The sequence below is a fragment of the Leucopleurus acutus genome (assembly GCF_964270905.1).
Source record: "Leucopleurus acutus genome assembly, chromosome: 20".
NCBI classification, from domain to species: Eukaryota; Metazoa; Chordata; class Mammalia; order Artiodactyla; family Delphinidae; genus Leucopleurus; species Leucopleurus acutus.
Genome location: NC_139162.1, coordinates 12,638,720 through 12,760,615, shown reverse-complemented (window position 1 = coordinate 12,760,615; position 121,896 = coordinate 12,638,720). Strand labels below are relative to the sequence as shown.

At 46.0% G+C, this 121,896-nt stretch overlaps 2 protein-coding genes and 1 pseudogene across 3 annotated transcripts; 2 read left to right on the top strand and 1 right to left on the bottom strand.

The window, feature by feature from the left end:
* Positions 1–2,124: 2,124 nt before the first annotated feature.
* Positions 2,125–100,116, top strand: ZNRF1 (zinc and ring finger 1). The gene is made up of 5 exons (XM_082863228.1): positions 2,125–3,170; positions 86,769–86,864; positions 96,606–96,711; positions 98,217–98,308; positions 99,643–100,116. The coding sequence occupies exons 1-4, from the start codon at positions 2,747–2,749 to the stop codon at positions 98,272–98,274; spliced, it is 684 nt and encodes a 227-aa protein (XP_082719354.1). The 5' UTR covers positions 2,125–2,746; the 3' UTR covers positions 98,275–98,308; positions 99,643–100,116.
* Positions 32,110–32,520, top strand: LOC309977238 (transmembrane protein 203-like; annotated as a pseudogene). The gene has a single exon. The product of its transcript is annotated as a transmembrane protein 203-like (transcript).
* A 3,869-nt stretch (positions 100,117–103,985) lies between the features above and the next one.
* Positions 103,986–110,183, bottom strand: LDHD (lactate dehydrogenase D; the record flags this gene model as incomplete). Its single annotated transcript, XM_082862985.1, has 11 exons — positions 103,986–104,453; positions 104,541–104,652; positions 104,732–104,822; positions 105,268–105,395; positions 105,481–105,609; positions 105,691–105,890; positions 106,137–106,296; positions 106,431–106,572; positions 106,805–106,946; positions 107,194–107,306; positions 110,178–110,183. 11 exons carry the CDS (start codon positions 110,181–110,183, stop codon positions 104,288–104,290), a joined length of 1,389 nt encoding a protein of 462 aa, XP_082719111.1. The 3' UTR covers positions 103,986–104,287.
* Between the last annotated feature and the right edge of the window lie 11,713 nt (positions 110,184–121,896).

Genomic DNA, 121,896 nt, shown 5'->3' with positions numbered 1-121,896 from the left:
ACCATCAAATTCACACTTTTAAGTGTATAATTCAGTGGGTTGTTTTTTCTTTTTTGGTATATTTACAAGGTTGTACAACCATCACCATTATCTAATGCCAGAACATTTTCACCGCTCCAAAAAGAAACCCAGTAGCAGTCATTCTCCATTCTCACCTCCCTCCAGGCTTTCTTTCTGTCTCAATGGATTTGCCTATTCTAGACATTTCATATAAGTGGAATCAGACAATATAAGATCTTTTGTGATTGGCTCCTTTTACTTAGTGTTTTCAAGGTTCATTCATGTTGTAGCATGTATCAGCACTTTATTCTTTTTATGGCTGAGTAACAGTCCATCGTATGGATATACCACATTCAGTTTATCCATTCATCAGTTGATGGACATTTAGGTTAGTGTTTCTTCTGAAGCCCTATGAGAACAAGACTCTATATGTCTTTCTCACTATCGTATCCTAGAACTTAGTGCAGTGCCTGGCACTTACTAGAAATTCATATGTTTGGAATTCCTGGTGGTCCAATGGTTAGGACACCGCGCTTTCACTGCCGGAGCCCAGGTTTGATCCCTGGTTGGGGAACTAAGATCACACAAGCTGTGCCACGCAGCCAAAAAAAAAAAAAAAAAAAGAAATTCATATTTTGTTCAACATTAAAAAAAAGTTGAATGAATAGGAAAATCAAATGCTAGTTAGATGGTTACAACACTTATTGATTATATATTTATCTCCCCAATAGACATCTGTCAAGGGATCTAGTATCCTCTTTTCTGCATGGTACTGAAATACCCCACTTCTTTCTTCAGGGAGGAAATTGGGTTAAATTTAAACTTTCTTGTTTTTCTTCAGGTCACGTATTTGGATCTCAGGTGTATACAAACCCCCCATTTAGGCACTTACAGATAACTTCTTGGGTATTAAAACATTCTGTTTTTGCTACATCATTTCTCATTACAGAAATCTCAACTTCCTTCGGCAGGGCTTTTTGCTCACTGCCTCCCCTGCCCTCAAAAGCGCTCCATGCTTGCACATAGACTTCCTCCTGTTTCTTTCCAAGCTGGTCACACTGGGACAATCAATACCTGTGACAGATCAACCTTTCTTTTTTTGGTTTTAATATTTCTTTACATCCTGTTTTGGCTCCTTGATTTGGAAGTATCTGGAGGACATTTAGGGCAAGGAAGTCAGGCCAGGGACTGGGTGATGCTCATAGCCAGCACTCAGCACTTGAAAAATAGTTGTTGAACCAATGAATGGATGAACGAACGATGAATCAGTGAGTGTGAATATGTGAGAGATACATATTCCAAAGTGCAGACTTGGTCAGCAAATATTTATTGAGTACTTACTGTGTCGCAGGCCCTGTGGTGCATGCCAGGATAAATGGTAAACAAAACAGGGGTCCCGCCTTGGACTAGGGAGTTTCTAAAATCACTAGTTCTAGCTGTATTATTCCATTTCCATGTCTATATCTTTTCACTTTTTATCGTACACCTAATGATTTTCAGGATCACATCTTAGCTAAGAAATCTACCCATTTGCTTAAGCCCCAAATAGGAAGTTCTGATCTACTGTCAGCAAAATCTGGAGTCACAAGTGCCCCAGTGAAAAGTACCCCCGAAAAACTAAAAATCCCCCAAATGCTAAGCTTCCTGACTTTAGGGGTTCTAGGATGGGGAACTCCGATAGAACAGACAGCACGTCCACCAGAGGGCGCTGTGGGGACAAATTTGTGCCGGGAGGGGAGCTTGACCAATGACCCTCAAAGCCAGGTAGGCGCCTAGAGTAATTTTTATTCTTCCCTGCGTTTCCTTCCCACCCCTCGAACCATGGTCGCCCCTCCCCCCTATAGGTGGTTCCCCTCTGAATCATCAGCTACTTTCAGGGGCTGAAAGAGGGCTTTTTTGGAAAGACGCCTTGCTTCTGTTCCTGACGCCCCATGTCTCAGGCCACTCAGTTTCCAGGCGGGCTGGGTGGGTGGGTGGGACCTCTCGGGCGTCAGAGCCCGGCGCTGCAGGGGCCGCGAAGGGGTTAACCCGGCGGGGGGGGGAGGGGAGGGGGAGGGGGCGCGGGCGGCGCCTGCGCTCTGCTTCTCTCCATTGTCTCCACGGCGGCGAGGAGCGCCGGCGAGCGCAGCCCGGGACCGAGCAGGGCGGTGCGGCTGGCGGGGCAGGCGGCGGCGGCGGCTGCGGCTGGAGCGAGAGCGCTACGCCACGCGACCGCGGCTTCCCGAGCTCCGCCTGGCTGCCCAGCGCCGCAGCCCGCCCGAGGCCTGGAGGGGTCCGGGTCGCCGTCCATGGTCGCGGCTTCCTGAGGCGGGGGACGCGCCCGGCGCCCCCAGCCCTCCTCCGCCTCCTGCTGTCGGGCGGGCCGCCTCCTCGGGCGCCTCCCTGCGCCCGCCCGCCCGCTCGCCCGCCGCCTCCCTCCCTCCTTCCTTGCAGCTCCCCCGGCTTTCGGGGGCCCGGGGGCGGCCTGTGGCGCGCCGAGCCCGCGCCGGACTGCGCCTCTTTGGACCTTGAGGGGAAACATGCGTTTGGCTTGGATCGTTTTAAATTCTTAGTTTGGGATCCCCGCTCGCCTGCCTCTTCCGCCCGCGGGTTTTCTTTTCTTTTTTTCTTTTTTTTCCTTTTTTCTTTCCCGGTCTCCTTTTTTGACTCCCTCCCCCTTTATGCTCGCCCAACCCTCCCCCCGCTGCTGAGAAGTGGGGGAGGGTCTCGGCCTCCAGGTTCCCGCCCCACCGGGGCCCGGGCGAGCATGGGGGGCAAGCAGAGCACGGCGGCCCGCTCCCGGGGCCCTTTCCCGGGGGTCTCCACCGATGACAGCGCCGTGCCCCCGCCGGGAGGGGCGCCCCACTTTGGGCACTACCGGGCGGGCGGCGGGGCCATGGGGCTGCGCAGCCGCTCGGTCAGTTCGGTGGCGGGCATGGGCATGGACCCCAGCACGGCCGGGGGGGTGCCCTTTGGCCTCTACACCCCCGCCTCCCGGGGGACCGGCGACTCCGAGAGGGCGCCCGGCGGCGGAGGGTCGGCGTCCGACTCCACCTATGCCCACGGCAATGGTTACCAGGAGACGGGCGGCGGTCACCATAGAGACGGGATGCTGTACCTGGGCTCCCGAGCCTCGCTGGCGGATGCTCTACCTCTGCACATCGCACCCAGGTGGTTCAGCTCGCACAGTGGTGAGTCCGCGGTTGGTGGAGGCCTCAGAGGGTGGAGTGCAAGCGAGGGCGCGCCGGGGCGCCCCACACCTTCGCGCGTGTGCGAAGATTTGGAGGTGGAGTGCGCAACCTGGATCTGTCTGCCTTCCCCTTGGTTTCCGAAGCCAAGGGATGAATGGGATACCCACCCTCTAGAAAAGAGGCTTTCTGAGAGGCTGCGGAGCCGGGCGTATTAGGGCTTCAGGTGTTGGTTCACTTATGGATGCCTATTGAAGTCTCATTCACTGTCATCCCCATCCTCAGGTCTTGTCTGGCTTATCGCAAGTCGGCCTCAAAGCTTTCTTTCTGCAACTGCTGCATTGTGCTTGCCTCACCGGTAACAGAGAGAGAAGGATCCAATTTGACCAAGCGGTGTCTCCTAAACAAAGGGTGTGAAAAAATTGGGGCCAAGTGGTGTTTGGATTAGGGCTCTTGCTCTTGCTGGGAGAGACGGGTGCCCAGTTTTGCCACCCTGCTGGAAATCTGTTTGAATTGTTTAAAGTGGAGCGGCTGCTGTCATAGACAGGTGTGGCCTGCTGGATGGAGGGCCCAGCCGGGAGCCTCCCTGGGAGGCTTTGCAGGACCAGGGCCCTGGTTACCCGTGCTGCATGCAGTAGCCTTGGCTCAATGACTCTTGCATCCCTCCATCTTTCTTCTCCCCCTCCATGCTAAGTGCTTGGTCTTCTGGGTATTCTGCATCTTTTTTTAACCAAGAGGTGGCATTTTATTGCCTGACTGTTGGCACATGTCAGGGGGAAAGGAGGATTCAAAGAACCTGGGTGAATTCATTTTGTGAACTTCTGGTGACAGGTCAGCGAAAAGCTGGAGGAGGATTTCCCAGGCTGGAACAGGCAGGGCAGAAAAGGCACTGCTCGGTGCTTCTGGAGGAAAACGGGTCTGTCTGCTTAGCTAACCTGAGAAGCCAGGTTAGGCTTCTAGAAAATTGGTCAGAAGGGGTGTGGGGCCGCTATTTGCTAATTGGCAAGTTGCAGTGAAGAAGTTAACATATTCATACTCCTTTGGGAGACTTCAGAAAATTTAGATATTGTGTAGAAGAAAGATTGCTTTATGGAGGATTTATTTGTTGGATCACTGTTCTAGCTATTGTGAAATAGGGTAGACTTTTTGTATCTCTATTTCTGTAAACAGTCTTAATCTTTTTTTCAGTTCTTTAAAATAATTGTGAAATCATTTTTAGGGAGAATTAGTGACTAATTTAGGGTAACATTTGAAAGTGGCTTTCAATTGCTAGGATGGAAATTTTTTTTTTTTTTTTTTTTTGCTACAATGGAATTTTAATCCCTGAACAGACCTCTAGATATCATTGGAGCTTCTCTGACCTGCATGCCTCCAACTCTGCCCTGAATGAGATGCAAGGCATGACTACCTTTGGTACTTTTAGACATTTGATCAGCTTTAGACATCTTTTTTTTTTAAACATCTTTATTAGAGTATAATTGCTTTACAATGGTGTGTCAGTTTCTGCTCTATAACAAAGTGAATCAGTTATACATATACATATGTCCCCATATCTCTTCCCTCTTGCATCTCCCTCCCTTAGACATCTTGAACTTAATAATATTTCTTATAAAATTTGGTCCAGAAGGAGTCAGGTGTATTTTTGAGATGATTGTAGTTAAGTTTTTAAAAGAACTGTCATTAGTGTCTGATTTTAAGCTGAAGAGTACTGTAAGGAGGTTCTCAAAAAGCACAAGTAGAAATTTTGTGTTGCAAAAATGTAATCTTATAGAGGTTTCTCTGGAGAAGGAGTTCCCTTGCTGAAATTTCTTGTCTGTCTCTTACTAGAAACGTCTTTTTCCTTATTCCACTACCAAGTTCCATGCTGGAGCTATGAGCTTAAAATTGGATTCCAAAACAGACTCCTCAGCTATGAAACCTCAAGTTTTTTAAATCTAGTTGTAGTGAGGTTAGGAAGAGCCACTGAACCAGGGACTACAGGAAAAGTTGGAGCATATTAATCCCTTGAGGGATTAATATTAAAATGGGGGGCGCTGTTAATATTTTGGGTAATATAGTTGTTATAGGACCATCCTGTCCTTTTGCAGGACATTGAACATACCTGGCCCTGCCCACTCAATACTCCCACAGATTTCAAAGTGCTCTTGGTGGGGGCAGGGTATCGCCTGATTGAGAACCACCTCCTTAGGGATTTGTTGTTTTATTCAAATAAAGCAATTAGTTTTTCCTGTGCAGCTCATTTGAGAGGAACTTTGATATTTCCGCTCTTCTGCAATGGTGGTTCTATCTCACCTTCTGCAACAGGCCACAGGCTCTTCCTTCCAGGACATCCCCTTCCTCTCTTGTTTGTTGCTGTAAGAAGAGAAATTTTGGAGCCTTGGGGAAGGTCCCAGCAGTTTTCACTCTTGTGTCTTAAGAGTAGAAGAGTGAGGATTTCAGTGCACAGTAGACTAGATGCCTGGAAGTTGATGTGATGTCGTTGCTTGTGTTTTCAAGGTGCTTTTGGAACTCTTCATAGGCGCAGAAAACAGCTGTCAGTGAAATAAGTGGGGGAGTTCAGTGAGCTAGAGGCTTCCTCAAAAGGCACGAGCTGATGTTATGTCAAGAGGTAGAATACTGGGGTCTCAGCTCCTCCTTGGAGAAGCTGTGACCTTGGACGAGACACCTCACCTCTCTTGAGCCTTGTCTTTTTTATTTTTAAAATAAAATACAGCCAGCCTGTAAAATTTAAAATACAAATACAGCCAGCCTGTAAAAGTTGCTGCCCAAATGCTGCGAGGATACACACGGTCACATTTGCCTTCTCTGGGCTGTGACCCTTGCACGCCCTATTTCCTTTGCCTGGAATGCTTTTCCTTCCATTCCGCCCAGGGATAGCCTTTTATGATCCCTTAGGGCTCAACTTAAATTTCTCCTTAGAGACCACTCTTAAAAATTGGCTCCCTCCTGTCAGTCTCTCCAGTAACTCGCCTGTTACCTTAATAGCACTTAACACATTGTATTTATCCATTTACTCTTTCTGTTTTAAGTTGACTAAATTTTAAGCTCTATGAGAGGAAGACTGTGCCTCTTGACCACTGTTGTAACTCCTGCACTCCATGTGCCAGGCACAAATATTTGTTGAGTGAATGAATTAGAGTGCCGTATGTTCATCGGCTCATTTAATCATCACTATAACTCTAGGAGGTAAAACGTTTTAATTCCCATTTTACAGGTGAAGAAACTGAGGTGTAAAGGGAGGTTAAGGAACCTACACAAGGCCAGATAGCTAATAGGTGGCAGAGTTGGGATTGAAATGCAGCTCTGCCAGCATCAGAATCCACCTGGTCTCTTAGCCATTACCCTCTACTGCCTCTCAACCTAAAACATGAGGAAGCTGGATAGCGTCGTGGAAATTGCACTGCTTGCGTGTCAGAGGGCTAGGCTCCTCCTGCGGTTAGGCTGCTAGTTAACTGCCTGTCTTGTGACCTTGTGCAAGTGAGTCATTTAGCCTCAGAGTCACCATTTCTCCACCTGTAAGATGGAGATAATACCTGTTCTGCTTACCTTTCCGGGTCGCTGTTGTGGTCTCATGAGATGGTGTTTACAAAAGCCAAGTAACGTAGAAATGGGAAGTGGTGTTCTTACAGGGACACTTCTAGAGTTCTCTGCCTTCTTTCATCTCTTCAGAAGTTGCTGGACAGAGAGATTTAGGATCGTGTGAACTCTTTCCCCGAAATGGAAGCTAGTGTTCTCTACTGAAATCTGACCTGTATTGTGGGGGCCGTCCATAATAAGAATGCCACTTGAGAAGAGCTGCTTTATAGAATCCGAGTAGAGTCCCTTCTTTTCCACATAAAATGCGTTTTGCTATAAGGTGTTTAACTCCTAATGGTTGGGTGGTATTCTGGAGGTCTGGTCATCCATTTGTAGTCCTGTTTATCTCAGAATACAGATTTCTACATGTGGGGGAAAAAATATAGAGGCTCCACCGTGTTGGAAGGAAGAGGTTGCCTGTTTCCTGGGCCCTAATATAAAATGGCTGGTCATTGAGGTCTCCCTCCAACTTCTTAGTCAGATGCGTGTATACACGTGCATGTGCAGAAAACGAAACTGTTCTCTGTTGTTACCAAGCCATCAACAGGGGCTGATAGATGGTGACTTTTTGGTAAGTCTTTGAACTTGCCAGCAGGATATCTCATGGGTTCTACTTTGCTGCCACTCTGGGGTTCTCAAGTGATTTAATTTTCTCTGTTCTTAAATAATTAGGGAGAGTTGCCAATTCCATCGGAGTGGATCAGAAAGCCTCTTTGTGCCTCACTATAGGTGTGCTAGATGTAATGGTTCTCTCCATCGTTTCTGGAAAAGGAAAAGCATTCTGTGGCCTCCTAAGAGCATGATGGGTCCCTGCCCTGCAGAAGACTGGGTTTCTTAACGAAGACTGGGTTTTCTTGGAAGACTTTTTAAAAAGCAGAGTTTTTTAGCTATTACCATGAGGGCTTATTTTCTATAAAAGAAAAAAACAGTTCCCTTGAGGAGAAGATCGTTTCTTGAAGGTCACAGTTAATTCTCCCTCACTGGAGTTTGAAAGGTGTTGCAAGAAACAGTGCTTTCACTCTTAAAGTGTGTGTTTTATGGGATGTGTACATTTTGCCATTAAACAAAGACACACCCCAACTAGGCCACGAGGAATACTCTCTGAGCCAAGCCACTTTTTACCAGAAATGCAACTCCAGTTCCTTTTGGGGAAAGGAACATGCTTTGTGTTTGACAGATGTGACATTCAACCCAAGCTTATTGGGCACCTACATTTTAGCAAACCCAATTTTAAAACTAAACTTCAATTTTGACAGTTTCAAAATGGAAAAAAGTCATAGGGAAGTGGTGGCAACTTAAGCTCTTGGTTTTCTCTTACTAACCCTTAAGTAGGGGGTGTTTTTAATGACTGGGTCACTGAGGCTGAGGTACCAAAATCTTGAAGTTAGTCCAAAACCTAAATGCTATTCCCCATCTTTTAGAATGACGGATGTGTACACATTTCCATTGGTTTCTTTTCCAAGCTTTGCCACGGCCTTGTCTCAGTCAGATGGTCCCTAGTGATTATGGTGGGTGTAGGCTTGAGTATGAGAATGAACTTCTTACAGGCCTGGCCGTTTTCACCTCTGAATCTCATTTCCTCATAAGAACACAGGTTTATCCTTGAAACCAACAGTTGGTTCCTGATTTTTATAGGCTAAATGGATGAGGGGTGCATAACCTGAAGACCAACCCTCAAGTGCGAAGCTAATAAAGAACCAGGTTTAATCTGAAAGCCGCAGCTGGGGTACTCTGTAGGCTGATGAGACTGTTTACCTTGAGATCTCCCTCGAGTTGTTGGAATTGAGAGTACAGCCTTCCTCCGTTGGGAGTAAAGAGGAAGGAGGAATTCGCTGTGCCTCATAAAGTAAGAGGAGGCATGGCAAGAATTTATGGTGCACTCCCGGATCTGTAAGGAGAAGGAGGCAGATGGAGACAAGAGCTCTCCTGATCTCTGTGAATGGTTCAAAGGGTTTTCAAGCTTGACTCTGTCCAGTCTTCTCTAGGGTCTCATTAACAATGCAGAGGACAGGACCCCGCTCCCAGAGTTCAGTAGAATCTGAATTTGTAACAAATGATTCTACACATGTAGTCAGAATACCGTCTATATCTGAAGTGCACCCCTACCATGGATTTAACTTTCCTCTCCATAAACAGAGGGAAAGAACTCTGAATTCTTTTCTCATGCATTCATTAGCATCACTTTCAGTATCACTAAACTAGTCAGATATTTCCCAGGCAGAATACATACAAATCTTCTTTTCTGTTGCTCCCAGAGGGTAGATCCACCCAGCAAGAGCATTGTTCATTCTTTGGCTGTTTTCTTTTACATGGTACTAAGCATTTTTCTCCTACAGATAGGCCTGAGCCAATCTGCCTTGGTCCCGAGTTGCTCCGAACAGAAGGTAGTTGTGGCAGTGTCCCCTATCCTTGTGCTACAGAAGGGCTTCCTGAGTTACATCCTCTTTCTTATATCCCCAGCTAGACAAGTACAAGATCTCAGGATGAATCCAGACTTTAAAGTGGACAAAATACCCTTTTTCTTTTTTTTTTTTTAGCTGACTGAAAGTATGAGACTTTGTGTGTGTGTGTGGAGATCTGTTGAGCTAAGATATTCATTTATTCAACTGAGATTGAGTGCTTCCAGTATACCCAGACCTGTGCTAGGTGCTGGGAATGTATATTTATTATGAAGGTGATTGGCATTACTTTGTTCTTTCTAAGAATTTTTGCTTCCCTACTCCTTTAAGAGAAAGTCTGAATATTGCAGCTTGTGGAAGATCTTACCTTCTTCATCAGTTCCTCTGTTGAATAAACAAATTCAGGCACTTGTCCGTGAGGCTGCTACACGGATGATCTCCTCTCTACTCTTCACTCACATTATTCCTTGTTAACTAAATCCTCTATCTGGGCTGGGGCAGGTGATCTTTTCTTTGTGGTTCCAGTCAAGTGCCTGGTAAGAAGAAATTCCTCATATGTGCCAATATAAATGCTCCTCTTATCTTCTCAATGAAAATAACAAAAGAAAAACTGGTCTTTCATTATCTTTGACTTCAGTATCTTTGTCATCCCTAGAGCCACTTTTCTTTCTGGTCACTGAACACTGTTTTCTAGAAGCCTGATCCACCGCCTTTTAAACCCATCTCTCTAAAATTTATCCCGGGCCGAAATGTACATAAGGAAATGTAAGAGTTTTCCTCCTTGGTCTTGTGTTTGTCTCTGAGCTCCACGACATTGACACTTTAGTGCTGTTTTAAGTAATTTTTAAAGCCTTGTTTATGATAGGCAGCAGTAGTGACTGAAATGTCATTTCCCCCCTGGAATAATGATTAAATCTGTGTTATAGTTGAGTATTTTTTTGCCCAAAGTACAGAATGTAGGGAAATGTCCCATGCTGAAAGACTTTATGCAGACTTTGGCTGTAAGGTGATACCTTACTCTCTGAAGGGTAATCTTTGGAGAAACCCCTCCTTACATTTCGGCATATGTGGTCCTTTTGGTCTTGGTGAATTAGGCTTGGCATAGCGTGGCTCCAGCTTGCTGGTTGGTAGTACTTTCAGCCCTCTACAAAGGGTAATTGAATAAGCCATGCTTCAAAAGGAGTTGTTCCGCAATTAGCCACCTCTGTACTGTACAGTATCTTTTAAGGTCAAAGCTGATTTATTATGTGTGGGAGAAACTTAAATCTAGAGTCAATCCAGATGATCTGAGACAGAGGTAGGAAGAGAATGCAGGACTGAGACTCCAAGACTCCGGCCAGCTTGGTCATTTTGCCCATATTTCTCCAGTCTCTGGAGATCTTTTCATTTGTTTCCCTCTCAAATACCACGCCCCGCCCCCGCCCCCCCGCACTGAGAAGGTGCTTTTCCTTAGAGAAAAACTAAGAACTATTAAGAACTATTAAGACTCTTTTATCTTGATGCCTGCTTAAGTACTCCAGGAATCCTACAGGGATTTGAGGGAGCCCTTGGGATTCCAGCCTAAACCAATGAAGTACCATAAATACAAGTGAGCTTTCTGTAATATTGGTCTATTCTCTTTAGATCATACGCACTTTTTTTTTTTTTTTTTTTTTTTTTTGCGGTACGCGGGCCTCTCACTGTTGTGGGCTCTCCCGCTGCGGAGCACAAGCTCCGGACGCGCAGGCCCAGTGGCCATGGCTCAGGGGCCCAGCCGCTCCGCGGCATGTGGGATCTTCCCGGACCGGGGCACGAACCCACGTCCCCTGCACCGGCAGGCAGACTCCCAACCACTAGCGCCACCAGGGAAGCCCCCATACACACTTTTAATGCCCCCAGAGGCACAGCACCATCTAAGTCAGCTTTTCAAAGAAACTTTGTGGTAACACTGCCCACTACTGTGATAAGCATTACGAAGTATGACACGTATTATTAGATTTCCTCAATTCTGGTCAGAAATGGCTAAAACATTCAAAACTATTGCAGCCAGCCCTGGCGAACTCTGGTAAGTCCAAGGCCTATGCCCAGGGCTGGCTTGCAAGTTAGCTGCCTTCCATCTTAATATCTGATGAGCCCAGTCTTGTTGGCTGAGTTTAATGCATCCATTTCCTACCTCCTCTCAGCCCAGAGGCCAAATGCAATGTAAAAGGATAGTGAATCTAAGCATCTCCAGCATTTTGAGGTATAGGAACCTCCTATGAAGTGACAGACCTTTGAGAAATAGTATTATGAGCTGTTCTGTTTTTGCTGTGACTTTGGAAAACCTTTGGATTCTTCTACTGAACATTTGTTTGAAAAAAAAAATCTTTTTAATGAAACAGTGGAGTCAGAAAGCAGCCGCTCCTTCTCATAATAGCATTTCTCACCAGGGGAATTTTTGGTAGCTTTTGGAGGAGGGTTTTGAGTAGGTTGTGGAAGATAAATCCCTCGGTTGAACATAACCAAAGGCTGCCATATCAGAACTCTGGTGCTTTCCGTGCTGACAGCAAGCCCTGAATTCAAAGTGCAGGACAGCAGAATAGAATAGGGAGGGCTGTGCTCAGTGAACTGTCCCAGTAGCATGACCAACGAGACTGGAGTTTCAGCATTCAAAGTCAGTTCATTAAAACACTATTGTAGTGTAAAAGGATCATGAAATGGAGGCCCTGGGTCACAGGGCCCAAGGCCATTTACAAGAACAACATCATATTTCTGGATTAAGGGATGGCTGCAGGCCTAAGGATGAGAATATAAGAGCCACGAGTGTGCCTCCTTTTTCCATATTGTGAAATGGTGGCATGGTTCTTGGCACTGACTGTGGGACTACCTCACATAGAGAGGATTCTACAGAGTCTGTGCTCTGAAGAATTTAGGTCTAATAAAGCACTCAGAATGACTCCCAAAGTGAACAGTTCACCCAGTGTCTTTATAGGATGGTGAAAAGGGCATGCTGGAGATACTTAAGAGTTTAGAACAAGCCAGGATTATAATACCAACATCCAAAATGCCTGTCCCCTGGGTTTCCCTGGTGGCTCAGTGGTTAAGAATCTATCTGCCTGCCAATGCAGGGGAACACAGGTTCGAGCCCTGGCCTGGGAAGATCCCACATGCTGCAGAGCAACTAACCCCGTGAGCCACAGCTCCTGAGCCTGCGTGCCACAACTACTGAAGCCCGCCCGCCTGGAGCCCGTGCTCTGCAACAAGAGAATCCACTGCGGTGAGAAGGCTGCACACTGCAACGAAAAGTAGCCCCGCTCACCGCAACTAGAGAGAGCCCGCACGCAGCAATGAAGACCCAATGCAGCCAAAAATAAAATAAAAAAAAAAAAGCCTGTCCTCAGCCTCTCTGCCCGCCGGAAACTGAGTTTTCACTGTTTCCAACTTCAGTGACTTAAGTACTTCTTAGGTCCTCATGTCTGAGCCACGTCTTACGTAAGCTACAGACAGAGGAAAGTCTAAAAGGTTATTACAACTGTTGAGATTTGCTTTCCTTTGGAAAGTCATAGTTGTGTCCATTCCGTGTTTTCCTGGCTTTGTACTTTTCTTCAAAGCCTCTTACCAGTTCCAAGTCTCCAGAGCTCAATAAAGGGGAACAGGAAGCCAGCGTTTGATGCCTAAGAGCCAGCAATAACTAAGAGAAAAGGGCAGAAGCATGGAACTGGGAGGGGGAGTTCTGGGCCTTGAAGGTATCCAGGTCTCTAGGATTATAGATACATCTTGCAGAGATGACTTTAACCAACTTCTTCAAACAAGAAAAAAGCAGTAGGAACCTCTGTTCTGAGAGGACAAATTTCTCTTAGGTTATATAGTGGAGGCTCAACATTTTTAATTGATGGCATAATTACAAAGTATCTTTTACATAAGAAGCTCAAAACAATTAAGAAAAAAGTGATAAAAAATTATCCCTTTTATAAAAGAGCAGGAATAACTTTCCTCTCTTTTCCCTGAGGGTCCCCAGGGCACATCTTGTCATGGGATCCAAGCTGGATCCTGACCCTTCCTTTTCCTGTCCATTCACATTTATTAGATGAACTCTATAAAGTTTCAGTCCTGTGACTGTAAGATGGGAGGGTCACAGGGGTTTGTGCTATTTCAATTTTGGTTTCACTTGCACATTTTAGGAAATCACATAGTGGTGTGACTCTGAATAGGAGTTCTTGTCTCTTGGAATCTTTTCAAAAAATGAACTATTTCAGGCATGCAAAAGAGATAATGTACTTACCTGCCAAGCAGATTAATATTGGGTTGGCCAAAAAGTTCATTCGGGTTTTCCCATAACATCTTATAACTAGAACATTGCAGATGTAATTGTATGGAGCTCGCTCAATTCCTATTTTTCTCCTTCCCTTCCCAAAAGTAACCACTGCCCTGACTCTCCTGTTGATCATCCTGTATGTGTTCATACTTTTCACTGCCTGTTTCTATCCAAAACAGTATTTAACTTATGTAAACTTTATAATGTCTCTATCCTTTCATATCTCTGTTTATAGATATAACTCAAAATGGATTTGAGATCTGTAAATCCATTGTACTATATGCTGCTATAACACATTCATTTTTGCTGCTGTACTCTATTGTAAGAATATACCACAGATATCACCATTTATCAATCCATTCTCATCAGTGGATATTAAAGTTATTTTCAGTTACTTCGATACCTCTATCAAAATATCAAGTTTCCTTCCAGGCATGGATTTGTTCCTGGGCTTTTTGTTCTGTCCCATTGGTCAAGTTGTCTATCCTTGTGCTAATACTTTCTTAAGTACTATAGTTTTGTCTTTCCTGTAGAAGGGCAAATCCTTTCATATTGTTATTCTCTTTCAAAGCTGTGTTGTCTAAATAAAGCTTTCTAGGGACAAATAAGGGAATCCAGGTAGAATCAACAAAATGAAGTACAGAGTACCAGAAACTGCTCTGTTTATAGCTGTTTTTTTTTTTTTTTTTTTTTTTTTTGGTACGGAGGCCTCTCACTGCTGTGGCCTCTTCCATTGCGGAGCGCAGGCTCAGCGGCCACGGCTCATGGGCCCAGCCGCGCCGCGGCACGCGGGATCCTCCCAGACCAGGGCACGAACCCGCGTCCCCTGCATCGGCAGGCGGACTCTCAACCACTGCGCCACCAGGGAAGCCCTATAGCTGTTATTCTTAATGAGGACATCTGGCAAACCGACCCTAATGGACAGTTTCACATTTTTTCCCCTACTATATTGCACAAACAGTAACATTTCCCCATGTCTTTGTATTGCAAACAGCAGAATAAACAGTTCCGTATGTTACAGATAACAACAATAAAACAACAGAAACTGCTTAGCTATTTTTGGTGCTTTTTGCTTCCAGATAAATTTAAAAATCAGCTTTGTCAACTTCTATGGGGGAAGAACTGTTAGGATATTTACTGGAGTTTTATGTTGAGTTTAGCAATTGCTGTCTTATAAAATTGGGTCTACCCGTGAACCTGATGGGAACGGACTTACAGATGTAAGAATAAAATTTTTTTACATTTTTAAAAACTTTGAAATAATTTCAGACTTACAGAAAAGTTGCAAAAAATGCAAAATAAAAACTGCATTTCTGTTAGCCAGAATCTTCAAATGTTACTGAAAAGACAAATAGTTGAATGTCCATTAAGTTCTTAACTCTGCAAAGCAGCTTGAAGTCTTAATAAATAAAACATCTCAAGTCTGAGGAATCTACATTGACCTGTTCTTAGGAATGGGAAAGCCACATGAACTTGAAGTGACATGGTGTCTGAAGGGTGGCTAGGCCTCATATGGAGATCTACTTTCTTCAGAGTTGGTCTGTATCCTTATGTGATTGGAAGTAGATCAAGTCCCAAGCTCTGCTCCCACGGTGTGTGCTGTGATCTCATCTGATGGAAGAAGGGCTTCTTGCCCTTCAATTGAGAGTCTCAGACAGCTGGAGCCTGGGTAGTTCAGGTCAAGTCTGCCTCAGTATCACCTGAGAATGTCTTCTGGAGGCTTGACGTGGCTGAGTCAGAGGTGCCTGCATAGGAGATGCCAGCCATGAGACACCCCTTCTTGGAAGGCAGCTGTGCTCACCAGTATACCACTCACGCACACGAGAAACCGCTTCTTAGGAGAGGCAGTGTGGGGTAGCAGTTAAGGTTAAGTGAGGCTTATAATAATTATATCTATCATACAGTAGTGTTGTATCAATTAAATGAGCTTATAGGCATATCCACACCACTCAAAACATTGCCCAGCAGATAGTAAGTGATCAGTGAAAGCAACCTCTTATTATTATTTAATGTCTCTGGGTAAAGCTTAGTAATTATTTAAAGATCTTGAATCTTTTTTGTTAGATTTATCCCTGGGTACCTTATAGTTTTTTGGTTTATGCCGTAAATAGTATTTTTAAAATTTTTTATAATTATTTCAGGTTTCTGGTATATTCAGCAGACTTGTTGAACTCTTATAGGTCTAATAGTTTTAATGGAAAGCATCTACAGAGAAAATCCAAGAGAATCACGTTGGTAAATAATAACTGTGTTGTTTCTCCTTTTCTAATTCTCTTGTGTGTCACTCCTCTTTCTTACCTTAGGATTGCTGGCAATTTCCTCTGGAAAAAGTTTATTTGACTCTATAACCATAGGCATCCTTGTTTTCCTCCTATTAAAGGAAGTGCTTCTTGCATTGGAAGCATTGTGTATGTTTTCGATGGCTAGCCTTTATTTCCTTCTATTCTTAATTTGTTAAATTAAATATCACAAATGGTTATTTTATCAAAATTTCCCTTACATTTATTCACATCGTCCTTCTCCTTTAATTCATTACCGAGGTGAAATGTATCAATAGATTTTGTAGTGTTAAACTATTGTTATATTCTTTAAATAAACCCTACTTGGTTGTGATGTGTTCTATTTTTATACATTGCTAGATTTAATATGTTAATATTCTACTTGGGATTTCTGCATATGTTATAAAATTTCACTCATAATTTTTATACTATCTTTTTCTTGTTATTAAGATTAATGTAACCTTTTATAAGGCAGTTAGGAGTGTATGTTCATTTTTTTCTCAAAGAGTTTGTATAAAGGTGTAGTAGAGTTCTGGCTGCAAACAGATGGCACACTCAAATTTAATTGAACAGACAGTTTACAAAGGTGTGGCCAGGATTAAAGGAACTAACAGTGGATGGTGAAGCATCTGGAGACTGGCCACAGTGGGAAGTTCTTATAACACCTAGATCTGAAGTGCATGGGGAGGGAGCCATTACCAACCATGATGAGAACTGTAACCCTGGGAGAGGTGTCCCACAGAACTGTGGACTTACATAGGAGAAAGGAACCACTGCCATACCATGGCAAAGCGCAGAGAGCACCAGGTAATAAGTACCCCCAGTCTCTCTATCATCTTGTCCTCAGGTTTCTTGATTCCCATTGGCCAAATGCAACAGAAGTTTGGGAGGCAAGGAAACCGTGTCCAGACTTGTTATTCTTCTGGAGAGAAGGCTAACAGAGAGGAAAGTGGATCTGGAAGAAACAGATAAAGGCAAAGGAAATACCTGTATTTTGAATGCTTGGTGGACCTTACATGTAGAATTCTCCTGTAAAACTATCTGGACCTAGGACTTTTTTTGTTGAGTAGACTTTTATCTAATGATTCAAGTTCTTCAGTGTTACTGGCCTGTTCAGGTTTTCTATTCTTGTGGCATATATTTCAAGACAGCCTCTGTGTCTATCTCTATATTATGTCCCCCTTTTCATTCCTAATATTATTTGTATGTTTTCTTTTTATTCTTGATAAGTCTTGCCAGACCTATTTTTTATTATTTTATTTTCAAAGGAGCATTTTTTGGTTTTGTCCATTGCCTCCCCTCTGCCTGCCACATTTCATTGCTTTATACTCTTAACTGTATTTTATCTTTCCTTCTACTTTCATTGGGCTTACTGTTTATGCTTTTCTAACTTCTTAAGTGTACCCTATGCTCATTTACTTTTTAATCTCCTTTTCTAATATAGTCATTTAAGGCTCTAGATTTTTCCTTTGAGCACTTCTTTAACTGGGTCCCATGATATTTTAAAATATTTATTTTTTGGCTGCATTGGGGATTAGTCGCGGCATACAGGATCTTTCATTGTGGTGTGCAGGCTCTTTGTTGTGGCACATGGGCTCCTCTCTAGCTGTGGCACGTGGGCTTAGTTGCCCCACGGCATATTGGATCTTAGTTCCCTGGCCAGGGATCGAACTGGTGTCCCTTGCATTGCAGGACGGATTCTTAACCACTGGACCACTAGGGAAGTCCCTGGGTCCCATGATTTTTGATCTGTAGTGTTTCCTTTATCATTCATTTCTAGGTATTTTCTACTTTTTAGTATTTCTTTGATTCGTGAGTTATTTATAAGTATATTTTAAAATTTCCAAAAAATTTTAAGTTGGCCTCTAACATGATTGCATTATAGTCACAGAGCAGTCTCTATAATCCTGATTGGTTTTTATTGATGCTTGGTTTGTGGCACACTGCATAGTCAGTTTCCATAAATATTTCATTCATGCTTGAGAAGATTGTGTTCTGATTGTTTGATTCTGATATCCTTAGATCAAGCTTATCAGTTGTGTTGTTCAAATCTTCCTTATCTTACTAAATTTTGGTGTTCTTGATTTACCAGTTCCTGAGAGAACTATGTTAAACTCTCTCTGACTATGGCTTCGCCAACTTCACTTTATAATTTTGTCAAATTTTGCTGTGTGTAATTTGAACTTTTCTCAAGTATATAGTTGTTTAGACTTGTTTATGTCCTTCTGGAGAATTGCTTTTGTTGAGAACATCTTTATCTCTAGTAATACTTTTTTCTTTGGTCTATTTTCTTTCGTATTAATGCCAGCTTTCTTTTTGTAACTATTTGCTGGTATCTTTTCCTGTCCTTTTATTTTCAGTCCCTGTTTCCTAATGTCTTAGATGTGTCTCCTGTAAATGACAGATAGTTGGGTTTTTTTTCAACCTAATCTGAGACTTTTTTTTTTTTTTTTTTGGTGCGGTACGCAGGCCTCTCACTGTTGTGGCCTCTCCCGTTGCGGAGCACAGGCTCCGGACGCGCAGGTGAGCGGCCATGGCTCACGAGCCTATCCGCTCCGTGGCATGTGGGATCTTCCCGGACCGGGACACGAACCCGTGTCCCCTGAATCGGCAGGCGGACTCTCAACCACTGCGCCACCAGGGAAGCCCCCCTCAACCTAATCTGAGACTTTTAATTTGCAAGTGTAATCCATTTTTTAAAAAATATATTTATTTATTTAGGCTGTGCTGGGTCTTAGTTGCGGCATGTGGGATCTTTAGTCGTGGCACGCGGGCTCTTAGTTGTGATACGCAAACTCTTAGCCGCGGCATGCGGGATCTAGTCCCCAACCAGGGATCGAACCCGGGCCCCCTGCATTGGGAGAGTGGAGTCTTACCCACTGGACCACCAGAGAAGTCCCAAATCCATTTAAAAAGTATTCTGAATACCACTATATGTTAACTTAATATCTAATTAGTATAAAATATATTATTTAATATCTTATTAAATATATTTAATATGTTGTTTTGTGTTATGTACCATATGTTTTGTTTGCATTTTTCTCCTTTCCTGCCTTCTGTTAGATAACTTGGGTTTTCTTTATCACCATCTGGAAGCTTTCAATTCTTTTAGAGGCTACTCTTAAATTTTTGGCTTGCATACTTGAAAAAAAAATCTAATGTTAAATCAGTATCTCTACTCTCTTCCCAAATAAAAAAGAACCCACAGTTTGTCTTACACACTGTTGAGATTCAGTATTCTTTTTTTTTTTTTTTTTGGTCTGCTTTGGGTCTTCGTTGCTGTGCGCGGGCTTTCTCTAGTTGTGGTGAGCGGGGGCTACTCTTCCTTGCAGTGCGTGGGCTTCTCATTGCAGTGGCTTCTCTTGTTGTGGGCTCTAGGTGCATGGACTTCAGTAGTTGCAGCATGCGGGCTCAGTAGTTGCAGCATGTGGGCCCTAGAGCGTGCAGGCTTCAATAGTTGTAGCGCATGGGCTCATTAATTGCGGTGCGCAGGCTCTAGGGCATGCAGGCTCAGTAGTTGTGGCTCATGGGCTCAGTAGTTGTGGCTCACGGGCTCTGGAGCACAAGCTCAGTAGTTGTGGCACATGTGCTTAGTTGCTCCGTGGCATGTGGGATCTTCCTGGACCAGGGTTCAAACCCGTGTCCCCTGCAGTGGCAGGTGGATTCTTAACCACTGCACCACCAGGGAAGTCCAAGATTCAGTATTCTAATTCCACTTCATTTTTGTACTCTAGAATTAATTGTTGCTGTTCTTATTTGATAAAGTCTGCTTGTTTGGAGTCACCCACCTGCTTAGCAAATTCTTTGCCTACTGTTCCTTCTTTCATCATACTTCATCCTTCTGAGTTAAATTTCCTTCTTCCAGAGGTAGGTGTTAAGTTTTTTTTCAGTGGGAATTTATTAAGCATAAACACTTTTTTTTGCTTGCAAATTAAAAAAGTGTTTTTATTTGCTGTAACTATTGAATGGTAATTTAGCTGGGTATAAAAATCTGGGTTGGCAGTTATTTTTTTCTCAGCAGTTGGACAAAGTTATTCTATTTCATTATCTTTTGGCATCTGATATTGTAATTAAGAAGTCTGATTCTCAGATCTTACAGTTAATTTGTTTTTTTCTGTTAGCTGCTTTATAATCTTTTCTTCTTCTTTTTTTAAAAATTTATTTATTTATTTATTTGTTATTTGGCTGCGCCAGGTCTTAGTTGCGGCATGTGGGATCTTCATTGCTGAGTGTGGGATCTTTGTTGCGGCATGTGGGATCTTTAGTTGTGGCATGTGGGATCTTTAGTTGAGGCATGCAGAATCTTTAGTTGCGACATGCAGGCTCTTTGTTGTGGCATGAAGTATCTAGTTCCCTGACCAGGGATCTAACGCGGCCGCCTGCATTGGGAGTGTGGAGTCTTCACTGCTGGACCACCAGGGAAGTCCCTATAATCTTTGCTTTGTTCATGGTATTCTGCAAATTTACTGTTGTGTTGTGTGTTCAGGGTTTGATTTATTTTTATTTTTCTTGCTTGCTATTTGTCCCTGAATCTGAGAGTTCATGTCTTTCAAAGAATCTGAGAAATTCTCAACCATGTATCCCTTCAAATTTTGCCTTTGTTTTATTCTCTCCCATCTTTCCTTTTGGGAATCTTAGAAGTCATGGATTGGACCTTTTTCTTCTATCCTTCATGTTTCTTAAACAGTTCCATATTTTGTAACTCTTTATTTCTGTATGCTGCACTCTTGGTAATTTCCTATCTCTACCTTTCAGTACAGTAATTCTTTCTTCACCTGTTTTTTAACCTGTTCATTGAGTTTTATGTTTCATTGAACTACATTCTAAATTCCTTGTGGGTTGTTTACTTTTTACCTTCAATTGTGTAAAAAAAAATTTTAATGAGTAAGTCACCTTACCTTCATGGTTGGTTTTTCTCTTTGGGAAAGTAAGTGTGGTTGGCTAGTTGCTTTCTGTTCTCTTTCTGCTCAGAAATCCCGTAAAGCCCTATCACTGGCATTACACTGTGGAGCAAAGAAGCACTATGAACAGGGAAGCAGGAAGCTGTAAGCCCATCATCATTTTGTTCTCTACTCCCAGAGGAAGAGCAGCTCCTGAGTCATATAGGGAAATCTTTGAGCACTGTACCTCTTGGGGGCTCACAGCTGTGGCAAGAATCTGTTTCTATGGCAACAGAAGACTTAACTCTTCCTCTGTACTCAGGATATGCAGAGGGAAGTTCCAGGATAAACTTTTAGAGCTTTCCATTTTCCAGGGAGCCTGGATTTATTCTCTTTCTTCTGTCCTGTATAGTAGCACTATGCAGTATAGTAGCCACTGGCCACCTATGGCTATTTAAATTACAATTAATTAAAATGTAAAACTTCCTTTGAGTCACACTAGCCATATTTCAAGTGCTCAGTAGCCACAAATTGCTAGTGACTACTGTAATTGGACAGCACAGATATAGAACATTTCCATCATTGCAGAAAGTTCTATCGGACTGTGCTGTTCTGAAGTCTTCCATAGTATTCTCACAGTAGACAGAGAATTGGTAAATGTGTAGTTTCAGAAAATAGATCAAGTGAACCTATTGATAACCAGAAACTAGAAGGCTTTCTTTAGAGTTATCACCATTCTGTACTGTCTATATGTGGGAAGAATTCAGAGAGGGTATTGCATTCTGAGAATGATTTACGGGATGAAATGGTAAATCCAAGCCTACTTGTCTTACCTGTAGTTTGATACCACGGGAAGAGGGTAAGTAGAGAGGTGAATGAACCTGATGTTGAATAAACTTTGGGGAACATGGAGAAAAATTACTGCGTGGGTCTATTGATTTTATGCAATTGTGATTACACTGAGAATAGGGACGATGGGTTCATGAGTGACTGGAGATAACCAGCCCAAGGTCTTATTACTTGAAATTTGACTCAGGTTGGAAATTCCTTGTAGTGAAATCATCTTTCTCCACCCCCTTAAATTGCCATCTCATTCTCCTGAGTTGCAGTAGAACAGTTAAAGATTCTCAAGAGAAGAAAAGAGGTACCTTTTTCCTCCAACCCCCCCTCCCCCAACATATACACACCCACACCTTCTTCAAATTTAGCAACATTTCACAGCGACTGAACTCAAGATAGACCAAAAATAAGAACAATGTGGGTCATACCAGCCTGGCCCCAGCAGGTTGTGAAGAGAAGGAAGAGCCAGTGACCCCAACCTTGTTCTTTGCCTATGACAAAGAACTGCTAAAAAAACGTACTTCACTCTTTATTATGGAGCTCTACATGGACTCAGAATCCTTCTCAACACAGTACTTGGGTCCCCAAGTCAGACTAACTAGTTGAAGTTGGCATGTGAGACTAAACCTGTTTACTGTTCTTTGTTAGGGATTTGAGGTTTGGATTTTGCTATTCTGAGAAGAGACATTGTTCTCGTTGATTGCAGAGTACCATTATGAACCAAATATGGTAGTTGAGGAAGTTTTGTTTTTTTTTTTTTTCTAATTCTATCTGGAGTATTCATGGCTCATGGTATAGAGTAGGTACCCAAATAAAAGTTGTTCATTGAAGATACACATGAAAAAGGAAGTTAATTCTAGAGGTGAAGATAAAGGTAATTTTTATGAGAAAGTATCCATTACTTATTAGTTCATCCTGGTGGAATTTGTAGGGTAGCTTGGAGTTGACTTTCTGGAAGAAATTAATCCAAAAGAAAAAGATGGGTTGTAAGACAACTGGGAAGGATTTAGAAAGAATTCAGAGGCAGCATTTGTAGAAGAAAAAAGAAGAAACTGTAAAAGAGAAAAATGTCCTATAGCAGGTGAAGAGTTGGAAAGGACGAACTAATAGATGCTCTGCAGAAATAGAGAACTTAACAGACCTTTGTGGTTTCCAGATTAGCAGTTTTTTGTTTTTCAAGCAAATCTGGAAGCATGGATTCTTCCTGGGTTTTTTTTCCTGATCACAGAAATAATCAGAATATTCATTGTAAAGATTTCAAATATTGATGTATTGATAGAAAGCAAAAGTTCCCCATAATTCCTTTGGTATATATTTCTCCAGATTTTTGCCCCCGCGGACTAGTAGATATGTTTAAAACAGTAGAAATCACATTCTGCTTATCTCGTTTCGCAACCTCTGTCTTTTATTTAATGTTTTCTTCATTGTTCCATGTCATTCCATGTGCATGTGTAGATTTTATTTTGTTTTTGTTTCTGTTGTTATCTCCAGAAGGAGGGACCTATTCAGAGCAAATCCCCCCCGCCCACCTCCCAGCCATTGTGCCTGTTTGGGTGAACTCATGATGTAATAGGTTGATGCCCAAGAAGTTTGCCCCCAAAATGCTTTCACCCTTTTACCTCTTTGGTAGAGAGACCATAGCTTTCATTTGGTCACACTTCTCTGTAAGTTGTTATAAGAATGCCGCAGGGAAAGATCACATAGCCCCTCCTGTTAATTTACTTTGTTCTCAGTAGAGCAATTAAATTATAGAATAGAAAGAGCCCAGAGCTCAGCCCCAAATGCAGAGAATATTTGGTAAATATATAACACCAGGCAATAGGAGTCATAGGGCCCCTGTTCTTCTCTCCTTCAGCCTCAATCCTGAGACGATCTGAGTATGTCCAACTCGTTCCAGAGTTCACTGCTTCTTCCCATTTTTACTTCTGATGGGATGATTGCTTCTGCCAATAGCTAGACTTAGAGCATAAGAAAATTTTACCTTGGATCCACAATCTGAGCCGCCCTAAAAGAAAACAACAGGTGGGAGGCAGGGGTGGAGACATTTCAAGCCAGACCTGTACAAGGCAGCTAATCTTAGGGCTCTGCACTCAATGGGTGCTTTTGCTTCCTCGGGGTGCTTCAAACAGGCAGCATGCTGGTGGGACCTGTAACAATCCACTGGGACCCGGACAATGTCTGGGATTACATCCCACAGAGGAGTCTCTGTCAGGTGACCGGCAGGCGAATGTCTGACTCTCCTCCCTCCTCCAGTGACCTATGGAGTAAGAAAATGACCAGTAACCAAGCAGGCATCTCATTTGAACTGTAAAAGAAGTCTGGTCTGTTTCTAAATGGACATGTGAAATGCTCCTAAATAAGAAAAAGCACCCTTTCCTAAGGTGGTTTTTTCGTGTGTGTGTGTTTTGTTTTGTTTTGTTTTAAGATGTTGCTATTCCATGTGACTATCAAGGCCACCCATGTGGGCAGGAAGTAAAGGAGCTGGCACAGAACGTAGAAATTGAGTTTTGGATGAAGTTGAACCCATTATCCAACAGCAAAGTTAATGTTTGTAGAGTTCCTGTGAGCTCACAGCCCTTTTGAATGGCACGTGTTATTTCTCCCATGTCCCCAGAAAGTGGAGAAACTTGGAGCAGAGTGAGAAAAGTACTTGGAAGAATTCTGTAATGACTTGAGCCTGAGCCGGGCTTAATACTTGAGTCTTTGAACTCTTCCCTACTGAGACTGTGCTTTTATAACAGTCTGTTTTTGTTGGTTATTGCAGCTTTTAAAAATAAGAAACATGCGCAATCTTAAACGGTAGTATGTTATAGCAGTATTAGCAATAGCAGACATTTATTTATTGCTTACTAAGTGCCGGGCAGAGTTGTAAAAACTTCTCATATATTAACTCTTTCAATCCTCAACCTGTGGAAGTGGTTACAGTTATCATCCCCATTTAACAGATGAGAAAACTGAGCCCCAGCAGTTAGGGAACAAGCCTAATTAGGTAGAAAGTGATATGACTCTAATAAATGGTGTCTCATATTGTTATTAGATTGCAATCAGTTTGGCCATCAGAAATTAAATTATGGGAGGCTTTTTCCACCCTGTGTGCTTCCTACCAAGTACTACCAACGCCTATAGCATTCTTGGTGTTTTCATAAAATGATGGAGAAATAAAACACATTTCTTTACCATGTCAACTGTGAGAGTTGCCACCCGTGACTGCATTTTTCTGCTTTTTGTCATAACATCAGTCCTCTCAACAGGTCCTATAGTCCATTGATCCTATTTCCTTCTCCATCCCTCACCCCCTCATGCCCTTACTCTTCTCCTTAAATAATGTTAAGTTCCAAGTCAGTCATTATAATCACTGCCTCTTCTAGTACACTATCAGTCCCCTTGCCCTCTTTTGCTTTGTCACACTTGCTTGGCCAAACCACAACTCCGGTCGAATCCAAATCTCTGCGTGCTCTGTGGGTGTTCTCCTTGGCTGGAGGGAACTCTGAACATGTTCTCTGGCCTCGCTGGTTGTTTTTTTTTTTTTTTTGGCTGTGCCGCACAGCTTGTGGGATCCTAGTCCGCAACTCATGATCGAACCTGGGCCCTCAGCAGTGAGAGCGGGGAGTCCCAGCCACTGGACTGCTAGGGAATTCCCTGGCCTCACTGTTGATGATTCACGATCACTAACCTCAAGGAGACCCTTAGTGCTGCCTGGGAATCCTGCTGTATTTCTACAGTTTATTCATTCTCTGCCCTCCTAGAAGATTGTTCCAGACCTTCTCCTCTCTTCTCAAAAGTCCCTTCTCAGCCTTTGCTGATGACCTTACTTCCTGTTTAATCGAGAAAACATTATTGGCGCTCACCGCCGTATCTATGCACCTAATTGCATCTGTGCTATTTCCCCTTTGTATTTAGTAGGTCTTTGCTGTCCATGCTCCCAGCAAAGCCCAAGGCCTCCACTTGCGCACTAGGTTTCGTTCCTCTTTGCTGAGTCAAGAGTGTTGCTCCAGCCTTCCTCCCCTCTCTCTTAAAAGTTACTTCTCTAGTGGCACATTCCTATCAGCATAAAACTGTTGATGTTTCTTTCATCTTGAAAACAGCAACCATAGATTCTCTTGATTCTACTTTTCCTCCAGATACCAACCCATTTCTCTACTTCCTTCTTGAGCAGACTCCTTAAGAATTCTCTTTTCTTCTCTGATTTTTCTCCTTCCAATCTCCTTGATCCCACTGTAATCAAGTGTTTGCCCTCACTTTTCTATCAGAACTGCTCTTCTCGAGGTCACCGAGAACCTTCATGTTGCTAAATCAGTAGTCCCTTCTCAGTTCTCAGTTTGGGGAAGCCAGAATCATTTGACAAGTTGGTCTCCTTGAAACACTTTGTTCACTTGCTTCCAGGATACCACGCTTACCTGGTTTTCTTCCTGCCTCTCTCACTGATGTTATCTCCTTTGCTGATTCCTCCTTATCATTCTACCCCTAATGCTGAAGGACACAGAGGCTTAGTCCTTGGACCACTTCTCATTCTTTTGTATAGCGCAACCCTGGAGAAGTTTTTGAGGCTAATGTTATAAGTACTGTACATATGCTGATAACTCCAAAATTCATCTCTCCAGCTCGATTTCTCCCTTGACTTTTTTTTTATTTAACTGCTATATTGAGATGTAATTCACATGCCATACCAATCACCCATTTAAAATGTACAATTCAGTGGTTTTTAGTGTATTAAGAGAGTTGTGCGGTTATCACCACAGTAAATTTTAGAACATTTTCATTACCCCAGAAAGAAACCCCATAACCATTAGCAGTAACTCTGTTTCTCTCAATCTTACCCCAGGCCTAGACAACTACTAATCTACTTTCTACCTGTATATATTTGCCTATCCTGGACATTTTATAAAAATGGAACCATGTAATATGTGGTTTTCTTGTTTATTGTTTGTTTTTTTTTTTGCGATACGCGGGCCTCTCACTGTTGTGGCCTCTCCCGTTGCGGAGCACAGGCTCCGGACGCGCAGGCTCAGCGGCCATGGCTCACGGGTCCAGCCGCTTCCGGATCTTCCCGGACCGGGGCACGAACCCGTGTCCCTTGCATCGGCAAGCGGACTCTCAACCACTGCGCCACCAGGGAAGCCCAATATGTGGTTTTTTTGTGTCTGATTTCTTTCACTTAGCATAATGTTTTCAAGGTTCATTCATATTGTAGCATATATCAGTACTTCATTCCTTTTTATGGCTGAATGATATTCCATTATATATTCCAATGGATTTTGTCTATCCATTCATCTGTTGATTTACATTTGCATTGTTTCCACTTTGGGGGCATTAAAAACAATGTTGCTAAGGACATTCAAGTACGAGTTTTTGTGTGGACATATGTTTTCATTTCACCTGTGCATATACCTTGGATTGAAATTGCTGGGTCATATGGTTACTATGTTTGATCTTTTCTGAGAAACTCCAGATTATTTTCCAAAGAAACTCCACCATATTATGTTCCTACCCACAGTGCATGAGGATTCTGATTTCTCTGCATCCTTTCCAGTACTTGTTATTATCTGTTTCTTTGATAATAGCCATCCTTGTGGTTGTGAAGTGGTATCTCATTGTGGTTTTGATTTGCATTTCCCTAAGGATGTCAGGCATGTTTTCTCATTTGTTGCCCCTTTGTATATCTTCTTTGGAGAAATGTCTATTCAAGTCCTTGGACAATTTTTTATTTGGATTGTTTGTTTTTTTGTTGTTGAATTGTAAGCTTTCTGTAGATATTTTGGATCCTAGTCCCTTATCAGATACATGATTTGCCAAAATTTACCCATTCTGTTGGCTTTTCATTTTCTTGATAGTGTCCTTTGAGGCACAAAAGTTTTAAATTTTGGTGAAGCTTAATTTGTTTCTTGTACTTTTAAGAAATTGTTGTCTAATTTAAGGTCAGAGAGATTCACCTGGGTTTACTTCCAAGAGTTTTATAGTTTTAGGTGTTTGATCCCTTTTGAGTTAATTTTTGTCTGTAGTGTGCGGTAGGGGTCCATCTTCGTTTTTTTGCATGGGGATATCCAGTTGTTCCAGCATCATTTATTGGAAACACTGTTCTTTCTCAGTTGAATGGTCTTGGCACCCTTGTCAATCAACCATAGATACTTGGGTTTACTTCTATACTCTCAATTCTATTCCTTGGGTCTATGTGTTTATCCTTATGCCAATACTGTTATGATTACTATAGCTTTGTAGTTAATTTTGAAGTCAGGAAGTATGAGTCCTTCAACTTTGTTCTTCTTTTTCACAATTGTTTTGGCTTTTTGAGGTTGCTTTCAATTTCCTTTGAATTTTAGGATCAGTTTATCCATTTCTGTGAAAAAGGCACTTGGGATTTTGATAGGGATTGCATTGAATCTCTAGATCAATTTGGGGAGTATTGACATCTTAACAACATTAAAGTCTTCTAGTGTATGAACATGGGATGTCTTTCCAGTTTTTTAGACCTTCCTTGATTTCTTTCATCTGTTTTGTAGTTTTTGATGTACAAGCCTTGTCTTTGCTTTCATGGTTCATTTTTCCCCCTAGTTGTTTCAGCACCAAATGTTGAAAATACTGTGCTTTCCCCTATTGAATTATCATGGAACCTTTGTAAAAACTCTATTTACAGATAAAGAAGATGTGGTATATATACAATGGAATACTACTCAACCATAAAACAAGATGAAATCTTGCCATTTGCTACAATATAGATGGACCTTGAGAGTATTATGCTAAGTGAAATAAGTCGGACAGAGAAAGACAAATACTGTATGATTTCACTCATATGTAGAATATGAAGAATAAACAAACAAAATGAACAAACCAGGGGCTTCCCTGGTGGTGCAGTGGTTGAGAGTCCACCTGCTGATGCAGGGGACATGGGTTCGTGCCCCGGTACGGGAAGATCCCACGTGCCGCGGAGCGGCTGGGCCCGTGAGCCTGCGCGTCCAGAGCCTGTGCTTCGCAGCGGGAGAGACCACAACAGTGAGAGGCCCGCGTACTGCAAAAAATAAATAAATAAATAAACAAACCAAAGGAAGATCAGCGCGTAGATACAGAGAACAGATTAGTGGTTACCAGAGAAGAAGAGGCAGAGGAGAGGGGAAGGGCAAAATTGGTAAAAGTGATCAACTATATGGTGACAGAGGGCAACTAAATTTTTGGTGGTGAGCATGCTACAGTGTATACAGATGTAGAAATATAAAGTTGTACACATGAAACTTATATATGCTATAAACCAGTGTTACCGAAATAAAGAAAGGAATAAGGAAAAGAAGAGAAACTATTCACCATATATCTGTGGGCCTACTTCTGGACTCTATTCTGTCCTGCTCTATATGTCTGTCCTTATGCCAATTCCACACTCTTTTGATTATTGTGGTGTTATAGTAAGTCTTGAAATCAGATATTGATATTGTAAATCCTCTACCTTATTCTTTGAAATTATTGTTTAGAGTATTCTCAATCCTTTGAATTTCCATATACATTTCAGAATCAGCTTATATGTTTCTAGGAAAAAAGCCTACAGGAATTTTGATTGGAATTGAGTGAAATATATGAATGAATTTTAATATCGCAACCTCCAATCCATGAAAGTGATTTTCTCTACATTTATTTAAGTGATCTTTAATCTCTCTCAGCAATCTTTTACAGTTTTAGAATAAAGGTCTTGCACACATTTTTAAACATTTATCTCTAAGAATTTCACATTAAAATTATTTTAAAAAATTAATTGTGGTGAACATACACATAACAAAATTTACCATCTTAACCACTTTTAAGGGTTCAGTTCAGTAGTGGTAAGTATATTCATATTGTTGTGTGACCAATTTCCAGAACTTTTTCGTCTTGAAAAACAGAAACTCTGTGCCCATTAAACAACAACTCCCCATTTCTCCCTCCCCCAGCCCTTGGAAACCACCATTGTACTTCTGTTTCTATACGTTTGACTACTCTTGCTACCTCATGTGTTTGTCTTTGCTACATCATATGGTGTTTGTCTTTCTGTAACCTGGCTTATTTCACTTAGCTTGATATCCTCAGAGTTTGTCCATTTATAGCAAGTGCCAGAGTTTCTTTCCGTTTTAAGGCTGATTAATATTCTGTTGCACACATATCACATTTTGTTTAACCATTCATTCATCGATGGACACTTGCGCTGCTCCCATATTTTGACTATTGTGAATAATGCTGCTGTGAACACGGATATACAAATATCTCTTTGAGACCTTGTTTTCAGTTCTTTTGTATGTATACAAGGAAGTGGTATTGCTGGACCATATGGTAATTTTATTTTTAATTTTTTGAGAAACTGCCATACTGTTTTCCACAGTGGCTGCACCAGTTTACATTCCCTCCGACAATGTATGAGGCTTCTCTTTAATCCACATCCTTACTAGCATCTGTTATGTCTTGTCTTTTGGATAATAGACATCCTAACAGGTGTAGGGTGATAGGTCATTGTGGTTTTAATTTGTATTTCCCTAATGATTAGTGATGTTAAGCATCTTTTCATGTGCTTGTTGACTATCCAGATATCTTCTCTGGAGAAATTCTGTTCAAGTCTTCTGTCTATTTTTAAATTGGGCTATTTGCTTTTTGTTGACTTGTAGAAGTTCTTTATATATTCTGGATATTAACCCCTTATTAGATATATGATTTGCAAATATTTTCTCCCATTCCGTAGGTTGCTATTTCACTCTGTTGTGTCCTTTGATGCACAGAGGTTTTAAATCTTGATGTGTCTAATTCATCTGTTTTTATTTTTGTTGCCTGTGCTTTTGGTGTCATATCTGTTGAGGGTACTTTTAAAAACTTCATTTTCCGGGACTTCCCTGGTGGTGCAGTGGTTAAGAATCCACCAGCCAATGCAGGGGACACGGGTTTGAGTCCTGGTCCAGGAAGATCCCACATGCTGCGGAGCAAGTAAGCCTGTGCACCATAACTGCTGAGCCTGTGCTCTAGAGCCTGTGAGCCACAACTACTGAGCCCACATGCCACAACTACTGAAGCCCACGTGCCTGGAGCCCATGCTGCACAACAAGAGAAGCCACCGCAAGAGAAGCCCGCGCACTGCAACGAAGAGCAGCCCTCTCCCGTTGCAACGAGAGAAAGCCCACGCGCAACAATGAAGACCCAACACAGCCATAAATAAATAAATAAGGAAAATATTTTTTTAAAAAACTTCATTTTCCTATAGTTTATTGCCATATAAATATGATTGATTTTTGTGTGTTGATTTTGTATCTTATGGCCTTGCTAAGTTAACTTGCTGGTTCTAGTAGCTTTTGTGTAGTCCATAGAACTTTCTACACACATAACTACATAATCTGCGAATCAAGACAGCTTTGCTACTTCTTTTTAAATCTGTATGCTTTATTACTTCATTGCAGTGGCTAGGATCTACAGTACAGTGTTGAATAGAAGTAGTGAGACAGGCATCTTTGGCTTGTTCCCAGCCTTAGGAGGAAGCGTTCAGTCTCCCATTATTAAGTATGATGCTAGCTGTTTCATAAAGTTTCCTTCTATTTCTGGTTTGCTGAGAGTTGTTATTTTCAGTGGCTGTTGAGTTTTGTCAAATGCTTGTTCTGCATCTGTTGTGATGATCATTAGATTTTTCTCCTTTATTCTGTTAATATGATGGATAACATTGTTTTCTAAGAGTAAAAGAATCCAATTGGTCATGATATATTATTCTTTTTATATGTTATTCATTTCAATTTGTTAAAATTTTGCTAAGGATTTTTACTTTTATGCTTATAAGGAGTATTTGTAATTTTCTTTTCAAGTAATGTTTTTGTCTTGTTTTGGTACCAGTAATATTGGCCTCATACAGTGATTTGGGAAGTGTTTCTTTTCTATTTCCTGGACGATGTTGTGTGGTATTTTTTTTTTCTTAAATGTTTGATAGAATTCACCAGTAAAGTCTTCTGGGCCTGGAATTTTCTTTTTAGAAAAGTTTAACTAAAAATTTAATTTCTTTAACAGGTATAGGGCTATTCAGTTTATTTGTTTCTTATCAAATAAGCTTTAGTAGTTTGTCTTTTTCATGTAATTTGTCCATTTCATCGAAGTTGTTGAATTTATCAGCAAAAAGTTGTTCGTCATATTTCTTTATACTTTTAGTGGCTGTAAGAATGTTTACCCGTCTTTCATTCCTGACTTTGGAAATTTGTGTCTTCTCTTTTTTCTGGTTAGTCTGCCTAGAGATTTATCAATTTTATTAATTGTTTCAGTGAACCAGCTTTTGGTTTCATTGATTCAATCTATTGTTTTTCTCTCTTCTATTTTGTTGATTTCTGCTTTTTATTTCTTCCTTCTTTCAGTTTAATTTGCTCTTCTTTTCCTAGCTTCTAAAGCTTGAAGTTTAAATCACTGATTTTAGACCTTTCTTCTTTTCTAAAATAAGCATTTAAAGCCATGAATTTCCCTATAAACACTATTTTAGGCCCTTGGGCCGCGCCCGGCGGGGCATGGCATCCGAGCAAGGCGGTCGTCGGCTGGCGGCCAGTGCTGGGTACCGGGCGGGGGCCGGGGGATCGGCTGCATACTGGGGCCGAGGGCCGGGGCAGGCGGGACCGCTTTCTGCCTCTCGCTGGCCGCGGCAGCGACAGCGGCAGGCGCCAGCGAGGCCCCTGGGGAGTGGCGGCGCAGCCTGACGGGTGGGACCATCGGCCGCGCTCAACCGCCGCGATGCTTTTCTCGCTCCGGGAGCTGGTGCAGTAGCTGGGCTTCGCTACCTTCGAGATCTTCGTGCACCTGTTGGCCCTGCTGGTGTTCTCCGTGCTGCTGGCCCTGCGTGTGGACGGCCTGGCTCCCGGCCTCTCCTGGTGGAACGTGTTCGTGCCCTTCTTCGCCGCTGACGGGCTCAGCACCTACATCACCACTATCATCTCCGTGCGCCTCTTTCAGGATGGAGAGAAGCGGCTGGCCATGCTCCGCCTTTTCTGGTTCCTCACGGTTCTTAGCCTGAAGTTCGTCTTCGAGATGTTGTTGTGCTAGAAGCTGGTGGAGCCGACTCGGGAGCTCTGGTTCGGCCTGATCACGTCTCCGGTCTTCATTCTCCTGCAGCTGCTCATGATCCGTGCCTGCCGGGTCAACTAGCCTCGCAGAAGATAAGCTAGAATGCGGGACCCCAGGCTGAGGTCCTGCTGCACCAGAGGAGAATTCTGGGTCTGAAAGCCAGCTTGTGCCCTGCTGGGTGCCCAGCTTTCTCTCTATCAGTCATCTCTGAAATTGTTCCCTCAGCAGGGCTAAAAAGAGCAGCCTTGATTCTTAAAATGTATCCCCTCTTATTTCATGCTTTGAATAGCTAATCTTGAATTGAGATCCTGAGAAGGATCCTGAGAAGGCCAGACAGTCCTGAACTCCTCTGACAGTTGGAAACTGCATATAAGTAAAATGTCCTGATGGGCTCTGAGTATTTTCATGGCTCTTGGGAAAGTACCCACTGTGCAAAGGCTGCAAAGCTGGACTCGGATCTCCCCTGGCCAGCAGTGCTGACCTGAGAGCTTACTGCCCCATCTGCCCAGACAAGACTTCCTTAGATGCTTGAGCTCTAAAAAGTGTAAGCCCGCTTGTGTCTCCTCCCCAGTTGCGCTGGGGAGGGTGGCTCTTTCTTCATTCCAGCCCAGGCAGACCGGAGTATGTTGAATAAGCATGATCGGGACCCTATCTGGATATCTGTCGCCTGAGAAAAGAACTTGCTTTCAACGCGCTGCTTGTCTTCCTATCCCAGCAGATTGCAGTGTCACGACTTTTCCACTACCTCGTGGCTGGCATAGTGCACCTGAGACCTTTAGGCCACCCTAAGGGACCAGAGAGTGGAACAGGTGCTCTGACGCGCATAGCCATTGAGACCTACACATGGGAAGTTTGCAGATGGTCTCAGGCCACGCCTGTTGGCCTAAGGGCTTTGGTTTGATGCCGGTCAGGTGCCAAATGAGAACATTTGCTGAGATAAAAATAAAATAAGAGAATGTTTTGCTGAAAACAAACAAAAAAACCCACTATTTTATTTAACTGTTTAAAAATATTATGAATTCTATAAATTTTGATATATTGTGCTTTTATTTTCATTCATTTCAATATATTTTCTAATTTTTTGTGATTTTTTCCCCCTATAACTTATAGGTTATTAGAAGTATCATATTTAATTGCCAGATATTTAGGGATTTTCCAGATAACTTTCTGGTATGGGTTTTTAGTTTAATTCTGTTGTGATCAGAGAACATACTTTGTATGACTTGAATCCTCTTACATTTTTTTGAGATTTGTTTTGTGGCTAAATATGTTTTAGTTTGCTGAACATTCAACATGCATTTGAAAAGAATGTGTTTTCTGCTGTTCTTGAGTAGATCTTCTATCAATGTCAGTTAGGTCAATTTGGTTGATGGTGTTTTTCAGGTCTTCTGGAACTATACTGATTTTCTGTCTACTTGTTTTATCAATGATAGAGGGCAGAGTGTTAAAATCTCCAGCAATAATTGTAGCCACTCCACCTTTCTTTTGATTAGTGTTCACATGGTTATCTTTTTCTATCCTTTTACTTTTAATCTATCTGTATCTTCTTGTTTAAAATGGGTTTCTTAGAGAAAACATACAATTTTGTGTTGCTTTTATCCAGACTATCTTTGCCTTTTAACTGGAATGTTTGCATTTGATGCAGTTATCAGTATGATTGGGTTTAAGTTGACCATCTTGCTTGTTTTCTGTCTCTGTTCTGTTTCTTTGTATCCTCTTTGCTTGACTTCATTTGGACTAAGAGAATTTTTTATTCTATTTTATCTCCACTATGAGCTTGTTAGCTTTTTACCTCTTTGGCTTATTTTTGTTTTAGGGGTTGCTATAGGTTTTACATTATACATTTTTAACTTACCATAGTGTGTCTTCAGTTAGTCTTATACTACTTCATGGATAGGCTAAGAACCTTGCAACAGTATTCTTCCATTTATTTCCCTTCAGCCGAAGATTTCTAAGTCCTTCACTGCTGCCTCAAGTTCAACTACTGTACCTGAGAGGAGGGTGAGTGAGTAGTCCCTAAATAATAAAATTGAGATTTCACAGTTCATAGAGCAGACGTTATAAGATTTGAGCAAATCATATTAAGTTGAGACCTGAAAGCACATATAGTCTTATTTTTCTGGTTCTGTGGTTCAGGTGACTATAAGGGTGAGGAAATTTCAGTATAACAGAGGCAGGTGAAGACTGGGCTATAAATAGTAGGAGGCTGCCAGTATCAATTTGATGCCAGTTAGAGTAGAAGATTCAACTTACTACCTTATGTAAGAATCAGGGATCATATTGGGAATCTTTGGTCTCCTAAACCCTGGCAGAACTAAGCTCCTCTACTTGTTAGCATCCTTCTGAATAGGAAAACTATTTGTCCTGTTTCAACCAAAGCCTTCCTCTCTCTCAAGCCATAAACTCAAGGACTTGTTACTTCCCAGCACTGAAGTGTTCACTAGGCAGCTCTCAGTTTTGAGTTGGGATCATTAAGACTTGCATAGCTGCTTTAGGCTCAGAGCTCATCTCTGCACTTCTCCTTTTAAGGATCTATCTCTAGACAAGACTGGCTTGTTCTCTGGCAGCTAAGTTATCTGCTCTGTCATTTAAAAAATTTTGGACAACCTGTCTACAAATATGGAAGCAACTTCACTAATTTTCTTTCTCAGATGTTGAAATTATAAACACTTGAAAGGATAGTAATACCTGTATGGTACTTGGATCAGTAAGATTTATTCAGTGTACCTGGATACTTATGTTTAATTCCCCTGAGCACTATGAACTGAGCCATATGTGATTCAGTTTCTTTATCGTGTTTGCTTAGATGTTCAAGAAAATCCTTGGGCTATGCAATACTTTATAGGTTCAGTTGCATTGATTTGGGAGGGAAGAGAGAAGGTAAACATGAACTTGACATTTCTTGAGTGCTCATTCAGTGCCAAACTTCCCATCTTATAGACGGGAAACGACAAAGCCAGAATTTGAATCTGCCTGACTCAGCATCTGCTTGTGCAGCCTTTGTGATGGGTCGCATCTTCATGTGATTGGGTTTAAATTCTCTTCCCTATTGTAAAATTGACAGGGGTGCTGGTATACAGAGGGAAGAGCAGACTGGATGATACTGTAGAAAGCTATGTCTTTAGGGTCTTTTGTTCCTTCTGTTTCAGTAAACTCTAATATGAGTGGAATCACATTGATAGGTTGGTGTGCAGTGGCAGTCCTGTGTCTGATTTGGCCTTTAGAAAAACATAAAACATTCATGTAACTTGATTTTTTAATATACTATTTGGGAAGCAACAAAATCTTTTGCCGACAGATGTGAAAAAGTCTGTGAAGCAGATTGGGACTGACTTATGAACACTTATCTTCTTTCCCCGGTAGCTAGATTTCAGACTCCTCCCACCCCTGAGGTGTATAGAGACCAAGTCCATACATGTTAACTACAGTCTGCACACCATTTACCTAGAAAAACGTTTGAGAGCAGACTTGAAACCTATTTTTATACTCTATTGTTAGGTAACAAAACCTACCCCAAAACTTAATGGCTTTAGAACACAGCCATTTTATATTTGCTCATAATTCTGTGTCTCAGGAATTGAGGCAGGGCTCAGCTGGCTGGTTCGTCTCTGTGTGGTCACAGGTGGGGCATTTCATGAGATTGTAGTTGATGGTGGTGGGGGGGGTGGAACATCTAAGATGGCTTCACTCACAGGACAGGGACCTTGGTGGGCGTGGCTAGGAGGCAAGGATCTCTCCCTCTCCAAGTAGCTTTCTCGCCACTTGTTTAGCTTGGGTTTCATTACTTGGGAGCTGGATTCCAAGAGCAAGCATTCCAAGCAGTGAAGGCAGAGCTGCCGTTCTCTTAGGGTCCAGCCTCAGAAGTTACTTGCTGTCATTTCCTCCACATTCTGTGGGTCTAAACAGGAATCTGGGCTAGGAGAGGGGTCATTGCAGAGAAGCCTGTGGGATGGACAGTATTGTTGTGACTGTCTTTAGAAATATAATTTATCATTGAATCCTTCCTCTGGAGAGCTTGAGCCCCACCCCAGGCCATTTCAGTCAGAATCTGAAGAAACGGTGAGGTGAGGTGCTCTTAGGGAAGTCCCGTGTGTGCTCTTCTAAGCACTCAGCCTGGCTCTTTCTGGCTCCTGCAACATGGCATACGATGTGCGAGACCACTCTCTCTCCTTTGAACCATAGTGATCAGAGAAATTGAAAATAATTTAAGCGCTGTTTCATTTTTTTCTAGAACACAGTCCTACCTCTGTAAAAATTTCCCCCGTCTGTTCCCGCACACGCTGATGTTTAGTACTGTTGTTTTTTATGATACTAAAAAGTATGGTGAATTCCCGGTACGAACTTGGTCTTCTGTGTCTGTGTCTTCTGTGATAGCAGAGCATTAGACTCCAGTAGTTACTGAGTTGAACCATTAAAAATGGCACCACTGCTGCTGAGGGTTTTCTGTGGTAGCCAGAATTGTGATTCTATGGATCAGACAATTGCACATCCCTGTTAAGAATTCAGAAAGACATGTGATCTTGCATCTGAACAGATTTAAAATTAGATTCAGCCTGAAAAGTGGCCTAAACATTTTTAAAGGAGAAATTTTTTTTTTAAATGTGGAGGCATATTTAGAATGCCTTGAATAAATACAATTTACTTCTCTGCACATTACTTTATTTAGAAAGGCCTAAGGCAGAACCCCTTCTGATTTTGAACCATTTAAAATAGAGGACATTTACTTTATCATTTTCAAAATAGGAATACACAAGTTTTACTCTTGAAACTACTGGAATTAATTGTATATGAGAGTGTTGTGGTTCATGAAGTGCTGAACCATGAGATTCAGCATGGGATTCTCCCTGTACAGTTGGCCCTCTCTGTCCGCAGGTCCCCAGTGCATGGATTCAACCATGGAAAAAATTCCAGAAAGTTCCAAAAAGCAAAACTGGAGTTTGCCACTCACTGGTAACTATTGAATATTTACATAGTGTTTACATTGTATTAGGTATTGTAAGTAATCTAGAGATGATTTAAAGCGTATGGGAGGATGTATGTAGGTTTTATGCATCTTATGTAAGGGTCTTGAGCATCCATGGATTTTGGTTTCCGTTCCGGGGGGGTGGTGAGGGTGTCCTGGAACCAATCCCCTGTGGATGGATACCGGGGGTGACTCTCCCTGTAAGAGGTGTGGATTCCCAGGCCCTCCTCTCCTGAAGAGGCTGTGTAATAGATCTCTGGTGGGGCTTTGGAATCTAATTTTACTGAGTATTCTGGGAACTTCTTAGAAATGCAAAGTCATGGGCCCCATCCCAGACCTTCTGAATTCATATCTGGGATGGGAGGATATCTGGGGTATCTGGGTTTTAACAGGTTTTCCAGGTGATTCTTACACTTGCTAAAGTTGGAAAAGCACTGTTATAGAGAAGTCCCTTTCTTAGTTCTCTGCCTGAAAACTCCATTTCTACTAGAAAGTATCCCAAAAGATTTTCACTTACAGAGTTGTACAACTATCATTAAAATCCAATTTTGTAACACTTCCATCCCCCCAGAAGTTACATTATATCTGTTTGTAGTCAGTCCCTGCTCAGTCCCACTGATCTGCTGTCCTGGATTTGTGTTTTCTGGGAATTTCTTATAAATGAAATCATACAATATGAAGTCTTTTGCATTTGGCTTCCTTCTTTTAGGTTCCTCCATGTTGAGCATGTTGTTCTTTTTTAATGCTAAATAGTTTTCCATTGTATGAACTTACTGCATTTTGTCTGTCCATTCACCAGGTGGTAGACAATTAGACTGTTTTTAGTTTAAGGCAAATATGAATTATGCTGCTGTGAACATTCATGTGTAAGTTTTTATGTGGATATGTGTTTCCACATGGCAGGTCTTTGTTTAACCTTTTAAGAAACAGACTTTCCCAAAGTGGTTGTACATTTCAGCAGTGGATAGGGGTTCCAATTTTTTCACATCCTCAAGACCCTGGTATTGTCAGTCTTATGAATTTATAGCTATTCTAGTAGGTGGGTAGTGGTATCTTATTGTGGTTTTTTATTTGCATTTCCCCAATGACTAATGATGTTGAGCCTCTTCTCGTGTGCCTAATAGCAATTCATATATCTTTTTTGGTGAAATGTCTACTCATACCTTTGCCCATTTGTTTTTTACCAGGTTGGCTGTTGTCTTACTGAGTTTTAAAAGTTCCCTATGTATTCCGGATATGTGATTTGAGAATATTTTCTCCCAATATATGGCTTGTCTTTTCATTTTCTTATATGGTGTTTTTTAAAGAGCAAATATTTTAAATTTTGACTGAGTCCAGTTTATCAATGGTTTTCTTTTTTTTTTTTTTTAAGATGTTGGGGGTAGGAGTTTATTTATTTATTTTTGCTATGTTGCGTCTTCATTTCTGTGTGAGGGCTTTCTCTAGTTGTGGCAAGCAGGGGCCACTCTTCATCGCGGTGCGCGGGCCTCTCGTTGTCGTGGCCTCTCTTGTTTGGAGCACAGGCTCCAGACACGCAGGCTCAGTAGTTGTGGCTCACGGGCCTAGCCGCTCCGCGGCATGTGGGATCCTCCCAGACCAGGGCTCGAACCCGTGTCCCCTGCATTAGCAGGCAGATTCTCAACCACTGCACCACCAGGGAAGCCCCCAATGGTTTTCTTTTATTGATCATGCTTTTGTTGTCATATGTAAAAAGATCTTTGTCTAATCCAAAGATCACAGAGATTTTCTCCTGTGATTTCATCTAGAAGTTTTATAGTTTTAGTTCTTACATATGTTTCTATTCCATTTTAAGTTAATATTGGGGTATGGTATGAGGTAAGGGTCTCAGCTCCTTTTTTTTTTTTTTTTTTAAAGAACCACTTGTACATTCAGTTGTCTTAGCCCCATTTGTTGAAAAGACCATTCTTTCTCCCCACTGAATTCACTTGGCAAAATCAACTGGCCATAAATGTAAAGGATTATTTCTGGACTCAATTCTGTTCCATTGATTTATATAACTATCATTATCTTGGTTACTTACAGCTTTATAGTTAAGTTTTGAAATCTGGTAGTGTATGTTCTTCGAATTTGTTCTTTTTCAGAATCTTTTTAGCTATACTAGGTCCTTATATTTCCATCTAAATTTTTACAATCAGCTTGTCAATTTCTACAAAATGGTTATCTGTTTTTGAATCCTGATGTTTTTCATTCAGGAGTCTTTGTGACTTCTCAGAGAGCAACTGAAACTGACTCTGCTCTTTGAGAGGTTATAATAAACGGTTCCTGAGAGACACTTGATGTACCGGCCTCTCTCCAGGTTAGGCATATAGCGGGTTGAACAGCTAATGAGAATACAAGGCAAGGCCAACTCCTGAGTAGCGATGACTGGGGTGTTTCTCTTAACCTCGATGGCTCACAAGTAGTTGGCACTCCATAAATACATAATAGGAGTAAGAGACCATGTACAATAAAGAACGAGTTGAGGATAATGCCTTTATCTTCCCTGTTCTTTTTGAGCCTTCCATATTTTAAAGCCACCTTTGTAGCCATGAGTTGTGAAGCAGCCTGGCCAAGCCTGGTTCCCTCTTCGTTGAGTTACCAGCAGCTTCATGGTTTTATCAGATTTTTTTCACCTGTTCTTGCTTAAGCCTGTAACACATTATCACTCAAACCAGACATTCTTTTATCTTTTCAGAAGCTTGCCAGAGGAAAGTCTGGTACTTCCCTTCCTCAGTTTTACTTAGAGGAACATTTTATCTCTGGCCTGCAAAGGATGGCTGTTCATCTTTTAACATTTTGAATGTGTATTTCTTTTGAACAGACCGCCTTCCAGACTGTAGTTCTTATCTTCCTTCTCTTTCACTAGGCCTCTTTGGGCTGGATTTGCTTAAACCCAGCTAATGTTTACTGAGCATTTGACTATATGCAGGGTATCATTTTAGGCCCTACTAGATGTGCAGAAGTGGACAAAACACGGTTCTTGCCCTCATGGAGCTTACGCTCTGGTCAAAGAGACAGTGTGTAGTAAAAGTACACAGATAGCTCTAGGAGGGAGCATATAAGAGATGAGGAGGGTCTCGGGGTTGAATGGAGTACTGTTTTCCAAAGAATCTGCTGTGAATCAGAAGCTACCTTCGCTGCATGTTTTAAAACCCAGATCTTGGCTTTCAGAATTTAATCCTTGGAAGTCTTTTGCAGCGGTTTAGCTATCAACCTTGCTGGGTAAAGGACAGGCGTCCTCGTCCTGTTGACTCACTTTGCTGCCATTGATTTTACAAGGATCAAATTGTTTAATGGACATTCTGCTTTCCCTTGGAAAAAAAGGGCTGTATATATAACAAATGAACCAATAGTGACACACTTATAAATGGAGTAACATAATATTTTAAGCACCTCATCTGTTATTTAATATTTTATTCTTCCAGGGGAGCTTAACATGGTTCTCTTTCATCCATGGGTCTCTTGAAAGTGGGATTTTTTTTTTTCTCTCCAACATTGCTTAATACTTCCATCTGAAGGAGGCAGTGGCAGAGGATTTGAGATGGTGATTCTGTTAGCTGCCTCCCCTGTCCCTTTCTGTGTCGTGGGAAACCCTCGTCTTTACCAGAACCTCCTGGCAGGTGTCCTGGTTGGATCAGTGGTCAGTGCTTGTCTGGTGACCTCATGGATTCAGTTAGGGACATGTTCTTTGAGTGCCTGTTGTGAGAGTTTTGTTTATTTCTTTGTTTTTAATCTAACCCACACCCATGCAAAATAGATTCCCCATGCCAGAACCAGAATAACTCTGGCCAGGGCTCAAGAAAAACCTGGTAACTGACTAAAATTAAACACATGAACTCTCCCTGCCCTTTGCACTACAGTTTTTTATTAGGTATTCTTGACTGTTTTTTCCCCTTAGGAAAAGGCTGGGAAGTGGAAGCTTGAGTCATTATCCTAGGCATAGAGAGGGGATGGATGAGTGGGGAAGGTTACTGCTCATAAGCATAGGTGGGGCCAGTGCAGGTTTTTACTGGATCTAAGATTTCTTTTTTAACCTAGCAATAAAGATTCCATGACATTATCAACCACTGGCTTTATCCAAGGGATCCCTATCGTGGTCCTAACTTGACTTTGAATGTGAACCGTATTGCACCTGGTGCCTATAATCCTGTATTGCTCTTTTGACTAGGCTGAATCTTCTCTTTAATGATCTCCCTGATTACTCCCAGGTGGAGAATGTGGTATATTTATCCCTGACACCTTTCAGATTATAGTGGATCACAGCCCTGAGAAAAGGGCACTACCTAAAGTTGGCTTTTATTCTGACTTGAAAGTAAATGTCTTGGAAATTAAATCGCTTTCTTTGCTGGTTTTACTTTCCTGCGGGGGTAGTAGTAGTATGGGAGTGAGGTTAAAGTCCCCTGAAAAAGCATGTGTGTACAGATAGTAGAGAACCGTGTTGTGGGACTTTTTAAAACATCATGAGCCCCTTAGAATTTAATGTTTGCATTTTTCTGGACCTCAAGAGGTTTTTATTTTTATCCAAAAAAAAATGAAGCCTTTCAAAAATACAGGACAGTACAGAAAATAATATGGCAAACATCTATGTTCCTATCACCAAGATGAAATGTTTAACATAAACACCCTTGCTGTGGATTTATCTGTTCTGTACTTATATGCATCTCCATGATTTTGTGTGTGTAAAAATGAATAGATAGAAAGTATCTGTTTCTTTGTAACTTGGCTTTTTTGGTTTTTAATTCAGACTTGTGTTTTTGAGATGTATTTGTGCAGATCCAGCCCATTTATTTTAATTACTTTGTAGTGTTCCCTTGATATGTGGACAAATATATCTCAACTTTTTCATCTGTCTGCACAGTGAGGGACAGTTAATGAACATACCTGTTTGTTTTCTAATTGTTGTTGGCATATTAAGAGGGGTCCTGTTGACTTTCTTGTATGTAGATCTCACGTCTGGCAATTTTACTGAGCTTGTATTAGTTCTAGCAGTTTGTAGATTCTCCTGCCTTTCCTAATGCAGATAATCATATCACACTTGCGTTTCTTCCTTTCTGGTCCTTATATCTTTTGCGTCTTTTTCTTGTTGTGTTAGTTTGCTAGGACTGCCATAACAAGATACCACAAACTGAGCGGCTTACACAACAGAAATTTATTTTCTCACAGTTCTAGAGGCTGGAAATTCAAAATCAAGGTGTCGTCAGGGTCGATTTCTTCTGAACCTCTCTCCTTGGCTTATAGACGGCTGTCTTCCCTCTGTGTGTGTATCCTAATCTCCACCTCTTACAAGGACACTAGTCATATAGGATTAGGGCCCATCCTAATGACCTAATTTAACATTAATTACCTCCTTAACTGCCCTATCTCCAAATAGTCACATTCTGGGTTACTGGGTGTTAAGACTTCAACATAGGAATTAGGAGGGACACAGTTCAGCCTGTAACACTGCGCTGGCTCAGCTGTCTCATACACCACAAAATGGAAGCAGTTATGGTGGGCATCCTTGATTTGTTCCTGACCGCAGAGGGATTTTAAAGAGAACATTCTTAAAGCTTCATCACTGAAAGTGATCGTTGCTGTGGCTTTGTAGATGCTTTTCACTGAGTTAGAGAAGGTCCTTTCGGACCCTTCTTTGCCCTCAGGGGTGGATGTTGGAGTTCCAACCTCATGAGAGCCTGCTTTCATCCGTTAGAGCTCAGAAAACTTAAATGCCTGGCTTTCCTCACAGCAGGGTCCAGAGAGATGACCTGGGCCCCATCCCAAGGCTAATTTGGAAAGAGCAGTTAACTTGAGGCCATGGAGGCGGCATGCTGACAGGGTCAAATTCTAGCATGTAAATGGCATCGGGGATGGGGGGTGTGATGGTGGCGTTTTTCTCAACTGTCCCCGAGATGGGAGGCTCCTCATTGGTCCATTTGTGGTACGGTGTTTGGCCTTGTCCTCAGAAGCTTAGCTTCCATGTTACTCTGCCACCGTTAACCTTTTTGATGCCTAAACACCATGGTCATTTTCTGCTGGGTGCTGTGTTTTTGGCCAGTTTGTCCTCCCTTTCCCTCTATTTGGGTTTGCTCTGTAGTTCTTTCCTAGGTTTTTGAGTTGGACACTCTCAATAATGATTTTACGTTATTATCATTTTCTCGTATATTCATTTTCCACAACTTTTTAATATAAATTTTTTTATTTTTGGCTGTGTTGGGTCTTCGTTGCTGCGCGTGGGCTTTCTCTAGTTGTGGCAAGCGGGGGCTACTCTTTGTTGCGTGCGCAGGCTTCTCATTGCAGTGGTTTCTCTTGTTGCAGAGCATGGGCTCTAGCCACGCGGGCTTCAGTAGTTGTGAAGTAATAGTTCTTTGCAGGCTCTAGACCACAGGCTCGGTAGTTGTGGTGCATGGGCTTAGTTGCTCTGCGGCATGTGGGATCTTCCCGGACCAGGACTCAAACCTGTGTCCCCTGCATTGGCAGGCAGATTCTTAACCACTGTGCTACCAGGGAAGTCCAGCATTTTCCACAACTTTATTGAGATACAATTCACATATAATTCATGCATTTAAAGTATACAATTCTTTTTAGTGTATTCAGGGTGTGCAACCATCATCACCATCAATTTATCCCAGAAAGAAGCTCTGCACCCTCCACATCTTCTCTCCGCCCCCCCTCCCCCAACCCAAGTCTCCCAGAATTAGGCAATCTATCAATACTTCCTGTATAGGTTTTCCTGTTCTAGTATATGCATTTTAAATTTCCCATAGGTTCTGCTTTGCTGTCCCACAAGCTCTTTTAATCCATAGATGAATTATTTTTTTATCCCCTTGTATTGTTTTCTTTCTAAAAATCACTTTGACATTAACATAAGAAGCCTTTTGCTAATTTAGTATTCAGGATTCATGGCTGTAGAATATCTAGTGAAAATATTATTCTTAGATCTTTTGGTGAGGTTGGCAATTACATTTCCTTAGATGATCCAATACAAATGCATACTATTATCTGCTCTAAGTAGTATGGAAATTAAATCCCCTGAAATAAATGAACTAACTCTCCCTCAAATGATCTCCTGGGGACTTACTTCTTTCTATAAGTTACTTGGCTTGGAACCATATTAAATCATTCATTAAGTGCCTCCAGTTCTTTCAATCTTTTTTAACCCCCACATTCATTGCCATATTTAATTGCCTTGATAGAGACATTGGTTTTATGTTTATAAATGTATAAGATATATTTTTTCTTTTTCCCAATTTGTTATTTTGAAAGATTTAAATCCTACAGAAATCTTAAAGAATAGGACAACGAATACCTATATTCCCCTCACCTAGATTTAGCCAATTAACATTTTGTCGTATTTGAACTCTTTTCCCTCTCACTCCCTTATTTCTTTCATGTATAATTTTTTCTGAACAATTTAAAAGTTAAGATGTAGGGACTTCCCTAGTGGCGCAGTGGTTAAGAATCCGCCTGCCAAGGCAGGGGACACGGGTTCAGTCCCTGGTCTGGGAAGATCCCACATGCTGTGGAACAACTAAGCCCCTGGGCCACAACTACTGAGCCTGCGCTCTAGAGCCCACGTGCCACAACTACTGAAGCCCGCGTGCCTAGAGCCCGTGCTCCACAACAAGAGAAGCCACCGCAACGAGAAGCCTGCGCACCACAATGAAGAGTAGCCCCCGCTCACCGCAACTAGAGAAAGGCCGCATGCGGCAACAAAGACCCAACGTAGCCGAAGGAAAAAAAAAAGTTAAGGTGTAGACGTTACTGTATACGTATTTGTAGGATCTGTCAGACTGTACTGTTTTTGGAGTCTTGCCCTTGGTGGATTGTTTCCCTCTGTGTTTTGAAATTTTCGACTGCAACCTCATCATCAGAGTAGGAGGTGCAGGCCTGCAGCTGCAGAGCTCAGGAGAGGCTTTTCTTCCTCTGTAGCACAAGCAGACCAACCTCCCCCAACCCTCACTTTCTCTTTTCAGTTCTCTTGGTTTCTGGCGCTTGGGGATTTCCAGTTCTTTCTTTTGTTTTCCAATAGTATTAGGTAGTTGTAGCAGTAGGGTTTTCTGGTTTTCTAGGCTATCATATTACTGTAACTGGAAGTTCCCCTGGTTTTAATTTTGGGAATTGAGACTTGGCTCTTCAAATAATTTTTAAGTCTTAGGTTTACTCTCCTGTGAACTTTCAGCAAGTGACTCAAGTTGGTATCGTTCTCACGATTTAACAAGTCCCGGATTCTTAGCTCCCAAATCATTATTAATCCTGGTTACAAAGATCTTACCGGTTATTTTTTCTTAATGATTGGGGGGTTGGAGAAGGGATGGGGTGGTGAAAAGCAGCAGGGAGGATGGTGAAGTTGTTAAGTTGTAGAAGCCCCGAGGGCCCTGTTTTGCTTAGTCTTCCGGTTCTTAAGGGCATCAGCACATCAGCATTTAAATGTGTCAGAATGGTTTCCTTTTCTATATGATCAAGCTAGAGCAAAGTTATTACATTTTAAAAGATGAAAAGAATTGCAGTTCACTCCCCTGCTGAGGTTGTAGTTTGAAGGATTTATGACTTTTTAACATTTTCTTTTTTTAGACAGGATCTTATTTTCAACAACAGATGGAAACAGCTGTGTCTAGAGCATGTCCCCTTCTGCGTCTCATGAAATTTACTAGCAAATAATGGTTTAGAAGCTCTGAAAACTGAGAGAACCCTGTTTTGACAAACCTAGGCTTCGATATGATGGGTGTGAAACACTCAGTTTTTAAAAACTCTATAATTTTTAGTTTGCAAATTTACACCTGCTCCAATGTCACTTAGAAAGCATCTCTCTCTCTCTCTCTTTTTTTTTCCCTCTCCTCTCCTTTTGGTCCACTTGACCTACCTCTTTTTCCCCCACATTACCCATTTGGATTATCTCAATCCTAATATTTCATGTAATGCCAGGATTACTATCCCAAGGAAGGAAGGGATGATGTCTTTAGGCACAAATGGCTCAGAAATATCAATAAACATTTTTGGTAATTGATTAAGTTTACTTTAGTTTTAGAATTAGAAGATGAAGTTTTTGTGATTAAGAGACCTCTATAGACTTTTGATTTTTCTTCTCTACAGTAAGTGGTTAGACTAAATGAGTAGTTCTTAACTAGGGAAGTTTGGAATCGTCTGAGGAAGTTTTGTTTAACTTTTTATTTTGAAATAATTATAGATTCACAGGAAGGTGTAAGCATAATGGAGTGGTCCCTTGTACCTTCATGCAGTTCGCTTGCAGTGGTATATCTTATGTAACTGTGGCACAATATCAAAACGAGGACATTGGCATTGGTACCTTTGGGACGATCCACAGACCTTCAGATTTCACCACTTGACATCCACCCGTGTGTGTGTGTGTGTGTGTGTGTGTGTGTGTGTGTGTGTGTGTGTAGTTTGTGTAGTTTTATCACATGTGTAAGTTGGAGTACCAGCCACCACAATCAAGCTATAGAATGTTCCATCACCACCAAGATCCCCAGTCCTTCCCTTTATTGTCATACCCATCCCTTTCACCCCCATCCTTAACCCCTGGCAACCACTGATCTATTCTCCATCTCTATAATTTTGTCATTTTGTTAATGCTCTATAAATGGAATCATACAGGTGTATAACCTTCAGGATTGGCTTTTTTCTTTTCTTAAAAAAAATTTATTTATTTATTTGGCTGCACCAGGTCTTTGTTGCGGCACACGGGATCTTTAGTTGTGGCATGCGGGCTCTTAGTTGTGGCATGTGGTATCTAGTTCCCCGACCAGGGATCGAGCCTGGGCCCCCTGCATTGGGAGCCCAGAGTCTCAACCACTGGACCACCCTTTCCAAGTTGTTGTGTATATCAAGATTCCATTCCTTTTTTGTTTTGTTTTTTTTTTGTTAAGCAGTATTCCACAGTTCGGATGGACCACAGTTTGTTTAACCAACCTGAGGAACTTCTAAAAAATACTTGTTTGCTGGTACAGCCATAACACCACCACTATCACTACCCACCCCAAATACATCTTTTTTACTATACTTATTTTGTCATCATATTTCTTTTCATCTCGCCACTCTTCTATCTATCCATCAATCTTATTTTTTGACGCATTTCAAAGTAAATGCAGACATCTGTGTACTTTCCTCTAAATATTTCAACATGCATACAATTAACTGGTGTTCAGTATTTGTTTATAGTTTCTCTTGATATAAAATTTGCATACAGTGAAATGCACACATTTGAAGTAGACATTCACTGAGTTTTGACAGTGTATACGCAAGAACGATGCAAATCCCCATTGAGATAGAAAAATTACATTACCCTGCCAGCCTCAGCTTGTGGGTCAGGAGAGTTAGAGTGGGGCCCAAGCATGAGTCGTTTGTAAAGGACCCTAACTTTGAGGAAGCTGATTCTGATGTACGCCTTTGTAAAGTACCCTTGCTGACCTGACAAGCCGCCTTCAGGCCAGCAAGCATGTTTAAGGTGAAGCCAGGTCTTCTGATCTCACAAGTGTGAGTGCCCCCGCTCCGGCAAGGCCACCTCCATCCTCAGGCAGATGGATCCGCCAGAGACAGTGAAATTAAGAGAGTTATACAGTGAACATCCACATAACCACCACCCAGACTCTACAATCAATATTTTCCTGTATTTGCTTTATCACAAACTCTCCGTCTGTGCAGTCCTCCATCGGCCCATCTTATCGTTTTGATGCATTTCACCAAATGCAGTTTTAATCTCCCCATGATCTCCTCTGTGATTCTGCTCCATTGTGGCACCAACTTTTAAAATTAAAATAGAGCTGGTGACCCATGTGAAAATGAGGAGAATCTGAGCCCGCAGATGGGAAAAGCATTTTCGTTTGCTGCCATCAGGGATATGACACGTGTGTTCCAGAGGCTAGACATCCTGTGACTTGGCTCCACGAAGCGTCTGTGCTGGAAGTGAGGGAGGAACCTCCTGAGGAAACGGGCTTTTCTTTTCCTTAAAGTCCTGCCCCAGGTAGGCCAACTGCCTTCCTGAAGCTCTATTCATAGATCCCAGAGGAAATCTCGGGGATTTTTATCTCACTACCCACCTCACCTTATAAAATTCAGTGAGTTTGGGTGGGTGGCTAGAACCCTAACGTTAAACACCAAATATCTAAATATATGTGTAAGGTGGGAACAGAGGGTCAGAGAAGAATTATATTCTCCAACTTGAGGACTCCAGCTGGAGAGATGAAAACTGCAGCCATCAAGGGCTACTTGTGGGCCCAGAGGTCTTCCTCTCTTTGCATCTGTAATTCCCGTCACAGGTGTGCCTCGTGCTGCAAAATACAGCGCAAGTATTGAATAAGCAGACTTGACTCACAGAAATAGAGTTTTCCTCATGCGCTCAGATGATGTCTTTTCATTTTGTGCATTGGGATGACACGTCACATTTTCAAGAAAATCTAGACTTTAGAAACAATCCTTTAGGGGTTTCCTGATTGCTCTGGGCTCCTGGGCTCCCTGTGCAGGCTGCCTCTGCTGTAGCATCGTCCACTGGCTTGTTTGGCTTGTCATGGTAGCTCACTCACATTCTTCTGTTATATTCCCTTCGGTGGCAAAACTTCGCTTTTCATTGAATTAACTTCCTTCAACCCATAGGTTTGCTTCCATTTAAAATCATTTCTTCCCTCCTTGTTGACAGTTCACTTCTTACCCCCTCTCCTCCCAGCAGGACTACTTAGTTCCCTCTGGATTTGGGGTTCCTGTGGAAATGGCAGAGCCCTGTGGAAAATAATGGGCCTGCTGTGTGTTTCAACAGCGTAGCGTTTTCACGTACAATTTGTCTTCCAGAGTGTGAAGCGCCTTGTTAACTGTATTGATCCAGAAATGTGGTTCCTGGTTTGGAGAAGGAAAATAAAACCCAGCAACTGTTGTTGTGAGGGGCAGTGTACTTTCAGGGGTCTGGTTCTGGAAGTCCAGTCATGGCCTTCCAGGGAGAAGCTGACGCCCCTTTGCCTTCCTGATTCCCTGGGTGTTCTGCCGCCGCCTCGCTGGCCTCAGTGGGTCCAGGGATAAGCTAGGCACTAGCTCTTGGTCTCTGGTCTAAGATCCTGGGCAGAGAGAAAGCGTGGGGAGGGCACAGCGGGTAGAGCTGACACAGAGGAGATCACTGTGGGCTTCTCAGGTCTTGTGCTGGATTTTCAGCCCCTATTCTGATCTCTGAATCAGGCACGTCTACTTAAGGGTCTAGAATCATTGCTTTTACTTTAAGAAGTGATTTAATAATTTCCCAGTCAGTAAGAGCAGCGTTCTGTGCTTCCCTGACCATCTCCTCCATGCCCATCCTGTGATGGCATTACTGCGTTGTGCCTGGTTCCTCTCCTGCTATTATTTCCACTGGGGGATTGGCCTCACCTGTTCACGTGGAGCGTTGCCTCTTCTGGAGTGTGAGACCAGCTCTGTGGCGATGGTGCCTTGGCTTTCACTGCCCCCATCAGCTGGACAGTCTCAGCCCCTCCTTGTCTCTCACACCTGGCCTGTCATACTGGTCAAGTCCAAACAAGAGGGTCTGACTCTCTTCCTGGTCGGTTCTCCTGTGTAGCTCTCTTGTTTTAGAACAGTAATTAAAGGAGCAGGGTGTCTGGATGAACGTATTATTGTGATCTTATCAGCTTCCCAGAGCAAATGCAGAAAGAAGGCTTTCTAAGTGGCAGAGCAGGTGGGCCGATGTCCTTGTTCATTTGTAGAGCTGGCTTCCCTCTCCCAGCAGGCAGGGCCAGGTGTCGTCCCGTGCAGCATTGATGGGAGAAGAGAGCTGAGAAGTGTGGGAACATTATTTGGGTTTTGCCCCTTGCTTCCATTGTAGTGATTTCTAAAGGAACTATTTCTCTGGTTTGAATAACGTGGTAGTGCTGGCCAACTAGAACTAAGTACCACCCCCTCCCTTTGTGCATATTCACTCCACTTTCCCAGTCCCCGACCTGGGATTTAGAATCTCTCCCTTCTTGTGCGGAACCAGGGTCCTGACTTAAGGTCCTGGGTGTCTCTTGTTGGGAAGAACTTGGTCCCCAGCACTTGCCATGCTACTGGGGCAGCTGCAGGTCCTGTTCTGTCCTCAGACAGTGAGGTCTTCTTGGAAAGGCTGCAGGCTTGATAATGGCACAGCTGCTCCCTCTGGGAGAGAGCCTTTTCCTCTGCCCACAAAGCCAGAGGCATCGTGGACACACCAGCTCCGTCTGGAGCAAGAAACCCCTTCCTGCCGGTCTGTGGAGAGTCACTTCTGCTAGACAGGCATGGGAATGTTGTTCATGACCGCTTCAGGTGAGCTTGGAGACAAAGGATCTTGATTTTACAGAAGAGAAACAGCATAAACACATAGTCTGTAGGGAGTGATTATTGCCTTTCCTACTGAACTGAGCTTGCCCTGGGCAAGTCAGCCTCGCCTCTCACTGGACGTACCCTCGAAGGACCGAGACCATGTCATTCGCATCGCGAGCTTTGGGGAAAACAAGTAGTGATTCTGCTCCGGTATTTCCTCAATAAAGACATTTGCTAGCCAGTGACCCAGAGCCATCCCGGAGCTGCTTAGAATCTGGATCCATTCCTTTGCTGAGCTGGCAGGTTATATTTATATGTAATGAGGACTATTTGCTGCTTCAGAAAATTTTGAGGGCTGCAGCCATTTTAGCTATTAGTAGCTGCTGGTTATTTCTATAGGTCCCCCTCCCCATTTCACTTCAGAAGTCTTTTTTTTTTTTTTTTTAATATTTGAAATAGAAGGATCCATAAAGATGAATTAGAATCTTCCTCTTCAGAGGTCCGTGCTTGAGGAAGTCAACTGTGAAAGGATTTGTCTCCTTCCATAGGTCCCAGTGGCTGTAATGTTAGTTCATGTGTCTATCTGGCGGCTCTGGTCAGAGACCCTGGAAATAAGGTGCTGGGCTGAGGGTTCCACCATTTTCGATGACAATACTGCTCATAAGTTCTAGTGGTCGTGGCCGGAACAGGTTTGAAAGTCAGGTATATAGTTCTGTCTGATGTCAGTGTTTACCTTTCTTGGTTAAAGAATGAACATGGCATTAGCACTCTTTAAAAAGAGTGGGAACTGTATCCTTGTACAGACTTAAAGGGACTGAAGTTCACAAGTAGTGCGTGGGAGGAGAAATTGCCACATACTTGTCTCATGGAAGAGACTTTTAATACCAGTAAGTTCAACCGTCCGCTTTGGTAAGTCCCTTGAGAAGCAACTGGAAAACCCAGTGTTCTCCGGCTCTGGTCATTTTATTGTCAGAAAAAGAAAGCAAACGGGATTGCAGCGCACAGACGTCGTTCATTCGGTAGCTAGACAAAGTGAGAATGCGTCAGGGTGTCTCCTGGTTTACTGCTTTGAGAATCAGTTTGTGTCCTCCCGTTCGTTCAGAGGTAAAACTTCCCGGCAGGCGCGCCTCTGGTTCTTGGAGTGACACCCCAGTAAGTGTGTGAAGTGTTCAGCCTTTGAAGGGCAGGTGAGAATCCCCTCATGAACCCGTGGACCAAGCTTGCTCGAGGACGGTCGTGGTTCCACCTGTTAGACCCCTGGCTTTCGTTTAAACTTCTCACTTGTCTCAGGAAAACTTTTCTCCCCCAGCACATTTATTCAGTCCCGTGGCATCTTCCCGTTCAGTTACTTGGCTTGTTGGAACTCAAGACTTAGGGTCCTTGTCATGACGGCATTTCTCCGTACAGAGTCCTGATCTGTGTTTTCTTTCCGATCTGGTTAGAATCTCCTGGGGTTTTCCTTCATTCAGAATCCGATGGCTCCAGGGCCTCTTCGCAAAACATCCTCCCTGTCAGCCACCTCCACTGCCCTGCTCCTCTGACTCCTGTGTAACTCGAAGGCTTGTTTGTTTTGTGCTTATTCACGCCAAGCAGATTGTTGATCTAAAGAGAAATCAGTGGGTTATTCCAGTACAAATATAGATGGCGACAGAGTTTTGTTTTATTGTTTGCTCAGCAAGAATCACCAGGTTTGATCAATACCTGGAGATTTTTTTTAATGATTTTTTTTTGGTGGGGGCAGATTTTAGTTTTTTGGCTGTACCACGCAGCTTGTGGGATCTTAGTTCCCCGAGCAGGGACTGAACCCGGGTCCTCAGCAGTGAAAACACGGAGTCCTAACCCCTGGACCACCGGGGAAGTCCGTTTTTAATGATTTTAAATGATTTAATTTGGTCCTTGATTGAGAGGGGCTTGAGGAAGACAAGCCCCTTCAGCCCCAAGACTAAAGAGCCTTCCCTTAGCCGGGAGGTTGGCCGGTTCAGGGCAGCAGGGTGGCCCAGTTTCTTCTGTTCTTTCCTCTGCTTTCTCTGGGTCTCTGTCAGTTTTGAACCTTCTTCTAGTTCAAGTTCCATAGTCCAAAGCGTTAGGAAGTAGGATTGAAAATAACTTTACAGGAGAAAATGAAAACTTCATAGACAGGATTCATCAGCACAGGCCTCAGGATGGTCATCCACAGCTGCTTTGCGAGGAAGTTGGTGGAGTGGGTGCTGTCTGTCTGCCTTGGGAAGCGCTGTTTTAGCCCTGAGCTGAGTATGGAGGGGGTGGAGGCCACTGTAAACCCCTCAGCAAATGTGGGGTCTGAGGGAGAAGAACCTCTTGTTCTGCCTCTCTCGGCCTATAAGTACTCTGATACTTGACCTGCCCCCTTCCCTTTTCTTTCCCTGCAGGAGTGTATAGATCTGATGATAGCCTGGGGCTGTCCTGTTAGGGGGGCTGTTCTCATCAGCTGTGTGCAGCTTTTTCCTTTTCTGGCTTTCAGTAGCAGTGTAGCAAGGGGCACTCTGAGAATAACACCACAGTAGCAGTTAAGTCCAAGGATTATTTCCCCATACCTGCTGGCCCAGCAGCACCGCAGGCAGCAGAGGCTGAGGAAGAAAAGCCTGCCAAAGGCCTCGCAGAAGAGTGAGAGAAATGGTTAAAGTTGGGGGCAACCTGAAGGGGAATTGGAGCCCTCCTGGACAGTGGGGGTCCCAGCCCTTTGTGTTGCACTTGGGCACGAAACAAGCAGCAGCTCTCATCACGCCACTTTGGACAGAAGTGTTTGGATTGAGTTTGATAACTGGTAAGACGTCAGATAGCAGTAACTAGTAGGCCTTATGCTTGCTTTGGGCGCAGCTTTGGCTGGTGGGAGCCAGGGGAATTGTCCCCTTTCCTTTTCTCCTTTAAATAAATCAAGTCTCTTCACCCAGAAGCTGCACCAGGCTTTCTGCACACCTCTGTTGAGGTTTTCGACCATACGGGTTTTCCCTTGTTCTGGTTCTGAGCTGCTGCATCCCAGGGGCTGCTGCCTGCTAGGCTTTTCACGTTTAAATGTAAATGATTAGATACTGGCCTTGATCTCCAGCCTGCGTAGCATGTAGGAGCTGTGAAGGAAGCCCTCAAAATGTCCCAGACCTGCTGCTGCAGGAAGAGCCCGCTCTCAACTGTCTTCAGGTTAAACACTGGGACTCATTACAGACCCTTGGCGGTTACCCTCCCCATTGCAGACTTGGCATCAAATATCCGTGGGATTTGAAAAAGAACAGCGTAATAAATCAAGACGAATTATAATAAATCTCTGGTACTGTGAGGGTATCAGAAAAAACTAGAGTCTTTTTATTTTGTTGGTGGTGAAATGGCTTCGATCACCTAGGAACCAGTTTTTGTGCCATCAGAAGACTCTGGTTCTTGAAGTTTGTCCTTAGGTCTCATTTGATCCTCTCAGTTCTCCATGTGAGTAGAGAAGTATTTGGAGCTCAAAGCTTGAGTTTTTTACTTTCCCTGTAATGACTGGAAGTTGCATAAATCAGTTTTTTTGTTTTGTTTTCGCCACGCCACGCAGCTTGAAGGATCTTAGTTTTCCCACCAGGGATCAAACCCGTGCCCCCTTGCAATGGAAGCGTGGAGTCCTAACCACTGGACCACCAGGGAATTCCCATAAATCATTTTTTAAATTTTATTAATTTATTTATGGCTGTGTTGGGTCTTCGTTGCTGCAAGTGGGTTTTTCTCTAGTTGCAGCGAGCGGGGGGCTACTCTTCATTGCGGTGCACGTGCTTCTCATTGCAGTGGCTTCTCTTGTTGCGGAGCACGGGCTCTAGGCACGTGGGCTTCAGTAGTTGTGGCTCGCGGGCTCTAGAGAGCAGGCTCAGTAGTTGTGGCGCACGGGCTTAATTGCTCCGCAGCATGTGGGATCTTCCCAGACGAGGGCTTGAACCTGTATCCCCTGCATTGGCAGGCGGATTCTTAACCACTGCGCCACCAGGGAAGTTCCCATAAATCAGTTTTAAAATGGACTAAAGATCTTAGGCTGATAGATTTGACTGCTCTCCCCTCTCCTTCAGGCTGGCTTTGGTTCATCTGACCCTTGGAAGTCATATTGTTTACGTTCCTTCATCTCTCCCGTCCTCATTTCTCCCATCTCTCCTTTGCACTTACAAAGTCTAGCGACATAGAGTTGGGACAGGGTTATATGACTAGATAGGCTGGGTAAGTTAGGCTGATCCAACCTTGCCTGGGCCAGGAGTAGGGGGATAAATTCTGTCTACACATTTGAGCACCAGGACCATGAAATCCACACTTAGCACACCAGCCTCAAAGGAGGTTTAGTCCAGACACTGGGATATTAGTCTCGGCTGTACCCTTGATTTGGGGGAAGACTTCTGAGATTATCTCTTAATTTCTCCTCTGTACTATGAGGGGGCTGGAGTTTCTTAACTACACAAGGAGGAGGCTGAGAAAATGAGGCAAGAAGATCTCAGGAAGGCTGCCCAAGGGTGACCTCCTTTCAGGGGACACAGTGAATTCAGACGTGCAGTGACACTCTGGTGTTCCCGCTGCAGGTTTTGTGATGCCTTAGTCAGAAGTGACCGAAGGAGGAGGACATGAAAAGTATAGGAACTTTGCAATTGATCCCTGTACCCAAGTAGAACTTCCACTTCACCAGCTTCCTTAACAGAATTAATCATCTTGCCATCATCTTGGTTTAAGGTGTTAATTCAAAGAATCAGCTTTATCATGGCTTCTGACCTGGCTGAGGCCTTTTAATGAAAATTGGCCTAAGTTCAGTATTACGGTGAGAAGCTCCCCTTCTGAAGAGCCTAGCTGCTGAGACAGTGGAAGACACTGGTTTGTATTGTATTTCCCTCAAGTTAATCTGTGAAACATAAAATTAGGTTATACTTTTGACTTGACACAGTATCAGTGTTCTCGCTATTACACTGCTTAGAAGGATCTAAGCAAATGTCTGTTCAGTGACTTCAAAAGAATCGAGACAGTTTAAAGAACCTGCTTTGACAGACCTGTTATATCTCATTTACAATAACATGCTTAGAACCTTATTTGTTTAAGAGCATCTCAGAAGAAGGTAATGCCTTGTAGTTGTTCCATTAGGAAGCAGTTGGGAGTTTAGGGTATCAGAGGCAGACACCCCATATCTCTTTGGAATATGCGTTTCTTAGTCTTGTGGGAAATACTGCTCCCTCCATAGAACGTCTCTAGGCCTCTCTGAAGGCCTCTGGAGAAGTTCCCTCCTACAGCAGCGCAAGGTTAATGCTTTGACCTTTTACTAAAATTGACAGTTGCTGAAGTGAGACGAATTATTTATCAGAAAGGGTTGATTAAAAGAGCTAAGTAAAAAGGAGTGCAAATATGGAATATGTCTTTACCTTTTCATAGCAGCTTTGGCTGCATGCACCTGAGTTCTTTGTGAGACCATCTCTCCTTCAGGTGACTGTAGGTGATGGAGGCTTCGTGAGGGGGGGTTGGGGGAAGGATGATGCATGTTGGTCCATGGAGAGGTTTAACAGTCAGCATGTGAATAGCAAATACCTCCTTGCCTTTTCTAATAGGGACAATTTTTCCAATTTTTTTTTTTTTAAGCAGGGGTATCAATTCTGAAAATATTTTAGAATATTTACCATGTGTGAGGCCTGGGGCTACCCAACTCCTTTAGTTTACCTGGAAATAATACTGCCTTTCTTCAGGGGCAGAAGAAACCAAGGGCCTTCCTGAACTGAAGGGGACCCACAGTCATCGCTAACTTTAAATCCATAAGCCTTAGAATTAGAAGGAATCTTGATGCATAAGCCAGTCTCCTCACTTTACAGGTGAAAAAGTGGAGACTCAGAAATGTCAAGATTTAGGGCTTCCCTGGTGGCGCAGTGGTTGAGAGTACGCCTGCCGATGCAGGGGACACGGGTTCGTGCCCCGGTCCGGGAAGATCCCACGTGCCGCGGAGCGGCTGGGCCCGTGAGCTGCGGCCGCTGAACCTGTGCGTCCGGAGCCTGTGCTCCGCAACGGGAGAGGCCACAACAGTGAGAAGCCCGCTTAACGCAAAAAAAAAAAAAAGAAGAAAGAAATGTCAAGATTTACCCCTTGATGAGAATGCTCCTATTTTAGCTTTCTGCTCAGTCCCTTTCCCACCACACAGGCTGCAGGCGGGGCACTTGGAGCCAGGAGATACACAAGGAGTGCCTGCAGGGAGGTCGGGAAGGAGTCCCCAGCCTGGCGGTGGTGAGGGCATTCACATTTCTGGAGGCCAGGGGCACATTCCAGCCTAGATTGGGGTGGGTGTTGGCAGCCAGGCTCTACTTGGTTTTACTTTTACCTTATCCCCCTTCATCTCCGACTCCCCTCCCACCCCACCCTGCTGGGTTCACCTTTTCCTTGGATAGGTGTTCATGTTATGTTACTTTAAAAAATATACGGTGGCATTTCATGTGTATATTTTAAATTTCAGCCCAAAGATCTTGATCTATACTTGTAAATGTTTGAATTAATAAATGAATGGAGACACTGGTGCACTGGTGGCTTTGAGAGTGGATGATGAAGTCTGGGAGGTCACTTTGTGAGCGCTGAAGTTCTGCAGCTGTCAGAGAGGTGGGGTTGTCCCCCTGCCACTCGGCTCATCTGGTTAGGGAGGGACCCTTTCCTATCAGAATGAGGGGAGGAAACTTTGGGCCCAAAGATTCACCTGAGGCTTTTGTCCTCAGGGTAAAGGTGGGAACAAGGTGGCTGTGACCTGCCTGTGTGTGTCTGCCTCCTGCCAGGTGGACTAGAGGAGGAGTGGAGGTTGTCTCCCAGCTCAGGATTTTTGTTAAAACATTATCCTTATAGTTCTTCCTTTATACTTATAGATACCCAAAGCAGTATAGGAGTATTATTCCTGACAATTTCTCCCCTACCTTGAGTTTCACATTGGCTAATCTTTGACTTAAGGGCCTGATTTTTTTTTTTTTTTTTTTTTTTTTTTTGCCGTACGCGGGTCTCTCACTACTGTGGCCTCTCCCGTTGCGGAGCACAGGCTCCAGACGTGCAGGCTCAGCGGCCATGGCTCACGGGCCTAGCCGCTCCGCGGCATGTGGGATCCTCCCGGACCGGGGCACGAACCCGTGTCCCCTGCCTCGGCAGGCGGACTCTCAACCACTGCGCCACCAGGGAAGCCCACTTAAGGGCCTGATTTTCAACCAAAACTCAGTTGCTCTGTCCTTAACTGGAAAGGAGGAACCGGTCAGAGCTTTGGTCAACTTGTTTTATTCCTTCCTCCCTCCCCATCCTACTTCTCCATCTGGTTCTCCATGTTGTTCTGAGGTCAGTCTGCCTGGGCTGCGATTCGGCTCCAGTCACTTGAAACTGTCTGACCTTCATCTCCCTGAGCCTCGATTTCCTCACCTGTAAAGTAGGAATAATCATGGTGCCCCGCACAGAGGTTCAAGGGCTTACATGCAGTAGTGCAAATAAAGCGCCCAGTACCCGTGCCAGGCATGGCTCCGGAAATGCGGGCCACTGCTCTCATTTTCCTTTCCTCCTCCTCCCCCAACGACCTCCTGGGTGGATGGAAGCCCTGCGTGAGGAGCAGGTTCAGAGCTGCTGTGGTAAGAGCCCTGAGCCCTTTCCTCGCTGCTCTTGGCCATTCTTGCAGCGCTTGGCACTGGCGTGTCTTGCATCGGTGAGAGCCAGAGTGGCTCTTTGGAAGGACCGACTGCGCCTCCCTGCCCTGGGCTCACCGTGCATCCTCCCTCGCACCACATGTGCCTGTCCCGTGCCCCGCGGAGGGCCCTGGGAAAGGCGCTGGGAAAGGCGCTGGGAAAACCAGCTGGTGTGCGGGGCTCGGAGCTGGTCACTCGGGAGTGTGGCGTTCAGTGAATTCAGATGATGCCGCTGCTCTTCCTGGAGGCACAGGGTGTTTCTCACCTTATCTTAGCGAGGGATGGGCCTTGCTGCCGTGGCCCTTGCTCAGTAGCTCTTGTGCCTTCAAATAAGGGAGAAGGGAATGCACTTTCATGGAGCGAGAAGCTATACCGATCCCATTGCTTTGGTAATTATAGTATAACACGTGCTAAAGGCAGGCAACCAGGGCTGAAAATGGGGAAGAGGGAAGCAGAAATGATACGAAAGCCTGGGGAAGCTCTGCGCTGCTCCTGCCCGGGCTTGTTGCAGAGCTGGTTGTGCTAAGCATTTTTTTCAGCTGGAGTCGTTCGTCTGGGCCCAGACCGCTGGTTTTGCCTTCTTAGTAAGTAGCAGTTTCAACCACTATGATTTTCACTGAGATCCAGGGATAATTGGGGTGGGGGTTAGGGAGCGGGAGGACGTAACAAAAAAATCTTCTTTGGTTCTTGCAATTATGAAAGTAATCTGAGTTCATTATCACAAAATCAAATAATACAGTGTTGAAAGTAAAAGCTTGTGTCTCTTCTCCCGTCACAGTCTCTTGGTCTGTGGGTAACCAGGTAGCCGCTGTGAAACGTGGGTGTGTCGGCAGACATGTGTCCGTGCTCATGCTTCTGCAAGCATGTGTGAGTTGCTTGTGGGTTTCTTTCTTTTTTAAGGGCGTCACACTCTACATATTGTTCTGCAACTTGCTTTTTTTTTTTTTGATTCAATTTGTGGACAAATTAGTATACAGAAGTTTTACCTTTTTATTTTGGCTGTCTAATAGCCCATCATATGGACATTATACAAATTATCAACCAGACCTCCATTAACCTGAAAATAAGGAGATAGTGTGAAAGTCTGAAGTCTGATCTTCTCCTCCGTCAGGTGACGCTACTTTCCCAGCTCTGCAACAGTTGGGAGGTGTCGTCTCTAGAGAAACTGAGCGGAGGTTTATGGACTTGGCCAGACACCAAGGAAGGGAATATGGGAGTGAGGTACCAAACCAGAGGCAGGAAGATCGGATGAGAATCCGAACTGTACCAAGAGGCTCCAAACTTCCTGTCCTGTTCAATTCCAGAACTCCTAGAGTAGAGGCAAGAGTTCGAAGGATCTGTGTTTGAAGAAACTGAACTTACTACAGAGGAAAGATCTGTAGATACTAATGTCTGGTCACAAATGAAAAAGCTGCCTGGCACTTCTGTTACCAAAATCCCCAAATAAATTATCAGCTAACCAATTCAATAGTGTATTGGGAACACGTACAAACAAGTACTGTTTTCCCCCAAATTACTAGGATAGTTCAGCATCAGAAAACCTGTCATATCAATAGACAAAAGGAGGGAAAACATGATCTCAGTTGAAACAGAAAAATAAATTGATAAATTCAGTAGCATTTTATGTTTTAAATACTCAATAAAATAATGATAAAAGGAACTTCCTTAGTTTTACAGAAGTTATATAATAGAAATCTATAGCAAACATATTTAATTGAAGAAACTTTGTTTCATTTACTGGAGGTTCTGATCAACAGATTAAGGAAAGAAAAAGAAATTAAATGTAGGAGTTGGAAGGGAAGAGATAACACTTTATTTTCACATGATATAATCAGATACAAGATGAATCTATCAAATTAAATTGTATTTCCCTGTGCTACAATAATCAACTCAAAATTTAAGAAATAATAACAGAAGAAACCATAAGTTTCTGGTACTTAACAGAAACAAGAATATATAGAACCTCTATGGGAAAGTCAAATAAATAGAAAGATATTCTGTATTCCTGCATGAGATCTAATATTATACAGATCATAATCTTCCTTTCACATTGATTTATAAACTCAGTGCTATCCCAGTAGCTATGGAGTAACAGATTACTCCAAAACATAATAGCTTAAAACAAGAATAATCATTCTCTCTCGCAACTTTTGGTAGTCAGCTCTCCCAGGCATTTTTGTCTTTTGGGCCTCCCATGAGGTTGCAATCAGATGATGGCTGTGGATGGGACCATTGCAAAGGCTTTTCACTCACATGTCAGTGCCTGGTCTGGGAAGACTCAAGCAGTTGGGGCTTGAACAGCTGGGGATCCGTGGGCATCTCTGTTTATGTGCAAGCTTTCTGCTTGATCTCCCCAGCATGGTGCCTTCAGGGTAGCTGGACTTCTTACACGTTGGCTCAGGGCTCCCACATCCCTTGTCCTAAGAGAGAACCAGGGGGAAGCCTTTTTGGATGCAGCCTTGGAAGTCACGTAGCATCACCTCTGCACATTATTGATTCAGGCAGGTTGTGAAGGTCACTGTAGGTAGAAGGGAAGGGAACATAGACTCCATATATCAATAGAAGAATGTTAATATCATTGTAAAAAGAGCATGTGGGATGAAACATGTACTGGTGCAGCCATCTTTGGAAAACAGAGTCTGCCCAAATTGCAGTTCCATTCAGGATTATAACTGGATTTTGGGGGGAAGAACTTTTATTCTTAAATGCATTTGAAATAACAAAGCCAACTTTTAGAAAGAAAAAGGGGACTTTTGCACCAGATACTGTAAGCTACCAAGCCATCGTACTAAAAGCAGTATGGTATCTATGCAAGAACAGGTAATAGACAAAAATGGAATAGGATAAAGATCTCAGAAATAGACCCATGTATATATAAGAACTTAATATACTATAAAAAGGTACCACAAATCAATGAGGAAAGGATGGATTGCTCAGTAGATAGTGTTGGGAAAATTAGCTTACTAGATGGAAAAACATAAACCAGATCGCCACGTAATATCCCATACAGTGGTAGATTCTGGAAGAATTAAAGGCCTAAATGAAAGTGATAACACCACAAAATTAATAGAGGCCCAGTATCCCTTATCCACAAATGTGAAATGCAGAAAGCTCTGAAAACCAAAAGCTCTTTGATAACCCACATGGCAGCAAAAGTTGAGTTGAGGTGAGGCTCTTTGTAATCATTTATTTATCCTGCTTAATGTGAATGTCACATATTTCACTGCAGTGTTTTTTCAAACTGTTGTTATGAAAACTTTCAAACATTCAGAAAAGTTAAAAGGATAGTCCAGTGGGCACCTGTATATCTACTACCTGAACTCAGTGCTTATCAATTTGCTGTATTTGCTTTATCTATATATGTGTATATGTATATATTTTTTCTTTTTTTGCTGAACCATTTGAAATGTCGCAAACATTGTGATACTTCATCTGTATATACTGCTAAGAATAGGTATTTCCTAAGGAAAAGGACATTTTCCTACAGAATCATAATAGTCACATTTTAAAAAGTTAACAATAATTCCATAATATCATCTAATATCCCTATTCAGACTTCCCCAATTATCCCCAAAATGTTTTTCCCCACTCAACACATGTTTCTTGAGCATTTGAACATTATTTGTTTACTGTTCATTGACTAATGTTTAGTGAACATTATTGAACACCTACTGTTGTAAGTCACTACGAAAAATACAAAAATAGATGTGTTCGCTGTCCTTGGGAACAATCTAGTGTGGGAGAAACAAACATACACAAAAAAATATGATGCAGGACAGGCTGCAGTAAGTGTCATAATACAGGCAGAAACAATACTATAAGGACATGAAGCAAGGAATCATCGATTCCTTCTGAAGGGAGCCTTCCTCCTGCTATAGTGTGTTGGGAAAACAGCTGAATCCTCTTCCTGGTCCTAACTCATTCTCTCTCTTTTCAGACCTTAGAGTGATTCTAATTTGAGGGATATTAGGCCTTAAAGAGACCCAAAGTATACATTTTTATATGGTTTTATTGAACTAAGATCCAGCCAAGGTTCATACATTGTATTTGGTTGGTATGTTTCTTTCATTTCTCTTGATCCAGAACTGTGTGTGTGTGTGTGTGTGTGTGTGTGTGTGTGTGTGTGTGTGTGTGTGTGAGAGAGAGAGAGAGAGAGAGAGAGAGAGAGAGACATTGACTTCTTGTGATGACCAGAACCAACCGACTTATAGAATGTCCCTCATTCTGGATTTGTCTGATTGTTTTCTCATGGTGTCATTTAACCTGTTTCTCTAGATACTATCCTTTGTATTTCTTTGTCAGCTGGAGGCGAGGTCTGGATTAGTTTCAGTTTAAACATTTTTGACAAGAATATAGGTGTTGTTGCTATGTACTTCATATTGTATGACATAAGGAAACACGTAATGAATGTCAGGTTTTTCCACCATAGTTCTGTTAAGTTTGATAATTTGGTTAAGATGGTGACTGCCAGATCTTTGCCTTGTAAAAGTACTTTTTTTTCTCTTTGCAGTTAGCAAGTTACTTACATGGAGATTCATTGGTGACTTGCAAATATCCTGTTCTCCAACAACCAAATTATTTTAGTGTTCTGATGATAATATCTAATGGTTTTATTATCCATTGGTGATCCTTACCTTAATCAATTATTTCCTTGGTGGGTCACTTCAAAACTATTAATGTGTATTATATGTGCTGTCCTAGACGTTACTTAGGAGTATTACATGACATCACCTTTCTTAAGTCTGGAACCATCTGAATTCCAAAACTCCTCTAGCTCTGAGGTTTGCAGATAAGGGATTATAAAAAAGTAGGGAAAAGTGCAGAGTATCTTTGTGTCACAGGAGCAAGGAGGAACTTTGTAAAGCACAAATAAGGCAAAAAAAAACAGATGGTGTTTAAAGCTTTGAGACTCAGAAGGGAGAGGATGTAGAAAGAGAATAATGGGGTGTCAGGACTGAGCCTTGAAGCATAGACCATTCTTATTGGTTGGGAGGAAGAGGAAGAAACAGAAAAGGAGACAGAGCAACCAGTGGGGTGAGAGGACAACCAAAGGAGCACAATTTAGAAGCCAAGTAAAGACAGTGAGTCACCGAGAAGGGAGAGATGACCTGGCCCTGCTCCTGTGAGAGCTCAGGTAGACGAGGACCGAAAGGTGACTGTTAGGTGTGGCAGCGTGGGTGCCAGTGGTGCCCTTGACAAAGCAGTTTTGATGGAGTGGTAAAGGGAAAAACATCTGATTGGAGTGGGTTTAGGGTGAGAGGGAAGAAAGACGTTATCGAGTATAGACAACCTTTTGGAGGAGTTTTTGATACAAAGCCATGCAGAGAAACGGCAAGATAGCTGTCAGGTGAAGCGGAGTTAAGAGAAGTCATTTTTCCAAAATTAGAGAAATATTAGCATATTTGTTTGCTGATGGGAAGGATAAAGAGGAAAAAAAAAATAAAGTCACATAGGCCAGAATAACCAGCCACATTTTGCAAGCACACCTGTAAACCAGAGGATGCACGTAAAATAGATTTAAATGGCCGCTCCCAGGGGAGAAGGGCTGCAGGGAGGAGGATGGAGTGACCCCTGGGGATGAAAGGACGCAAGAGAAAGGCCTCGCTCAGACCAGTGTGCCGTAAACTGTGCAGCGTGATCCAATCAGCCGGCGCACCGGAAGATTGAAACAGAGGTCTCGGAGGAGCCGCCTGACGTCTTGCCGTGAAACCAGTCAGCCAGCCTCCGCTCACAGACACGTGAGGGTAGAATAAAGCCATCGGCAAGGTGTCAAAATGTAAGATAATTATCAATAATTACCTCTAGGGAGTTGAAGTGGGGACCTGTCCTTTTCCCCTTTTGTACTCGTGGTGGTTGTAAAGTATCTGTGCCTTAACTAAGCCGTTTTACTTTGTGAAATTCACCCAAGGATGAAACTGGACAAGTGCCCAAGATGCTCAGGTGCTGCCAAGACGCAGCGTGGTTTCTGTTACTGAAAAACTGAGGACACTGCTAAATGTCTAGCTGTAGGAAATCAGCTAAATCAATTCTGCCTCCATACAGTAGGGTCCTACATAACCGTTTCTTAAAAGAGATGAGGGAGATTATATCATTTCCATGGAAGAAAATGTATTTTAAAATGAAAAAGTAGATCTCAAAATAGTGTAGATGTAAAGAAAAAAAAGCCTTAAGATATAAATATTTTGATCCAGAAATATATTTTAAAAATAAAACCCTTGGGCTTCCCTGGTGGCGCAGTGGTTGAGAGTCCGCCTGCCGATGCAGGGGACACAGGTTTGTGCCCCGGTCCGAGAAGGTCCCACATGCCGCGGAGTGGCTGGGCCCGTGAGCCATGGCCGCTGAGCCTGCGCGTCCGGAACCTGTGCTCCGCGACGGGAGAGGCCACAGCAGTGAGAGGCGCGTGTACCGCAAAAAAAAAAAAAAAAAAAAAAAAAAAACCCTTTTCTGTCACATAAAACTGGCCTCAGAGTTTAGAGTTCAGTGCCAGCTTTCCCCGAGAGGGCAGCATACTGGGAAAGCCTTCAGCTGGAGGAAGGTGGCAGTTAGAATTGGCGAACATTTCGTAATATGCTTAAGTGATTGGGGAAGAAAATCCAGCAGTGGAAAGAAAGAAGGTGGCTTGCCAGGCCGGGGCGGGGGTCTCAGTCTGTGTGGAGAGCAGGCAGTGGGGCAGCCGCACTCCTGTGACGAATTCCTTTCTCAGGAGGCCAAGTTGGGTTCTAATCCATACCCCCGCTGTTCCTTTTTTATGGTTGATCTGGTTGATTGATTTTGCCTGTGAAAAGCCAAACTCAAACATTTGTCAGCCCAAAAAGTTAAAGACCCAGTGATCTAGTTCTGGAGTGTGACCTCTGGAGGAAGAGAGCCCCAGGTGTGTGCGAGGGTCTCCAATACCAGCCGAGGTCGTGAATGGAGGCCCAGGATTGTTCTAGGGTCTGGAGTCTGTACAGCAAGGTCTGCATCTCCAGCCCTGTATCCTGCCTCCCTCCAGGGCTTGAAATGTAATCTCCCTAATCCAAGTTTAGGAGTTGGCCCTGGTAGCTAAGGCTGTAAGAACACACTTCCCTTTTCACCTTGTATCTATTTCCTTACTTGTCTGACCCTTTTTCCTCTTCTGTGAAATGGACCTGAAGCTCCCTCGCCAAGTTATTTTGAGTGCACTCAAGAAACATGGGGGTCCACTCCCTCCTCCCTGGTTTCATTCAGCAAGTGGATGGAATCAAGCTGATGCCTGAGGAGGACCAATGGGGCCAGAGAAAGGGGGGAAATAAAAAAGAACAAAAAGAAAGAAGGCAAGAAGAGTTGCTTTACAGATAGATGTCTACAGTTGGAGAACTTCATTTGTGTTTTTATTTTTTGTTCTGGACCCCAGGGATATGTACTCTAAATATTCTTAGCTGCTCCCCTTTACTTCTGGTAGCCACCATATTTGCACACGTGTTTAAGTGCAGTCCCTTAAGTGTTACTTTCCCTCAAGGCTCAGACTTGGATCCTTATACGTTCTCCTGGACTGGGCTTATCTGTTCCCATGGCTTTTTTTGCCTTTTTTTTTTTTTTTTAAACTGTTTCTAGGCTAATCCATATCTCCAGTCCAGATCTTCTCTCTGGGCCTCAGTTCCTTACAGCAGATATACCAGATAGCTCTATTTCCATTTCCCTCACATTCCCCAAACGTGATATGTCCCAAACTGAACCATCATCTTTATCCCTGCCCTCCCTTTCTATTAGCCATCCTCCTTCAAGGATTCGTATGTCCATGAAAACCACTATCTACTCAATTTCTGAAGCCAGAAACTTGATCATCATTGTTAACTACTTTTGTACTCATTCCTCTCACTTCTAGGATAAAAAAATCAAAGAGAATTAATCCATTAGAAATCTTTCTCTTTCTTTTTTGGGCCACACCACGCGGCATGTGGGATCTTAGTTCCCAACCAGGGATCAAACCCGTGCCCTCTGCCCTGGAAGTGCGGAGTCTTAACCACTGGACCACCAGGGAGGTCCCCGAGATGTTTTGTTTTGTTTTTTATTTATTTATTGTTTGTTTGTTTTTGGTTGCATTGGGTCTTTGTTGCTGTGCGCAGGCTTTCTCTAGTTGCAGCAAGCTGGGGCTACTCTTCATTGCGGTGCGCGGGCTTCTCACTGCAGTGGCTTCTCTTGTTGTGGAGCACGGGCTCTAGGCGCACAGGCTTCAGTAGTTGTGGCACATGGGCTCAGTAATTGTGGCACACAGGCTCAGTAGTTGTGGCTTGTGGGCTCTAGAGCTCAGGCTCAGTAGTTCTGGTACACGGGCTTAGTTGCTCCACGACATGTGGGATCTTCCCTGACCAGGGCTCGAACCTGTGTCCCCTGCATTGGCAGGCGGATTCTTAACCACTACGCCCCAGGGAAGCCCCCTGAGATGTTTTTAATCCATATACTTTTCCACCAGGATTGGGCACAACGTGTCAGGAGACACCAAAAAAATAGGTAATCAAGATAAATAATTGTTCAGAGTTGAGTCGACCAGAGGTCCTTTCTGGATTCTGAATCCACCAGATGGCCCATTGGGCAGCCAGCCCAGAGGTCCCAGTAGCACAGGGGACCTTAATGTTTACCAGGGGTTGGCAGCATAGCCTGGCCCAGGCCTGCTTCTCTCCATTCACATGACTTTTGGCCTGAATGACTGAGCAGCCCCCTAACTGTAGAAAATAGATTCATCCTCCAATGTCCACCCACTAGAGACAGTGGCCTATGTATAAAATTGAGCATTAACAGTTTAACACATAGGATTAGCTATGTTGTCACACATGCACTCACACAAAAGCACCAAGTTTTAGAGCAGAGAGCAGTTTTAGGTTTAGATTGTCCTATCAACCCCCCATCCTTTTGCAGGTAAAAAATGTAAACAGAGCTCTGGCATGAGTCATCCAACTGGAAGCTGATGCCTTTGGGACCAGCAGTCCCAGGCCCACACTGAGAGGAGGCATTGCAGTGGATGGAACTCCTGCCTTCACCTCTGAGATGCAGGGACCTTGTTGGCCCAGTGATGAAGCCCAGGTGGTGCCATTCTTCATACCCTTCCCGTGTGCCAGCAGCGAGGAGTGAGGCTTCCTTTTACAGTCCCTCTGCTCTCTCCCTCCCCAGTCCTGGACCATTTGTCAACCAGTTATCTAGGTGGGTGAAAGATGGCATTTTAAAAATTGAGACCAGGGGAATTCCCTGGTGGCGCAGCGGTCGAGAATCCGCCTGCCAGTGCAGGGGATACGGGTTTGAGCCCTGGTCCGGGAAGATCCCACATGCCGCAGAGCAACTAAGCCCGTGAGCCACAACTACTGAACCCAGGTACCACAACTACTGAAGCCCGTGTGCCTAGAGCCCATGCTCCGCGACAAGAGCAGCCACTGCAACGAGAAGCCCGCACACCACAATGAAGAGTAGACCCTGCTCGCCACAACTAGAGAAAGCCTGCACGCAGCAACAAAGACCCAACACAGCCAAAAATAAATTAATTAATTAAAAAAAAATTGGGACCAGGCTTCCCTTCACAAGTTGATCATTTGCTGGCTTTTGCAATAATGAGCTTTTTTTTCCCTTTCCTTTCCTTTTTTTTCTTTATTTTTAAACCTCCCTCTGGTGCAGAGGGTTGAGTTAACGCTGTTGCTCAATTTGTGGCATATTGTCCTTGGTCTGGGTAAGGCTGTTCTCTTGGTTTTAGTCACCTCTACATTGATTTCCTCGCATTTCTTCCTGTTCTCCATTCCCCTCCCCTCTGTAGCCAACCATGCAAATGTGCTTGATATATATTGTCTTATTGGCGTATTAGGAATTGTTGCTTTGTGTGCATATGTGGAGTTTTTGTTTTTGGATTTGAATTTTTGTTGATCACGTACACACATCTTTAACTTAACTGTCTTGGTGCTCCAGATCCTTTGTGTATCTTTACTCGGCACTGTGTTCATATCTCTCCTGCGTGTGTGTTTAGTCCATTGCTGATGCCCGCTGCGCACCACTTCACAGTATACAGGCTCCACGTGGCACTTACCCATTCCCGTTCCTCATCCGGGCTGCCTGCAGCTCACTGCTACCCCGCTCTGTGCTGCGGTGAACTTCCTCTGCTGCCTTCTGATTGGCCTGTGGGAGGCTTTCTCAGGGAAACATACCAGAAGTGGGCTTGTGGGATCATAGACCAGTGAACTTTCTACGATCATTTCTTCTGGGGATTCAAAAGAGGTGATTGTATCCCATTTCTCTCATTTTCTCCTAAGTGCTAGGAAGGTATGTTGCTTAGGCTGCTGTAGCTTTTAGCCTAGCTCTGGAGTCTTGCAGTGATACCGTCCAGAGAAGAGACAAAGGTTGGGGCTTAGTCTCTTGTGGGTCAGTTTGAAGTTTGAGTTTCTTTACTCTCAATAGTTCAGACTCGCTCTGCTCCTTTCGTGTCCACATACAAAATGATCTGCGACTGCTGAGGGTTGTTCTGGTGTCCTGTTGTCCGTGGCTGTTTCTAGGCCTCTTGTGTGGAGGCAGCATGGTGTAGTGGAAGGAGGCCATACAACGGAGTTGGGCCGGCATAAGCACACGTTTGACTTTTGCATGTGCTTGGCAGCCCAGTCCATGAGCTGGAGTCATGCCGTCAGGCCACAAAGTGGGTGTGGAGGGCCCGAGCGCAAGGGCATACAGCACAGAGCCTTTCGGGGGACCCATGCCTCTTCCGCCTTCTCGGCTCGCCACTTATGAGACACAAAAGCCTCCAGCAAGAGCGTTGAGAGGAGAGAGCACAGTGGTCCGTGAGTTGGTGTCTAAAGAGTGCTGAGCTGTATTAAAACCTTTCACATGGTGAAATATTTATGGATAAAGTTATTGTCTGTAATTGGCTTCAAAATGATCCAGGTGTTGGGGGTAGTGGGTGAGGTAGAGATCAGGTGGCCATATGATTTGTTGTCCAATCCCAGGCATGTTTGAGACTGAAAGAGGGGGCTTTTTTTGAATTTTATTTTATTTTTTTTTATACAGCACGTTCTTATTAGTTATCCATTTTATACATATTAGTGACTACATGTCAATCCCAATCTCCCAATTCACCCCACCCCACCCCCACAGCTTTCCCCCCTTGGTGTCCATATGTTTGCTCTCCACACCTGTGTCTCAATTTCTGCCCAGCAAACCGGTCCATCCTGAAAAGAGGGGGCTTTTAATTACACCAGGACAAGTTTAAACCATGATTGTCCCTGCAGACCAAGACAAGGACATCCCGGGGAAAATGAGACAGAATTGATCCTGAGTTGATCACTGTTAAACCTGGGTGATGAGTACTTGGGAGCTCATTATATCCTCTATTTTTTGTATGTCTGAAATTTTCCATAATAAAAAGGCTTCATAAAAGGCAGTGTAGGGCTTTCCTGGTGGCACAGTGGTTGAGAGTCCGCCTGCCAATGCAGGGGACGCAGGTTCGTGCCCCGGTCCGGGAAGATCCCACATGCCGCGGAGCGGCTGGTCCCGTGAGCCATGGCCGCTGAGCCTGTGCGTCCGGAGCCTGTGGTCCGCAACAGGAGAGGCCACAACAGTGAGAGGCCTGCGTACCGCAGAAAAGGCAGTGTATCTGTTAGACGGGTGAAGCATTCAGAAGCCCTCCTGTACAGGAAATGGCTGTTGGGTTCCTAGGCAGCCCCTACTTGGGGTAGAAATCCCAGGTCACCCCGTGCTGCTCTTCCACTGCCTCTGGGCACTGCCCTTCGGGGGCAGGATGAGGAGGTGGGGCCCTGCCTGCTGTTGTTGGTAGGAGGAATGAGAAACTTGAGGGTGTTCTAGCTCAACATGACTTGGTTTGGGGGCAGGAAAAAAGGTCAGCCCTTTTTCCTGTCGCCAGAACTTTCAAGGCCTGCCCAGGTGGCAACCGAAGCACCACATCTGCTCCACACCCCAGTGCTGGTGGCAGGGGTGCCTGCAGTCTGTGCACATGCACGTGTGATTATTTTCCACACTCTCATCAGGACCACGGGGTTGGGCAGGAAGCAGCATGACTGCAGTGGCATTTTAACCGACATGATCCCACTTAACCCTCACTGTGGTATAGCAGTTGCTGGAGCCTTGAGTGGTAGAGGGTAACCTCTGCTGGGAATGGACTCAAACGAACAGTCTGACATCCCCTTAATTTGTTCTCTCTTTCCGGTTATACAGCTGGACCTTTTTCACACAGTTCCACAAAGTGCGGTATTTATTCATCCAACAGATGTTTTCGAGAGCCAGCCTATCATATGCACACTCTAGGGACACAGCAGTGAAAGAAAAAGACTGCCTTCAGGGGGCTTATATTGTAGTGGGAGTGGCAGCAGGTGCAGCGGTGGTGAGTGCTAAGAAGAAAAAGTGAACTGAAGGGGGAGTGGGTTAAGAGTGGTGGCTGTTTTAGGTGGTTGTCTAGGAAGGTGAGCGGGAACGGACAGATGTCAGAGAGAGAGTCTTTATGGGGGACCAAAAAGCAAGCGCAGCAACATGGGGGGAGCAGGGAGAGGAGGAGGGTCACCCTTCTCAGATGCTGCTGATTACTGGAGAATTGACTTTCAGATACCACCATGTGGAAGTCATTGGTAACCTTGGTAAGAACGATTTGGGGGATTGGAGTAGTTCAAGAGGGAATGGAAGGAGAGGGAGTGAAGAAGGCCATTGCAGACAACTCTTTGAAGGTGCTTTTCATTGTAAATGGGACAGTTGTTAAAAGTGGGGGTGGGATTGAGAGTATTGTGTAAGATGGGGACCACTGCATGTATGCTGACTCAGTAGAGAGGGAAAATGCATCTAATGGAACCTGTTGTAAACGGCCCTCTGGTATGCTTTAGCAAATATTAAGTGACCCTGATCATGAGGGAGAGGAGGCCCTGGTTCAGTTTCCTGTTTCCCTTGGAGTTCCCTCTTCTCCAGGCTAAAAGTAAATCACAAATGTTCGGACTGTCCTCAAATATCTGTTTTAACATGCTTTCATCTTCTATTTACAATCTTTCTCTTGTTTTCCAAATGGTTCTGAACTTTTGGGTTTTAAATCTGAATCTACAGATTCATTCCTGAGAAAAACACAGCTATCAGCAGAACCTGGCATGTTATTTCAGGAGGCTGATGGATCCTCTGACATCTGTTCTAGGAGCGTCCAGTCATGAGGCTGCGTGTCGGATACATTCCCTACACCCATCAGTCACTTAAGGCTCTGAAAATGGCGGAAAAAATGAGAGCCCTGAGGCCTTGTCTTCTCTCTTCTTCTCTAGATCATCAGTTCCTTGAGGGGAGAAATTATATTTAATGTCTTGGCTTGTTTCCTTACCACTTAATAATAACTGGAATAAAAATGAGTGAACAGGCAGACTGACTCACTTAGTTGCTCATCCTCCTTGAGTGTGGCACATACGTAGCTGTACACTAGTCAGTGATGCACAAGAGAGGATGCCATGCTTCGGTAATTTTTTGGTAGAGCCAGGAACCCCAGTAACTTCCGCCTTTACAAAGTTGATCCTTGGGGCTTCCCTGGAGGTGCAGTGGTTAAGGATCCGCCTGCCAATGCAGGGGACATGGGTTCGAGCCCTGGTCCGGGAAGATCCCACATGCCACGGAGCAGCTAAGCCCGTGCACCACAACTACTGAGCCTGTGCTCTTAAACCTGCGAGCCACAACTATTGAGCCCACGTGCCACAACTACTGAAGCCTGCACGCCTAGAGCCCGTTCCCCGCAACAAGAGAAGCCACCGCAATGAGAAGCCCGCGCACCGCAACGAAGAGTAGCCCCCACTCGCAGCAACGAAGACCCATTACAGCCAACAACAACAAAAAAAGTTGATCCTTTAGGAAAATAACCACATCTCCTATTATATTTTGCATTGGTTTCCTGTTACTGGTGTAACAAATTATCACAACACAGATTTATTCTCTTACGTTTTTGGAGGTGAAATTCTGAAATGGTCAAGGTGTTGCCAGGATTGCATTTCTTGTGGAGGTTCCAGAGGAGGACCCACTCCCTTGCCTTTTCCAGCTCCTAGAGGCCGCCGGCTTTCCTTGGTTCATGGCCCCTTCATCCATCTTCAAAGCCGGCAGCCAGCATTTTCAAATCTCTCTCTGGCATCTGCTTCCCTGGCTCTGTCTCCTTTCCCTTATAAAGAGCCTTGTGATTCCACTGGGCCCACCTCAGTGATCCAGGATAGTCTCCCATTTTAAAATCCGTAATTTATCACATCTGCAAAGCCCTTTTCACCATACAAGATAACATTTGCAGCTTCCAGGGATTAGGATGTGGGCACCTTTGGGGGACCATTCTGCTAACCAGACATTTCTATAGCTTTTTACACATATGTTCTCATTTAGTGGCTAGGTTGGTAAAATGATTCCTGTTTTACAGGAGAAAGTGCAAGGTCAGAGAGGTTAGGCCAGTTCCCCTTGGCCCCAGAATTCATGGCTTGAATGCTGGACTTCTGACTCCTGTCCACCTCGTTCCATTCTGTTTGGCTGCTTGTGTTTTAGTTCTCCTGTCTTCCATAGATTTCAGTTCGTGACACTCGTCAATATTTAGGTTCTTGACACCAATATTTGGGGAAGTCGATGTGCTGACTTGACGAAATAAGGGAATGTCAAAATCTATGTAAACATAGTTATCGAGGCAAAATAGCAAAGTGAAGAAAGAATTTAATTCCCAGTTGGCGTGGCCTTCCCATTCCCCATAAACATACATGTGTAAGGTCCAGGACAGAGACTGCTTAGTGGCTTACTATTTTGTCCACTAACATGTACTTGGTTTTCATGTTAACAGCATATTACTAATATTTTGCTTGCCAGCCAGCCAGCCAATGTACCATTAGGAGATCCCAGACTTTTTTTAACCTTGGAACTATTAGGAGTAAAGATTTAGGAGGTAGTGCCGCGTTCTTGCTACCACATTGGAATCTCTTCCTCTGCCCTCCTTGCTCCCCCGCATCCCCCGCTCCCATTTTTGTCTCCCAGGCTCCCAAGTAGTCTGAACCAGTCTAGTATAATAGCGCACTTTCCATGTCTTGATAGAAGTCATTCACTGTTTCAGGGAGCTTAGAATCGATGACCCTTCTTGCCCATGCTTTGTGTCTGGAGGGTCCATGGGAAATACTTTTTAAACTCACTGGTCAGTACCTCATAGCTCTCTAGGGTCTCCCCGTCTCTTTCTCTGTGGTACTCAAAGCTGTGGATGACAGAAAAGCAAACACTGAAGCATGAAGATCTTCTCTTACCCTGACAGTTCTCTGATCACTCCACTGCTCTTGAGCTCTCAGAACAACCCCATTCTATTCTCTTGGCTTCTGCCTCTTTAGGTGTCTTTTTTTTTTTTTTTTTGCGGTATGCGGGCCTCTCACTGTTGTGGCCTCTCCCGTTGCAGAGCGCTCTGGACGCACAGGCTCAGCGGCCATGGCTCACGGGCCCAGCCGCTCCGTGGCATGTGGGATCTTCCCGGACCGGGGCACGAACCCGTCCCCTGCATCAGCAGGCGGACTCTCAACCACTGTGCCACCAGGGAAGCCCTAGGTGCCATTTCAAAGCACAGTTGTGGCCGACAGGACCGTATCCTCTGAGTTCCTTCCTCCAGAGGATGCCCTGCTGAGAAGGGACCAGGTCTAGGTCCAGGCAAGAAGCCAGCCAGTGTTCATTTTGCTAAATAACATAACCAAGCTCAGCCTGCAGTGTTGCTGCATGCCAGGGCCCAAGCCAGAGCTGATAGTTTTTATGGAGTGAATACAGCAGCACGTGTTCTGCATCCTGAGATTATATTGGGAGCTGTGGTGGAGCCTTCTAGCAGACCTCCGGTGACACGAAGGCCAGGGCTGTCAGCATGAACAGGTGCAAGTTCTGCAGTGCTAGGAAAATGGCATGTTTTAGTATGAGCAGTCACTTAGATGTGTGTCATGTCCATGCACCTGGTGAGTCAGATACTGGCTGAACATGATCTAATAGTGTGTTCAAGTGTTTTCCTTCTTGTCAGTGAAAAATCTCTATCAGGCCTATATATGGGCATGGGGATGGACAATGCCTTCAGGAACCCAGAAATAAACTCTTGGTCCTGTATGGATTATGTGTGAAACTTTCCTTTTTTGTCCTTTTCCCTTTCCTAAATCTCCTTTTCTCCTCCACCTCCACCTCCAAACAAACTCACCATAAAAAAAAAAAAAGTTACTTGAAGGTTGGAAAATTTAAGTATATCAACAAAGACCCCACGACTCATAGCACAGGGAACTCTACCTGGTATTCTGTGATAACCTATATGAGAAAAGAATCTTCTTTTTTTTAAATTCTTAATGTAGCCAATTTTGTTTTTTTGTTTTGGCTGTGTTGGGTCTTCGTTGCTGTGCATGGCTTTCTCTAGTTGTGGCGAGCGGGGGTGCTCTTTGTTGCAGTGTGTGGGCTTCTCATTGCAGTGGCTTCTCTTGTTGTGGAGCACGGGCTCTAGGCGCGCGGGCTTCGGTAGTTGTGGCGCGCGGGCTCAGTAGCTGTGGCGCGTGGGCTTAGTTGCTCTGTGGCGTTTGGGATCATCCCGGACCAGGGGTCGAACCCATGTCCCCTGCAGTGGCAGGCGGATTCTTAACCACTGCGCCACCAGGGAAATCCCGAGAAAAGAATCTGAAAAAGAATGAATATATGTATATGTATAACAATCATTTTGCTGTACACCTGAAACTAACACAACATTGTAAATCAACTATATTTCAATAAAATTAAAATGTTAAAAAAAAAGGCCCCAGGACTTGGAAAAGATATAGGCCAGCAATAGGGCAATTCCCAGCATAGGCCTGTTTCTCTGGGAAAGTCTGCTGAGGGCAACTATTGTGAGTGAGGCTAGACCTGCATGACTGGTGTCTTGCGCAGACCACATGCCCCTCTAGAATCGGGAGAAGTGAGGCTCCTTTTCTGTGGTTAACGTGGAGGCAGTCCACCTCCGCTGGGGGAGATAACTGCCTTCTTTGCCTAAAACCCAGGTGTTTACGTTCCCTTTGTCTTTTTTGAGGGAAGGTGGTCCTTGGCCCCACTCAGTGCTGTTGAACTTGTGAAGAAAAGGCTGGGGAATTCTGCCTACTCCTAAGATGTGCTCTGGCATTGCCCAAACACCAGAAAGCCCCCTCCAGCAGCGGCTGTGGGTGTTGGATCCAGGGGGCATGGGTGTGTTGGGGATTGGAATGAAGGAGGGATGGCCATTGAGAGGAAAGCATGGTATCCAGCTAAGTAACTAGACATTTCCTGGCCAGACTTGTCTATCCTATTGCCTGGCTTTAGGTAATCCCTAATATTTAAGCATTTGAAGAAACTCTGGCTTGCCCTTTGGATACTAGACCATCTTGCTCTTTTAACGTATCGTCTATCCTTTAATTAAGACATCTCTAAAATAAAAGCCAGGTGTTCATCTGGAAACCACATCCACACTTTTTGAGTCGTGACTGGGCGCCCCTAAGCTTGCCCAAGCATGGTAGGCCATGTGACAAGGGATTATCGTTTGACGTTCCTGTTTCCTGTTCAGGAGCTGGGAACTTGCTCACTCTCACACGGAGACTTGCATCGTTTTTGTGTTGGTACCTGCTCAGGCTCAGATCATCAGACTATCATGCCCCTACTTGCCCCCCTCCCCATAATCCCTCTCCTAAACAGTCCTTCCAGGGCCTCTGTCTGGAAGAAATGGGTTAGAGGGTCAAAGGGAACAAGACCAATTAGTAGCTGTAGTTCCTGCTCCTGGCAAAGGCTTCGCCCATTCTTCTCTTGGCTGGAATGCTGGTGTTGGGCTCCACCTGGCAGGAGCGCAGCCCAGACTTGCCGTGGCAGCAGGTGGGTTTGAAGTCACCAGGCACACGTCCATGTGCACAGCCTGCAGCTCTTCCCTTTGTTCCCACTGTAGATACGTCATTGAGCCTGTTCTCCTTTGTAGTAAATGAACAGGACAGACGTATTGAGTATGTGACTGGGATTCAGTCTGTATATTTTTAAAATATTTACATATGTGTTTTTCATATATTCATTGATTCTAAGGCACGTCCATGTCACAGTTTAACAACTAAACACAATTTAACTTTAAAATCAGGATGTGTCATATAATCACATGTTCAAATTATAATTGACAGCTTTTTTCTCTCTCTCGGAGCGTCATACTGGTGCCTGTTAAAATTGATGGCATCTTAGAGTCCACAAAATACATTGTGTAGTGTCAGCTCATTTTGCAGTTCTTTGCCTGAAGAATTTATGAATTTCCTCAAGTAGCCAGATTTACCAGCAAGCCTCAGTATATTCAAGTTGCACTGGATGCAGCCAAGTAAAATGGCCACATCACATTTCACATGGCTTTGCTCTGCACAGAGCACTCACACATCTACCTTTGGTTGGGTTTTAGAACTATATTGGACAGTAGGCAGGACACTATGCAAATATTGCTGAGGAGCTTGTACAAGGCCACCTGAGTTAGTGATTGGGAGAGCCTGTTTCTTCTGACTCCTAATATAATTTTCTTTCTTCCAAACCAGTCAGCCTACAATTCAGAAACAGCAAAAATATGTTGGGAGTGGAATCTACCATGCTTAGAGTAGAGAATAGAGATCACTACTGAGAGAATCTTGTTGGGAGTGGAATCTACCATGCTTAGAGTAGAGAATAGAGATCACTACTGAGAGAATCTTTATAGTAGGCAAAAATTGGGAATCTAAACACCCACAGAAGAAAATAGCTAAGCACAATATATTATCACTATAGAATGCATAGACGTTGAAAATGACAGGTATGTGGATTGTTGCTGATACAAAGAGAATGTGTATTTAAAAGAGGGAAATATGGATATCCAGGCAGAGAGGATTCTGGGAAGGTGTGACCAGAACGCATGTCTCATCTCTTTGATTCTGATGCCAACCATTGACCTCTTTCAGCAAGCAGGGGCAGGTGGAGCTCAGAGGAGTCAGAAAGGCTGAGTTTCTGAGCAAATGCTAAGACAGAGAAGTTATGGAAGAGGAGGCAAGAGACCCAGAAGATGGAACCAAGACACTTGACATACCAGTAATAGGAGTGCTAAAAGGAGAAAAAGATAAAGGAAGGGCATATCAGTCAGGACAGGCTAGGACTAGGTTAAAATGTAATAGCAAACAGTCCATAACCTCAGTAGTTTAACTCAACAAGTTTATTTTTCCCCCATAGTGCAGTAGCCAGTATAGGTCTGGGAGGAGGGGGCCCTGCTCATTGTTGTTATTCAGGAACAAAAGGTGATAGAGGCTTCGTCTCAACATGGTAAATCATGAACTAGTACTTAAAGTTGGCTTGGAAGTGCACAGATCACTTCTGCTCCTATTTCATTGGCCAACGCAAATCACAACTCCACTTTTAACTTCAAAGGGAAGGAAGTATGGTCCTCCCCTATAGATGGAAGGAGGAAAACTAGAAATATTTGGTGAACGGCACTCCTGACTTACCACTAGGGGAAATAAGTAAAATACATCTAAGTGTATCCTAGTAAAATTTCTTAACTTTAGGATGCAAAGAAAAGTCTTCCAAGCTTTCAGGCCAAAGGAACACATTATTTACAAAGGAAAAAGAACCACACTGGCATCAGATTTTCTATTTGCAACACCAAGAAGCTGAAAGTTGGTAGAATTTTATCTACAAACCACTGAGGAAAAAAAGAAGGCAACTCAAGAATCCTATACCCAGACAGACTTTTATCTAACATAGTATTGGAAGTCCTAGCCATAGCAATTAGGCAAGAAAAGAGATAAAACACATCCAAAATCAGAAAGGAAAAAGTAAATTATCAAATGACACCTTTTCCAGTGTTTTATTATGAAAATTTCAAACATACAGAAAAGTGGAAAGAAATTTAACTTATGCATCTTACTTTTTGATGCATTTTGTTCTGATGCAGACATTAGTACACCTCCCTCTAAATGCTTCATTCAGCCTGTCATTAACTATAGTTCAGTATTTGTTTACACTTTTTTTCTCATTGAGGTAAAATTTACAAGCAATGAAATCTCAAATCTTAAGTGTACATTCACTGAATTTTGACAAATGCATGCATGTGTGTAACCTAAACCCTCCTCATGACACAGAACGTTTTCATCCTGCCAAAAGGTTCTCTGAACCCTTTTTCAATCAATCTCTGCCCCAACTGCTATCCCCTAGAGACAGCCACTGGTCTGATTTGTTCCACCAGAGGTTAGCTTTCCCTGTTCTAGAACTTTGTACAATTCTAATTATATGTGCTCTTTCATGCCCTTCACTCAGCGTGTTTTTAATATTCATCCATGTTCCATGTGTCAGTAGTTCATGCTTTTTATTGCTGAGTAGTGTTCTATTGCATTCCATGATTATACCACAGTTTATTTATCCATTCCGTTGATGATCAATTGGGTTGTTCCTGGGTTTTCTTGTTAAGAATAAGGCTGTGATGAACATTCTGATAAATATCTATTTGTAGACATATGTTTTCGTTTCTTTTAGGTAATATTTAGATGGGGATTCTTGGGTTAGGCTAGGTGTGTGTTTTGTCTTACAAGGAACTACCAGACCTTTTCCCAAAGTGCTTGTGTCTTTTTACACTCCCTCCAACAATATGAGAGTTCCAGTTGGTCCACACCCTCACCAACACTGTTGTTGTCAATCTTTTAAATTTTAATGTTTGGCATTTTAATAAACAAATGTATTAAAGTTCTCCAGAGAAACAGAACCAATAGGAGATATAGATAAAGAGATTTATTGGTATTATAAGGAATTGACTCATGCAGTTATGGTAGCAAGAAGTCCTGTGATCTGCTGTCTGCAAGCGGAAGACCCAGGAAAGCCCACCAGCTTTAGTTCCAGCCCGAGTCTGAAGGCCTGAGAACCAGGAGAAAACCTATGGTGTACAGCCCAGTCCAAGGGCAGGAGAATACCAGTGTCCCCAAACAAACAGGCAGAGAGCTCAAAATCTCCCTTCCTCTGCCTTTTTATTCTCTTCAGGTCTTCCACAGATTGGATGGTGCCATTACTAGGGAGGGCAATCTGCTTTACTCAGTCTACTGATTCAAATGTTAATCTCATCCAGATACACCCTGACAGACACACCCAGATATAATGTTTAACCAAGTATCTGCACACACCATGACCCAGTCAAGTTGACACATAAAGTTGACCAACACAACAGATAAGTTAAATACACACACAGACACACACACACTAATGTATTAAATTGATTTTAAGTATCAGTGTGGCTCTCTCCTCATACCTGCTTATGAGAATTTTATTGGCTTCTGGGGCAACAGGTGAGCCCCAGACCCTAGAATGGAATCTAGAGGCTGAGTCCAGAAGAGAGGTGTTGAAAGAAGCAACAGTCAGAACTGGTGGGCCTGTCCCTAGTCCAGAATGTTTTCCAGGAGAGACTGAACCAGACATCAGCAACTGATAAATTGTGCATTGGTTTCCAGTTATTTCTTTGATAGAGGGAGAGCGAGTGAGTGTGTGTGTGTGTGTGTAGAATGTGATACAGCCTCTGCTCTTGGGGACACATTCGGTACAGAATTGTAAAAGAAAGCCATCCGGTATTACCCCTTGACCTTTTATTTGTAATAAATCCCATTTAATAAAATTCATTTAGTCAAGTCTCAAAGCACCACAAGGATGTGAGAGGGAAAAATCTACACTGGAAACTAGGAACTGGATGGTAGGGATGGAGTATGGGGGTGGGACTCCCTGCGCCCCTAGGTGAGAGAAGTTACATCAGCCCCTCACCCAGACATAGGGCCTGCCTGCATAGCGTGGCTTCCTTTACCCTGGTTGCTCCTTTTGATTCTTCTCCCTTTAGGTGATCCCAGAGACAGGCAGAACTGGGGCAGGGCTAAAATAGCGCATCAGCATAGGAGGGAGGGTCTGAGAGGGAACTGGGGCAACGTGTAGAGCACATGTCCTGCCTGCCCAAGAATCAGGTCTTAAAGGAGAAGGTTGCCGTTCTGGAAAATGAGAAAAACCTTGTACTGCACGATAAATTCTGTAGAGGCTTGAGAGAATTGTTGTAACTTGAGCGGCTTGCCCCCGACCTTTCCTCAGTTGCGCTCTCAGTCAAATGGAAGCACCTGGGTGGAGTCCAAGGGGCCCAATTAACCTGACCCAGGAAGACGCTGGATGCACATGGCCATGTGTGCATTCCTGGGTCACTCTTGGTTCACTTGCCTGACACCACCTCCCTCTGGCCCGGTGGTAACAGGGTTAAGGCCCTGCACCAGGTGCGGGCTTGTCTCTTCTCGGGAGATTCGGTTTCTGGTCCAGCCGGTCGAATGGCAAGGATTCCCCCACTTAAGCCAGACGCTTGCTGAAAGACAGGAAGCAACTGGGCTCTGGCTGATCACCTCTCTGCATAACCTTGGGCTGATCTGATGATGAGAGGAAGAAAGAAGATGAGGTCTCCATTAGGATCTCTCTCTCTCATTGATTGGGGGTGGGGGGATCTTGCAGCAGCATTTGCTTGTTAGAGCCCACCCAGCACAGAATTGGGAGATTGTAGACAAATTCCCCCTCGGTGCTCTGTCATTCATTCCTCCCTCATTTTGAGAGGCTGGCAGAAAAGAACTAGGAACCAGGTGAGTTCCCTGTCTCTGCCACAGCCTGGTGGGAGCAAAGGCTTAGGGGAACCGGTGTCAGACTTGGCTGGCAAGCCTGAGCTAGCCGACACCTCCCTTCACGCTGTCAGATGTTAAAGACAGAATGCGGGCAGGGCTGCCTCTGAAGAGATCAGGCGGGAGAGAGGAAGGCAGCTGGGCGCACGTGCTGTCTGCTCGCCTGGCTTCCAGGGCATGATGGGTAGAGTCTAGTCTCAGCGCAGTTGGGGAGTGTCCTGAGAACTCCACCTGTAGCTTGCTTTCTCACGAAGCATCTCTTACCCGTGTTTTCTGAGTGCTGATGAGGTCTCATGAAAATTGACAGAAATCGTGTTGATCGGATGACTTTGTGGACCGTTGTTTGATCTTTGTTTGTGGGGCTGATTTTAATTCGGTTGGGACTTTTTTCCAAAATGGTATCGAAATTTCCTAGAATTCTTTTAACCTTCAGATGGCTCGTAAACATCATGGTATTTATTATTACATAGGGCTATTGATGCTGAATCGTGACTGGACAGTTATGAGAAAAGATTGGGGTGGGAGAGTGGTAACATCCATTTTGATCACTGGATGACCTCTTGGGAAAGAAGGTGGGGACACTAGTTTCCCCACCCCACCCCACCCCCGCCTCGAGGCTCTCCATATTTTTCCATCCCTCTTACCTTTTGCCCTTTATTTTCCATTTAAAAGGTAATTTGCAAACTCAGTGTCTTAGAACCAATGCTATAGGCTCAGTGCCCGAGTGGAAAACAGAGCTCTGTCCTTCCATATTAACAGAATTCCCGGGAAAAAATTATCAGTTTTGTTACAGGTTATGAGATTATCCAGGACCATGGGTGCTTCAGGAGAAATTGCTGGGGTGATGTGGAAGGTTTGAGGTGAATAGTTGGTGCTACCTTGTGTCTTTGCAGCATTTTGCATTCTTTTTTTTTTGTAATTTATTTATAAAAATAAATTTTTATAAATTTATAAAAATTTTTGTTGGGTCTTCGTTGCTGTGCACGGGCTTTCTCTAGTTGCGGTGAGCGGGGGCTACTCTTCGTTGCGGTGTGCAGGCTTCTCATTGCGGTGACTTCTCTTGTTGCGGAGCGTAAGCTCTAGGCTCGTGGGCTTCAGTAGTTGTGGCTCATGGGCTCAGTAGTTGTGGCTCATGGGCTCTAGAGCGCAGGCTCAGTCGTTGTGGCGCACGGGCTTAGTTGCTCCACGGCATGTGGGATCTTCCCGGACCAGGGATTGAACCCGTGTCCCCTGCATTGTCAGGCGGATCCTTAACCACTGCGCCACCAGAGAAGCCCTCACATCCTTTTTGCCATGTGTCTCCTCCTTCTGTACCAGTCAGCCTGTCCCACAGCCCAGGGAACATGGTGCACACTGGGTGGTCAGACTTCCTGGTTGTGTGCCAGCTCTGGCGCTCTGGCTGCATTACCTTGGGCAAGTGACCTACCTTGGTGTCCTCTTCTGCAAAACAGAGTTAACGTTAGTACCTACCTCATATTCAGGCAAATGAGAAGACACGTAAAGCCCAGTGGCTTCCCATAGCAACGTAAATGCAAGCTGTTATTTATCATCATGTGCACAAGTGGGCGGGACCTCAGTGTGTTCAGTGCCACGTCGGCTATACAGAAAGTGCCACACACAGTGCTCCAAAGTTCTGTGCTCTGAAGAGATGCAACCAGCAGTGATGGCCGCTGGCCACCCCCAGCACACTTTTGCATGACCTGTGGCCAATGTGCCCTGCTGGTCCGTCAACCCCATCTCTCAGCCCACCCCCCAAATCCCTTCTCCAGCCTGTTCCTTCCTCCTTGTCAAGCACTGCCTGGCTTGATGATGATGATACCACTGTTCATTTGTTTAGCTTCTTTTTAGTGTGCTTTCAGGTTTCTCATCTCATTTGATCCTCAAAAGGGAGGCAAATGTCTCTTTTTCAGATGAAGAACTGAGGTCCAGGGAGAGTAGATAACTTGCCAAGGTCTTGAGGCTGGAAAAGCCAGGTTATCTTGGTCTTTCCCAGTCATGACAGACCCTGAGTTATTTTTTTGAGCCTTACACGCACAAACACACACACACACACATGCAGAGTTAGGTGATGCAAGTGGTAATGACCCTGCTTTCATTAGAATATAGGTCTCTCCCTACTATAGTGGTGCTTCCTGCAAGACATAATATTTCCCAGCCCACCTCTTTTTTAAAACCCTCTTCCGAGATGTGTTTCCCAACACCACCAAGCAATTAGCTTAATTCTGATAGCATCTACCTGGGGATAGCATCAGATCCCACAGGTCAAGGGCTCAGTCCCACAAGACTGCCCCCACTTCAGATGCCAATCACAAGCCCGGGTTGTCACCTCTGCTTCTGCCCAACTGTCTATTGATTGGAGGTTCCCATGCCCCCCCCACATTTGTTTAATATGCTAGAGTGGCTCCCAGAACTCAGAGAAACATTTTACTTACCAGATCAATGGTTTATTATAAAAGGATGTAACTGAGGAACAGCCCAAGGGGAGAGAAGCACAGGGCAAGGTGTGGGGAAAGGGCACAGGGCCAACGCTGTCTCCAGGCACAGCACTCTCCTCAGATCTCCATGTGTGCACCGGCGCGGGAGCTCTCCAGACCCTGTCCTTTTGGAGTTTTATGGGGGCTCCATTACATAGGCATGATTGATTCAATCATTAGCCATTGGTGATTGATCCAACCTCCAGGTCGAGGGTGGGGCTGAAAGTTCCAGTCCTCTAATCACAGGGTTGGTTCCCTTGGCAACCAGCCCCCATCCTTAGGTTAACTAGGGCCTTCCAGAAGTCACCTCATTAACATAAACTCTGGTGTGGTTGAAAGGGGCTGGTTATGAATAACAAGACACTCCTTTTCATCCTTTCACCTTTGGCTCTGGAGCTATTTCAGGAAGTGATGACAGAAAACCAAATATAATTGGTCTTAGGGAATTCCAAGGGTTTTAGGAGCTCTATGCCAGAAACCAGACAAAGACCAAATGTATACTTCTGACTATAAATCACAATATCACACCTGCGGTCAGCTTTTTCTTCCCTAATGGCAAGGACTTTAGATTGGGAGCTAAGAAATCTGATTCTGGTCTCAGCTCCGCCCCTAAATTGTTTGACTGATGGCCTCACTGGGGTCTCTTTCTTTATCTGTACAGTGAGAGGATTGGTCTAAACCTGTGAGTCTCAACTTGTTTTTTCCTAGGACATAAACATCGGGTGACATTCCTTCCTAGACCTTCTTGTGGGGTGGCCTTCTTCCCAGCACCGTAGCTGTAACTCGACCCCTCTCCTGTACTCAAGGAATCACGTTGGGATGTGAGGGTTTGAATGATGCTATTGTAGCAACAACAATGACTCTGTTCTGAGTTATCAGAAAAGTGAGTAATGTACGAGGTGAAGAGCTTTTCTTTAGTAAGAAATCACTTTACCACCTCCCAGTGGCTGCATCAGGACATAGTGTTAGAGGACCTGTCAGGAGTACGTCCATCCTGGCCTGCCTGCAGCCCTGAGCCCTCAGCCCGCAGACAGCGTGCTAACTTAGCAAGTTTAAAGTGGAAGCATCCTGTAGTCAAAAGGGTTGCAAAACCTTGGTCTTTTTAAAACATTTTTAAAATAAGTTTTTTATTTTTATTTTTTTGGCCGCACCACGCAGCATGTTGGGATCTCAGTTCCCCGACCAGGGATCGAACCCGTGCCCCTTGCATTGGAAGCGCGTGGAGTCTTAACCACTGGACCGCCAGGGAAGACCCAACCTTGGTCTTTTGAGTCAGAAAAAAGGGTGAACAAATCTCCCAATGGCTGGTCATTCTATGGAATGTTATTTAAGTATTGGTTTATTTGCAGGGCACAGCCATGAGGGTAGATTCAAGGGTACAGAGGGACTCAGGTTAGATGTGAAGAGCATCCTCATTCTACCAGACTCGAGTTCATTACTCACCTGTGCCAGGAAACTGGGGATGGACCCTCCCCCATCACGTTTCTTTTTTGTCTTCTGGTTTTGTCATTAATGGATTCAAAAGCATCCAGAGATCAGAAAATACAGCCCTTTCTCAAAGCTTGGCCAGAGTCCTTGGGATGGTAGCACTTCCAAGAATTTTTAGCCAAGACACTTAGATGCTAAAGCTCTTTGAGGAAAGGGGTTGGAGGAATGGGAACGGTGCCACGGAGTCTGAGGTCCACATTGCCTGGAGTGAACCGGACTGTGGATTTTCTGTCTGGTCCTGTAGCTCAGAGCATTGTCACTGAAGAGAGGAGGGTTTGGAGAAGACTTCAAGCAAAGTGCTTGTGCCCCACACGGGAACGTGGGAGCCAGCTTGCTTCCTGTCTGAGCACCACCAGCTGCCAGAGTGCAGAGCTTTCCATACAGAATGAGCGACTCCCCTCGGGAAGGACACTGGTGAAGGTGTGAACTCCTCTTCTCCTGGAGCAGCTAACAGTCAACATGAACCTTCGCCTCATAGTAAATATTGCTGATAGATATTACCAGCATCCAGTGAAACTGTGCGTGGGACATTTTGACTGCAAATTAATAGGAGAGTCTGATCTTTACAACAGTATTTTAGTGTGCTGTATTTGACCTAGGAATTCCAGACTGAGAAAGTAGGGATTATGGTCACAAAAGGGAGCAGCTGTGCTGTTTAAAATTCAATGTGGACAAGTAAATAGATAACTTTTCAATCTTTTTGGTAGAATGGAAAAGAAGTAATCCATTTTAAAGTCATTTTTTTTTTATTTTTTATTTTTTGGCTGCAACGTGCGGCTTGTGGGATCTTAGTTCCCCGAGCAGGGGTCAAACCCAGGCCCTCGGCATTGAAAGCACACAGTCCTAACCACTGGACCGCCAGGGAATTCCCCATTTGAAAGCAATTTTTTTTTTTTGCGGTACGCGGGCCTCTCACTGCTGTGGCCTCTCCTGTTGCGGAGCACAGGCTCCAGATGTGCAGGCTCAGCGGCCATGGCTCACGGGCCCAGCCGCTCCGCGGCATGTGGGATCGTCCCGGACCAGGGCACAAACCCGTGTCCCCTGCATCGGCAGGCGGACTCCCAACCACTGCGCCACCAGGGAAGCCCTGAAAGCAATTTTAATAAAAGTAAAATGGGGGAAATTGAAAATAGTGGATATGTATTTATCTATAAAAATAGGTCAAAAAATAATTTATTAAAAAATAGATCAAAGGACTAGGTTTACTTAATGGAGTTCAGCTCAGAAGATTCTCAACCAAAGTCTCCAATACTGATACAGTTCCGATGAAGCTCCCTGGGTGTATAAGCAAACTTCCTCGGGAATAAAACAGCAGGGTCTGTCGCCTATCGTTGTGAAACAGCTGTTACTCTTGGTGGCATATGGCCAAGGCATGTGTGGCATCTGGGAGCGCTCTGGAGGGCCGCCTGTGGCTCGCACACTCTCGGAGGACAGCTGCCTGAGCCACGGGAGGAAAGATGCTCTGGATGAGGGATGGAGGTGCCCAGGACTATAGGGATTCCTGCCACAGGTGATCCAGCCAAGTGGTTTGAGGGCTGGGAGGCGGAAGGATGTTAAAGTTAACTCTTATTATTCAAAGACAGATTATTTGGTTGCCTTGATTAGATCGATGCCTCCCTGTCCCCGTTGCCCACTGGACCCCTTGGGAGAGGGGAAAGGGTCTAAAAGAAAATAAAACTCAAATCAGCTGTCAGTGACTTCTGATAAACTTCAGCAAGGGGCATGACAAGGGTGAGCCCCAGTGAAAAAATGGGAATTGGAGGCTGTAATCAGAAAACAACATGTTACCTGCCTTTAATGAAGAAGTAGGCGGTAGGATGTATCTAGACTGTAATTCGCCATTTTGACTCTGACCCCACAATGGCCAGAGTCACCTAAGAGTTTCCACATTTATGATGGATACGTTTGGTTTGGAAAAAAACATTTCATTCTATTTCCTCTTTTTCAGGTTTCAAGTGCCCCATTTGCTCTAAGTCTGTGGCTTCCGACGAGATGGAAATGCACTTTATAATGTGTCTGAGCAAACCTCGCCTCTCCTACAACGGTAAGAGCTTAGCTGGGGCGGGAGGTGTGGGGGGAGCTCTGAGCAAGGGTCTTTGCAGCCTCTGTGGCTCTGGGCAGCATGTCCACCCCGCCTTCCGGCAAGAGGAGTGGATCAGGGAGGAAGGCATAGGGACGGGGTCTGGAAGTCCCTTGGGTGGCCAGTTAGCCCTGCCCTTTCTTCCACCCACTTCGTTCCTTGCCCCTGTGGTCGGGAGACAGGCCTTGGTCACACAGCTGACAGCAGAGGGCCCAGCGGGAGCGCCAGCCCTCTGTGGGGAAGGGAGTCTGGGCTGTGCCTTGCACACAGTGCTTCAGCCTGACTCTCCACAGTAGAGTAGGTGTGATTTGTGGACACCTTTGGGGATTGAGAATGCTGACCTTCCACCTCATCGCTGCCCCGAGGCTGTGCTGCTTCCTGCCTTGGAGGCGGCCGCGGGGCTGAGCAGTGAGTACAACGGGGGACTCAGTGAAATGCCCCTGCCATGGCACCTCTGTGGACAGAACGAGGGTCAGCACCTGCCTGGTTTACTTTGGGGGAGGCTTGGAGCTCAACTGTTCTGGGTTCAGAGCCTGCCTTGGCCACTTACTTACTGGCTGTGCGGTCTTGAACAAGTGCTCAGTTTGCAGAGCCTTGGTTTTCTGGTCCCTAAAATGGGGATTTCAGTACAGGGTTCGTAGGATTTTTGTCAGAATAAAGTGAGATATTACACATAAAGGCTTTCAGTCCGGAGCCTGACACACGGTCAGTGCTCAGGAAGTTACAGCCGCCCCGAGAGATGCAAGGCCATCCCTGGGTTTCTTTTCATCCTTTTCTGAAGTGGACTGTCTGCTCTTGAGTTCCTTGCACCCTGTGCTGCCAGTGACTCTTGGGCTTTCCATCCTTACGTGCTTAGTTTGGTCTTCAAACCACATTCCTCAGAGAACTGTGTCTTCTACGAGAATGGGCACTGGATCTGAGAGGGGTGTGCCCGACCTGACCCCAACCCCGGCCTGCCTTGTAGGTTAGGGTCACGGCGATGCTTAGGAAAACAGCGCTGAGATTTCTCAGGGCCCCAGGGCTGGGCAGGAGGTGGGCCCGCATCACCTGACCCCCATCCTGTCCATGAAAGTTTCCCAGGTCGACTCTCCTTACAGACCTTCCTTGGGCTCCTGCCTCCTCAGACCCACCTGTGTAGGCCAGATAATTCCAGATTGTTCCTGCGAAATTAATCTGACGAATCTGATTACCTGATTCTCCTGAAGACACGTCCTGCTATTCTCTGATCTCTTTTCTTGCACCGCCAACAGATTCTGGACGTGGGCCGGCTGGCCAGTTACCCTTTGTCTCAGATACACGTGGTCTGGTGACCTTTGCCATCTCTGAGCCCAGGTGTCCTTCCCTTTCCTCTCCTCCCTGGTTGTCCAGGGAGCCCCCGTTCTCCCCAGGGGACAGCCTGTCCCATCCCTGGGGACTGACTGATGCTGAGTCTCTGAGTCTCGTCCCTCAAGCTCTGGGCTCCCCGTCAGGCTCGTCGAAGCTGCTCAGCTCCACTTCGTTCCTTGTCTCTGCCTGGGACCAGGGAGGGAGTTGACTGAGTCTTCTCCCGCGGCTGACAGCCCTCCCCCGCCGTGGCCTCAGAAACCGTGTTCACTTATTTCCCACGTGCACAGCACCCCCGTGAAGGCTGCTTTTTGTCCCGTGGGGCGCTGGGCAGAGTTCTCTGTGGACACTGCCTTGCTGTCATGAGAACACAAAGCAGCCTCAGAGTGGGCTCACCCGACAGGCCTGGGCTCTTGGCGTCATGAGGGAGAACTTTGCAGGGCAGCTGTGGAGGGCAGAGCGCTCTTGGGGCCGCTCTGTAAGGAGGACCCACATGCCCGGCTTGGACAGTGGGGGAGGTGAGGGCATGGGCTTCTCTCCCGGAGAACTGCCCGGGATACCTGCAGCGCCTCTTCCATGTGAGCACGTACGTGCCAGTGCCGCCATAGGTGTCCTCCTTGCCTTTCCTCTTTGCCTCCAAAGAGAGGCAGCCCTGGAGAGCAGTCCTGACAGCCCAGCCCGAGTGCAGGTCGCCTGCAGAAGCCACACTCAGAGTCGGAGTCCCCTTAGAGGAAGCAGAGGTTGGCCAACCAGTCTGAGGCATAACCATGGCTGTTCTTGGTCTCTTCTCACTTCTTCCTTCCTCTCATTGAAAAGCTACCTCTTTGGGTGTGTGTGTGTGTGTGTGTGTGTGTGTGTGTGTGTGTGTGTGTGTGAGAGAGAGAGAGAGAGAGAGAGAGAGAGTGTGTGAGTGTGAGTGTAAATTAGAAGCTTTAAACTGGACGATCTCTTTTGCAAAAACCAATCCTTTACCACCTGAGGCAAAGAAAGGCATGTTGTTCCTGGTCCCATCAGTGGAATTTGTCTTAAGGTGAGGAAAATGCTTCAGAAACAGTGGCCTGGCCCCTCCATCACAGCTGGATTCCTCACATTCAGTCTTTGTCTTTTCTAAAGACACCCAACCCTTCCAGATAAGAGAAAGGCATTTGTCACTTGGGGTTTGTATATGGAGTGTGAGTCTCCGGGCTGGTCTAGGGCCTGTTTTAGTTCAGATAAGGCACAGGCCTTTCGGGGCCTTAGGCCGAAGTCCCAGGTCGGACCTCTAGGTATTTATTTTGGTTTTGCCAGTAACATATTTTACCAATGATTTCTTATCATCCTGAGCTCCCCAGCTTCGCTTTATCTCTTCTACCAAAAAAGAAAAAAGTGAAGAGACTTAAAGCATTTGTGAGGTGTAGAACTCCCAGAATCTTTCTGGAAAGGGGAGAATCTGAGACTTCCTTAGTGGATTAAGAAGTGCTATATTCTTGTGAAAATTCACTGGGATTCCTGGTCACTCCCATCTGCACACACACACACACGCACGCGCACACGCATGCACACACACGCGCGCGCGCACACACACGCACACACACCCTCCCTGTAGCTGCTGGCACCAGTTGGGGAAATTTTTAGGAAATTTATAGCGGTTATATAAGATGAAATTTAGTTAACCACCAAATGTGGTGGGGGGAGTAGAAACCTCCTAAATGAGACAGATAGAAAGTAGTATTTTTCTTATTATGAGGGTTGGCCTGAGCCGTGGGTTGGAAGGCCTCCAGTAGCCACCTGCCAGATTTAAAAAAAAAAAAAAAAAGAAGCCAGTTTTGGAAAGGCAAGACTAGTTTAACTGGTTTACCCAGTGCTCAAGAGAAATGTGAAGGCCAGTAACTGGTGCTTCTTGGCAGGCACCTGGTTTGTGAGTCCTGGTGACCCATTCGGAGGGGTAGGGAAGGGAGCTGCACCGCAGAGCGCAGAAGCTTCTATCCTCCGTTCTCTTCAGTGGGCAGCTCTGAACCCAGGACCCCTCAAAGATGAGAGAGAGCTGGGGGGACCGGGACCCCTTTCTGCAGGTAAATGTGGTCAGCTCGATTGGGCCTTGTAATTTCTCTTCCTTTCCAATATCTGTTTGTGGTTCTGAGATGCGGGAACTTGCATTCTCAAGAACATGCACTCAGGTTTTGACCATCATACTGGTCAGCCAGCAAAATGCGCCGCGAGATGAGGGGCCTGATTCTGCTACGAACAGAAGAGAGTCACAGTACTGGAGTGGAGGGGGGTCGTGACAGATGACTGATTGTCCATTGAAAGCCGAGGAGACCCTGGCCAGGACCAGCCAGGGGTCCTTGGCTCTGGGAGAGTCTGGCGTGTGGCAGGTCCATTTGCCAGCAGTATTAAGAGAGCTTGATGGCTGTCAAAGCAGCTTCAAAAGTTCCTCCCCCCCTCGCTTTCTTCTGGGGCGCAGACCCATGCCCTGCTTCTTAGGTCCTGACCATCCATCCCTCCTCTCTACTGACAGTCATTGCCCCCAGCTTCAGGGCTCTTGAAATGATAAATGTCACACAAGGTTTCTTTAAAGGAAAGGGAATCTGGCTCCCCCCGAAGCAGGAATGCCTCCTGCTAGTTTAGCCCCAGCCAGCAGACCTGTGTAAATAGTGCTTGTTTGGCCTGTGTCTCTGCTCCCAGCGATCCTGTGGTTGGGATGGCAGTGCCTTTTCTTGGGCCTTGGGGAGCCAGGTTCTGGCCGGGGAGTGTGCCCAGCCCAGTGGGGCACTGCCAGGAGCTATTGTTCGATGCCTAGCAGCAGCTGAGTCTGGCTGCGAGGTGTCTGTCTGGAGGTGTCTGTCTGGGCGCTCTTCCTGCAGGAGGGAAGGGAGGAGGACTCCCGGCAGGCCGCTGGGTGAATGAGGAGTGGGTGGAAGGGAGACTGGAGGAGAGGGGACTGAATGGGGTCACAGGGCAGCCTCTGTAAACATGAAGCCCTGCGGAGCCGCTCTGCTTGTCGTGATCGCAGCCCATCTCGTCAGAACAATTGGATCCAGAACAATTGGGTCGTGCCTCACAGTCTGTGGGTTGCAGTGGAGATGCCACTGCTGGTAGGGGAACTGTCTACTCAAAGTCTCCCCTTTGCCTGGAGATTTCCCAAGAAGGGAGCTGGCGACGCCTGGCAGTGGTAGCACTGCCCCTTCCTGTCCCCCAGGAGGCTGGGCCAGCAGCTCTGCGCATGCCGAAGGGTCTCAAGCCTGGGCTCTTCCACACCTAGGCTGGAAATGAGGCTGGCGGTGGAGACTTTGTATCTGAGTCATTTGCTGGGGATTCTCCCTCTGGCTCCCACCTTCCTTCCTCCCAGGACCGTGACTGCCATCAGGCAGCAGGGGAAGTGGGTTCTGTACGGCACCGCTCAGCTGCACCACACCAGCCTTCCCTCCATGCCGCCGGCAGCTCTGCGGGTCCCCTCAGGGGACGTCGAGCCTGTGCTCTCTGCAGGGCAGCAGTACAGCTCCCTCAGCCTGGCCTGTCCATGCTGAGCACCCAGGTCCCTCCACCAAGTTCACAAAGAGGAAGATCTGAAGCTGTCTGTGAGGTGGGTGGTGGTTTGCAGCCGCAAGGAAGAGACTCTACCGCCTGGTCTTTTAAGGAAAGGAGGCAGGGTGGCCAAGTGGAAGGAACTTGGCGTGGGAGTCATGGCCACTTACCAGCTGCCTGAGCTGAAGCACAGACCCCCCCACCCCCAGGGTCTTTAGGACTCACTGAGATATGTGTGCAACATTTGTGGCATACAGCTGGCCCCAAAGAAGTGAGGGCTCCTTTTTCTCCTCCTCCTCCTCGATCACTTTTCTCAGGCAGCTGTCAGGGAGGGGGCAGAAGTGTGCCATCGCCTCCCACCGCAGCGCTGTCACAGAGAGCATCGCCCGCCACTCTGGGCTGGCTAGAGGGCCAGGCGTTGGCACCGTCAGCACCATCCCTCAGGCCAGGCACACTTCCGCACTCCCCCGTGGGCAGGGCCGTTGGCTTTGCACACGGTGTCGGGCAGCTGGCGGCTGTGGGTGCTTGAGAGGCCGTAAGAAAAAGGAAGAAAGCACAGCTTGGTTCTGTGTTCTCATCAGCCAGCAGCGGTTGAGCCCCCCTCCTCTAGGGACCTCGGGTTCCCCGGGGGGCCTTTGGGTCCATCTGCAGAGTGGCCTTAACTTGTGCCCCGCCTTCAGACTGCAAGGTCCTCCGACAGTGGACAGCAGGCTCCCATCACAACAGTGCGGAAGCCTCGTAGGGTCTGGGTGATAGCCAGGCTTCAGCTCCAGCCATTTCCCCTCGCCTGCCAGGCGCCCAGGGCCACCTGGGGGCTGCTCACTCCTAGCGCCCAGGGATTGGGACGGGAAGTTTTACCCAACCCCCTCAGGCCTGTGACTGGATTTGGGCCCCTGCCTTCCGCTGTGGGGAGATGTCGCTCCCCGGGCACTGCGCTGGGTGTGAGCACTCCCTGCTGCCCCGTGCTCTCAGGGTCCCAGCCCTGGCTCCTCTTCATCCCAGGACCCCTCAGGCAGCCTTTTGCAGCCAGGGCTCTGGGTGCTGGTGAAATGTGCTCCCCACTGTGCCAGCCTGGCAGGCAGCTGTGTGGTTTAGTTCTTCCCATCCGTGCTGCAGACCCAGGCTGGCTGCTAAGTGTGCGTGAAGATGCTCTGTAATGGGTTGTGTGGTGGCGATCGACTGTTCGTAAGAAAAGTCCGGTGTCTAGCCTCCATGTGCTCGTCTGAGTCCTTGATAAGAAGATGAACCGCCCTCGTGCCTCTTTCTCCTTCCCCTTCCCCTAGTGATACCTAGTGAGAAAAGAGAGGAGAGTCCAGTCCAGTCCCGCTGAAGAAGCAAGCCCCAGGTCTCATCCCCTTGCCTGGCTCCCGCCCCCTATCCCAGCCTGGACCTGACAGGACAGACAGAGTGCAGCTCATGCAGAAAACTGTTTGGGACTGAGGGAATTCTGACTTGTCCCTGGGCTCCCAGCTGACTCACCAATCAGAAGGGGACGCTGATTCGGAATCAGTAATGTTGCTGTGTTCCCAAGGAAATCATAAGTGAGGAGGGAAGCACGGAAAAGGGGCTGTATCCCAGATCCTCACTTTACAGATGAGATGCCGGAGACAAAGAGAGTGGGAATAAATGCCCAAGAAGGTCTGCAGCGACTGCCTTCTCAGAGCTGGTCTATTTTCCCTCCCGTCTTTATTGGAGTTTTTTCCTCCTAGTGTTTTATTATGAAAAATGTCAAATGTACAGCAAAGTTGAGAGTTTTGCAGTAAAACCCAAAATCCCCCCCACCTAGAGGGTGCATTTACTGTACTTGCTCTGTCACATGTCTCTCCACCCACCAATCCGTATTATCCTTTTGATACATTTCAGAGTGCACTGAAAACACTAGTCTGTTTCTTTATTGGGGGTTGTTAATTATAAAAGTAATGCCTGTTCAAACAATTCAAAAATATATAAAAATATTTTTCTTCTAATCCTCCTTTCCTCCACTACTATTAAAGTGTGTGTTTCCCTCCAGACTTTTTCCTGTGCTTCCACACACACAAATATTTAAATGTGTATGGTATCTAGTGCTTTTTTAAAAATGGGATCATACCCTTTTACAGATGTGCCCCTTGCCACGTTTGGAGTCTGAGGTTACACTCCAGTGGCAGACCGACTGTGTGCTGTCTGCTCTTCCCTCCACGTGGCCCTTTCAGGTGGGCTCTGGGGCTTTGGGTTAGGCAGATCTTAACAGAGAACATGACCACAGGCTGTCCTGGTGGCCTGGAAGCTGAAAGTGACTTCCCTCCCAGCTCTTGTGCATAAGGACTTAAGTATTGAGTTGACTCTATCTTAGTTGTTTTCCTTGGGGTTCCTGATGGGGGGCTCTGAGTCACCATACCCTTCTAGGCCATGAAGAATCCTCATTTTATGGGCCCCAGATGCTTCCCCTTCCACTAAAGTTATCAGAGGGCACAAAGAAACCACAGTGGTGAAGGGCAGCCCCACAGAGGGTCCCTGGCCCTGCCCCATTCATGAGCTCTCTGACTTCGGCAAGGTGTCTGACTCTCTGGCTGCAGTGTCCCCTTCTGCAAAACAGGAATAACACCGTGTACCCTGCCCGGCTTGTAGGATCCTGAGGCTCACTGAACACACGTGAAATCTCAGCGTGTATCATTGGCAGTGTTCACGATCGTTTAAAATCTTTCAGAAGTGGGGAGTTGCCCTGCTTCAGGCTTTGCTTTCTTTACATCCAGAACCTGTTCTCAGGGTATTTCTCCTATGGTTTTGAGAACTTCTGGGTAACCTTTTGCTGACTTCACCTCTCTCACCTGCCTTTCAAATATCAGAATTCACCTGGGTTCAGTCGTCTGCCTTCTTGAGATTTGTCTAAGCTCTTTATCCCACATCTACCCCTGTTGCCCACATCTCTCCTCTAAACCCCAGATCTGGACTTGAATGGACTCCAGCAGGTTTCCATTAGCGCGTCCTGGGGGAGACGCCCGGTCAGCGCCTACCACCCAGCTCTGAGCTCATCATTACTTCCCAAGCTGGGCCTCCTCCTGGCTCCCTCTCGCTCTGACAAGTGTGCGCTCCCCTCCCCTGGCCCCCGTTTGCCCAGCTGCCCCAATTCATGCCATCCACCTCCCCCCATTGCTGGTGCCGGCCTTGAGTTCATCTCTCCTGCACCACGGCATTAGCCTCCATAGCGGGCTCCCCATCTGTGGGCTCTTCCAGTCATTTCCAGTAGTTTCAGGAGACTAGATGTGATCAGTGCGTCTCCAAGGCCCTTCAGTGACCCAGATAAAGGCCAGGTAGCACAGCAGGATACAAGTCCGTCCTCAGGAAGTGGGTCTCACCTACCCCCCCCCCCCACGGCCCCAGGACTCTGCACCTACTACAGCAAACGTCCTGCCTTGCCAGGTGCACAGATGCTGTCCCCTTTGCCCGGACTAGCCCTCCCTGAACAGTCCCCACCCCGATTGGGCATCTCCCGGACTTCTCACATCTGGATCTGTGTGTGTCATAAGACTTCCAGGAATTCCTGTGCTGTTCATTTCCGTCTTCTTGTTCAACCGCCCCTGCTAGGCTATGAGTTTCTTGAATCCTGAGACCGTGGCTTATTCACTGAGTCGCCAGTGCCCAGAATGTCATAGAAATGTCGTAGGGGATGCTGGCTCGGCCCCCTGCTGTGCTCGGGCTGTCCTGGCCACGGCTTCGCTTGGGGCCGTGGTGGGCAGCAGCTCCCTTCCATTCCTTCTTTTCTGGTGGGGTGTGGGGTGTCTTTTCTAAATATTTAACTGAGTTAAAATTTGTATAACACACAAGTAACCATTTTTACGTGTACAGTGCAGTGGCATTTGGGACATTCACAATGTTGTGCAACCACCATCTCTTGTCTAGTTCCAAACATTTCATCATCCCAGAAGGAGCTCCTTGCGTGACTCCACTCACATGAAGGAGCTAAAGCAGTCAACCCCCTAGAACCCGGGAGTAGAAGTGTTGACAGGGGAGAGGGAAACAGGCAATTGCTGTTCAACTGGCAGAAAGTTTCAGGTATGGGGCTTCCCTACAATAGTAGACTGTACTCTTACATTTTTATTAAGAGGGTAGATCTCATGTTAAGAGATCTCACGTTACCACAAGAAAAACAAAGGAAAATCACTTACTCATTAAGCAGTCACTCCCTAGTGCCCCCTGCCCCCAGCCCCTGACCTACTTTTTTGTCTCTGAATTTGCCTCCTCTGGACATTTCACATAAACGGGATCAGAAAGCAGGTGGCCTTTTGCATCTGGCTCCTTCCACTCGGCACCATGTTTTCGAGGTGCACCCACGTTGCAGCAGGCGTCAGCTCTCCACCCCTTTCCTGGCTGAGGGGATACGCTGTTGTGTGGGTCCACGCGGTTCATTTCTCCATTCATCCGCTGGCGGACCTTTGGGTTGTTTCCACCTTTGGCTCTTGTGAATAATGCTGCCGTGGACACACATGTACGCGTATTTGCTGGGGTACCCGTTTCTTCCCTTCACCCTTGCCTCGTACCACTCTCCTCATCACCATTTTTTCCAAACCAGAAATCCAGTGCACCTGGTCTGTGTGTATGTTTAGGGGGAAAGTCTGTTCAGGGAACCATTCTGTCTCGTGTTGCCTCTGCTGCATGTCTCCTCCTCTCCAAGCCTTTTTCGTCCTTCATCGCCTGGGCCGCTTACTTGGTAATTAATCCCATTTTGTCTTCAGGTAGTTAGTGTGTGGTTTGCGTGTCTTGTGTCCACAGTGAGGACCTTTACATCAAGGTCTCTCTTGGGCTTTCGCTGACTCAGGTGACCCATGCAGTCCCAAGCAGCTCCTAGATCCCTGCCTGCTGGTGACTGACCCCCCACTCTCCTCTGTCCCCCCTTTGCAGATGACGTGCTGACTAAAGATGCGGGTGAGTGTGTGATCTGCCTGGAGGAGCTGCTTCAGGGGGACACGATAGCCAGGCTGCCCTGCCTGTGCATTTATCACAAAAGGTACGAGAGGGCCGGCAGGGCCAGCTTAGCTGCACCCCAGACCCCAGAGGGCCCCATCCCTGTGGGTGGGGGGAGAGAAGGGCAGACTGTCACTAGCCACCCCGTCCCCCAGCACTCTGAGTGGAGTCGAGGCAGAGGTCAGCAGGTGGGGAGTTCTGGACGTGCTGAGCGCAGAGCCTGGGTGGCGGGCCCGACGGGGAGGCCTGTGGAGCCCCTGCCCCCTGGAAGGTTGAGCCCCCGTCCATCTCTGTGAGCCCCTCTGCTCCAGTGTGCAGACCCTGGTCTGGTGGGGGTGTGGTGGTCAGCACAGAGGGGTGTGCTGGCTGCCCTGGCCCCGCCCCTCCTCCCCAGAGGCCCAGCAGGCAGGAATAGCCACTACCTGTGGGCCCCAGTGCTGCGAGCGGCTATAATTAGCAGGACTGAGATTCGCCCTCAGGCTCCAGCATGAGCCTCATTCTTGTTTCCAACTGGAAAGAAGACACCTCCTTACCCAGGACAGGAGGACGCTCTGTGCTGCCCGTGGCCTCCACCTGTTCTCGGCCCCTGGAGCCCCAGAGCTGCTTCCGGACACACAGGCTTTTCCAAAGCCTGACTCATGGGGCCACTGGCCACGGGGCAGCACGTGGATGTGGCTGGTGTCAGAAAGGCGCAAGTGAGGCCTAAGGGGAGGGGGTCTTGGCCTGGGCGCAGCACCCAGCGCTCCAGTGTCCCAGGGAAGCATTGACCAGAGCCAGAAGAAGGGAATCTTCAGCTCTGGGAGAGACTTATGCAAATGATCTGTCTGGTTCCTGTTTTGAAAATACCCAGATGTTTTACAGAAAGCTGTCTTGGGCCAATTTCTGTTCCCTCTCTGTTCAGACAGTGCTTTCTGTAAACACTAGAGACCAGGATTTCCCCGCTGGCCTCTTGCCTGGCTCTCCTGAGCAAAGTCACCAAGCCGCAGGGCCAGTCCTCCCCTGGCCCACCTGCTCCAGGAAGGAGGACTAGATGTTGGCTGCCCACCACAGCCAGCCAAGCCAGGCAGAGCCTGGGGGCCTCCTGAGAGGGAGACCAGGGAGGGAGCCTCAGGCTGCTCCTGTGACTCCGGAGAGGGCTTGCTCAGGGCCGTGACCAGCCTGCCGGGGCTTTGTTCCCACTTCTTTGCCCTTTAAGCCTTGGAGATAGTTGACTGGCTGCCCTGTGCAGCCCCCCACTCTCACCCTCTGACCCGTAGCTGTTGCCGTCCTCCTGGGCTCCATGCCCCTGAGGCCTTGTCCCTCGCGAGGGCACACTCCCTGCATCCTGCAGTGCCTAGGTCCAGCCCAAGCCCATACGCACTGCACCGGGACTCCGGCTGCGCCAGGTCCCCCCTGGGTGTCCTCCCTTCTGCTAGCAGGCAGTGGGTATGTGGGGTCCCCGCAGGCGAGCGTCAGGCATTCCCTGCCCAGAGACCCGACCCTTGGAGCTAGCCCCCAGGGAGCGGCCTGGCCAGCCGGTGATGTGTCTCCCTTGCCGTCTCCCCTCAGTTGCATAGACTCATGGTTTGAAGTGAACAGATCTTGTCCAGAACACCCCGCGGACTGACCCTGCTGGGCTCGCTTGCTGACTCCTCTCAAAGGTGAGCCCGTGGTTGGGGTCGCGTTGCTCTGGGGCCTGGAGGCGGAGAGGGGGGCTGAGCTGCCCTCACGGCACCCCGCGCCCCGCCTCCCCCGGCCAAGAGGGGTCGGGGGTGAGGGGAGCATCTCAGCAGCAGGGGTTCCGTGAGGTGGGGAGGGTTCCTGGGAAGGATGAGAGTCCAGACTCGCACGTCGCGAGGAAGAACCTGCCGGGTAGAGGAAGGTGAGTTGGGGGAAGGCCCCTCGTGTTCCCCGTGTCTAGGGCGAATCTCCCCGAGGAAGGTTCAGGAAGGTCCCTTGGAAAGTGCTGGGCAGGAGAAGCAGCACAAGCCCTGGGACAGGATGCTGCTTTGCACCCCAGCTGTGCCTCGTGCTTGCTGGGGGGCCGGGGCAGGTCCTTGCCCCTCGGTGGCGTGGGTGTCTCTGCTGCTTCTCTGGGGACGGGATAATCTCGCTTGCGTCCCCACATGGACAGCACACTCATTGGACAAGACCGAGTGTGGGACGGCGCCTCGTTCCCTGCAGCGCTTGTCAGCAGTCAGCGCTTGGCTGGTTCTTCCCGCCTGCACCCACCACCCTCACCCCCTTCCAGATGAATCTGAGGCCTCCAGGCCAGACCTGGGGCCCCGCCACCCAAGTCCCTGTTTGCACAGCAGACCAGCACAACCAGCTTTCTCCCGAGATGCGCACATGTGCTCCCCTGTCACCGTCGTCCAACCCCAGTTTCTCCCGTAGGCGCCCTGCTTTACTGCTGACCTTTCTCTCCTGTCCCCATCCTAGCTGGCCCTCCTGAGTTCTGGGCTGGCACTCTTCTGTTTTCTGCCAAATGAGAAACCAAAACCCACCTCACCTCACGTGAATCCAAGGGTTTGGGGGCCTCTTTTGCGCTCTCTCTCCTCTCTCCCACTCCCTCTCCCTCTTTCTCTCGGGGCCTCTTTTGCGCGCGCGCGCGCGCACGCTCTCTGTCTCTCTGTCTCTCTCTCTCTCTCTCTCCCTCTCCCTCTCGTTTTTTGTTTTCTTTTGTTCTTTGTTAGGTTTATTTTATTTATTCCAAGTAAACTCCCAGAACAGCTGATGATGTCAAACTATTCAGGGACATTTGCCCTTTTTACCTTCACCTCAAAAACTGAGGACGTGGGGTGAAGAAAAGGTGAGGGGAAGCGTGAGGCAGAGGGAATGGAGCTTGGTGCTGGCTGCAAGTCCAAATTCCCGGCATGATGTTTGGCTTCGGGGCCCCCAGACCGGAACCACAGGTGCCCCTGCCCGGCCTCAGCGGGATGCACGCGGCTGGCCTCGGGCCCGATGGAGCACGACTTACATCTTACGGTCCCCACAGGGACAGCCAGGCCCCCGTTCCTGAGAGGAGGCTTCGGACACTGGGGCAGAGCTGAGCTGGGGACACCAGTGGGAACAGGGCACCCCTCCTGCACTGACTTCCAGAGAATGGTTCTCCCTTTCTCCCTGAGGACACCAGATTGAATGAGAGCGAGTTTGAGAGAAGAAAGAATCACCCAATATCCTTCCCCTCATCCTCATCTCAGGAGGGAAAGGGCATTTTCTTTTTCACCTTTGAAAGGCATTGTGGGTCTGTCTCTAAAGTGTTTACAAAAAAAAAAAATTATAAAAAAAAAATGTCTAGTGTCGACTGGTGTTTTCCCTCGTGATGTTTACAGATTGCCGTCTGCTGCCCGGCCAGAACCCGCTCAGTGACAAAACGACCAGAGCCGGGTTCTCGCCACTCGCAGAGCAGAGCTCACAGCCCTCCCGTGCCCGGCACCCGGCGGTCTCTCCATCAACCGCTCTGCCTTGGTTTTTTTTTTGTTGTTGTTGTTTGGTTGGTTTTTTCCCCCAATTTTCTGGCTTGGTTTTGCACTTTTCTCCCCTTGGGACCCTGACATCTTGACTTCATTGCCAAAAACCAACCCACTGAGGACCTTCTCCCCCCCTCCTTTCCATTTCTCCTCCCCTCTTCCCTCCTGGTTCTGGTCAGTTCAGAGGATTTAACAATCACAAGTGTCCTGCAAAAATGCCTGAACGTTTTTCTTAGACCCTTGTGGATTTTTTTTTTCCAGAAAACCTAGACAAACAAAAGACTTATTAAAGGGATATGTACAGCTGCCCCTGTTTTCAGGCATTCTGTTTGAGAACATTCTAGCCATTGATGTTCACATGTGGCATCAGCCCCTGCAAGATAGGTTTCTGTATTTATATTTTAAAATACAAAAAAAAAAACCTTATAAAATGTTTAAAAATACGTTCAAAGCTGGGGGAAAAGGCTTTCTTCATTAGTCAAGGTGTTTTGATATGGTATTAAAATAATGTCTAATAAAAGATGCACTGTGTGACTTCATTTTAATCAAGTATTGTTACACAATCAAGAAATGGGCGTTGACGGTCTGTCCCCTGCTCCCTTGCCTACCTCCTTAGCCTTCCTTCAGGCTAGCATCAGGGCTACAGGTGTGTGATGTGGTTCTCAGCGATCACGCCCGGGTGAGGGAACGTGGCAGGTCAGGCCGGAGTCCCCGCAGCTTTATGACCCATTCAAGCCTCGTGGAATCTATCTGCCATCAGCTGTGGAGTGGTCGTGACAGAACTCTTCTGGAAAGATCTGCAGGGCAAAGACCTTGCAGCGGATGGAGGCTGCAAGGATGCGGGTTCTTCCAGGCACTGGCCCAGACCGCCCCCCGCCCAATCCCTGGCTCCCCATTCCACACCCTGCCCTTCCTGTTGCTCCGGCCACATCTCAGTGCTGACTCATGGGCATCCTTCATTGAGGCCCAGAATGAGGCCCTGGTTTGGGGCTGAGCCAGCTCAGAGCCCTTGAACTAGAACCAGCCACTCAGGGCTCACACGAGTTGGCACACCTTGGGCTGGGTGGGAAGCTCAGGGCAGCAGGTAGCAGTGCCCACCTGGCGCCTCTGTCCCTGTGCCAGACCGGCTCCCGGAGCGGCATTCCAGAGCCTCCTGCAGAGCCTGTGAAGAAGGCTGTGGAGGAAGACGCCTGCTCCGCCCCTTCTCGGGCCTCCTGGGTGCTGCTGCCTCTATGGGCTCTGACCCCACCAGGCCCAGGCTCTGCAGTTGTCTTCTTTCAGACACTTGCTGAAGCACCTGCTCTGTACAAGGGCATTGCAGGCTGGTGGGCAAATCTGAGCCAAGGCACTGGCACGCTCAGCATTTCAGAGAAATACTCAAGAGGAGTTTCTGGGTCTGAGCTTGTGGGGTAGTGACCCCGGGTACCCGCAGTCGCCGTGGTGGCAAAAACCTGGGCTCGAAACTGTCTGTATGGGGCTCCTTTGCCTGGCAGAACCACGCTGGGGAAAGGACTTCATCTGAACTTCAGATGCCCCACACGTGAAGTGGGAACAAAGTCGCGCGGCTCAGAGGCCACCGTGAGGGTCAGAGGATCTGCCCAGAAGCCCCTGGCACGTGCACAGCAGGCTCGCTCGTAGCTTTGTCACCGCAAAGAGCACTGTTCTATTCACAGCACCTCCTGCTTCTGCCTGGCAACTATGTCTGCCTGTTCTATATTTAATTCCTCCAGCAAAGCTGGCCCTGAGGATCTCCTTGCCTGACCCCTGGGCCTGCAGGCAGAGGAGGCCTCTGTGCCCACCTCGGTGGCTTAGGCCTGGCAGCCTTGGCAGCGCCCTGGGTGAGCTGAGGGGTTGAGCTGGGTTGGGGCAGGGCTGGAGCCCACGCCGGCTGCTATTCCAGGCTCCTGGGGCTGGTGCCTATCCCACCCCCAGCGACTTCACTCCCACCTGGCACACTGCAGCCCTCTGCTGGTTGCCGTCTCCTCCAAATTCAGACCCAGACTGCCAGCTCCTGGGCGGGGGTAGGACCGGGGTTGTCCGGGCTTTCCAGATGGAACTGGTGTCTGTCATCCTCCATCCCAACAGCTCTCCTCAACTCTGCCTTTCCGGGAGGGGAGGGAATTGGCAGGCACTGGGAGGTGGGTTCCACCCACTCCCTCTGCTAAGGGCCCAGCACACGTGAAGGGGAGGGGGCTTCCTGGAAAGGGGCACCTCACTAAAACCAGTCATCTAGGAGCCATTTAATGGTGTCGAGGTTTTTAGGTCCTTATTCCTAGGGAATAGATGCTGAATTATGTAGGTGAATGATGTCAACAAATTTGTAACTCAATTCCAAATGGTTCCCCAAAAAATACACGCACGAAGCAAGTAAGGCAAAAATATTCATTGTTGAATCTTCAGTGGCCAGTATTTCAGTGAACAGTGTACTTGTTCTTCCAACTGTCCTGCGTGTTTGGAGTTTTTCCTAGTAAAGAATTGTGGGGAAGTGGCCATTTGCTGAACACCTACTAGTTGCCAGGCACTGAGGGGCACATCAGAGACAAGCCCTGCCCTGTAGGGGAGGAGCCTGCCCCTGCAGAATGCTGCCCCGGGGGGCTGCTGGTGGTGGGCTGCCTGCATGGAGGGGAGGGCACTGGTGGCTGATGGTTAGATGGTTCAAGTCCGCTTTATTTGGTGCTTGTGGGGGAGGGCCCATAGGACTTGCCCCACACCACCCCCTAGCACATCCAAGGGACAGAAATGTCACAGAGGAGCGAACTCAGGGCTCAGCCCCAAGTTAGCAGAAAGGAGGGGTTCCAAGAACCGAGCTGGTCTCAGGAGCCAGAGGGGCTGCCTGAACAGCTGAGGGGAGAGGTGGGGAGGGGCAGAGGGAGTGGAGGCAGGGAAGGAGCTCAGAGGTGGCTTGGGAGAATGGGAGTGAGGCGAGATGGAGTGTGCCCCTGGCTCCCCTGCACCCCTCGCCCAGCCCTTTTCCTAAGGGCCAAGGCCTTGGGGTGAGGGAGATGGGCCTGCACTAGAGGCTCCTGGGACCTGCAGGGGCGTGGAGAGCTTAGAGACTGGTTTCCAGGACTCCAGACACCTGCTAGACCCTGGGAAGTGGGGGGCCCAGAGCTGAGAGCTGCAGGTCCCTGCAGAGGTGAGTGTTGGGCACCACTGCCCCAAGCAGATACTGGTGTCTAAGCTCTGAGGTGTCGGGCGCCCTCTCGTGGGCTTAGGGGGAACAACTGCCAGGTACCCCGGTCAAGGTCCTCTGATCAGGAATCCTGACCGAGGCAGGAGCAGGCCCCAGGGTGGACTGAGCCTGAGGTTGAGGCAAAAAAGCTGGTAGTATAATACATCACACTGTGGAGAGACGTGGTACCAGGAAAATCACTTCCATTTGCAATGGTTAGTAGCAGCCACTTGAAGGACATGTTCAGAATGTTCTAGAGTACACTTGGGGCTCAGTGGGGGAGTCTGTGGTAAGTGACGATGGACATGGGCAAGTCCTTAGGCCCTGGGGCTCTGAGAGGCAGAGCAGCTGCCCCTCCTCAGGCTGCAGCAAGTCAGAGGGTAGGCCCGGGATGAGGGACGAGGACGTCACCAGCCAAAGGACAAAGAACTTGGAGGAGGTGGGGCGGGCAGGCACAGGGGTTCATTCACAGGTGCTGCCTGCTCATCTCCAGACAACTGCATGTGGGGTTCAGGTTTATTTTGGGAGTCTATGAGTGTGGAGCAGAAGGTCCCTTCCCTCACCAGCAAAGGAGCATTCCTGTCACCAGGCAGATGGAGTTGGGCTATAGGTGCTGGGGGGGCCCCCAGCCTTTGTTCTCCTGCCCTGGCAGTGGGGAGGCTAAGCTGGAGGGGGGTCGTCCTAGTCTTTGGGGTGACTGACCCACACCACCTTACAGGATGCGTAAGGGAGCAGAGACGAAGCAGCTTCACCGGGAATGACCCTGAGCCATTTACTGGACCAAAGGCTCCTGAGGCCAGCAAGAGGGCCAGGGAGAAGACGGCCGACCAGGCTTCTCCCTCCTCTCTCTGGCCTCGGCTGGGATGAAAGGGCTAGCGGGCTGGCGAAGACCCCTGCAGGGTCCAGGCAAAGGCAGAGCTGTTCCATGGCAGGAAAACAGGTTCCGGAACGGGAGGTGCCACTCTCTGGGGGCTTGTGGGCCAGGTGCTCCGAGCCCCTCACAGCACCTTGCCTGGGTTCATGAGGCCTCGGGGGTCCAGCGTGGCCTTGAGCTGCCGCATGGTCTCAATGCCCACCGTGCCCACCTCCTCCTGCAGCAGCTGCCGCTTGCCCAGACCGATGCCATGTTCCCCTGTGCACGTGCCACGGAGTGCCAGTGCTCGCCTGGGAAGCAGCGGGAAGAGGTCCTCAGCGGGTGCCCCTCCCACTTCCCTCAGCTCTCCCCCACCCTGCTTCCCGCTTTGCCTTTACCTGACCAGCTGTTCTGCAAAGGCCTTGACCCTGAGGAGCTCCTCGTGGTCCTCCGGGTCTACCACCAGGATGCAGTGGAAATTGCCATCACCCACGTGCCCAACGATGGTTCCTGGGGGCCCAGAGGATACAGCTGCTGCCCCAGCCCCGCCCCCACCCTCCCACCGCGCCCCGCATGGGGCAGGCAGAACCTGTGAGTCCCGAGGCCTGCAGGTCCTCCTTGGTCTGCACCAGGATCTCCGGCAGCCGGGAGATGGGCACACACACGTCGGTGGAATAGCCCTGAGTCGGGGCAGGCCGGTGAGCTTCCCTCCCTCACCCAGCCTGCCCGGGAGGTAAGGGGTCAAGGGTACGAATGGGCTCGGGGTGCTCGGCCTCTCACATGAACGTGCCTGCTGTCTCTAAGCCTCAGTTTCCCTGTGCAATAAGGCGACTGGCCCGGCTAGGCTCCCAGGGCTCTCATCCTGCTCCCCACCCCCGCTACCGTGCAGGCCCCCCAGCACCTGGAGCCCAGCCTCCCCTTCCGCTTCACCACCTCTTCCTCCAGGAAGCCTGCCTTCTGTGTCCACACTGCCCCTCCTTGGTCCCTGCACCCAGGGCCTGGCTCGGGGCAGGGGCTCCCTCCCGAGGATTTGGCAGTCCTGCCGGCCGGGGCCTCTGCCTGCTGCCCTGGACAATAGGGCAGTAGGCTGAGGAAAGGCTCCCGTGTCCACCCCAGCCCGCTCACCTTGCAGCCCGGCCGCAGCGCCAGGGCAGCGTACCAGGCATTGTGCCGCGCTGCCCAGAGCCGGCTGCGGTCCTCCGCCTCCTTGGCCCAGGAGAAGTGAGAGCCTCCGTTGTGCCGGATGATCTCCTCTGTCGGGGGCGGGGGGTTGACACCAGGCCCTACTCTGGGGCAGCCCAGGCCCCGCCCCGCCCCGCCCACAGCACCCCAGCACACCTGTGCGCTGCACCTGCTCTGCCAGCGCCTGCTCGGAGCCGTGGAACTCGAGGAAGAGCGTGGGCGCCACGCAGCAGTTCAGCTTGCTATGCCTGTTGCAGGCATCCATCATGACGTCATCGAGGAACTCTGGGACCAAGGAGAAGCCACGTGAGGTGACGCGTGGCCTTCAAAGGGGAGCCCACCTGGACGGCCCAATCCCAGGCTCACCAATGCGGGCCACGGGCACTGCAGCCTGGAGGATGTGTACGGTGCTGTCCACGGCCGCCTGGACGCTGGGGAAGGCACAGGTGGCAGCCACCGTGGCCTCAGGGGCAGGGTGCAGGCGCAGTGTGGCAGCCGTGATGAGGCCCAGCGTCCCCTCGGAGCCCACAAACAGCCCGGTGAGGTTGTAGCCAGCTGCGCTCTTCCTGGGTCCCCGGGGACATGAGGTAGGTGAGTGCCCAGGCCACGTGACGACGGATTTGTGGCCAGAAGCCAGGTGGGGAGCTGAACCTGAGGTCTGGGCTCACCCGCCTCTGTGCAGACTGCCACCCAGGCAGCCTTTTCCTGGCACAGCCCAAATCGGCCTCAGGACCACCAGCTTTGGCCCACAGGGCAGTTTCAGAACCCGCCTCTCCAGGAGGCCCCCGTCGCCGCCGGTAGAGGGCGCTCACCGGAAGTGACGTCCCGGGCCCGCGGTGTGAAGCAGCCGCCCTCCCGGCAGCACCACCTCCAGGTTCAGCACGTTGTCGCGCATGGTGCCGTAGCGCACAGCGTTGGTGCCCGAGGCGCCGGTGGCCACCATGCCGCAGAGAGAGGCGTCTGCACCTGGGTCTGGAGGGCAGAGGGCAGGCAGAAGGAAGCCTGGGGCGGGTGCCCGTGGGCAGAGGGGTCCCGCCAAGCCCCAGAAACACCCCTGCCACCAGGGAGCCCTCCAGGCCCAGGAAAGTCCTGGAGCCCCAGCCTACCCACAGGGAACCAGAGGCCGCTGTCGCGCAGGTGGGAGTTGAGGGCTTTGCGGGTGACGCCGGGCTCCACCACCACAGAGAAGTCTTCCGGATTCAGCTCCAGGATTCGGTCCATGTGGGTCAGGTTGACACAGACGCCGCCCTGGCGGAGGGCGTTCAAGCGGTTACTGACCTAGATCTTTCGCCAGGACACAGCCCCCAGGACCCCAGCTCGAGGCCGACCTCCCAGCAGCCAGACCAGAGCCCCGGGATGGCAGGTAAGGAGGGCTGGACCTGGCCAGCCAGGCTGGTGTGGTGGAGGAGGCAGCTGCCGGTGTGACAAGTGTGGTGGGACTAGAGCCTGGCCAGGGGAGTTGTCCACCCACCATACATACCTGCACGGCACAGACTCCACCCTCAAGCCCGGTGCCCGAGCCGAATGGGATGATGGGCACGCCTTGGCCATAGCACAGGGCTGCCAGCCGGCTGACCTGCTCCACATTCTGGGGCCACACCACGGCGTCCGGAGGTTGGCACCTGGAACCAGACCCTCAGCAATGTAGGGGTGTGTGGTACCCTCTGGTCCTGCTCAAGTTTGAAGGTATGGCAGGGCCTGAGGCTGCACAGTGGGCGAGGGGCAGAGAACACCCTTCTGGGGGCATAGAGGAGAGGTGGAGGATGCCAGAGCACCCAGAAACAGATGGCAGGGGTTGAGGGGCAGAAGATAACCCAGGACCCTCACTCCCAGCCAGGGGTTCTGATGCAGGGGGGTGGCGGAGCCCACCTGTGCATTGACTCATCATGCCCGTGCTGCTCCCGGACCACAGCAGCAGTAGTCACGTGGGGGCTCCCCACAACTGCCTTCAAAGCCTCCACAAAGCCCTCGCTGAGTTCACCCTGCAGGGGAGAAACACATTGGCAGGGTCACTCAAAGATACCTGGGGCCACCTGGCCAGTGGGAGGGGTGGGAGTGGGGGTTCCATTGCCTGTGAACAGAGGCACCCACACCCCTACCCCGCTTCGGCCGGGGGCTCGTAGGGCTCTTGGAGCCCTTCTGGGGATTTCTTCCCATTTTACAGATGAGGAAAAGAGGCCAGCAAGTCCAGGACAGGGCCTGGCCTAGAAACCAGCTCCTTGCCTCCCAGGCATTCTTTCAAAATGTGTGTGTATTCCGGGGCCTCAAAGGGGTGCTCTAGAGTCCACAAATCTTTCAGTTGACACCCCCCAGCCCCACTCATGGCAGCTGTGAGGGCTTTGGCCCAGCTCACTGAACACCCACATTTGACCTGGGGTGAGCCCAGCGAGCCTCTGCTCAAGGTCTCCTGGTGCTGGGGCAGCACAGAGTCTGGCTGGAACTCGGCATCGGGGGCCCCCCACCCTCTAAGGGGCTCCTCTCCTCCCACCTACCTGCGTCCCCCTGGAGCAGTAGCCCCTCCAGGGGAACATCCCCCAAGTTGCAGCCCGGAGCAGGCTGGCCATAGCTGGGCAACAGCCGGTGACCACCCCAGCCTATTGGCTGTGCCGGGGGCAGGGCTGCTTAAGGTGGCACAGCCTTAAGGTGGCCCTGCCAGCCCTTGCTGAGTCAGTACTTCTTAAAGGAGAGGTGAGGCTTACTGAGCACAAAGGGAAACAGAACAGCCGCCACTTCCTGGCTTAAGACTATGCAGTGGCTTCTTGTGGTCCGAATACCCAGAGCTCCAGCAAGGCTCAGGGGCTTGGGACACACCCTTGATTTTTCTCACCCTGCAAGTCCCAGCTCCGGTGTCACAGTTAGAGTAGGCCTTGATCGGGGCTATGAGGAGGAAAGCACAGGGAGGCTCTTGGGGGTTAGGATGGGGGTAGGGCAGTAAGGCAAGCCAGGAAGACTTCCTGGAAGAGGAGTGCTAAGGATGAGCAGCAGTTTGCCAGATCAGCCAAGGAAAAGACTGTCGCATCCCTTTGTCTCCACTCTCCCACTGGGCATATCCCAGGATCGAGGGGAATGATGTGGCTGCTGCTCTTGAAAATATTCCAAGCTCTGTTTTCCTCCCACAGGAAATTTGAAGAAGCGTGTTGCTAACATTACTGAGATAAAAGCTATTTCTGGCTTTGTTTTTCTTCCCAGTCAAACCAGGAATACAAACTCCTACTTGGGTCCTTCTCCCCAACCACATTTGAATGAGCCCACATTTCCATTCTCAGTGTGTTGCTTAACTGGCTTATCTCAAAAATCATCTCTTTTACAGTTGGTTAGTTCAAATCAAGATCCAGGGAAAGTCCACAGAATGTATTTGGTTAATGTGTCTCATAAGCATCTTAATCTAGAACAGTTTCCCTCTCCCCCATTCTTCCATGACATTTATTTGTTAAAGAAACTGGGTCACTTGTTCTGTAGAATTTTCCGCATTCTGTTTTTGGATGATTGTATCCTTGTGAGATTCTGTACTTCTTGTAAACTGTTACATCTAGATGTGGTAGTGTCTAATACACTTGCTGAACTGATAGCAATGTTCCGTATCTGTGCTTTCCAATATGGTAGCCGTTAGCCACATGTAGCTGTTGGTACTAGAGGTATCTATGGATAGAGGAGAGATGCCAGGTAGAGTTTTGTGGCAAACCCTAAAAAGAAGAGCCATGATAGAGATTCCTAAGGTTCTGGAGCAGGGTCATGACATCTGCAACAGAGACCTACACACTATACAAAAAAACTGCCCCGGCCTACTACTGGGTCCTGGTTAAGATGGTGAATGTGACCACAAGATACCATTGAGTGATCATGTGGCCAGAGCTGGCTGTCATGACCTGTCTTCTATCAGACCCACCAAGTCATAAAGTCAGGCAGGTCCAAAACAAAAAGGGGAGCAAGAAAATTGGGCACAAGCAGGGCCAGAGGGCAAAGTCAGCTGCATGAGTAGGTGGCCAAGACCCCCATGTCACCCACCATTGCTTGGCCAGTACCTTTCCCTCAGCTCACACCTACAGCCGTATGGGGGAACTCTTATGACCAGCTGATGGAGGAGGGAAAAGTTCAAGCTTGATTCGTGAATGCATTGGCTCAATATGAGGGTTTGAGCTGAAGATGGACTGTTGTACTACAGCCCCACTTGGGAGTAACCCTGAGATCCTCCCGATTGGCAGAGCTCCAGGTCATGCACCTAGTCATCCCCTTTTGTAGAAAGAAAAGGGGTCCAATAGAAGAATATATATGGGCCCATGGGCAATGGTGAATGGCTTGGCTGGTTGGTCAGGGGCCTATGAGGAGATTGGAACATCAGGGTCAAGGAGGTTTGGAGAAGAGGCACATAGATGGATCTTGAGGACCAGACACAAAGTGAGGTCTTTATAGCACACGTATCATATGTTAACGCCCACCAGAGAGCATCTACCATGGAAGAGACTAAACCAAGCAAACAGTGTGATTCAGCCAGGAGTCATCGGCCAGCCGCTGTGAAAGACCCCCCCAGCGCTGGCACAATGGCAGTAGGGGAGAGGCCAGTAACAGGTCCACCGGCATGGACACCCACTCACTAAGGCTGACCTAGCTACTGCCACTGCTGAGTGTTCACCCTACAGCAACACTGAATCTGCCACATGGCACCATTCCTCAGGGAGACCAGCCAGCCACTTGGTAACAAGTTGACCACGTCAGACCCTTTCCACTCTGGAAAGGGAGCAATTTATCTTGACTGAAATCAATGCAGTACATATTATGCGTATGGGTTAGCCTCTCCTGCCTGCATGGCCTCAGCCAGCACCAGCATCTGAAGGCTCACACAGTGTTTGACCCACCGACATGGTATATCACATACCATCCCCTCAGGCCAAGTGATCCACTTTTTAGCAAAGGCGGGTGCAGTAATGGGCAGATGACCATGGGATCCACTAATCCTAATGTCTACCTCCCCATCCTGAGGCTGCCGACCTGACAGAGCAATAGAAGGAATGGCCTTTGGAAGGAACAGCTAACATTCCAGCTCGGAGACACATCAACTCAACCAGAGTGCCCAAAGAGGAAGATATTTTCATATGATTAACGGATAAAGGGTGAGTATCCAAATTATTTTTACCTTTTTATTTCAAAATAATTTCATTTATTTTATTTTTGTTAAAAATATTTATTTATTTTATTTTATTTATTTGACTGCACCAGGTCTTAGTTGTGGCATGTGGGATCTGTAGTTGAGGCAAACTCATAGTTGCGGTGTGTGAGATCTAGTTCCCTGACCAGGGATCGAACCCAGGTCCCCTGCATTGGGAGCGCAAAGTTTTAGTCACTGGACCACCAGGGAAGTCCCTCGAAATAATTTTAGACTTACAGAAAAGCTGCAAAAATAGTACAGAAAGTTTCTGTATACCCTTCACTTAGTTTTCACTAATGTTTACATTATACATAACCACAGTACAATTATCAAAACTAATTAGTAAAATACTAATTGATACAATTAGAGAATTGGTACATTACTAAACTGCAAATTTGATTTCACCCGTTCTTCCACTAATGTCCTCTGGTTTTCTGGGGTGTTAGTTGTCTGGTCTCCTTCATCTCCTACAATCTGTGACAGTTCCTCAGTCTCTCCTTGTCTTTCTGACCTTGACGTTTTGAGGAGTATGGATCAGTTACCGCATTGAACGTTCCTCAGTGTGGGTTGTCTGATGTTCTCTCACGAGTAGATGGAGGCCATGCATTTTTGGCAAGAATACTACAGAAGTGTTGTTCCCTTCTCAATATATCATATCAGCAGTGTAAGGGGTCAGTATGTCTTATTACTGATGGCAATAGCCTGGATCATTGAGTTTAGTTCATGTCTGTGGTGTTTCTGCGCTGTGAAGTTACTCTTTTTCTCTTTGTAGTTAATGAATATACCAGGGTAGAAAGTTTAAGGCTGCAAATATCCTGTTTCACCTCACTTTCACTCATGATTTGTAGCATCCATTGGTGGACCTTGCCTGCCTTCATTGTTGTCATGGCATTCTAACAGTGATTTTCTATGTCTCTTATTTCTTCGATATTATTTAGTTAGAATTATTATCTAAGGAAGAGCCATCCCTTCTGCTTCATTTATTTATTTACTGAATCATTTGTACATTACCAATATAGACTCATGGATATTTTTTTTATTCCATAGGTTATAATCTAATACAATCATTATTTATTTTGTTGTTCAGATTATCCCAGCTTTGGTCACTGGGGGCCTCTATCATATAGGCTTGTCTGCCCTTTAGACTGGCCCTTACCTTTTTATGAGCACTGTCTTACATTGTAGTACCATAAGATGCTCCAGGCTCATCTTGTCTTTTCCCTGCCCGGATCAGTAATCAACTGCTTTTCCAAGGAGTTCTGTTCCTTTTAGTCAGGAATAGTTTTTAGAAACCAAGATTTGGATGCTAGATGTGCTCTTAAAACCCAAAAGGAGGAGTCAAGATGGTGGTGTGGGAAGACATGGAGTTAGCGTCTCCCCACAACTAGGGCGCCTGCCGGCTGCTGGTGTGGACTCTAACCCCCAAGGAGACAGGAGGAACCCCAGAGTGAACCTGTAGGACGTAGGGGGACCGAGGGGGGAGGAGAACTGGAGGTCAGACCAGATCGGCACCCCTGAGGCCAGGGAGATCAGGAGAGGCAGGTGGTAGGGACTCTCCGGGAGGCACGGGAGAGGAGTGGAGGGCGATTGCCCCGCCCACTGGGGCATGGGGAGCCTGCTGAGCTCCCGGGCCGATCCCCTGCCCTCCAAGGCCCATCCAGGCTGCGTGGGTCCTTGGGAGCATAGGAGGGAGGCCAGGGGGATCAGGAGAGGCAGGCAGGAGGGGCCCTCTGGGAGGAGCAGAAGAGGAGTGGAGGACGATTGCCCTGCCCACTCGAGCCCAGGAAGCCTGCTGGGCTTCCTGGTGAGGTGCCCTGCCCTCTGAGACCAGGGGTGGGGGGCACACCTGGGCCCCTTCTGTTCCTGGAGCCTAAGCCCCACCGCCCACATCCCCCAGGGTTTTCCAGCCCTGTAGGTCCTGAGCATTGGCCCCACCCACCACCCAAACCTCACCCTTTCTTAGGCCCCACTCTCCACAGCCAAGGCCTTGCCTCCCCTCCTTTTTTTTTTTTTTTTTCTTTTCCCTCCTCCTCTTTTTTACTATTATGGTACTGACATACCTTGTGGTTGTTGATTCATCTATATTTTTATTTTTACATTCTTTCTAACATATCTGTTAGTTTCCTAGTCTAATTTTATTTTTTCCTTTGTTATTCTCTCTTTTTTTCTTGGGGGAGCACCCCACGCGGCTTGTGGGATCTTGATTTGCCAACACGGAGTCGGGGGGGGGAAGCTCCTGTGGTGGGAGCTCCGAGTCCAAACCATTGCAAAACAGAGAACCTCAGACTCCTGCGAATATTCATTGGAGTGAGGTCTCACAGAGTTCCTCATCTCAGCACCAAGACCCAGCTCTACCCAATAGCCTACAAACTCCAGCGTTGGAAGCCACAGGCCAAACAACCCATAAAACAGAAACACAATCCCCCTCATAAAAAAAAAAAAAAATGAGACTGCAAAAAAATATGTCATAGATGAAGGAGCAAGGTAAAAACCTAGAAGGCCAAATAAATGAAGAGGAAATAGTCAATCTACCTGAAAAAGAATTCAGAGTAGTGATAGTAAAGATGATCCAGAATCTCGGAAATAGAATGGAAGCACGAATTGAGAAAATACAAGAAATGTTTAACAAAGATCTAGAAGAACTAAAGAACAGACAAACAGAGATGAACAACACAATAACTAAAATGAAAACTACACTGGGAGGAATCAATAACAGAATAATGAAGGCAGAAGAATGAACAAGTGAGCTGGAAGACGAAATGGTGGAAATAACTGCCGAGGAGCAGAATAAAGAAAAAAGAATGAAAATAACTGAAGACAATCTCAGACACCTCAGGGACAACACTAAACGCACCAACATTCGAATTATAGGGGCCCCAGAAGAAGAAGAGAAAAAGAAAGGGTCTGAGAAAATATTTGAAGAGATTATAGTGGAAAACTTCCCTAACATGGGAAAGGAAATAGTCACCCAAGTACAGGAAGCACAGAGAGTCCCATACAAGATAAACCCTAGGAAAAACACACCAAGACACATATATATCAAACTAACAAAAACTAAATACAAAGAAAAAATATTAAAAGCAGCAAGGGAAAAACAAAAAATAACATACAAAGGAATCCCCATAAGGTTATCAGCTGATGTTTCAGTGGAAGCTCTGCAGGCCAGAAGGGAGTGGCAGGATATACTTAAAGTGCTGAAAGAGAAAAACCTACTACCAAGATTACTCTACCCAGCAAGGATCTCATTCAGATTCAATAGAGAAGTCAAAAGCTTTTCAGACAAACAAAAGCTAAGAGAATTCAGCACCACCAAACCAGCTTTACAGCAAATGCTAAAGAAACTTCTCTAGGGGGGAAACACAAGAGAAGAAAAAGACCCACAAAAACAAACCCAGAGAATTAAGAAAATGGTAATAGGAACATACATATCGATAATAACCTTGAATGTAAATGGATTAAATGCCCCAACCAAAACACACAGACTGGCTGAATACATACAAAAACAAGACTCATATATATGCTGTCTACAAGAGACCCACTTCAGACCTAGGGACACATACAGACTGAAAGTGAAAGGATGGAAAAAGATATTCCATGCAAATGGAAATCAAAAGAAAGCTGGAGTAGCAATACTCATCTCAGATAAAAGAGACGTTAAAATAAAGACTGTTGCAAGAGATAAGGAGGGACACTACATAATGATCAAAGGATCAATCCAAGAAGAAGAGGTAACAATTATGAATGTTTATGCACCCAACAGAGGAGCACCTCAATACATAAAGCAAATGCTAACAACCATGAAAGGAGAAATCGACAGCAACACAATAATAGTAGGGGACTTTAACACCCCACTTACACCAATGGACAGATCATCCAAACAGAAAATAAATAAGAAACACAAGCTTTAAATGACATGATAGACCAAATACATCTAATTGATATTTATGGAACATTCCACCCAAAAGTGGCAGAATACACTTTCTTCTCAAGTGCACATGGAACATTCTCCAGGATAGATCGCATCTTGGGTCACAAATCAAGCCTTGGAAAATTTAAGAAAATTGAAATTGTATCAAGCATCTTTTCTGACCACTACACTATGAAATTGGAAATCAATTACAGGAAAAAAACCTGTAAAAAACACACATACGTGGAGGCTAAACAGTGCACTACTAAATAACCAAGAAATCACTGATGAAATCGAAGAAGAAAAAAAATACATAGAAACAAATGACAATGAAAACACAATGACCCAAAACCTATGGGACGCAGCAAAAGCAGTTCTAAGAGGGAAGTTTATAGCAATTCAATCTCACCTCAAGAAACAAGAAAAATCTCAAATAAACAATCTAACCCTACACTTAAAACAACTAGAGAAAGAAGAACAAAGAAAACCCGAAGTCAGTAAAAGGAAAGAAATCATAAAGATCAGAGCAGAAATAAATGAAATAGAAACGAAGAAATCAATAGCAAAGATCAATAAACTAAAAGCTGGTTCTTTGAGAAGATAAACAAAATTGATAAACCCTTAGCCAGACTCATCAAGAAAAAAAGGGAGAGGACACAAATCAATAAAATTAGAAATGAAAAAGTAGAAATCACAACCAATACTGCAGAAATACAAAGGAATATAAGAGACTACTACGAACAACTATATGCCAATAAAATGGACAACCACAACGAAATGGACAAATTCTTGTAAAGGTACAATTTTCCAAGACTGAACCAGGAAGAATTAGAAAATATAAACAGACCTATCACAAGTAATGAAATTGAAACCGTAATTAAACATTTTCCAACAAACAAAAGTCCAGGACCAGATGGCTTCACAGGCGAATTCTATCAAACATTTAGACAAGTACTAACACCAATCCTTCCAAACTCTTCCAAAATATTGCCGAGGGAGAAATACTCCCATATTCATTCTACAAAGCCACCATCACCCTGACACCTAAACCAGAAAAAGATATCACAAAAAAAGAAAATTATAGACCAATATCACTGATGAACAGAGATGCAAAATCCTGAACGAAATACTAGCAACAGAATCCAACAGCACATTAAAAGGATCATACACCGTGATCAAGTGGCATTTATCCCAGGGATGCAAGAATTCTTCAGTATATGCAAATCAATCAATGTGATACACCACATTAACAAATTAAGGATAAAAACCATATGATCATCTCAATAGATGCAGAAAAAGCTTTGGACAAAATTCAACACCCATTTATGATAAAACCTCTCCAGAAAATGGGCATAGTGGGAACCTACCTCAACATAATAAAAGCCATATATGACAAACCCACAGCAAGCATCATACTCAATGGTGAAAAACGGAAAGCGTTTCCACTAGGATCAGGAACAAGGCAAGGATGTCCACTCTTGCCACTCTTATTCAACATAGTTTTGGAAGTCCTAGCCATAGCAGTCAGAGAAAAAGAAATAAAAGGAATACAAATTGGAAAAGAAGAAGTAAAACTGTCACTCTTTGCCGATGACATGATACTATACATAGAAAATCCTAAAGTTGCCACCAGAAAACTAGAATTAATCAATGAATTTGGTAAGGTTGCAGTATACAAAATTAATGCACAGAAATCTCTGGTATTCCTATACACCAACAATGAAAATCATAAAGAGAAATTAAGGAAACACTCCCATTTACCATTGCAACAAAAAGAATAAAATACCTAGGAGTAAACCTGCCTAAGGAGGTGAAAGACTTGTATTCAGAAAACTATAAAACACTGAGGAAAGAAATCAAAGATGACATAAACAGATGGAGAAATGTACCATGTTCTTGGATTGGAAGAATCAATATTGTGAAAATGCCTATACTGCCCAAAGCAATCTACAGATTCAGTGCAATCCCTGTCAAACTACCAATGGCATTCTTCACAGAATTAGAACAAAAAAATCTTACAATTCATATGGAAACACAAAGACCCGAATAGCCAAAGCAATCTTGAGAACGAAAACTGGAGTTGGAGGAATTAGGCTCCCTGACTTCAAACTATACCACAAAGCTACAGTAATCAAGAGAGTATGGTACTGGCACAAAAACAGAAATATAGAACAATGGAACAGGATAAAATGCCCAGAGATAAACCCATGCACATATGGGCACCTAATTTATGACAAAGGAGGCAAGAACATACAATGGAGAAAAGACAGCCTCTTCAATAAGTGGTGCTGGGAAAACTGGACAGCTACATGTAAAAGAATGAAATTAGAACACTCCCTAACACCATACACAAAAATAAACTCCAAGTGGATTAAAGACCTAAATGTATGACCAGACACTATAAAACTTTTAGGGAAAACACTCTTTGACATAACCACAGCAAGATCTTTTTTGACCCACCTCCTAGAGTAACAGAAATAAAAACAAAAATAAAGAAATGGGACTTAAATTAAGTTTTTGCACAGCAAAGGTAACTATAAACAAGACAAAAAGACAATCCTCAGAATGGGAGAAAATATTTGCAAACGAAACAACAAAGGATTAATCTCCAAAGTTTACAAACAGCTCATGGAGCTCAATATCATAAAAACAAACAATCCAGTTAAAAAATGGGCAGAAGACCTAAATAGACATTTCACCAAAGAAGACATACAGTTGGCCAAGAGGCACATGAAAAGATGCTCAACATCACTAATTATTAGAGAAATACAAATCAAAACTACAATGAGGTATAACTTCACACTGGTCATAATGGCCATTATCAAAAAAGCTAGAAACAATAAATGCTGGAAAGGGTGTGGTGAAAAGGGAACCCTCCTGCACTGTTGGTAGGAATGTAAATTGATACAACCACTATGGAAAACAGTATGGAGGTTCCTTAAAAAACTAAAACTAGAACTACAATATGACCCAGCAATCCCACTACTGGCCATATACCCTGAGAAAACCATAATTTAAAAAGAGACATGCACCACGATGTTCATTGCAGCACTATTTACATTAGCCAGGACATGGAACCAACCTAAATGTCCATCGACAGATGAATGGATAAATAAGATGTGGCACATATATGCAATGGAATATTACTCAGCCATAAAAAGAAATGAAATTGAGTTATTTGTAGTAAGGTGAATGGACCTAGAGTCTGTCATACCTAATGAAGTAAGTCAGAAAGAGAAAAACAAATACCATATGCTAACGCATATATATGGAATCTAAAAAAAAAGAAAAATCGTACTGATGAACCTAGTTGCAGGGCAGGAATAAAGAGGTAGACATAGAGAATGGACTTGATGACATGGGGTGGGAGGGCGAAGCTGGGGCGAAGTGAGAGTAGCATCGACACATACACACTACCGAATGTGAAATAGTTGGCTGGTGAGAAGCAGCAGCATAGCACAGGGAGATCAGCTCGGTGCTTTGTGATGACCTAGAGGGGTGGGATAGGGAGGGTGGGAAGGAGGCTCAAGAGGGAGGGGATATGGGGACATGTGTATGCATATGACTGATTCGCTTTGTTGTGCAACAGAAACTAACACGGTTTTGTGAAGCAATTATACTCCAATAAAGATCTATTAAAAAAAACTCAACAATAAGAGAACAAACAACCTGATTTAAAAATGGGCAAAAGGTCTGGGCTTCCCTGGTGGCGCAGTGGTTGAGAATCCGCCTGCTGATGCAGGGGACACAGGTTCGTGCCCCGGTCTGGGAAGATCCCACATGCCGCAGAGCGGCTAGGCCCGTGAGCCATGGCCGCTGAGCCTGCGGGTCCGGAGCCTGTGCTCCACAACGGGAGAGGCCACAACAGTGAGAGGCCCACATACCGCAAAATAAATAAATAAATAAAAATAAAAACGGTCAAAAGGTCTGAACAGGCATTTCTCCAAAGAAGATGTACTGATAGCAAATAAGCATGTGAAAAGGTGCTCAATATCATATGTCATCACAGAATTGCAAATTAAAACAAAACAAGATGACACTACACATCTATTAGGATGACTAAAATTTTAAAAACTGACATCGAGTGCTGATGAAGACACAGAGCAACAGGAATTCTCATTCATTGCTGGTGAGAATACAAAATGGTACAGTCACGTTGGAAGACAGTTTGGCAGTTTCTTACAAAGCTAAACATAATCCTACCATATGATCCAGCAATCATCTTTCTAGGTACTTACCCAATTGAGTGGAAAGCTTCTGTCCATACAAAAGCCTGCGCACAAATATTTATAGCAGCTTTCATAATCTCCAAAAACTAAAATGTCAACAACCAAACAACCAAAATGTCCATCCAAAGGTGAATGGGTAAACCAACGGCCGTCCATTCATACAATGGAATATTTGTCAGCTAAAAGTAGAAATAAGCTGTGAAGTCACAAAAAGACATGGAGGAACCTTAAATATACATTGCTAAGTGAAAGAAGTCATTCTGAAAAAACTACACCCTGATTCCAACCATGTCACATTCTGAAAAGACAAAACTAGGGAGGCAGTAAAAAGACCAGTGGTTGCCAGGGATTTGAGACCAGGGGGCTGGTGATGAATAAATGAAGTACAAGGAATTTTTAGGGTGGTAAAGCTATTCTGTATGATACTGTAATGGTGGATACACGACATTATGCATTTTTCACAACCTATAGAACTTTACAACACCAAAAGTGAACCTTAGTGCAGGCAAATTTCTTTCTTTCTTTAAATATTTATTTATTTTGGCTGTACCAGGTCTTAGTTGCAGCAGGCAGGATCTTCGTTGTGGCATGCGGGATCTTTAGTTGCGGCATGCAGGCTTGTTAGTTGCGGCATGCGAACTCTTAGTTGTGGCATGCATGTGGGATCTAGTTCCCCCACCAGGGATCAAACCTGGGTCCCCTGCATTGGGAACGCAGAGTCTTACCCACTGGACCACCAGGGAAGTCCCCAGGCAAATTTCTAAAAAAATCATTTAGGAGATTGGCGGATCCCAGGAAAGAATGCAGACTGTGACAAGACAGTCTAACTCTATCTTTCTAAATGTATGAAATGACCTCACTGAAGAGGGTGGGGGAAACAGGTGCTGACCTAAATGAATGGAGTTTATTAGACTAAAGGCAAAAGGAATGGCTCATAAGCACTGTACTCTAATCAGTTAAGTTGTTTCCCACAGGGGTACGAGTTAACACTTCTGATACAGCTTTACGTGTAACTGGATTGATTGAATAAAGTAGTAAATGGGGAAAAGAGACAAGTCTCCCATTCAGAAGAATTCCAAATAAATTAAGTAGCTACACCACCCTCAAGGGAGGAAGCATAACTTCCCACTCCCTAAATGTGGGCTTTTCCAAGTGACTTCCTTCCAAAGTACAGTACGGAAAGGGGGAAAGAAAAAGGGTCACATTATAGTGGAGAGACCTGGCAAATGCTACTTAAGCCAGATGATCAAAGTCAACATCAACAGTCAAAAACCACGTTGATGGTATGTACCTGTACCGAGTTGAATAGCATCCTCCCAAAATTCATGTCCTTCTCAGGACCTCAGAATGGACTTTATTTGAAAATTGGGTCTTTGCAGGTGTAATTAGTTAAGACAGGGTCCTGCTAGAGTAGGGTTGGCCATTAGTCCAATGTGACTGGTGTCCGTATAAGAAGAGGCGAAGAGACACAGACACGTGAGGAGAGAAACGTCACGTGACCATGGAGGCAGCAGTTGAGGTGCTGCAGCTCAAGTGAGTCAAGGAAGCTGGGAAGAAGCAAGGAAGAATTCCCCAGTATGGGTTTCAGATGCTGCATGTCCTTGCCAACACCTTGATTTCAGACTTCTAGCCTCCAGAACTGTGAAAAAACAAATTTATGTTGTTTTAAGTCACTTGGTTTGTGAGGCTTCGTTACAACAGCCCTAGGAAACTAATATAATACCCTTGATATGGTATGATAAAAATGGTCCTTTTTACCTCTGATGTCTTCCTCCCCAAAGCCCATAACCTCAGTCTAACCATGACAGAAACACCAGACATGTACCAATAGAGGAGCATCCTACAAAATGCCTGACTAGTACTCCTCAAAACTGTCAAAGTCATCGAAAACAAGGGAAGTCTGAAAAAACCACAGCCAAGGAGAGCCCACCTTAGTCCATTCAGGCTGCTGAATGGACTTCAGCAACCCATGAACAATATTTATTGGCTTAAATAATACTTATTTCTCACAGTTCTGGAAGCCAGGACGTCCAAGATCAAGGCTTCGGCAGATCTGGTGTCTGATAAGAACTGCTTCCTGGTTCCTAGACAGCTGTCTTCTTGCTAAGTCCTCACATGGTGGAAGGGGCAAGAGAGATTTCTGGGGTCCGTTTTATAACACTAATCACATTCATGAGGGATCTGGCCTCCTGACCTGATCACCTCCCAAAGGCCCTACCTCCAAATACCATCACATTGGGGATTAGGTTTCAACATATGAATTTTATGGGGACACAAACATTCAGTCTGTAGCAGAGCCTAAGGGGACATGAAGATTAAATGTAATGTAGCATCCTGGATGGAATCGGGAACAGAAAAAGGACATTCAGTAAAATTAAGGAAATCTGAGAAAACTACGGACCTTAGTTAATAATATACTAATGTTGGCTCATTAATTATAACAAATGAACCATACTAATTAATATAAGATGTTAATTAATAATAGATGGAAGGACTTCCCTGGAGGTGCAGTGGTTAAGACTTTGCCTTCCAGTGCAGGGGGTGTGGGTTTGATCCCTGGTCAGGGAGCTAAGATCCCACATGCCTCATGGCCAAAAAACCACAACATAACAGAAGCAATATTGTAACAAATTCAATAAAGACTTTAAAAATGGTCCATATCAAAAAAATCTTAAAAAAAAAAAATAGGGACTTCCCTGGTGGTGAAGTGGTTAAGAATCTGCCTGCCAATTTGGGGGACACGGATTCAATCCCTGGTCCAGGAAGATCCCACATGCTGTGGAGCAACTAAGCCCGTGCGCCACAACTGCTGAGCCTGTGAGCCACAACTACTGAGCCCATGCACCTAGAGCCAATGCTCCACAACAAGAGAAGCCACCGCAATGAGAAGCCCACACAACGCAACAAGGAGTAGCTCCTGCTTGCCACAACTAGAGAAACCCCGCGCAGCAATGAAGACCCAACGCGGCCAAAAAAAAAAAAAAAGTAGGTGGAAACTGCACTCTTGTGGGGGCATATTTGGAACTCTGCTGTCTGCTCAGTATTTGGTAAATATAAAACTTTTCTGAAAAAATTAGGTCTATTAATAAAAATATAAATAAAAAAGGGGATTAATGAGGGGGGATTGGATCCTAGTAGATAACTAAACATACCAAAATACACAATAATGAAAAGTGTGGTATTGTTGCATGAATAGACAGAAAGACTAATGGAACAGAATAGAAAGTTCAGAAATATAACCAAATACACACAAATATTTTATGTATGATGAAAGTGGCACCTTAAGTCTGTGT

Excerpts from the sequence above, each read along its gene's own strand:
- ZNRF1 (XM_082863228.1), top strand. The coding sequence starts at position 2,747 with ATGGGGGGCAAGCAGAGCACGGCGGCCCGCTCCCGGGGCCCTTTCCCG. Across the intron at positions 3,171-86,768 it reads GTGGTTCAGCTCGCACAGTG|GTTTCAAGTGCCCCATTTGC; the intron begins GTGAGTCCGCGG and ends CCTCTTTTTCAG. Across the intron at positions 86,865-96,605 it reads ACCTCGCCTCTCCTACAACG|ATGACGTGCTGACTAAAGAT; the intron begins GTAAGAGCTTAG and ends CCCCCTTTGCAG.